The 144,179-nt window shown below is 32.1% G+C and overlaps 3 protein-coding genes and 2 long non-coding RNA genes across 5 annotated transcripts; 3 read left to right on the plus strand and 2 right to left on the minus strand.

The window, feature by feature from the left end:
- The first annotated feature begins 5,973 nt into the window (after positions 1 to 5,973).
- Positions 5,974 to 74,783, plus strand: LOC143055372 (uncharacterized). The gene is made up of 12 exons (XM_076228508.1): positions 5,974 to 6,051; positions 22,876 to 23,298; positions 25,952 to 26,038; positions 30,735 to 31,188; positions 34,806 to 35,066; positions 42,737 to 43,147; positions 43,739 to 43,881; positions 44,225 to 45,445; positions 48,773 to 48,847; positions 58,945 to 59,022; positions 70,992 to 71,454; positions 74,643 to 74,783. The coding sequence occupies exons 2-12, from the start codon at positions 22,993 to 22,995 to the stop codon at positions 74,708 to 74,710; spliced, it is 3,567 nt and encodes a 1,188-aa protein (XP_076084623.1). The 5' UTR covers positions 5,974 to 6,051; positions 22,876 to 22,992; the 3' UTR covers positions 74,711 to 74,783.
- Positions 8,168 to 12,012, minus strand: LOC143054192 (uncharacterized). The gene is made up of 3 exons (XR_012971591.1): positions 11,680 to 12,012; positions 8,706 to 9,167; positions 8,168 to 8,338 (listed from the first exon to the last, which is right to left on the minus strand). It is a non-coding gene; the product is annotated as an uncharacterized LOC143054192 (long non-coding RNA).
- Positions 74,784 to 77,292: 2,509 nt separating the features above from the next.
- On the plus strand, positions 77,293 to 79,156 carry LOC143055373 (uncharacterized). The gene is made up of 3 exons (XR_012972006.1): positions 77,293 to 77,435; positions 77,815 to 77,937; positions 78,463 to 79,156. It is a non-coding gene; the product is annotated as an uncharacterized LOC143055373 (long non-coding RNA).
- A 13,835-nt stretch (positions 79,157 to 92,991) lies between these two features.
- Positions 92,992 to 105,327, minus strand: LOC143053627 (putative methyltransferase-like protein 24). The gene is made up of 8 exons (XM_076226414.1): positions 105,225 to 105,327; positions 103,282 to 103,455; positions 98,587 to 98,805; positions 97,156 to 97,240; positions 96,614 to 96,730; positions 94,813 to 94,884; positions 94,154 to 94,334; positions 92,992 to 93,504 (listed from the first exon to the last, which is right to left on the minus strand). The coding sequence occupies exons 2-8, from the start codon at positions 103,448 to 103,450 to the stop codon at positions 93,205 to 93,207; spliced, it is 1,143 nt and encodes a 380-aa protein (XP_076082529.1). The 5' UTR covers positions 103,451 to 103,455; positions 105,225 to 105,327; the 3' UTR covers positions 92,992 to 93,204.
- Positions 105,328 to 108,679: 3,352 nt separating this feature from the next.
- On the plus strand, positions 108,680 to 130,578 carry LOC143055654 (tubulin-specific chaperone cofactor E-like protein). Its single transcript, XM_076228820.1, has 9 exons — positions 108,680 to 108,991; positions 112,922 to 113,113; positions 114,162 to 114,300; positions 122,457 to 122,547; positions 123,962 to 124,544; positions 124,795 to 124,853; positions 125,739 to 125,875; positions 127,425 to 127,593; positions 128,104 to 130,578. The coding sequence occupies exons 1-9, from the start codon at positions 108,809 to 108,811 to the stop codon at positions 128,387 to 128,389; spliced, it is 1,839 nt and encodes a 612-aa protein (XP_076084935.1). The 5' UTR covers positions 108,680 to 108,808; the 3' UTR covers positions 128,390 to 130,578.
- Positions 130,579 to 144,179: the final 13,601 nt, after the last annotated feature.

Below are 144,179 nucleotides of genomic sequence, written 5' to 3' on the forward strand. Positions count from 1 at the left end.
AGTTTCAGAGGAGAAGATTTTTTAAAGTTAGCAAATATGATGAACAAATTGTGAAAAATTGTCATTAAAGCACAATAACCCCTTAAGGGGTCAATTGACAATTTTGGTCATAATAACTTATTTGTAGATCTTACTTTGCTGATCATTTTTGCTGTTTACAATTTATCTTTATCTATAATAATATTCAAGATAATGACCAAAAACTGCAAAATTTCCTTAAAATTACCAATTAAGTGGCAGCAACCCAACAATGGTTTGTTTGATTCATCTGAAAATTTCAGGGCTGATAGATCTTGACCTAATGAACATTTTTACACCATGTCAGAGCTTTCGTTTTTGAGATATAAGCCAAAAACTGCATTTGACCCCTATGTTCTATTTTAAGTAACGGCGGCCATGTTTTTTGACGGATCTAAAATCGAAGCACACACTTTGTGCATGATAATCTAAGAAACAATCATGCTAAGTTTCATTCAAATCCATTCAGTAGTTTCAGAGGAGAAGAAGTTTGAAAAATTGTTAACGACGACGACGACGACGACGGACGCCAAGTGATGAGAAAAGCTCACATGGCCTTTTAGGCCAGGTGAGCTAAAAATTGCTAAAAGCATTCATCCACTCATTTAGTTCACACACACCATTTTAAATACGGAAATACATTTCGTAGACGTAACAATATATAAGGGGAAGAGATTCTTGGAAGTCAACATTTTGGATGTTAAACTAAACCGGAAACCTACAGATAACTTCCAATACCTAGACAAAACCTTCTCTCATCCTAAAGCTGTATTCAAAGGATTCACTATTGGTGAAACAATAAAAATAATAAGATCGTCAGACAATGAAATCGACAGACAACAGGAAATAGATCTTAATTAAAAGACTTAACTACATTAATCAAAACAAGCACTTGTGGTGGTATCAGGATAAATAAAACATATACAGATCCCCATATGGCATCTATCTTGTTACTCATTTATGTACAACCCTGATAATTCGTTAGGTCTTATTCGAAGAAAAGAGAACGGAATTTTGGTTACGACAATTGAAATATATCTGTCGTTATCTGTGAAAAAAATATCACATAACGGTCAACAAGTTTGTGATGGTGTCTATAAAAAGATAGAACGTGTACCATTGTTTGTCTATTTGGTTCTTTTTCATTTTTAGCCATGGCGTTGTCAATTTATTTTCGGTTTATGAGTTTGACTGTCCCTCTGGTATCTTTCGCCCCTCTTTTGCAGCTAAGGTAATTTAGTTCTCTTTGTGATGTTACAAAAGAGTATCTTAAACAGATAAAGAAGATGTGATATGAGTGCCAATGAGTCCAAACAGTCATGCGTAGAGAGGTGACAAGAGAGCATAATAACGTTTTGCAGATCTATCATGTATAGGTTGTGTATACTCAATAATTAGGTGTAAAACGAAGGAACCCAATTAGAAATCTAGAGACAATACATTAGAGCATATTATGTATATACAGAATATTCATCTATTCAAATTGTTTTTACGTTTATCAAGATGCTTTATATTGTAAATTCACAGGCAAACGTTATAACACATATTAAGAATAAATATAACTGAAAAAAAAATATTTTTGATTATCATTTCCTCCCTTGAAAAGCAAAAGACGAGTACAAAAGGCCACAGTTCGCATTCGAATAAAATTCCGGATGAACAAAGTTAAAAAAAAACTGATTGCAGAACTCTCTACAACCTGTAAATCATTTTTATATATCAACAGCTACATGTACATTATAGACGTTCGGGTGAAAAACATCTAAGGAATCGATTAATATGTAGTAAAGATTAACACTTTCAAAGCAATCTTGAAATTTGTAAATTTTGAAAGTTTGCACAGACACGCAGCAATCTTAAAATTTTGAACGTTTGAAGTTTTGAACAGGCACGACATGAAAAACTGTCAAATTCACAAAAAAGACAATATCTTATAAGGAATGTACATATGACAAGAACAGAACGGCATTCAAATATTAGAAATGAGAATTAGATATATTTGGGGAAATTGTTACATGGCCCCATTGTTGGATTACGTGGAACATTGGTAATAGAAGAGGGACGAAAGATACCAGAGGGACGGTCAAACTCATATAACGAAAATAAACTGACAACGTCATAGCTATAAAAATAAAGACAAAAGACAAATAATAGTACACAAAACACAACAAAGAAAACTAAAGACTATGCAACACGAACCCCACCAAAAACTGGGTGGATCCCAGGTGCTCCGCAAGGGTAGCAGATCCTGCTCCACATATGGCACCCGTCGTGTTGCTTATTTTTATTACCAACCCGGTAAATAGTCTTATTCAATAGGTCACATTCGGGAAAAGGAACGGGATTGAAGTTATGACATAAGGAACATATCTGATAGCAACTGTGAAACGGATATTACATAACGGCCAACCAACTCGTGATGGCATCCGTAAAACATTCGAAGGGATGATTTCAACTTCATCATTTGGAATTATTGGTTTAATAGAATTTAGATTTACAAGCTTTATATGCAATTAACATATAATTATTATACTTTTATTTTAACATTTTAACAAATAATGTGTGATTGCTGAATGTTATTTCTTCGATATTTTGAAGAAAAGTATTATCTTCTTTGCATGTAGTTGCAAACTTAACCTTATAACTGTTTGTTATACTTGGGAAACTGGTGAAATGTGTCCCATTAACACATTTTTATTGGATTTGAACTTTTAACTTTGTATGCGTTTTAATCAAAATCATAAAGAAATGCATGTCATACAGCCATGTAAACGAAGTTCGCAAAAAACAGATCAACAGAACAGTTTAGATTAGTGAACTTGAGTATGCATTTATTCATAGACGATGTACTTTTTGCAACATCAGTTTTACCATATAAATATCCAAAAGGTCATATTGTCAAACACATTCTAGATAAATGAATGCATGTGATAACGTTGTAGTTGAAAGTGAAACAGACTGTGTGTCGTATTTTTCAAAACCACATGTTGACTACAAGCTGATAACGTTTATATCATTTTGGTCTCTGGGAGAGTTGTTTCAGTGACAATGATACCACATCTCAATATTATTATATTCTATTCAAATCATGGCTATACCTCCGATACCTTTATTAGTGACATATATCATGTATATCATGCATATATAACAAAAGACTTTTTTTTACTTTGGAATACTGTATATTTCATGTCTGACTGTCAAGGATTGTCATAATCGGACGATATCTACAGCGATTTCATAACATTTCTTCGAAAAATCCATATAAAGCCCCATCATGATAAATTTATAGCGAGGACCAATAGTTGATCAAACAATTCTTTCTGAAACACATTTTCTGCAAAGATTTCCTTGAAATAGGACACTATCATGAATAATAGTACACATAACAAGCTATACTTTGTGTTTTAGGGAGTTAATTTCTCCTTTTGTTTTGTATTCTGTTATAATAGGAGAATGTGCCTAAAAGAGGGACGAAAGATACCAAAGGGACAGTCAAACTCAAAATCTAAAATAAACTGACAACGCCAAGGCTAAAAAAAAAAGACAAACAGACAAACAATAGTACACATGACACCTAAATAATACTTTAATGAATATATAGTAATAAGCAAATGATATTTTTTTAAAGCAGTAATAACAAATAATTTGGATTAAAAGAGAAGCTTTTAATGTCCCTCTCCGTGACGCTTCGTAAGTTTAAGTCTTACTTAATGAAACCTCCTTGGAGACAGTAAACTTTAATATGGATGGTTCATTCAGCTATAATAAATAACTTTTTATCATAAATGAGTGAAATTTACCCCAAATTTGTATGTATTGCCCTAAAAAATTAAAATTTGTCTGTGTTTTGTAATTTAATTTACAAAAACTTACCACATTCAACAATTTTGACTCTTTTAACCTGCCAATAATAATAATAAATAAGAGAATTAAAAAAATGATACTGTACATTTCTAAAAATAGACAAAGTAATACATATATCTTCATATTTAAATTTATGAACTCATAGTGAAATACATTCATGTGAATCCAATATTATTTTTTTTATTTGATCACACTGCAGCTATGGAAGTTAGTAGTCATATCATTAATACTATATAGAACTGGAATCAATAAGGGGAGATTAATAATAGTCTAACACGAAAATGTTAGGCTTGAAGTTGTTTTGTATTCTTCTCATGATCATGTTATATAGTATGCTGTCAATTACAAAGCATGGTGATTACCATTTAGACATTTCTACACCAGAGTATAAATGATTGTGGTCAGTTGCATGCAGATTAAGTATCCTACATTTTACAAAAAAATTCCTGTAAGGTGGTGGTATTATTGAAATATCCATGCTAAGGTATTTAAATTAAACCTAAGCCTGTGAAATTCATAAGAAGCGAACTCAACTTTAATGTGTAAGACGGAACAAAAAAATCCGGATCAATTTAAAAAACTCATTTCAATTATTAATGAGAAAACATTATCAACCATCTGAACGGGTAAATAAAGGAACATATTCCTGGCTTGGCACAGGCATTCCTGGACGAAAATGTTGGGCTAACCCTGTTCATTTCTAGCAAACCCACCCGCCTGTATGTAATCACTCCAAGAAGACAGAATCGGTTAGAGTGACCAGAACTAACAGATTTTATCAAATAAAGAGTATACTGTTTGAAAAAGGCATGTACTTGAAATATAGATAGATAGTCTGACCCAGTCATGAAAAGTTAATAGATTAACCCGCCTATTTCTATTGATCTTTACAATATTGGTATGCTTTACTTATCTTACCCTATGATTTACTGTCCATTTCCCCTGTTTATAACTATGGACACATACAAATATTGAAACATGTGACTTTTGTTAACAAGAAGACGTCAACAAATGCAAACAAAAAATTATACAGGTTAATTCTCAAACCCAAAACACTTGACAGAATGTGCAAAATTAAACTCTTCGATGTTTTACTCGTTTTCCATGGGTACACTACTAGTCATACGTCCAAAAGAAATTAAACTCTTCGATGTTTTACTCGTTTTCCATGGGTACACTACTAGTCATACGTCCAAAAGAAAATGTTTCAGTATAAAGTAAAAAATTACAAGAAAACTAAATTTTCTATAGCATGTTATCCTTTCCCTCTTATGTAATGTAGCAATCTATTCGAATATCGGTCTGTAGACGTTTTGTGTTAACTTTATTTGATACAGTGCTGTTGGAGTTAAGTATGACGTACATTATCATTGAGCTAGTATATATTTTTGTTTAGGGGGCAGATGAAGTACTCCTCCGGGTGTGGGATTTTTCTTGCTGCATTGAAGACCCACTGGTGACCTTCGGTTGGTGTCTGCTCTTTGGTCAGGTTGTTGTCTCTTTGATACAATTCCCATTTCTATTCTCAATTTTATGTATCGCGTGCAAATCTCAATTTATGTCTATACTGGCTGTATACGTATATAAAGAGAGAATTGAAAAGAAACAATTAAAAAGTTCTTATGATTGTGCGGTTGGGTCTATTTCGAATCAGTTCTTTTTCTTCTTTTTTAATATAAACACGACTCGATTCTAAGCATGGTCCTTTGAATAGAGAATGAGTTGAAACGATATCTTTGTATCCATTCTTAGTGACAAAGAGTTTTGAAATTCATTTCAATTTGACATTCTATAAATTAACAGCGATATTGCATTTAAAGCAACTAAAAAAAATGTTTATATTTATTTAAGGATTTTTTATGATCTCACTAATCGTTCAACACTTCTTGAACTTACAAACATCATACGTTTTAACAATGAAAACCTATATAGAACTCCGCCTCTCCTTAAAATACTTATAAAGTCACGTAAAAACATTTATGATTGAAGAGTGACAAACACCAACCAAGAAATCAACCAGGATATTTGAGATTTTCCGAGTTAACAGTACGTCAGTACATTTATTGTTGTCTCGTTTTCACAACAAATGTTCTCTTCCTGTGTTCATTACCAATCAAACTGAGGCCTTTTAGGTCAGCGAGGCGTTATCCAAACGAAATGCCCAGAAAGGTAAGTATTATTAAAAATATGATCATGTCTCCTAACTACGTTTGATTTTATTGAACTTTTGAGATTATTTATAAAGACAATTATTCATTACTTATTAGAATTTATTCAAAATATATTTCATCGATTCATACACACAGGAAAAGAATGAATTATGTGTTATGAAGTCTCTCCTATTGGGGAAGGCGTCAATCAAACGTAAAAAGCGTACAGTTTAAGAAAAAAAGTCATAACCATTTGAAATCCTGGTATATTTTACTTTTATCAATCGAAATTTGATGTACATCAATTTATGAGAAAAGAGCGAGAGGACATGTATTTATCAGAGAAGCGGAAACATTGTATCATCGGCAAATGAAGGAGGACGGAAATAGAAATTGAAACTTTTAAAACTTAAACTTTGAACTGTGTTATCATTTTACAACATTTAAACGGAAATATATGTTTCATCAATATATTAACACGTGCAAGGGTTATTTATAATTTAATTGAAATTGTGTATTTCTAATAAATCCACCAAAATAACATGACTGTCTGTAATTTGGCTTGAACATTGGAGATGGTATTCAGATATCCACAGATGGTCAGTGCTTTTAGAGAAAATGTCAAAACCAGTTACTTTAAAATAATTTTATAAGGATCAGTGGCGTAAAGCAATTACTCCACTTAAACCCCTTGAATGTGAAAATCTCGTTAATGAACATGAACTTATTTATTTTCATAGATATTCAGGTGTAATATTAATTCGTAAAGGGTTCCGTGGAGCCCTGGTTTTCGCTTGGGATTTCTTCCCGCAAAAGCGGAAAACAAAATAAAAGTTTTAACGTTATACCAATAGATACGTTATTTAAGTAACATACACTATAACAATATATCATTTTACCAGACCACGGTTTGCGGAAGTAGTCAAGACGACAATATTATGTTTTTCAGGGGTTGACAGGATACACGTGTTCGTTGTTAGTTTCAACTTCAATATTATTATGCAAGCAGATGTAATGAACAATGATTTCATACATTATTTATTTTTGGTTTACACTTTATATAGGGCTTTATTTATGATCTTATTCCAGAGTGCACAATTCTTATTCTACATATTTCACCTTTATCAAAATTAGGAAATCTGTTTGGTCGTCCCATTTTGTTGTAGGGATGTTTAGACTAAGTGTCGAGTTAATATGTATATTATTTTGTGTTGTCTGCGAGAAACAAATCATTTTTCTGATCTAGTAACTAAATTCAAACCCAATATAGATAATGTTAACATATTTATTTTATTGAACTGTGTAAATTAATCGGAATGCGAATGACAACATGCACCTACAAAATCTTTTGTGTGTTCCCGTTTCGGTAACACATGACATTTGCGCGGGAACTTCTTACATAAACATCGTTTTTGGATTATTGAAACATGTGAAATTTACTGTATCAGTTATTGATTTTTGGAGGTAATGTGATATTATTTATTATTCAATAGTACATAATTTTACGTCAGGTTTGTACACATTAAGTCTCTGGTCAGTGGCGGATCTAGGGGAGGGGTAGACCGAATTCTTCTGTCCCTATAATGCATATATTTCCTAATTTACATTTGCTTTTTATTGATTTTGCTATTTTCTATTTTTTTTTTTTTTTATTATTGTGCAATATAGAGACAGAAAAAAATATGGCTTTAGTAATTCAACTTTAGTATATAAATTTATAATGAGCTTTAATAAAAATACTATGTAAAATATAACACCAGATCACACCAGAATTTGTAATACATGTAGTCTTACATTTCAGACTACTATATAAAAAAAAAAGTATAACTGCCATTGAAACAAATCTCCATCAAAGACTTGAAGTAGTAAATAGATGCAGCTATAGGTCAACTTAAGGCAGACGCGGATCCAGAGGGGGGTTTGAACCCCTCCCCTTTTTTTGGGGGGGCTGATCAATGCATTTGAATGGGGACATCTAGTTGGAACCCCTCCCTTTTTAAAATGGCTGGATCCGTCCCTGCTTAAGTCCATAAAACACCTTTTTCTCTACCAATGTAGGAATACATGCCTTATTTTTATTAATCTTAAAAAACACTGATTTTTATGAATATTATTAACTCTAATGTTTTACCTTCATCATCAGTAAACAATCTTCTCTTTGGTCCAGCCTGGTCATTTATGTAGGTACTGATCCTGTTCTTATGGGCTATCAGTTCTTTGTCATAAGTCATACGTAACCTGTCAACTGCAGATCATACAGCATCTGTTGACAGGGTTAGTCCTAGATGGTTAAGTCTAACAAATGCCTATAATCATAAAAAAGAGTAGACATTATTTAAACATATTTGCATTTTATTATTTGTAATGGATTAGCCAAGAATGCCTGTGACAATAAGATAACAATAAAAAAGTAAATGTTAATAAAAATTTACTTACTTCAAAATCAACATAAAATAATGTGCTTCTCATTGCCATTTATACCACATCTTCTTATTTTAATTTATTCTAGGTTTTATATTGAAAAACATATGATATTACTATTTTCTATAAGATGTAAGAAATAAATTTCATAAAAATGAGTTTGACAAGTTATAACATTGGTAAAGCTGCACTTATTATGTGTCTGTGTGTCATAACAAAATCATATATACATCATGTACATGTATAACATACCTCTCTTGCGGTTCCAGACAGCCAAAGCTGAACACCAGTTATTTCTTGGAGAAACTTCATAGTTGTTGGTTTTTGGGCAAACACTATTTGGCCAATAACACATCCAAGGTTTGGTTTAAGTGAAATGTGCCTTTCCCCTATTCTCTTTGTTAGATCATCTTGTTTGGCTATGGCTGATGATAAAGAAGAATAGAGTACTGGGCACAGTAACTTTGTTTCCTCTAAAACCTTATCCCAGGAAAACTGCATGATGGAATCTATGCCATGTTTGGATGATGATCTCCATACCCATTTGGAACTTGGCCTAACAAGAGCAGAAACTTCTTGTCTTACTATGGTCTTCACTTGTGAGTAGAAGGCCTTTTTAGCTGCTGTTGATGTTTTTAACAGGAGGCTAAAAAGTCTGTTGTACCTACTACTCACCAAGTAAGAAGAAGCAAGTTTCTTGCTGCCTTTTAATGTCTGAAAGTAAAAAAAACAACTATGTTTCAACTTATCTGATGAACTAGTCCTACTTAAAAACAATCTCACATACTCAAGAAAACATTTTATCTACAGATTTTAATACCCAGTGAAAAGGGGGTCTTAACTGGTTTTTTTTGTTGCTTAATCTATAAATCTTATAAATTTGATATGACAGGACATTGTAGAAAGGTTTTAAATTGATTTGTTTAAGACAGCTTACACTGTTTAATGTATATTGTAATATTGTCATATCCAAAACAAAAAATTAAATATACTGAGTTGGTGCAAAGTAACATTTGTCTTGGTTGAAGATTTGTATTATTGGCTATCATACTATTTATCATGTGTATCTGCTTTTCAAAGATAAGTGACATATAGTGATTATAATTTCTGTTGTCTTTGATTGTGTGTATCGTCAACATTCAGGTCTCCAATATATTTGTATCTTCCCAACAAGTACATGGGGCACACTTTTTATACGACCGCAAAATTTGAAAAAATTTTCGTCGTATATTGCTATCACGTTGGCCTCGTCGTCGTCGTCGTCGTCGTCGTCGTCGTCGTCCGAATACTTTTAGTTTTCGCACTCTAACTTTAGTAAAAGTGAATGGAAATCTATGAAATTTTAACACAAGGTTTATGACCACAAAAGGAAGGTTGGTATTGATTTTGGGAGTTTTGGTCCCAACATTTTAGGAATTAGGGGCCAAAAAGGGCCCAAATAAGCATTTTCCTGGTTTTCGCACTATAACTTTAGTTTAAGTTAATAGAAATCTATGAAATTTTGACACAAGGTTTATGACCACAAAAGAACGGTTGGGATTGATTTTGGGAGTTTTGGTTTCAACAGTTTAGGAATTAGGGGCCAAAAAAGGGTTCAAATAAGCATTATTCTTGGTTTTCGCACAATAACTTTAGTTTAAGTAAATAGAAATCAATGAAATTTAAACACAATGTTAATGACTACAAAAGGAAGGTTGGTATTGATTTTGGGAGTTTAGGTCCCAACAGTTTAGGAATTAGGGGCCAAAAAGGGACCCAAAAAAGCATTTTTCTTGGTTTTCGCACCATAACGTTAGTATAAGTAAATAGAAATCTATGAAATTTAAACACAAGGTTTATGACCATAAAAGGAAGGTTGGTATTGATTTTGGGAGTTTTGGTCCCAACAGAATAAGGGGCCCAAAGGGTCCAAAATTAAACTTTGTTTGATTTCATCAAAATTGAATAATTGGGGTTCTTTGATATGCCGAATCTAACTGTCATGACTGTGTATTATTCTTAACTTTTGGTCCCGTTTTCAAATTGGTCTACATTAAGGTCCAAAGGGTCCAAATTTAAACTTAGTTTGATTTTGACAAAAAATGAATCAGTTAGGTTCTTTGATATGCTGAATCTAAAAATGTACTTAGATTCTTGATTATTGGCCCAGTTTTCAAGTTGGTCCAAATCGGGGTCCAAAATTAAACTTTGTTCGATTTCATCAAAAATTGAATAAATGGGGTTCTTTGATATACCAAATCTAACTGTGTATGTAGATTCTTCATTTTTGGTCCTGTTTTCAAATTGGTCTACACTAAAGTCCAAAGGGTCCAAAAATAAACTTAGTCTGATTTTAACAAAAATTGAAATCTTGGGGTTCTTTGATATGCTGAATCCAAAAAGGTACTTAGATTTTTTATTATGGGCCCAGTTTTCAAGTTGGTCCAAATCAGGATCTAAAATTATTATATTAAGTATTGTGCAATAGCAAGTCTTTTCAATTGCACAGTATTGCGCAATGGCAAGAAATATCTAATTGCACAATATTGTGAAATAGCAAATTTTTTTTAATTAGAGTTATCTTTCTTTGTCCAGAATAGTAAGCAAGAAATATCTAATTGCAAAATATTGTGCAATAGCAAGATTTTTTTTTAATTGGAGTTATCTTTCTTTGTCCAGAATCAACTTAAATCTTTGTTATATACAATATACAATGTATATTCACTTTTTACTACCAACTGATAAATTAAAATAATCTTTACCATTCAGTGATAACAAGCATTTTTTTTACATCTTAATATTTTATGATGTATTTAAATGAGTAGTTATTGTTGCAAACTCCATTAGAAATTTTAATTGAGATTAGTTTTGGAATAAGGGAAAGGGGGATGTGATTAAAAAAATTGGGTTCAATTTTTCTCATTTGAAATTTCATAAATAAAAAAGAAAATTTCTTCAAACATTTTTTTGAGAGGATTAATATTCAACAGCATAGTGAATTGCTCTAAAAGAAAACAAAAAAATTAAGTTCATTAGAACACATTCATTCTGTGTCAGAAACCTATGCTGTGTCAACTATTTAATCACAATCCAAATTTAGAGCTGAATCCAGCTTGAATGTTGTGTCCATACTTGCCCCAACCGTTCAGGGTTCAACCTCTGCGGTCGTATAAAGCTACGCCCTGCGGAGCATCTGGTTCTGTTTTTCTATTTAATAAAAATTAAAAAATAACCTCAAATAACATACCTTTTTCTGCTTTTGTGTGTTTAAAATCATCTTCCTGGGTGAAAATGCTATCATTTTCCTTGGTGTGTTCACTTTTATTCTCTTGGAACTAGTTGTTTCAGGTGACGAAAGAAATTCGATTTTGTGGCCAAGATAAGTCCCTGAGGTTTTTAATTTTAATTCACTGAGGGATTCTCCTTTCTTTTTTTTTGTTGCTCTGGTGTTTTGACAATAGCTGGGCACAGACCAAACACACCAGCATATTGTCAGAAAGTTTTTCTGGCGTACAACCAAAACAAGTAAGAACTTCACGAACAGTTTCATCGTTTCTACTCAACTTAGAATCTATTGAAACACGGTAACCGTTGTACCTTTTTCTTTTAATAGAATAGTTAAAACTATTCTCACAAATGTAGCACTTGACGTCTGACATGACTATTTATTTCGTTTTTATATAACATTAAAGTTTGCCGTGAATGGCGATGTACATCCGAATGGTTTAATGAAGAAATTAAAAACTCCATTCAATATAGGAATATGTATCATTCAAAAAAAGATTGGATAAACTTTAAAAGGTGGCGTAATAAAACAACGTCGTTAATATTTAATGCAAAAAAGGAATATTACCAAAACGCCATAACTAGTTCCAAAAATAGTAAAGAACTTTGGAATCATATTAAAGAGTTAAATCCAAAAGAGGATAATATTTTTCCACCTAAAATGCAGTATGAAAATCAAACGGTTTATAACAACCAAGATATTGTAAATACTCTTAATGTTCATTTTTCATCCGTAGCTGAAAAACTTATTTAAAATAATACTTCAGATATGGATTTTTCTATGCTACAAAATTTTACTAGTGAAAAATTAAAGAAAACTGAAAATTTTTCATTTAAAACTCATTTCCATTGGAGAGGTGTGTTCTCAACTAAAACATCTTAATATTAATAAATCCGCAGGTTTAGATGGAATAGATCCAAAATTTTTAAAGTTAAGTGCAGAAATAATATCCCCATCATTAACATTTTTAATAAACAAAAGTATAACTTCAAATCTTTTTCCGCAAAAATTAAAACTTGCAAGAGTAACTGCTATACATAAAGGAGGACCAAGAGATATTCCCTCAAATTATCGTCCAATTTCTATTTTGAATACCATATCTAAAATTTTCGAAAGACATGTACAATGTATGTACACAGTTATATGAATTCCTTAACAATAAAAAATTGTTACATATCGCCCAGTCAGGTTTCAGACAAGGTCATTCCTGCCAAACTGCGCTAAACTAATTGACAAATGGTTAAAATATTTAGATAATGGAGAAATAGTTGGTACAGTGTTTTTAGATTTCAGTAAGGCTTTTGACCTTATTAACCATGCCATACTTCTAGAAAAGTTAAAATTTTATCATATCGGAAAACATATAATAGATTGGATAAAATCATATTTGTCTGACAGACAACAAGAAGTCCAATACGCTAACATTAAATCTGATAAATCGTTTGTAAAGTATGGAGTGCCTCAAGGTTCTATTTTAGGTCCGCTGTTATTTTTAATATATATAAATGATTTACCACTTCATGTTAAACAATCCAATATGGATTTATATGCTGATGATTCAACATTGCATTTTCATGATAAAAACATTGAAAAAATAAACAGCATATTGCAAAATGATTTAAATGCTATACAATCTTGGTGTAACAATAACAGTATGAAAATCAATGCACAAAAAACTAAGTGTATGAAATTGGGTTCAAAACAAAAACTTAAACAACTATCAGAATTATGTATTACCGTCAACGAAACATGTATTGAGAATGTCCATTCTTTCAAATTACTTGGAATAGACATTGATGAAAATTTAAGCTGGGAAGATCATGTTGATCGTATATGTAAAATTATCTCATCTAAAGTATCACTTTTATATAAAATTAAAGTATATTTGCCAATACACACAAGGCAACTATTTTAGAATGCATATATTCTACCATATACAGACTATTGTAGTTCAGTTTGGGGAAATTTATTACAAAAAGATTCAGATAGAATCATAAAACTTCAAAAAAGAGTAGCAAGAATTATACTGGAATGCGATATTTCTATTCCATCTAATTTCATGTTTTCTTCTTTAAAAAGGCTATCTTTTACCAAAAGAATAAAATACCAACAATCAATTCTAATGTATAAAATTGTAAATGGGCTAACACCTGATTACTTAGCAATACTAAATATTGATGATGTGCAACGCCACAACTTACAATCTGTCTCTCATAATGATCTTTTTGTTCCAAGACCAAATACAAATTTTTATAAAAAATCTTTTCATTATTCTGCAACCAAAGTATGGAATAATTTACCACTCGAAATAAAGAAATGTCTTAATGTGGAATTATTCAAGAAACATAGTTATAATCATTTTCTTGAAAATTATATGCAAGTCAACTAATTTGTTTTCCTCTAACAAAACTATATCAAATATTGTCATTTATTACCCTTTGTATATTTCAATGATTGAATTGTGTATACTAGTAATATATATTGTAAATTAATGTATGAATGTATGAATGTTAACTGTATGCATGTATTTTGTTTGAGGGCCTCAATGAAAATAAGACTATTTCTAATTGAGTTACCCTCTTTAAATAAAGAATTTATTATTATTATTATTATTATTATTTCATAGTTACGTTTGTTTACATCTACCATTTTGAGATCATGGGGTTACACTAATGACTGGACCGAATGACAGGACCGAATGACAGGACCAAATAAAAATGCTAATAACTTTTTTATTTTTCAAAGGAATTATCTCAGATTTGAAATATAAAATGGTATGTCATATTTGAAACTAAAATGTTTTAAAAAAATATAGATTTATTTTCAAAAACTTTCAAAAACGTGACATGACCATCGCTGACTGACATGACCAACCTCGACAATGACCGGACCAAATGAAATTGCTAATTATTCTTTTTTTTTTCGCAGAATATTTCTCTGAAATTTTAAATTACCATTTCATACATAATTATAAGAAAAAGGTATAAAAAGCTTGCTGAAATGTGACCAGGTTAACGTTGTCAATAACAGGACAATCCTCGACAATTAATGACAGGACCAAATAAAAATGCTAATTATGCATAACATTTGTCAGAATATTCCTCTCAAATTTAAAATAATGACAATTTAGACCATTTTGCACATCATATTAGAAAAATATATAAAAAAAACGTATTGAAAGCTTGCTGTTGTGTGACCTTACCAACATCGGCTACTGATGATCTGGCCAATGAAAAAATCAAAATTTCTTTCTTATTTTAATGAAATTGTTCAGTTCTGATCCATAATTAGTAAGATTATATCTTATAAATACAGGAAAATATATTCTATGGTGGTTAAAAAACTTGACCTAGCTACTTAACGTATGTTGGCAGAGAGTCACAGGTCAAAAAGACACGAATTATCACTATATTTAAGAAAGAGATCTTGAAATATTTATATGTTATTACATATAATCATTTTATATAATATATCAGTTCATTAAACTATAGATAAATTCAGATTTATTGAATTATCATCATAATATTTCTTGACATAATGCAGCCCAATTTAAGCCACTTAAAGCTACCTTTTAAAGTAGTCCGTGAAAATGTTTGATTCAGTGTATTTTATGAAAATATTTAAAACTACCAAGAAATCATGCATGCAAGGGTCGGGCACACTTCAAGAAATGTTTATTTGTTTATTATTACTATCAAGATAGACCCTGCATATACTCAAACATACATGGAAATAATTATTTACTGTTCTGAAAATATTAATAAAACAACGACATGAACTATTATGTGATTTTAGTTACTGTCATCACAATCTTTATTGGGTTTATCAACTTATTTATGGCTTATGTCACACCTTTTGTTTGTTACCTTATAATTATTTTCAGACGTGTCAGATTATGACCGGTAATTAATATACAAAATATTTTGAATGAATGAATGAATGATCTTTATTCTCATCAAACCAAATACATAGTTACAGAGAAGATATTACAATGATATATATAACATATATAAGATATAGCATGTGTGAAATATCAATTAATATGATAAATATTTACACCAAAGATAAATAAATATATAGTTGTACCAACCAGGAGGATCATAGACTTTCGCAAAAATAGATTTGATAAAGCTACAAAGTTTCTCAGGCTGAGAAGTGCAATATTTCTACAACTCGGTTTAATACAATATTTCAATAAAAAAATCAAATAACGCGGTGGGCGTTCGCAGACCTAACGTTTTCCCCCAGTTAGCTTTTTCCCTTATTTTCTAAATTTTTTTAAATCATTTAATCTTAATGTGTGTTTTTTAATTATTATTATTAATTTCAACCAGGATTTCTATAGTAGGAACTATGGTCATTTCACGTTTTCGCAATACATTGATATATTTTAAATCTGACATAATTTTCTTTTTAAAATTAAAAAGTGAATAGCATTTTTATTTGGTCCTGTCCTTGTCGAGGTTTGTCTTGTCATTGTCAGCGTTGGTCAGGTCACATTACAGCAAGCTTTTAATATTTTTTTCTATGTTATTCCTATCTTTATGTATAAAATGGTTAAATCTGATTATATCTCAAATTTCAGAAAAAATATTTTTTAGAAGTAAAAAGTAATTAGCAATTTCATCTGGTCCTGTCATTGTCGAGGTTGGTCCTGTCAGTCTGCGATGGTCATGTCACGTTTAAACTTTCTATATTTTTTATAACATTCATTTTTCAAAATATGACATATTATTTTATATTTCAAATCTGAGATAATTCTTTTGAAAAATAAAAAAGTTATTGGCATTTTTATTTTGTCCTGTCATTGTCGATGTTGGTCATGTCATTATCAGAGTTGGTCATGTCACGTTTTCTAAAGTTTCTTACAATTTTTTTTAATTTTTTTTCTTAAATCTATGTATAAAATGATGAAATCTTATTATATTTCAAATTTCAGAGAAATATTTTGAGAAATAAAAGAGAAATTAGCAATTTCATCTGGTCCGGTCATTGTCGAGATTGGTCCTGGCAGTCAGCGATGGTCATGTCATGTTTTCGAAAGTTTTTGAAAATAAATTTATATTTTTTATAACATTTTAGTTTCAAAATATGACATACCATTTTATATTTCAAATCTGAGATAATTCCTTTGAAAAATAAAAAAGTTATTAGCATTTTTATTTGGTCCTGTCATTCTCGATGTTGGTCCTGTCATTATCAGAGTTGGTCATGTCACGTTTTCTAACGTATCTTACAAATTTTTTAATTTTTTTTCCTTAAATCTATTTATCAAATGATGAAATCTTATAATATTTCAAATTTGAGTTCAATCCTTTGAGAAATGAAAAAGTTATTAGCATTTTTCATTTGGTCCTGTCATTCGGTCCTGTCATTCGGTCCAGTCATTAGTGTAACCCGAGATCATGTGATAATTTTACTGAGAAGATCTGAGTAACCGGAAATAAGCGTTGATTGGTCGAGATATTTCAAGATGTCTAACTTGCCAAAATTGAAAGTAGAAAGTATTGAATGTTGAAAAAAGTGGATTATCCAGACCCAGAAAGGTCTTTGATCATAGTAAGGCACACGAAAATGTAGAAAAACCGTTTATCTATTAGTTTATTCATGTACGGATGTCTGAAAAATGCAGAAAAAGCGACAATATGAGCGCAAACAAATTGTCCGCGATCTCCTGTTTTGTATGGGCACTGCTTTCTGTCTCTATATTGCACAATAAAAAAAAAAAAGCAAATGTAAATTAGGAAATATATGCATTATAGGGACAGAAGAATTCGGTCTACATTATTGGATACATTGTCGGAAGTTACATACAGCTTGTTCACCGTTGCATTCCAAAAGAAGTGAATGAGAAAATATGTAGAATTTGTCGTACAATTGAATGAATATTTCAACATAGTGTCAGTGATCATTATCAAACTCTTTTTATATAAAATGAAATGTCAAGCCAGATTGAATATCTACCCAAAATCAATCAGTCAGTATTAGTTTATTGTAACATGCCAGGTCAATACCCTTCTGCTGAAGATCTTGTCATTACAGAAAATGGAGTACAAAAACTTCTAAAAAAAATGAATCCAAATAAAGCTTCAGGACCAGACAACCTAAAACCTAGAATACTTAAAGAACTTGCAACCGAGATAGCCCCAATTCTAACTATCATCTTTACAACATCACTTAATACTGGGGAAGTACCATCTGACTGGAAGAACGCCAACGTAAGCCCAGTCTTCAAGAAAGGAGAGAGATACAAGGCAGAGAATTATCGACCAATATCTCTGACATGCATCTGCTGTAAACTCATGGAACACATAATAACTAGCCATATTATGAATCATGCAGATCTCCATAACATTCTATATCCATTACAACATGGATTTCGTAGCAAAAGATCATGCGAAACCCAGTTAATTGAATTTGTGGATGACATCACCAACAACATGAGCACAGGAAAGCAAACAGATGTTCTCATCATGGACTTTTCGAAAGCCTTTGATAAGGTCGGTCACAGTCTCCTAATGCATAAACTGGAACACTATGGTATCCGAGGAAATGTAAATAGGTGGATCGCTAGCTTCCTGTCTAATCGAACGCAAGCAGTAGTTGTTGATGGAGAAAGTTCATCTCATATTGATGTAGAGTCAGGAGTACCCCAAGGCTCAGTACTGGGGCCGTCACTATTCCTCTTCTACATTAACGACATGCCAGATGGAATTAAATCTACAGTCCGACTATTTGCAGACGACACAATAGCTTACCTTACAATATCATCGGACAAAGATTCACATAATTTACAACTAGATCTGGACAAACTTGGAATATGGGAATCAAAATGGAAAATGTCATTCCACCCTGACAAATGCAATGTTCTCACCATCAGCAGGAAAAACAAGACAATTACAACCTCATACAGTCTACATGGTCAAATTCTTGAGTCAGTCAGCAGTGCAAAATATCTAGGCTGCATATTTACATCCGAACTCAGATGGAATGACCATGTAAATAGCATATGCAACAAGGCAAATCGAACAATTGGTTTCCTTAAAAGAAATTTAAATATAGGATCAACTACAGTGAAGGAGAACGCCTATAAAACATTGGTACGTCCAATCGTAGAATATGCCAGTCCAGTATGGGATCCATACCTTAAGACAGAGACTGACAGACTTGAGATGGTACAAAGAAGAGGAGCTCGCTATGTATCTAACAAGCATCATAACCACTCCAGCGTTAACTTGATGCTACAACATCTGAAATGGACATCCCTAGAACAAAGAAGGAAAGAAGCGAGACTCACAATGCTATACAAAATAGAAAACAACAAAGTGGCCATGTCAAAGGAAGGTCGTCTAATACCACCGAAAAGAATGACACGAAAAATGCATGATAAATCCTTCCAAGTACCATCAGCATCCTGTGATTACCGGAAACAATCATTCTTCCCAAGAACCATTCGGGATTGAAACGCTCTTCCTCCTGGGGTCGTATCAGCACCGTCAGTCGAGGCCTTTAAAGCCTCGATGACAAAGCTGAATTAAATATCTAAAATTTTGGGGGGAGGGGGTGGTCGAATATGCGCACCAAACCATGGCAGAATAATCAGTCCGTTGATTGTGGCCATTACCTGGCAGAAGCAGAAGTATTGTCTGCATTTTTCATGCGTCCCAAACAACAATCTCATTATAATAGAACGTTCTTATGACAACGAAAAGCTATGGAAAGCCCGATTAACAAATTTGGAAATCTGTAAATAATTACAGAAACACAATGTCTGATACACCTTTACATTGCTGAAAAATACTGTGCTGGTTGAACTAAATTGAATTGTATGCTCATGATAACAATTATTATATTAAAACATTCATCACAGTAAACATAAATCATATAAAGGATGAATATTGAAAAATGCAGATAATGAAAAAAAAACATTTTTGCTTGCAAAAAAATACAATTCAAAGCCGATTCATACTTTTACAAAATATTAATTCTTATTAGCCATGGACATTCTTTAAATTTTTGATATTTTTTTTTAATTTATTGCCTATTTTTACAAACTTGTCAACATTAAGGTACACAGTATCTAAAATGAAACTTAGTTTGATTTCAATAAAAAGTGAATAGTTGTGGTATGAGATAAGTTGAATATAAGCAGATTACAAGTTTGAGCTTTCTGAAAAGCTGTGTACTGTTTCGCTCTAAGATAATTTTAGGTAATATGTGTGCATGTGGTTGTTGATTTAATATTGGAAATGAGGTATTTTTAGAAATTGATTTACTTGAAGAGTGTGCATTATACACCCATGCTTTCAAAATTGTGTTCTCTTTACTTGTTGAAGTAAAATCATTAAGAAATAGACACGACTATGGAGGTTGTGCCTCTCTGGAGGTGTACCTAGATTGCCTGAAGTAATAAAATGCAGATAATACATTTTTGTAAACATTATACAGGAATAATGTTTAGTAAAACAAATCGTGCAAATAAACAAAGCAAATTAACACGTATTGATTATTGATATTTTGATATTTCAGTGTGCAATATATGCATAATAAAACGAATACGAATTAATAAAAGTTGTTTGAAACTAAAAAACACGTGATTTCATTTTGTCATGCTTTAAAAAAGAAGTAAATCACAAAAATACTGAACTTAAAAGAAAATCATTTCGGAAAGTCCATAATCACATGGCAAAATCAAATAACAAAACGCATCAAAAACGAATGGACAAGAACTGTCATATTCCTGACTTGGTACAGGCATTTTCAAATGTAGAAAATGGTGGATTAAACCTGGTTCTATAGCGCTAACCCTCTCACTTTAATGACAGTCTCATCAATTTCCGATGTATTTACATTGATGCGTTAAATAAACAGACACAATAAATAAAATAGTCAAAATCTGGGTACATCAGTCATCATCGTATAACAATTTTAAAAGGAAGAATTTAACAGAACACAAAAACATCTACTATCTACGAACACATTCTTTGATTTGAGTGTCTGATGTCAGAAATTTTATACGTCACATAAATTTGTCGTTCAATGTGCATACAAACAATTTTGAAATTTACATAGGAATGTTAGCATACAGGGTTAAAAAATCAAAAGTATGTAAGAATAAATTTCAGAAATAGACCGAGATTTAAACTAGTCCAAATGTTATATATAGAATTTATAAGAATCCAAAATAGGTAATTCCAATACGCGATTGAATGATTTTGACGTTTGTGGTTCAACGTATATTGTAATTCATAATAGAAATATAACATAATGATATATAATAGAACAATATCATACTGACGTAAAAAAAAGTACAGAGTCACGTTATAAGAACAACAGAAATACAAAAAGTCGCATATACAAAACAAACCACCAAAAAATGAAAATGAAAAATAAAATATTGTCTTGATTTTTGCTATATAGTTTCCACCATGAAAAAATAAAGTAGAATACCGCTGTTAGAAATTCAAAAATCGATAGAGAAAAAACCAATCCGGGTTACAAACGAAAACTGAGGGAAACGCATCAAATATAAGAGAACTACTACACAACAGAAATATAACATTAAAATGTAACAGACAAGAAACGAACTATTATACATGTAGTATAGGGCGTTTTAAGAAAAAAAATGGTGGGTTGATCAAGTTATAGATCATTTTGGAATTTTGTTCCAGTAAAATGAAATTTTAATTATTTAGAGACTGTATTGTAATTTGATACTCTTCGAATGATTGATTATAGATATAGGAAGATGTGGTGTGAGTGCCAATGAGACAACTCTCCATACAAATAACAATTTAAAAAGTAAACCATTATAGGTTAAAGTACGGCCTTCAACACGGAGCCTTAGCTCACACCGAACAACAAGCTATAAAGGGCCCCAAAATTACTAGTGTAAAACCATTCAAACGGGAAAACCAACGGTCTAATCTATATAAACAAAACGAGAAACGAGAAACACGTATATATTACATAAACAAACGACACCTACTGTACATCAGATTCCTGACTTAGGACAGGTGCAAACATTTGCAGCGGGATTAAACGTTTTAATGGATCCAAACCTTCTCCCTTTTTCTGAAACAATAGCATAACATCACAACAAAGAAAAACATACGATAAAATATCAATTGGCAGACTTAACTCAATCAAAAAACGTATGATTAAACAATGAACGAATAAATTTGATCTGCGATATCTGAATACAAATGTCTATTTTCACCGTAAGAGCAAAACATTTTGGTGATTCTTTTTATTTTTGTATAATGTCTTTAATATATATATATATATAGAGGTCATTTAATATGTCGCAGACAAATTAAAAAACCAGTGCCGATCTATGAAAAATTAAAAAGTTATGCCCCTGTAAATATTGGTTATAAGGAAATTTCATTGTTGCCGTACAATTTTTGAAAGAGGTTGGAACGTATATCAACGGTTAATATCAGCAATGTTTTTCACCTCTAAACTCATTGATTCACTTAGATACGGTATCAACACACAATAAAGTTTCACTTTTTCCTCATTACTTTGAATTTGTAGTTCGTAGTGTTTGGGCGCTACGCTCTTGAAGGGGACTCGATACAGTAACAGAGAATGTAATTTGCGACGTAATATTAAACATTTTGAAAAAAATGTAGTTTTATCTAGGAGTACATCGGGGCCTTCTCCTCCTTTTCCTCCTTAAGAACAGGTAAAGTTTGCGCTAGTGTCATTTTTTTCTATTTGGTATGGTCTAGGCCTTTGATTTGAGGGAAGGCAAAACATTTTGAATTTTCCTCGTCGGAGTTTAGTATTTTTGTGATTTTACTTTTTGCCTCTGTATCAGAGACGAATAACTGCATCATGCCTTTCAAAACTGATAGTTTTATTCCGCTCTTTTTCTGAGTAAGATGAAACCATCTTTGAAGACATGGCTAGGCGTTGTCCGCACCATTCAAAATATGCTTCGGATAAGGTTAAATGTGAATATAGAGAACACATGCGACTGGTTTTGGTTACCTTATAAAAACATTCAATTATAAAGAAAGGTCGTCTATAGATTTACGTATGCAAATTGGATATTTAAACTGAGAAATGCCTTAGTGGACATTACGATATAAAATACAAATTAAAAGACACATTAAAAAATAAATGACGTATCTATTTATATATACATAGGGTGTTTAGAAAAGTGTGGACACAGATTTGTGGAGTATGATGGTCGCAGTAACTCACTGTCAAAGATTTGCCGGCAATAATTAAGCATATCAGTTCAAGATTTTAGTACCGTGACTCATGGAGAAGCTGAAAACCAATCGTAATGTACACAGAAGCAGTATCACAAGACTGATCGATAGGACTAATGAGAAAATCTCTGATAAAGAGATCGGAAATCAAGAACTTTCAGCAGCCGTTGAAACACTGATGATAAAAAAGGACATACTTGAAAATTTGGACAAACAGATTCTGGATGGAACAGGAGTCGAAGACGTTGATCAGGAAATGAGGGACAATGACGAATATAATTCACATTTGGAAGTCGCCTTACGCAAATTCAAGGATGTTATATCAAAGTCAGGAGCTAATGTTCTTAAGCCTACGGTGAGTGGTTTTTTTTATAAATATGTGTCGATGAAGATTCAGCGACACATATTTTAACAATTCCATCAAATTGCAATATAAATCCCACACCAAAACAGACACAGAATGACTATATGTGTTAATCACAGAGCGAATTCCAATCACAAACCTTCTCTGACGGTCAACTTTCTTTTTGTCAGGATTGTGTCGTGATTCTTACACGCAATGCTACCAACAGTCCTATATACTTTAACAGTCAAATGAGCAAGTATTGTCAATCACTATTAAATTCAAGTAGAACTGTTTCAGATATGAACATATATCATGGTAATCAACGGTAAGCATTGTATATGATATGACATAATATCTGATTAAAAGAAGCATTTGCAATGTTTTAAAAATGTATTGAAGAAAATACAATTATATGAAAAGATAGATGTTAAGGTAAACGCCTCTCCGATGTTAAATTTGATCAACCTGAGTTTGATTTATTAAAACATAAAGATTTAGCCTAAACATTTTGTACTTTTAATTTTATAATTGCCACTATGAATACAAAACTGTTACACCCCTATAAACTGAATATTAACCATAAAAAAATAAAATATCTAAAATTTTAAAAGTAGATGTTAAAGTAGTATATATGTGTACCACTACTTTAGAATACATACTGTTCATGATAGGTTTAAATTACCAAAACAGGTTTGTAGAATATTTTAACTTCTAAAGCATGTAAAGGCTATCATAAAGTGAGATCTAGGGGGCCTTCTGAGGTAATATATACAACTTTAAATTGTAATTGATTTTTATGTCCCACCTACGATAGTAGAGGGGCATTATGTTTTCTGGTCTGTGCCTCCGTCCGTCTGTTTGTTTGTCCGTCTGTTCGTCCGTCCGTTCGTCCCCCTTCATGTTGTAGTTTTTGGTCAAGGTAGTTTTTACTGAAGTTGAAGTCCAATCAACCTGAAACTTAGTAAAAATATTCCCTATGATATGATCTTTCTAGATTTAATGCCACATTAGAATTTTTACCCAAATTTCACGTTCCACTAAACATAGAAAATGATAGTGCGATTGGGGCATCCGTGAACTATGGACACGCTCTTGTTTAAAAGTCTATTCCATCAACAATTCATACAAATAAACGGAAAGTCAAATGTTCATGTTTTAACCCCAACATACCAGTTTTACTGAGATACTATTTTTTTTAAATATTCAAAATTGCCCATTTTGATCCGGTCACCTGCAGGTCCTAAACTTTTAAAAGATCGAACTCGGTCATAGAAATATCCAGTCAAATTCAAACCACCTGTACAGCAGCCAAAGTATCAAGCTGTTGTATACAGCATTAAAGTTAACATTATGAACAATCTACTGTTTGCAACTTATACATTAGCATTATGATAGAATGAAATTCAAAACATTGTGGCTGTGGTCATTGATTGACACATTAAATTCATCCATTGACTGGGACAATAGGTGAACGTTTGTATGTAACGACCACTGCTCACTATGTACTTTTTAAAGACACTTAAACTATGGGGTCACCAAAGGTTCTCAACACCTTAATAAAGTAATTCGAAAAATTAATCAGAAATAACACAATGTTTGATTTATACCAATTATATAAATCAAAACATAAAGGTCATTCCTTATTAATTTTTCGAGTTATTTTATAATTAAAGGCGTTAAGAAACCTTTGGTGACCCCACAGTTTAAATGTCTATCGTAGGTACGTCGTTAACAGTGGTCGTTACAGACAAACGTTCACGTAAATTGTCCCAGTCAATGGATGAATTTAATGTGTCAATCAATGGCCACAGCCACACTGTTTTGAATTTCATTCTAATACTTACATAGCTGGCAGTCGTCATAGCGCAATGAAGATTATAGATTTATTCTTATTTTTATGTATTACGGTATAACTCATTTCTGACAAGTATTCATAATTTGACTCAGTATCTTTGTTTTAGATTGACAAGCGATGTAATGTTGATATCATTTAAAATGAACACTACCTAGACAATGATAAATTTAACAACATAAAATAAAGATGTTTGGCTTATATGACCATGTGACCAAATTGCTATGATCTGTGTCAACTTCCATCCTCCCAAATCTTAAAAGATTTGCATCTACTTTTGTAAAACCACCTAGCCATTATCAACCAAACTCGACTGGATTGATGTTTGGGAGGTGTTTAACTAACATGACTGCTGAGCATCATTTCGTTTTTGATTAACGAAAAGCTTATTTCCGTATTCATCATTTTCTCTTCATCGCAAAAGACCTAGGATAGAGATTATTGTGTACACCATGATTTGAACTTTAAAAAGGAAATGCCTTTATTATTATGATTTTGACTCTGATGTCATGGTCCCTGAATATTGCAATGCAATATTTTGAATCAAGTACATTCTTTGATTTTTTGGCTGGCCATGATATGTACATTGTTTTTTTCCACATTGTTTATGTACATTTTTATTTAACATGTTCGAAGAGATTTTTTTTCTTTTTTTGGCTAAGCTGAATATGTCAGTTACTACATGTATCTGTAATAGTAACAACAAAATATACTGATACTTAATAGATGTATATGCCATAACGTTTTATCGATTAAAGCAGTCATAATTATCCAATAATGATAAATTTTATTTTGAAATCAAATTTTTAGTTGTCAGCGAGTCCTGCAAATATTCCTGGATCGAATAGTGGAACCGAAAACACCAATCAAATCCAACCAACCGGTACATCAACCAAGGTAAAAAGATGATTCTTTGTAGCATATAATTTAACATTATGTAAATATTTGTATACTTGTAAAACTGGCAGAAGTTATTATGCAAGGTAGGTAATATTGTAGTATGTTATAGATTAATTAGTGTTACTTCTATATTATAACGGTAATACTCACTTCTGACATAAAATTATTTAAAAGTGAATTCTTCCACTTTGGTTAAAATTATCAAAGGATGATATGACATATTGAATGTTTTTTGCAATGGAAAGTGAAATAACAAAAATACCGATCTCCAAGGAAAATTCATAACGGAAAGTCCCTTATCAAATGGCAAAATCATTAGCTCCAACTCACCAAACAAAAGGACGAAGCCATTTGCACAATTCATGCAAATCCCAGATAAGCCTTACCGAATTAAGCTGTTTCAAATGGACATGGTTAGCTAATCTAAACATATGAGCTATTTGTTCTCACTTTCCGTCTATCTCCATTGACCCTTAAGTTTTGTTTTTATATTTCTTTTTTAAACCACACAGCCATAATAACATAAACTCAGATGATTTGATACATAGAAGGTACTCCTCTTGTTCTAGTTAAACGAAAAGCAATGATTTTTTGTTTATATATTTATATCATCAATGTCTTGAATGTGGCCGAAAATCTGTTCCAATCGATTCGTTTTAAAAGAGTTATTTCCCTTAGAAATATGGATATATAGAAAATTGCCTTTTGAGTGTTCTGATGTGTATAATTCTTGGCAGAGTTGTATAAAACTTTTTCGTTTCCCCATAGTTATTTTTGAAAGGTGATGTCCCTTTCCCTCTTCTTGGAAAATGTGTTCATCCATACAAATTTTGATCAGGAAGTTTGACAGTACCAGTAGAGTTCTTATCAAAACGTAATATCACATTCTTAAATTTAACTGTGATGGTGTTAATAAAACACTTACATTGATATGCAATCAAAATGTATTTTATATTAATACTCATTTACTGTTAATTATATAAATGCATTGCACAAAGTCGTTTGTTTATTTCTTAAACTGTTTATGACCATTTTACACTAAACCTGTTGGAAGGTTTATTATTTGATAGATTCGACGAACATGAAGTAATAATTAAATGTACAGTGAAACCTGCCCAAACCCAACACCCACGGGACTTTGCGTTTTGTTCGGTTTTCACAGGTGTTCGGATTTAAAGGGTAAACGAAAGTCGACACCAAAATAATTGTGGCACAAACTGACAAAGGACGATAGGTAACACAACAGATGGCAATTTATTTTCATGATAATTTAGATGTAAATGTAAAATTCTAGGTAGATGAAGATAGACGTATCGTTCCTTTTTTCATATAAGTCAAACGCCACTCCGTCAATCACGCTCCTCGTTGAATAAAGGTATAAATAGTTCAATAATGTCTGACTATTTTCTAATCCGTTGATTCACTGACCAATTCAGATTCTCAGTCACTGTCGAATGACTACTACGTAGTTGAATCGATATCATCTTTTCAATTATCTGTACAGGCACGAGTTCTTGGAATAAATGCTGATTGATACTTTGCTACAAGATTAGAGCGAAACAACAGCATGGGTCCAGTTTATTCTCGGACTTTATCGTTGATTACGAAAGTCTGCAGGAGCATCTGAATTATATAGGGCATCTAAAGGGAATCCGGCTGCCGTAAATATAATTCGAAAGTCATTGACCTTGTGTTGCACGACTTCTTAATCCAGTTAAACGCTTTAAAACTGTGAATTAAACAGTTTAGCTACTGCACGGTAGTTATGAATTTGTGACCGAAAAGATTTGAGTAACGTGCATATAATTGATCTAAGGAAAGGTTCCATTCTTGTCCTTTTCGTCCAAAGGGCAGCTGACCAGTTTAACGTTTCTTTACAAAAAAATCCTTTGATCTCTTTGTTTCAAATAACGAAATACTTGTCATCAGTATAATAACGAAATAAAAGTACTTAACGATAAACTATAAACAACAATTATACTCAACAAGACAATGTATACAACATTTTGAAAATGACAAAATTGCGCTTCAATGATGAATTTTACCCATTTTCATATATTTTGCGAAAGCTATAACAGTACATTAATAAGTGTAATCATCAAAGTTGAAGAACAAACACATCTGCAAGCATATCAAAATATCTTGCATATGCAGTCGACTACTAGTAGACGTTAATGCCCTATAATGATAGTTTTACCTTGTTATTGTGTGCATAGTATGCACAATCTAAAGACTATTATAATAATATGCAAGACGATATCAACAAAGGAACATTACTAAAATTGTCAGTTTACTCTGTATAGGAGTTATAACTCTTGAATGGTGCATTTAGCCACTTGACATGTAGGAAACTGAGGAAGTCAAAGTGAACTGTAAACAGCAATTGTGGTCAGCAAGACAAGATATACATAATGGTTAAGAAAGCATAAATGTAAAGTCCATTTCTTATAACCGATGTTCCCTTTGAATTACGATTAAATACATTTTTGTTTTTGTGACAAAGACTATAGAAGATAAAGAGAAACTGATAATATACAAAAATTATCAACAATACAAGATCAATAAAAAAGAGATCTTGGTCAAGCAATAAATTTTTGTTTTAATGGTGAAGACCTTCCATTGTGGAAATGTACACATATCGATGTGTGCGACATAGAACCTTTAGATAATAAAATTGAGAATGAAAATGGGGAATGTTTTCAAAGAGACAACACCCCGACCAAAGGGCAGACTACAGCCGAAGGTCACCTATGGGTCTACAATGCAGCGAGAAACACCCGCACCAGGAGGCGTGCTACAGCTGGCCCCTTAACAAAAAAGTATACTAGTTAGGTAATACTGGACGTCATACTAAACTCCGAAATATACACAAGTAACTAAAAATAAAAATTATACAAGACTAGCAAATATCAGAGGCTCCTGACTGTGGACAAGCAAGCGCAAAAGTTCGACAAGGATAAATATGTTTTTTATAGATCTCATTCATCCCCCTAAACCTCAATTTAGAAAAAAAACCAATACCCACATTAAAACTCAGTTCAAAAGACGTCCAAATCCGATGTCAGAATAGGTAACAAAAGAAACTCAACAAAATGACAATAATACACAAATAACAACAGACTACTAGCAGTTACTGAATGTCATCTCCAGACCCCAATTAAACTGATTGAAAGATTATGTTTTTATCAAATGAATATCAAGTACAATCCCTCCCGTTAGGGGTTAAGTAATATACCATTATAAATATATGAGAAGAAACTCATATCATGCCAACAACTGGTTTTAGATTAACTCTGTTTATTTCCGATACAAAGACCCTATACCATGTATAAGTGAATCAATATCAAAGCCAAAATATCTAATCGGTAAGTTATAGTATCAAAGCATGTCCAATTGACATAGTTCTTTTGTTTGTTGTTACTAAAAAAATGACCTAAAAGAGTTTGAACATATGTATTTGTATTCAGACTTTTTAAATGGCCATTTAATTAGGTATGTGACTTTTCTTTAATTGTAATGTGAGGCGATATATACGTTTGGAAAAATCATGATTTGAACAGATTCGAAGTCACCAATAAAAGCTTGCAAATTATCAAGTACTTCCAAAGAATATTTGACACTCCATTTTTATTTTTTAATTTTTTATTGAAAGTAATTAATTCAAAAAATTGGAACTTTCATTGTTTTTGGTTCTACTTGTAAAGAAGTAGCTAACATTGGCTAAAGGTTTATGTTTGTTACATAATTATGTCGTTTTCTGAAAATAGAGTCAGTTGGAATGTTGGTGAATTCATGATTTTCTTTTGCAGGACGTCAATGTGTAATTTACGTCAAACAATAATTATATTATTAGCAGTTTTATCAGCCGGGAAAAAAACAAATTCCTTGGCGAGTTCCTTAAGTTTATATTTGATACGATAAATAGGGTTTATATGGTTGTTGTTAAAAGAGTAAAATGTTCTTAAAAATCTTGTATACGTATATATATATATCAACTACGTTTTTTACTGAATTAAAAAAAATAGTCCAAAGATTTCATGTCAGATTTTCTCTTTTTATCCAATTCGAACATCAAGTCCGGAGTGAGTCGTGGATGATATTACGACACTCATTCCAATTAATAATTGATGGGGGACGATGTGTAGGTTCTTTTAATACTGAGGAATGATTTAAACTCTCTGGCAAGAACTATGTTAAGAACTGGGACCATACATGTATTTGGAATTACTTCAATTACATGACGGAGGTGTATTGTAACTGATATTTTCATCTTCACACATCTTTCCTGATAGAGAGTTGAAATCAAATTTAATTAATTTTTTTTCGGTGAGCTCACAAACTTTGAATGAGATCTACCAGGCTGCTTTATTACTACTTCTAAAGGTTGAACTGTTAGATATTTAATATCATGATTCTTAAGGTGTTGGTTAACGTTACTTTTGAATTTAATGGGTCTTTTAAATCGATAAAGTTGTTCTTGTGTGTATTTAGATAAATAGCGTCCAGTTTCACTTACGTACTGAATACCGTAACACAATTTGCAATTGGCGGCAAAAGGCTTTAAAAATGTATCATGTATATAGCGTTTTGGTTTGCTGTAACTTCTTTGAATCAATTAGAAATCATGTTAAGTCTCATCCTCGCATTTATTTTTATTTTACATCAAATGTCTTTACATTTATCTTCTTTTCAGTTCACAAAAGAGGTAATAAATTTTACAAAGATGGGAATGATTATCCTGAATATTCTTTCTGGTGTGTTATATGACCTATTAAAGCCAGATAAACCACATCTACTTCCAAGAAGCGGTTGTGATATAACATACTTGTACTCTGAACACAGGAAACTTAATAAACACAAACCTAGCAATGGATGGGGAGGTTCATGGCAAACAATTCAGAATACAGATATAGCTATTGGGGATGATATAGAACGCATAAGACTTTTGAGAAACGAATTTCAACACTCTCTGTCATTTAAACTTGGTGATTTACGTTTTAATGAGTTTGTTAGTATAACGAATGACATTTTGAGACGGTTAAATTACCATAGCAAGCCAACAAGGTTGTATACGGATGAACTAAAAGAGATTTTGGCTGAAAAAATTTCTGCAGAGGAAACGACAAAAGTCAAAAATGAAATAATAGGTAATTATAAAATTTGTATTTGTTACCCTTTTGCAATGTTTTCTTGTTGTATTCAACGTGCATTAGGATTTTTCATACAGCCGTGCTTGTATAATAATATGAGTGTATGCAGACATATAAAATATTTATTAAAGACCAAACAGCCTATTCATTTCTACCAGTGATTTTTCCTTAAAATTTTGTGTGAAGGTATTTCATGATTTGAGGAACAAAATATGATGAAAAAAATTGGGGGTCACCGACTTAGTTTTGTCGCTATAGCAACCTCAGTTTCGTGATTTCCCGAATATTAACATAATATGTGCTTGTTATATAAACTCTCCAAAAAATACTTTATTGCAAACCTACAAGCATAATTCTTGTTTCACGTTAAACAGTAGATTTGTATCTATCAAATACAGGTTCAAGAGTTTTAGACTCGTATTGTTTTGGTCTTTAAAAATATGATTTATTGTATTCCCGCCAAAAATAAAACGTAAAAATGAAAAACGTTTTCAGTATTAAAAAATATCGACCAGTGATTTCTTCATAATAATTTCAAGAAGGAAAGTGCCATGTGTACTCTTCAAAATTAAGCAATAAAAAGTGTATGTCACCGACCTTTCAAAAACGTTATGAGTAATTTTCATGTTTTTTTCTCGTTCATTTTGAAGAAAAGAGTTGTCTTTCTTCAGAACATTGCATCTGACGTCATAGTACAAACTTTCCTTGCTGGCGCACTATTTGAAAAAAATCGCAAATTGGACGTTTGTAACCCACTTTTAAATTTCCAAGAATGACAACTATATTCACCTACTTTATTATCCGGTAATACAAGAGATTAAATGCAAGTGTCAGAATCAGATCTTACGTTGTTGCCGCACAATATTAACCTTCAGAAACACCATCCGTCGGAATGAAAAATTGTTTTAAATAACCTTTCACGCCGCTTTTGTTTTTGTCCTCTGCCCCTCATTACAAATTATTGAAAAAAAAGATGAAAGAAGGCACTGGCTAACTACTATATCAGACTAGAAGTGTGTGGGTTTTTTCGCGTCAATTTCAGAAGTTTGCCGTATCGAACTCATTTGCTACTGTTGACAGATGGACATACAAAAGCATGGACAGACTTCTTCATACCATTAATTTTTCCCGATTAAGACGAAGGTATAGACATTATTCCATCTAGTTTGTGAATTCTTTATTTCTGAATATTTAAGATATAAGGAAATTAAAATTATAGGTACAATATATGAATTAAAGTTTTTGATTCTAAAACGTTATACATCTATCATAAAATACAATCCCTGTTATTGCTACCTCACGTGTTTTGAATAAAAGAGACAGTAAATATAACATACAAAAAGTTTTTAATTCAAAAATTTATTTAGAAATAATTTGTCTGTTGAAAACTACAAAGTAAGATTTCTCCAACAGGATAAATTATTATACATGTAAATCTAAATTGCTAATTTTTGAAATTAAAACAAAGACAATTAAGGTTGTTGCCGGCATTGAAAATCAAAATTTGTTTTCAATCTTTCCGGTCATAGTTGTAGCTAAATGAGAGGGAGAGACTTTATGTCGGATATTATTCTTGGCGTAATTGTTTTGTCATAAGTTAAATTTACAACAATTTAGTTTGAAACACAAACACATTTTGATTTTAATTCATATTCGCTGAGTATTAATTTTGTCATACAGCTAATTTCCTAATGTATCTAGGGTAACACTTTGGTTGGCTTCCTTGCTTTGTTTGTATAAATGTTTTTTCAAGCTTTGTAATTAAGATTGACATCTTCATATATAGGTATGTAAACCTGTAGATTTGATATTTAAATTCAATTGGACATTACCAAAATATCATTGTACAAAATATACAAACAAAGCAAGAAAACTAACTAAAGTGTTGATCTACATACATTAGGAAATTAGCTGTAAGCTTCAGTCAGATCAGGCGAAATGATTATCATTTCTTCTTAAGACAATTTGAAATGAAACAAATGACAAACGACAATGACCCACCCTTCAGCATAATTTTATTTTTATTCTAAGATTTTGTCAAAAAAGCAGTATAAATAAATTTTAACTTCATTGCAAGATCGAACGTTATTGTACTAGAATCATCCAGACATCAGTTACATGCATACGTTGCAGGTATGTCAAAACCTCTAGGAATAATTTTGTATCGGCCTGACCTTCTGAATACTCAATTTTTTTAATTTTTGAAAAATTGACATTAAAATTAGAAGGATCAGATCATAGGGAACATGTGTACTAAGTTTTAAGTCGATAGGACTTCAACTTCATCAAAAAATACCTTGACCAAAAACTTTAACCTGAAGCCGGACGGACGGACGATCGAACGGACAAACAGACGCACAGACCAGAAAACATAAATTGGACATAAAAATAACTTTTACAATTATATATAGCCCGGTAACCTGTTCACAATCGGCACAAATGAAAGACCAAATCTACACGCGAAAGAATAAAAAAAAAATGAAATGCAGATCGGCGCATATAAGTCGAGATCAAAATTTATATTTTATTATTTTGTTTTAGAACGAAGGTTAAATATAGTGTAGTATCTTTTGTGACCATTAATTTTGTGTTAAATTGCCACAAGATATCAGCGCAACGCTTAATTCCTCTTTTCTTGGGAGACGTATTTTTAAGCGTACACCATGTTGGAATCCGTGAAAAACGCAAAATAGGACGTTATAATTTGACGTTTTTTATGGTTATAAACAAATTCATAGAGCTGTTAAGTCACTACCAAGTTGCGTTAATAGGCTGTTTGGTCTTTAAACAATTTCCAGCTACTTCTTCTGAGTATGCCGTAAAGATCTTAAATCTAAATAAATTTCAAACTGATACGTAGCTGGAACCTGTACGTTTTTAAGATTGATATATATATCCTACATGTGTAACTAGTTGTTATCCTTTTTATACCTGTAAACAGTTAGGCTACTTAGTTCCCGGTACGATAATAGATCATATCTATATTATTTATTGTTAACATTGTATTGTTCAAAAAAGCATGACATATTTGGCTCTGGTCGTTATGTCACTTGTTGTGTGTTTTTGCTCGAAACCAAAAGTTATTAAAAACCTGATAACTAGTTTACGATTTGAATAGCTTTCAAAATACCAGAACTCTTGAAAAAATGGCAGTCAATCTTGCTGAAAAACCGCCTTGCAACATTAGAATTCATACATGATTAGTACAAAATAATGTATATAGTAAACTATTAATTCAACTGTAATAGAATTATTTTTATGTTCCATCTAAATCAGCATGACATACTTGCAACTTAACAACTGAACAATAAGCAATTTCAGTCAAAAGTTAATTCATAAGACAAAAATTGAAATTGCAATTATGATAATCATTTACAACCGGCATTTAACAATTTAATCTTGCCTCTAACATGTCTAAGTTAGGGATTTGGGAGTTATGATGTCATCAATCTGTTATTGCTTTACTTTTAGTTTTTTGTACTTTTGTTAAAATATGTATATGTAATTTCTAAAATTATTTTCGATGTTGATAAAATATTTACAATCGTAGTCGGCCATTGTTACTGAACAGTTTGACCCAGGTGGTAAAATCGCTTTACGATATATATTTGTAGATGATGTAGTTCCAACTGAAATAAAATCAATGACTGACAAACAATCTGTTCCCTTGTACCTCCATTTGCTCGAGTCAGGGTCTGAGAAAAAGAGAGACATACGTTTAGTAGTAGTTGGAAAGAAAGAGGCAGGAAAGACCTCATTGCTTAGAAGATTGTTCTCTGAAGGGATAGAAGATGTTCATAGTACAAATGGAATAGAAATCCACACAATAACATGCAAAACAAAGTCAGATGATGGTATATGGAATAAATCTGATGGTATGATGTATTAGCTCTATGACTTGTTCTTCTGCAATGTCAAATTAATGTACAGTTTAGGGAACATATATCTTACAAGATAAAATGCATTGGTCATATTTCAATGATCCCAGGTCATTAAAATTCATAAATAGATAGAATAGTCAACTAGCTGAAAGGACAATTTTTGCTAAAGGTGCAATTTTTTATTCACTATAAGAAAAGTATACCACTTCAACAATAAAGTTGCGTTGTCTTCCTTGACAAAATTGTATGTCTGAAAGTAACACTTATATATGAAGATGTTGTTTTATGCTACACAATTGTTATAAATAGAGAAAGGGATTTGTTCAATAACAGAAAAACTTATAATTTTGGTTCTAAAATTTGAAAATTTTTATTTTTATTGTATTGATTATATGTTGAAATGCTTGTCTCAGTTAAAAAAAATTTTCACCAATTGCGTCACCAGTGATTATTTAAAACGTCATAAATGAAGTGAATGTCGATAAAACTTAATTGTTTTTGCTTATTTTGGCAAGACTTATGACAGTTTTCTAATATATTGACAATGGCGTCATCCCTTGCTCACAAATATTTTTGCTGAAATATTCTGTATTTCTTTTCTTTACTTTAAATGGACGAGTATGGCACAACACATGTAATCATGATAAAGTCAAATAACTATAAAAAAAAAAAACTATTTCTAACAAGATTTTTGAAAGAAATATCGGTTATTAATTTGGGGATTTACCGAAGCGGCCGGGTGGGCAGATTGGCGGCTGACAAACAGTGTCCGTTCATTGATATGATAACGCTTGCACTATTTTTGTATATGACTGCAAAAATTGAAAAATTTTTGGTCGTATATTGGTATCACGTTGGCGTCGTCGTCGTCCGTTGTCGTCGTCGTCGTCGTCGTCTTCCGAAGACATTTGGTTTTCGCACTCTAACTTTAGTAAAAGTAAATAGAAATCTATGAAATTAAAACACAAGGTTAATGACCATAAAAGATAGGTTGAGATTGATTTTGGGTGTTTTGGTCCTAACAGTTTAGGAATTAGGGACCAACTTAAAAGGGCCGAAATAAGCATTTTTCTTGGTTTTCGCACAATAACTTTAGAATAAATCAACAGAAATCTATGAAATTTTAACATAAGGTCTATGACAACAAAAGGATGGTTGGGATTGATTTTGGGAGTTAAGTCCCAACAGCTAAGGAGTAAGGGGCCAAAAACAGGTCTCAAAATAAGCATTTTTTCATCAAAAATTTAACTATTGGGGTTCTTTGATATACCAAATCTATCCTTGTATTTAGATTCTTAATTTTTAGCTCACCTGGTCCGAAGGGCTAAGTGAGCTTTTCCCATCACTTTGCGTCCGTCGTCCTTTGTCTGTCGTCTGTCGTCGTTAACTTTTACAAAAATCTTCTCCTCTGAAACTACTGGGCCAAATTAAACCAAACTTGGCCACAATTATGATTGGGGTATCTAGTTTAAAAAATGTGTCCGGTGACCCGGCCAACCAACCAAGATGGCCGCCATGGCTAAAAATATAACATAGTGGTAAAATGCAGTTTTTGGCTTATAACTCAAAAACAAAAGCATTTAGAGCAAATCTGACAGGGGGCAAAATTGTTTATCAGGTGAATTTCTATCTGCCCTGAAATTTTCAGATGAATCGGACAACCCGTTGTTGGGTTGCTGCCCCTGAATCAGCAATTATAAGTAAATTTTGCTGTTTTTGGTTATTATCTTGAATATTATTATAGATAGAGATAAACTGTAAACAGCAATAATGTTCAGCAAAGTAAGATTTACAAAAAAGTCAACTTGACCGAAATGATCAGTTGCCCCCTTTAGTAGTTATTGCCCTTTATAGTCAATTTTTAACCATTTTTCGTAAATCTTGGTTATTATTTACAAAAATCTGCTCCTCTGAAACTATTGGGTCAAATTAATCCAAACTTGGCCACAATCATCTTTGGGATATCAAGTTTAAAAAATGTGTCTGATAACCCTTCCATCAAATCAAGATGGCCGCTACGGCTAAAAATAGAACATGGGGGTAAAATGCCGTTTTTGGCTTATAACTCAAAAACCAAAGCATTTAGAGCAAATCTGACATGGGATAAAATTGTTTATCAGGTCAACATCTGTCTGCCCTGGAATTTCAGATGAATCGGACAACCCGTTGTTGGGTTGCTGCCCCTGAATTGGTAATTTTAAGGAAATTTTGCTGTTTTTAGTTATTACCTTGAATATTATTATAGATAGAGATAAACTGTAAACAGCAATAATGTTCAGCAAAGTAAGATTTACAAATAAGTCAACATGACTGAAATGGTCAGTTGATCCCCTAAGGAGTTATTGTCCTTTATAGTAAATTTTTAACAATTTTCATAAAATTTGTAAATTTTTATCAACATTTTCCACTGAAACTTCTGGGCCAAGTTCTTTATAGATAGAGATGATTGTAAGCAGCAAGACTGTTTAGTAAACTAAGATGTACAAATACATCACCATCACTAAAACACAATTTTGTCATGAATCCATCTGCTTCCTTTGTTTAATATTCACATAGACCAAGGCGAGCGACACAAGCTCTTTAGAGCCTCTAGTTGGTCCCGTTTTCAAATTGGTCTACATTAAGGTCCAAAGGGTTCACACAAAAAAACATGAATGAACATTTCCCCGCTTTACTTTTACCTGTTTACTATATGTACGTACGTAAACGTGGTAGAATCCCGAGTGTATTGAAAGAATCGGGAATGACTGGTTAAAATGCGAGAACAAGTTGACATTTTGACCAAGCCGTCGGATAATTGAAAAGTGATAATGGTTTGTTTAAACAGAACACAGATGAAAGAATATAAAATACTCAATAATTATATTATATGTCTAACGTCTCACGCCAAGGACGAGTAAAGGTTAAATACCGGCTTTGATAAAAAAAAATGCATTGTTTTTGTCTAAACATCGATAGGAAGATTTTGATGCCAAAAATCATTTTAAAACTTAATTCCGTTATTTAAATACTAATTGTTTCACATTCAAATGTGGATATAAGGAACTTCACTCGTTCAGCATGCTCAAGTGGATCAAACTGACAGCAGAAAAACATTGACCCAACGACAGTTCTTCTTCAGTCTTCTTCCAATAATTTACATCATACCACTTCTGGTGTATTATTGTAAATTCGTATCATATAGCATCCGTATTAAAAGCAACTGAGTCAGCATCTACTTCTTCGAATATTATAGCTCAGGGTATCAAGACAAGTTCTATAGAAATGATTAAGGTTCATGATGTGTACCCTTTGGCTAAAATGGCTGCATGTTCACCTCAAAATTTAGATAGATTACAGACAAACCGCGCCTGTGCATCTGGAAAAGTTTTAAGGCATACCATGCCCTATATAAATAGATTTCAATTGCTCAAATGTTCTTAACTCATAAGACAATGCTTAATTTCACAACAGCAACTAAATGTGTTACAGGTTATAAGCACCTCTATGAATCTAGTGTACATAAACTTTTTATTCCTGTGGTCATACTGCTGTTGTTATACTCCCACCGTATTGAGTTTTATCCTTGTTCTGCTGTTAGTATGTACGTCCTTCCCTTACTTGTACGTACATGTACCTCCGTACATCCCAAAATTCGTTTCTGTTCTCTTACTTTAGTTTGCCTGAACCAAATTATATGAAACTTATACTAAATGATTATAACCACAATTCACAAGTCAAGTTTGAATTTTAGTTGCGTCACTTTTACCATTCTTTACAAATAGGAAAGTTGCTGGAAATTTTAGTTTCTGTTCTCTAATTTTAGTTTGTTTTAACCAAATGCTATGAATCTTATACACAATGCTCATTACCACAAACACTGATCAAGTTTGAATTTTGGTGGCGATAGTTTTATCATTTTAGAGTTATGCCCCTTTACATATGTAAAAAATTGCCTAATATTTTCGTTTCAGTTATCTAACTTAAGTTCTCTCAACCAAATGTTATGAAATTTATACAGTGTTAATACTTTAACAATAAAACAAAGATCAATCTTGAATTTTGGTGGAGTAATTCTTACTGCTCTAGGGTTGTGCCTCGTTACAAATGGAACCAGATGCTCCGCTGGGCACATCTTTATACGACCACAGAGGTCGAGACCCTGAACAGTTGGGGCAAATATGGACACAACATTCAAGCTTGATATAGCTCTGAATTTGGATTGCGATAACATTTTTGACATAATATATAGGTTTCTAACAGAAAACAAATGTCAAGATCTAACAAATCTATTGCGCAATACTGTGTAATTAGAATGTATACACAATGCTTATTACCTCATGACTCAGATCAAGTACACATTTTGGTAGCGTCATGCACATTTACAGTTCTTGAGTTGTGACACTTTATAACATTAAATCAAATTATGCTAGCGGGGGCATCATTTGTGTCCCATGGACACGTTCCCTATTTTTGATAAAAGTCTTTAATATAAATTCACTTTCATTACAGTTGTATTGATTTAAGCTACTGTAACTGTCTTATTTATAAAAAAGGATGTTGTATTTGTTTGCAAAGAACCAATGCTATCCAAAACAGTTCAAAGGAGGAAAATGTATTAATAACTATAAGCCACCATATGGTCGTCAATAATGAGAAATATCTGTACCATATACATGCAGAAAGCTATAAAAGGATAGGAAACATGTGACACAATTCAAACAAAAAAACTTACGTGTTAATTTACTAAAAACAAATATGAAGGATCTAAACCAATAGAAAAATACTAATTCACAGGCCCTTGATGTTGACATGGCTTGGGAAATTATCAGAGCTTTCTGTATATTTCAATATTTAAGATCTATAGTTTTAGGTTGCAATAGAAAATATTAAAACTTTTTATGACAAACATGAAAAAAGTGATTTTTGATAATTACTGACAAGACAATGGTTTAGTTTAAAACATCCAAGCTGTGATGAAATAGATTTTTGAAATAATACACGTCTATAACCTTTTTGGAATAATACACAGCTACAATTGCAAACTTTCCAGAGGTACTATCCAGCACTTTGATTTTATTATGGGCCCAGTTTTCAAGTTGGTCCAAATCTGGGTCCAAAATTAAACTTTGTTTGATTTCAACAAAATTCAATATATAGGGTTCTTCAATATGCTGAATCTAACAATGTATTTAGATTTTTAATATTTAGGACCAGTTATCAAATTGGTCCACATTGAGGTCTAAAGGGTCCAAAATTGAACTTTATTTGATTTCATCAAAAATTGAATTCTTGGGGTTCTTTGATATGATGAATCTAACCATGTATTTAGATTTTGGATATTGGAATACCACAAAGGGATGGTCAGAATTGTTTTTGGGAGTTATGGCTCAAACCGTCAAGGAATAAGGTGCAAAAAAGGGGGGGGGAGGGTTTCCAGGTTAATGGACAATTACTTAAGTCAAAACATAATTTAAAAGCAGTGTAAAGTTGGTAATTGAAACTCATTTTAATAGCTCACCTAAACTGCTCTTAAATTATGTATATTGGAAATTTGCCAAAAAACTTTGTTATTAATAAATTCCATTGAAAATTTGCCAAAAACTTTGTTATTAATAAATTCCATTGGAAATTTGCCAAAAACTTTGTTATTAATAAATTCCATTGGAAATTTGCCATTTAATTTAGTTTAATGAACTTCATTGGAAATTTGCCAATATAAAATGTTGCATTGGAGTTATCTTTCTTTGTCCAGAATAGTCAAATAAACTTAAATCATGACTGTATGACATTTTATATTTTATGATGTATTTAAATGAGTAGTTATTGTTGAAATCTACATTAGATATTTGAATTGAGATCATTTTTGGAATAAGGGAAAGGAAGAGGTGAAAAAAAAATGGTGGGGTTCAATTTTTATTATTTCAGATTTCAGAAATGAAAAAGAAAATTTCTTAAAATATCAAAGAATTAAAATTCAACAAACAGCATAGTGAATTGCTCAAAAGCAAAAAAAAACATTTTAAGTTTATTAGACCACATTCATTCTGTGTCAGAAACCTATGCTGTGTCAACTTTTTAATCACAATCCAAATTTCAGAGCTGTATCCAGTTTGAATGTTGTGTCCATACTAGCCCCAACTGTTCAGGGTTCGTCCTCTGCGGTCGTATAAAGCTGCACCCTGCAGAGCATCTGGTTTCAAATTATGATATGTTGTTTTCTGTGACTAAATGAAGGTCAAGTTTTATTATCACGATTTAAGTTTTTCTTGTTGTTGATTTGTAGACCTTTCAGTTATATTTATTTATTTTTATATTAAGTTATTTTCCTTTGAACAGAATAGTATGAAATAACCAAATTTGTTAATTTCTGAGTCGATTGGTCTCCACTTTATATTTTGAGTTAACGAAATGTATGAGAATATACCTCACCTTATGGCTTCTGACCCTTGCGAAAATGGTGCAGGATATCACAAGATTTCCCCAGGATATCTCAGGATAATCTTGAGAAAAATCACAGGGCAATCTTGAGATATCCTGACCCTGAGATAGGTTTAAACATGGACGGTATTGGAACAAGGATATTCCAGGGATATCCAGGGACCATCCAGACCATAAATTTCCTAGTAGAAAATAATGTGATAATCCTGTGCTCAGGATTCTCAGGTCCTGGTCTCAGGAAATTATCCTGATGTCAGGATATACAGATTTGCTTGCATTGAGTTGGCCCTGGGATAATCCTGGTATATCCTGTGAATATCCAGAGAATGTCCTTAGTTCAGGACCAATAAATGTCTTACATGAATTCTACAAGAAATTACAAAATTTGAGTTAAATCCTTTTTTTTTATTTTTTCTATTGCAAATATTTTCTTAAATTAGTTTAAATCCATATTCCTCATTCTAAGCAAGGGCGGATCCAGCCGTTTCAAAAGAGGCGGTTCCCAACCCAGGATAAAGGGGGGATCCAACTATATGTCCCTATTCAAATGCTATGATTGTCCCAAAAAAAAAAAGAACCATCCCTTAAGTACGCCACTGATAAGGTAGATGTCTGCCCTGGTACACAGGGGCTCGTTTAGTGAGTCTGATGAGATCGTACTGTCAATTGTGGTATCTTATGTTTTTATGTAGGTTAGTGACCGCCATTGACTATTTGAATTACATTAGGCAGCAACCATTTGATTTTCGCATGGGGGGGGGGGGTGGGGGGGGCTATGAATATTTTGAAAAATAAAGTTTGTTTCTAGTTTTTAGAGAAAAAAATAATTTGTTTTTGACCCTGAGAAAAAAAATATGTTTGTTTCACCCTCAGCTGCCACTATATGTTACTGTAATGCTAAAATTGAAAGAAAAATAGTTTTTTCGACCTGTCTTAAAAAGAAATACATTGTATATTTGCGAGCAAAAAAATCCATTTTTTCAATTTTGAATACTCTTCATGTGCATATTTGTATAATTAATGATTCAGTTTAAATTATGGAGGAGTTATATTGTACAACTAGTAATTGCGTATTGTAAACTTTGTTTTACTAAATATCTATTACATATCTTCTCATTCTTTTATGTGCTTTTCAAGCGTCACTGATGAGTCTTTTGAAAACGAAACCTGTGTCTGATGCACAAATATTTAAGCCTGGTATCAATGATAAGTTTATTGTAATTGTTTACATTCTCTCATAATAGGAAGCAATGAAGAATCCAAAATTCAGGCAGGACTGTTAAGACAATACAGAGAAATAATTAAAGCATCCATCACAACAGATTTGAATGGACGTATGGATGAATCAACGGAACCAGAGACATCATCTCAGCAGCCTGAAATAAGAAAACATCACGTAACCGCTGAATTTCAAGTTAATCCTTCAGAAAGCACACAGCGACAAGACCAATTATTTGAACAAACAGAAAAGGATCTTGAAAAAATGCTTAAATCTGATGTTAATTTTCATGACAAAGAGGAGTATGCCACATTATTGTTTTGGGATTTTGCTGGAGATGAAGAATTCTATCACACACATCAAACCTTTTTATCTCCAGATGCAATTTATCTTGTTGTAGCAAACCTCAGTGAAGCCAACGACAAAGAAGCACAAGGTAATATTTAGCATAAATCAATAATAACGTAATAAAGTAATAGAAAGGCAATTTTTTTGATAGTATACTAGTAGGCTTTGATAAGACAGACATCCAGAATCTGCCGCAGCACAGCTTCTGAAGAGAACATGCTGAGTTTGGACATGATCTGCGATTACTTAATTCAATACTTCAAGCGAACATAAATCATTTTATAACATGACAAAACGCTATATTTGGTTAGCAGCTAACCCTGACAGCACATATATTATTTATTTATTTATTTGATGTCATCGACGATTGCCATCAGCTATAAACACAATGTACATTAGCATTCTATAAGATTAAGAACAAAATATGTACAGTAATACAGATCATTTATACTATTTACAACATAAACCTTTCCTCTTCTATGTTGTGATATCATACTATTGTTTCAGATAAGGGTTAGTACCTTTTAAAATGTGTAAACCCTCTGCATTAGTTTGCACCTGTCCTAAGTCAGGAATCTGATGTTTAGTCGTTTGTTCATGTGGTTCAAACATGAAACATTCATAACATTTAATTTAATTATTAAAAATATGCAAAATAAGAGTACCATTGACTTTGTAGATTTATTCTGCTTATGGATGGACTCAATACATTGCTACTGTAAAATGGAAAGTGACGATATCATTAGAACGCAAGAGTATCTTGATCCACCAGTAGTTGTTGTTGGGACTTGGAAAGATGCTATGACCTCACAACCAGGAGAGGTATAGAACATGATTTCTATATTTCATATTGCCCAGTTATCAGGACCTAGTTGAATCCAAAACCCCTTTCACTTACGCCTTTTAAAATATCAAGTAAATATAAGTCTCATCAGACTTTAACAAAACAGTTTAAAGTGAGGAATTCTTACAGTGTTTACCCTGTGTTCAAAGCCAACTAGAAATTTTAGTGTTGTTTACTATAATAAGATACTGTTGTAATGATATGCTTATCATATTATGTAATTATAAAAAGTTTTAACATTTTTCAAGCATTTGAATATTACGTGTTTCATGTTTTCAAAGTTATTCAAAAACAAAGGCATTTTGTATTTCCTTTTTTTAGATTCTAGAAGTTTGTAAAAAAAGTATTTTAACATATACTGAAAATATAACAGAAGATGAGCGCAGACATATACGGGATGACGTTGTCATTTCGAATACACAAGATGACAGCAGTGTTTTTCAGTCAATACGACAAGAAATCTTAAAGATAGCTAGAACATTAAGAACATGGAATAAAGATTATCCTTTAAAATTTATTCAGTTGGAAAAAAGTCTTCATGAGAAGAAAAAAGTGAAACCCATTATTGCCTTTATTGAACTTAAGCAAATCAGTACTGAAACTCCAAAGCCATTGAATGACGAGGAACTTATATTATACTTGAAATATCATCATGATATTAGAGCTTTAGTATACTTTGAGGATCTTCCAGATTATATTATTTTAGATACCCTATGGTTGTCGAATGCCTTTAAGTGTATAGTTAGCGCAAAGAAATTTCGTAATGTTAGCATCAAGAACCAGAAACGATGGGAGGAATTTCACTGCAGAGGGAAATTACACAGAGAAGTTTTAGAAGATATATTCCAAAAAGAACATAAGTCATTGTACAAACACAAGGACCATATCCTGAATGTTATGGAGAAATTTGACATTCTAATACATCCAAACATATCAGAGACACATCTGCCGGATTTACAAACTTGCTATTATGTACCCTGTATGATTAAAGAAGAACCAGAGTCTGACATTTATGAAATGTTTAATGTAACAACAAAGAACTGTCAAAAATCCATTTGGTTATGTTTTAAATTTAGCTTTCTCCCACCACATCTAAAAAACCATTTAACTGCTTCACTATGCCGAAAGTATGATATTGCAGAAGTGGGTGTCCTTAAACAGAAGAAAAAGCAAATTGCACTTTTCAGAAGCACTGTGGTTTTTGAGTTACAGAAGAACAAAATGAGAAAATTGCTTGTTATGACATGCCAAAATATCATTCAAATTCAGGTTTTAGAATTTGGGAAAGAAGTTAAAGCAGGATTGTATAGTTATGTTGCTGACTATGTGACGGATGAAATTAACAAAATTATAAGTTTGCGATTCAAGATGTCAAATGTGATCATTGAGAAAAAATTGGAATGCGGCCTTACAGAGCCAGAGTCTGTTACAGGATCAAATTACTTTAGTGAGGAGAAATTTGCAGAATATTACTGTGACACATGTAAAGCAGCACACAGGTTCAATGATGAATGGTTAGAAGTACAAAATACAGAACTATGCGTAAGTGATATATTCTAATATCATGAATATTGCAAATATATTAAAAAAGAAGATGTGGTATGATTGTCAATGAGACAACGCTTACTCTCCGCAATGTACATTTCCTAGTTATTTTCTCCATGCGAATCTTAGTGGGCAACATATCTATGCAAAATTCAGCAATTTATCAACCGGTAATATGCTCAATCGTTTTCAATAATAATTAAATGCGACAGTCCATTATATTGATATTGATAAGTTAGCAAAACCAACAGACATAATAGGTTAAAATGTCAAAAACCGGTGTAAAGTAGTCAACATTGTGTTATTATCTTGATTATGGCCTCATTTAAAACAACTTTGCGACAAAGAAAAACATGCGACATAAGGACACTCTATTAAAAAATCACATTAGTATAATTAATCACAAGAATACTAAAAATGACTATAATACTAAAAATCATTAATTCATTTAATACAAAGTTTCATACAAATTACAGCTTCGCCTTGCTGGAATGAAGTTCCCATATTTGCAATAACTGTCCAGGTTTCGATTTCTATCAATTTGTGCCCGCGGCGTATATTATTGTGTTTGTGCCATGGAATTGTCTGGTTTTTGTTTGTGTTTTTTTTTTTTTTTTACTTCTTGACCCCTTGACATCTAAGTATCTTCTTCATGTCTTCATAAAGTATATAAATAGAAAGGGATAAACGAAATTCCCTAAAACATGATATACATGTACACCAACCAGCAAAACCTGACTCATTCAGAAAGGGCCATACAATAGAAGACAAACACCTCTAAAAGGATGCATGGCAAAATTTCTTTACATATAAGCACCAAAATATTATAAAACATGAAGATATTTTTAGTAAGAATGATAAACAGTTTTGATGGCGCTGTTGTGTCAAACGGGAGCATAACATACTACCTTTGACTGTCCTTCAGTCTGTCTGTTGGTATGTCTGTCCATCACATTTTTGTTTCCGCAATCATTTATGCAAGTTTTATGAACCCCGGACAGATTTCGAATTTAAGCAATGAGTAAATTTACCGTTCATAATAGAGTTGTGCCCTGTGGTATTTTGATTTTCGTTTCTGCACACTAACTTCAATTTTCGTCATACAACATCCAATTAACTAACAGAGACTAAGAACCAAAACTAGCATACAGAGTTTGAATATAAGCAGTGACTTCTTTACCATTCTAGAGTGTTGGCCTATTTTTTAAGACCGCAAAAATTGAACATTATTTTGGTCGTATATTGGTATCACGTTGGCGTCGTCGTCTTCGTCGTCGTCCGAATACTTTTAGTTTTCGCACTCTAACTTTGGTAAAATTAAATAAAAATCTATGAAATTTTAACACAAGGTTTATGACCACAAAAGAAAGGTTGAGATTGATTTGGTGAGTTTTGGTCCCAACAGTTAAGGAATTAGGGGCCAAAAAGGGCCCAAATAAGCATTTTCTTGGTTTTCGCACCATAACTTTAAGTTTAAGTAAATAGAAATCTATGAAATTTTGACACAAGGTTTATGACTACAAAAGGAAGGTTGGGATTGATTTTGGGAGTTTTGGTTCCAACAGTTTAGGAATCAGGGGCCAAAAAAGGCCCAAATAAGCATTATTCTTGGTTTTTGCACAATAACTTTAGTATAAGAAAATAGAAATCAATGAAATTTAAACACAAGGTCTATAACCACAACAGATAGATTGGGATTGATTTTGGGAGTTGAGGTCCGAACAGTTTAGGAATAAGGGGCCGAAAAGGGGCCCAAATAAGCATTTTTCTTGGTTTTCGCACCATAACTTTATTATAAGTAAATAAAAATCTATTAAGTTTTAGCACAAGGTTTCTGACCATAAAAGGAAGGTTGGGATAGATTTTTGGAGTTTTGGTCCCAACAGTTTAGGAATAAGGGGCCCAAAGGGTCCAAAATTAAACTTTGTTTGATTTCATCAAAAATTGAATAATTGGGGTTCTTTGATATGCCAAATCTAACTGTGTACGTAGATTCTTAATTTTTGGTCCCGTTTTTAAATTGGTCTACATTAAGGTCCAAAGGGTCCAAAATTAAACTTAATTTGATTTTCACAAAAAATGAATCCTTGGGGTTCTTTGATATGCTGAATTTTAAAATGTACTTAGATTTTTTATTATTGGCCCAGTTTTCAAGTTGGTCCAAATCGGGGTCCAAAATTAAACTTTGTTTGATTTCATCAAAAATTAAATAATTGGGGTTCTTTGATATGCCAAATCTAAATATGTATGTAGATTCTTAATTTTTGGTCCCGTTTTCAAATTGGTCTACATTAAAGTCCAAAGGGTCCAAAATTAAACTAAGTTTGATTTTAACAAAAATTGAATTCTTGGGCTTCTTTGATATGCTGAATCTAAACATGTACTTAGATTGTTGATTATGGGCCCAGTTTTCAAGTTGGTCCAATTCAGGATCCAAAATTATTATATTAAGTATTGTGTAATAGCAAGAAATTTTCAATTGCACAGTATTCAGCAATAGCAAGAAATCTTCAATTGCACAGTATTGTGCAATAGCAAGAAATTTTCCATTGCATAGTATTGCGCAATAGCAAGAAATCTTCAATTGCACAGTATTGTGCAATAGCAAGTATTTTTAATTGCACAGTATTGCGCAAAAGCAATAAATATCTAATTGCACAATATTGTGCAATAGCAAGAAATTTTCAAGTGGAGTTAATTTTCTTTTTCCAGAATAGTAGTTGAATCAACTTAAATCATTGGTTTATACAATATACAATGTATATTCACTTTTACTACCAACTGATAAATTAAAACAATCTTTACCATTCAGTGATAACAAGCACTTTTTTACATTTTTATATTTTATGATGTATTTAAAGGAGTAGTTATTGTTGCAAACTCCATTGGAAATTCGAATTGAGATCAGTTTTGGAATAAGGGAAAGGGGGATGTGAAAACAAAAATTGCGGGGGGGGGGGTCAATTTTTCTCATTTCAGATTTCATAAATAAAAAGAAAATTTCTTCAAACATTTTTTTGAGAGGATTAATATTCAACAGCACAGTGAATTGCTCAAAGGCAAAACAAAAATTTTAAGTTCATTAGACCACATTCATTCTGTGTCAGAAACCTATGCTGTGTCAACTTTTTAATCACAATCAAAATTTAGAGCTGAATCCAGCTTGAATGTTGTGTCCATACTTGCCCCAACCGTTCAGGGTTCAACCTCTGCGGTCGTATAAAGCTGCGCCCTGCGGAGCATCTGGTTAACTTTTAAAATTGCAAAGATTGAGCGCGGGCATTTGGGTTCTCAGACACATTTTTCTTTTATTTATTATTTAAGTTGTCCGAGGCTACCAAAGATGATTCCGATTCTAATTCTTCTAAAGACGGGAATAATGAGAATTCAATCACAAAGGTAAGGAGCATATGCTAAAAATTTGACAACGTAACCGAACCTTGTTTTGCGAATCTTTATAAAATAACTAATCGAAGAGCTCAAATAGAGAAAAATATTCAACGAGTGACCGAACAACACATTAATTCACAAATGCGAGTAGCACATGAGTTAATTTATCAGTTTTGTTCGGTCAGGAGTTGAATATTTTTCGATATTTGAATTCTTTAATTAGTTATTCTTTTTATTACATTGGCAAATGTCTTTTTTTTTAAAGAAATTAATGTAAAACATGTAAGGAATTATATCTTTTTTCTACGTATTCAGAATTTGTTTTGATCCGCCGTTATTGACATTTTGACAATGCCTATTGTTGTATGAATAACCACGTTTATTTCACATGTGAAATTATCGGTATTTATCTAACTAGGAAATCAATGTAATTTATTGCAACCAATGTAATAAATAGTAAAAAATTGAAAACAACACGTTTAATAATTTCTTGTGTCCGAAGCGCTTGTCTGGATTTACCTTCATCAAGTTCATCAGGAACGCTCAAAGCCAAACATTTGAAATCCGAAGATAGTAAGTACCGAAAATCGTTGAATAGCTATATGTCAAAAATACCTAAAATAAATTGCCAAATTCATCTAAAGCCAACTTTGCCTTAGAGAGTTGTAACCTTAGTTTCATAATAATTTCAAAATTTATTAATACATGTACTAATAAATTTATCACTGTTGGTGAAATAGTTTATTGGAAAATATTAACAAAGACTAACTAGATTACTCACTATAATTATGAACACACAAACATTGTTGTTGCTTTCATTATTTAAAACAAAAATAGAAACAAAAAGGTTAATCGTAGGATAAAAAGAAATAAAAAAGATGCACATCTCTGTAGTAAGATGTCTAAGTACTGTTATGACTTTTGATTTTGGTTTAACATTTAGATAAGACAATGTATTTATCAAATATCCCAAACTAATTCGTTGACACATATAAATGATGAGAGATAATGTCATTGGCAAACTTATTTATATTTTACCCTTTTTAATAGCAGTTTAAATTAAAAAGATTCGATTTTTTTATTCAACCATTTTTGTCAAGCCTTCGACTTTAGTCGACAAAGCGAGACTAAGCGATCCTACATTCCGTCGTCGTCGGCGGCGACCACAAATATTCACTCTGTGGTTAAAAATTTTGAAATTTTACAGTAATAACTTTCTTAAACTATACTGAATGTCTACCAAACTTGGACAGAAGCTTGTTTATGATCATAAGAAAGTATCCAGATGAAGTAAATTTTGTAAAAATAAAATTCCATTTTTTCCTTATTTTACTTATAAATGGACTTAGTTTTTCTGCGATGAAACATAACATTCACTCTGTGGTTAAAGTTTTTAAAATTTTAATAACTTTCATAAACTTTCCTTGATTTGTACCAAACGTGGACAGAAGCTTGTTTATGATCATAAGATAGTATCAAGAAGAAAATTTTGTAAAAATAAATTTCCACTTTTCCGTATTTTACTTATAAATGGACTTAGTTTTTTTGCCAGAAACAAAACATTCACTCTGTGGTTTAAGTTTTTAAAAATTTTTTAATGTTCTTAAACTATCCTGGATTTCTTCCAAACTTAGACAAAAGCTTGTTTCTGATCATAAGATATTATTCAGAAGTAAATTTTGTAAAAAAAAATCAGTTTTTCCGTATTTTACTTATAAATGGACTTAGTTTTTCTTCCAGTTAACATTACATACAGTCTGCAGTTAAAGTTTATAAAACATTTATTAGATTCATAAACTATCCTGGATTTTTTTACCAAACTTGGAAGTTTCTTTCAATCAAAAGACAGTATCGAGAGGGAAATTTTTATTGATATTTTTCCTCATTTTTGTTGAGTCTGCGATTAACAGCAAAAGTAGGCGAGACACTGGGTTCCGTGGACCCCTTAAGAATTTTTTATTGAATAAATTTATTGTGTTTATACACTGTAAATTTGGAATTAATTGCGAGCATTTTATTTATGATGCAAAAGATATAACGTCCAAGTATAATAAGAACGCGTAGTTGATATTTAATACTTACAAAATAAATTTACCCTGTGTAGATTTTCGTTAAATCATTCACAATTTAACTCGCATTAATATATGCACGCAATAATTTCTAAATTTACAGTATCTATCTGAATGTTTGTGTATGCCCCACTTAAGGGCAATATGTGGTTTGGTCTGTGGGTCCGTTTGTCCATCCGGTTTGTTCCTCTGTTCGTCCAACCTTATGGAACAAAATGTTCTTTCCAGGGAACTATCGGCCTAGCCAAGATCAGATGTGCATTTCATATTGGGTCTATGTTATAGGCTTGTAAAGACAAGAAGATAAACTTTACATAAGTAATACATCTTTGAACTGAAGAAGGGAATAGGGTTTCACAATGAATATCAAATATCATGTATAGGTGTTACCGTTTTGAAAAAAAAAAACACTAAAATACACGCTGAAAATGGCCAAAATTTCACGTTACGTTATTTCATTCAAAATTTCGCTGTTTTTATCAATTGATAGTTAATAAGTGAACTTAATTTGAACTACATTATTGGTTCACTGTAATAGACAATTTATTCATCTTTCTTTTACTGGTTGTTGCAACAAAAAATCTTCAGTGGTTATACAAAGTTATGATAAAAAGTTGAATACTATGTGTTTGTTATGAAATTTTGTACTTTTGTTTTTAGCTTGCTCAGTGTAGTGATAAAAGAGAAAAATAAATCAAATTTATGCTATTATGTGTTTTGTTTTATCTTCTAGTATATACATTATCAAAAACTACCTCATTTATCAAAATTGCAGTACCCTAGCTGGAGATTTATGCCATCAAAGTTGGATATACAAATAAAGTGAAAAAATGTCTTGTCCTTAGACATGCATTCCCTAGTAAACTGGAAGCATAATTACATTTATGTTGCATTGCTAAGTTCCTGTTCTTTTGTAAATTTGAAAACACTACTCACATTTTTTTCTACCATCTATAAATAGAGGAAAAAATTCAAAAATATGTCAGAATGCCTTGTCCGTAGACACATGTCTTGTCCATAGACATGTCTTTTTATCAATATTGCTTGACTTTATGGGTCTTAATTAGTCATATGTGTTGTGTAAACTGAGATATATCTTATTTTAAATAAATAAATGGTAATTAAGTGTTCTCAATTTGTGTAAAATTACTTTACAGGAATGGATTTTAAAAAGTGTCAGATTATCAGTCATAAAAAGCATACCTTATTTTACCTCAATATTGTTTTATTCCAGTTGCTGCATACCTTAAATGATAAACTGAATGAAGAAAAAGTATTTCTCTCTCTAACTTAATCTTTTGCATTTCAGTATTAACAGCTGATGAGGAAGTGTCTACGGACAAGACACTTGTGCATAACAAGTATTTAATTCAATTATTTGTCTGCTTTAGAACTTAAATCTTATTTATAGGTGATGAAAGTTATCTATTCAAATTAAAACTCAGTATTTTCAACATAAATATAGTCGCAATTAATTCTAACAAATTTTTTTTTAACTGAAATTGTCTTGTCCGTAGACATTACCACAATATATTTGTATCCAATTTCCTTGAGTTCAGCCTAATTTGATAGGTAAAATGTATGTTATTTTTTCAAGAGAACACATTCAACTTTGTCAAAATTGAGTTTTAATAATAGTTTGATTGTTTTAAACAGTCAGATATATGGATTTCAGTCAAAAGAATGTGTCTTCATTTTGGCTTAATCAATAAATTATTGAAATATGTAAAGAATTATGGGTACATTTTTATACGACCGCAAATTTTGAAAAAATTTTCGTCGTATATTGCTATCACGTTGGCGTCGGCGTCGTCGTCCGTCGTCCGAATACTTTTAGTTTTCGCACTCTAACTTTAGTAAAAGTGAATGGAAATCTGAAATTTTAACACAAGGTTTATGACCACAAAAGGAAGGTTGGTATTGATTTTGGGAGTTTCGGTCCCAACATTTTAGGAATTAGGGGCCAAAAAGGGCCCAAATAAGCATTTTCTTGGTTTTCGCACTATAACTTTAGTTTAAGTTAATAGAAATCTATGAAATTTTGACACAAGGTTTATGATCACAAAAGAACGGTTGGTATTGATTTTGGGAGTTTAGGTCCCAACAGTTTAGGAATTAGGGGCCAAAAAGGGACCCAAATAAGCATTTTTCTTGGTTTTCGCACCATAACGTTAGTATAAGTAAATAGAAATCTATGAAATTTAAACACAAGGTTTATGACCATAAAAGAAAGGTTGGGTTTGATTTTGGGAGTTTTGGTCCCAACATAATAAGGGGCCCAAAGTGTCCAAAATTAAACTTTTGTTTGATTTCATCAAAACTGAATAATTGGGGTTCTTTGATATGCTGAATCTAACTGTCATGACTGTGTATGTAGATTCTTAACTTTTGGTCCCGTTTTCAAATTGGTCTACATTAAGGTCCAAAGGGAAATTTTACAGTAATAACTTTCTTAAACTATACTGAATGTCTACCAAACTTGGACAGAAGCTTGTTTATGATCATAAGAAAGTATCCAGATGAAGTAAATTTTGTAAAAATAAAATTCCATTTTTTCCTTATTTTACTTATAAATGGACTTAGTTTTTCTGCGATGAAACATAACATTCACTCTGTGGTTAAAGTTTTTAAAATTTTAATAACTTTCATAAACTTTCCTTGATTTGTACCAAACGTGGACAGAAGCTTGTTTATGATCATAAGATAGTATCAAGAAGAAAATTTTGTAAAAATAAATTTCCACTTTTCCGTATTTTACTTATAAATGGACTTAGTTTTTTTGCCAGAAACAAAACATTCACTCTGTGGTTTAAGTTTTTAAAATTTTTTTAATGTTCTTAAACTATCCTGGATTTCTTCCAAACTTAGACAAAAGCTTGTTTCTGATCATAAGATATTATTCAGAAGTAAATTTTGTAAAAAAAAATCAGTTTTTCCGTATTTTACTTATAAATGGACTTAGTTTTTCTTCCAGTTAACATTACATACAGTCTGCAGTTAAAGTTTATAAAACATTTATTAGATTCATAAACTATCCTGGATTTTTTTACCAAACTTGGAAGTTTCTTTCAATCAAAAGACAGTATCGAGAGGGAAATTTTTATTGATATTTTTCCTCATTTTTGTTGAGTCTGCGATTAACAGCAAAAGTAGGCGAGACACTGGGTTCCGTGGACCCCTTAAGAATTTTTTATTGAATAAATTTATTGTGTTTATACACTGTAAATTTGGAATTAATTGCGAGCATTTTATTTATGATGCAAAAGATATAACGTCCAAGTATAATAAGAACGCGTAGTTGATATTTAATACTTACAAAATAAATTTACCCTGTGTAGATTTTCGTTAAATCATTCACAATTTAACTCGCATTAATATATGCACGCAATAATTTCTAAATTTACAGTATCTATCTGAATGTTTGTGTATGCCCCACTTAAGGGCAATATGTGGTTTGGTCTGTGGGTCCGTTTGTCCATCCGGTTTGTTCCTCTGTTCGTCCAACCTTATGGAACAAAATGTTCTTTCCAGGGAACTATCGGCCTAGCCAAGATCAGATGTGCATTTCATATTGGGTCTATGTTATAGGCTTGTAAAGACAAGAAGATAAACTTTACATAAGTAATACATCTTTGAACTGAAGAAGGGAATAGGGTTTCACAATGAATATCAAATATCATGTATAGGTGTTACCGTTTTGAAAAAAAAAAACACTAAAATACACGCTGAAAATGGCCAAAATTTCACGTTACGTTATTTCATTCAAAATTTCGCTGTTTTTATCAATTGATAGTTAATAAGTGAACTTAATTTGAACTACATTATTGGTTCACTGTAATAGACAATTTATTCATCTTTCTTTTACTGGTTGTTGCAACAAAAAATCTTCAGTGGTTATACAAAGTTATGATAAAAAGTTGAATACTATGTGTTTGTTATGAAATTTTGTACTTTTGTTTTTAGCTTGCTCAGTGTAGTGATAAAAGAGAAAAATAAATCAAATTTATGCTATTATGTGTTTTGTTTTATCTTCTAGTATATACATTATCAAAAACTACCTCATTTATCAAAATTGCAGTACCCTAGCTGGAGATTTATGCCATCAAAGTTGGATATACAAATAAAGTGAAAAAATGTCTTGTCCTTAGACATGCATTCCCTAGTAAACTGGAAGCATAATTACATTTATGTTGCATTGCTAAGTTCCTGTTCTTTTGTAAATTTGAAAACACTACTCACATTTTTTTCTACCATCTATAAATAGAGGAAAAAATTCAAAAATATGTCAGAATGCCTTGTCCGTAGACACATGTCTTGTCCATAGACATGTCTTTTTATCAATATTGCTTGACTTTATGGGTCTTAATTAGTCATATGTGTTGTGTAAACTGAGATATATCTTATTTTAAATAAATAAATGGTAATTAAGTGTTCTCAATTTGTGTAAAATTACTTTACAGGAATGGATTTTAAAAAGTGTCAGATTATCAGTCATAAAAAGCATACCTTATTTTACCTCAATATTGTTTTATTCCAGTTGCTGCATACCTTAAATGATAAACTGAATGAAGAAAAAGTATTTCTCTCTCTAACTTAATCTTTTGCATTTCAGTATTAACAGCTGATGAGGAAGTGTCTACGGACAAGACACTTGTGCATAACAAGTATTTAATTCAATTATTTGTCTGCTTTAGAACTTAAATCTTATTTATAGGTGATGAAAGTTATCTATTCAAATTAAAACTCAGTATTTTCAACATAAATATAGTCGCAATTAATTCTAACAAATTTTTTTTTAACTGAAATTGTCTTGTCCGTAGACATTACCACAATATATTTGTATCCAATTTCCTTGAGTTCAGCCTAATTTGATAGGTAAAATGTATGTTATTTTTTCAAGAGAACACATTCAACTTTGTCAAAATTGAGTTTTAATAATAGTTTGATTGTTTTAAACAGTCAGATATATGGATTTCAGTCAAAAGAATGTGTCTTCATTTTGGCTTAATCAATAAATTATTGAAATATGTAAAGAATTATGGGTACATTTTTATACGACCGCAAATTTTGAAAAAATTTTCGTCGTATATTGCTATCACGTTGGCGTCGGCGTCGTCGTCCGTCGTCCGAATACTTTTAGTTTTCGCACTCTAACTTTAGTAAAAGTGAATGGAAATCTGAAATTTTAACACAAGGTTTATGACCACAAAAGGAAGGTTGGTATTGATTTTGGGAGTTTCGGTCCCAACATTTTAGGAATTAGGGGCCAAAAAGGGCCCAAATAAGCATTTTCTTGGTTTTCGCACTATAACTTTAGTTTAAGTTAATAGAAATCTATGAAATTTTGACACAAGGTTTATGATCACAAAAGAACGGTTGGTATTGATTTTGGGAGTTTAGGTCCCAACAGTTTAGGAATTAGGGGCCAAAAAGGGACCCAAATAAGCATTTTTCTTGGTTTTCGCACCATAACGTTAGTATAAGTAAATAGAAATCTATGAAATTTAAACACAAGGTTTATGACCATAAAAGAAAGGTTGGGTTTGATTTTGGGAGTTTTGGTCCCAACATAATAAGGGGCCCAAAGTGTCCAAAATTAAACTTTTGTTTGATTTCATCAAAACTGAATAATTGGGGTTCTTTGATATGCTGAATCTAACTGTCATGACTGTGTATGTAGATTCTTAACTTTTGGTCCCGTTTTCAAATTGGTCTACATTAAGGTCCAAAGGGTCAAAAATTAAACTTAGTTTGATTTTGACAAAAAATGAATCAGTTAGGTTCTTTGATATGCTGAATCTAAAAATGTACTTAGATTCTTGATTATTGGCCCAGTTTTCAAGTTGGTCCAAATCGGGGTCCAAAATTAAACTTTGTTTGATTTCATCAAAAATTGAATAAATGGGGTTCTTTGATATACCAAATCTAACTGTGTATGTAGATTCTTCATTTTTGGTCCTGTTTTCAAATTGGTCTACACTAAAGTCCAAAGGGTCCAAAATTAAACTTAGTCTGATTTTAACAAAAATTGAAATCTTGAGGTTCTTTGATATGCTGAATCCAAAAATGTACTTAGATTTTTTATTATGGGCCCAGTTTTCAAGTTGGTCCAAATCAGGATCTAAAATTATTATATTAAGTATTGTGCAATAGCTATATATATAGCAAGTCTTTTCAATTGCACAGTATTGCGCAATGGCAAGAAATATCTAATTGCACAATATTGTGAAATATCAAATTTTTTTTTAATTAGAGTTATCTTTCTTTGTCCAGAATCAACTTAAATCTTTGTTATATACAATATACAATGTATATTCACTTTTTACTACCAACTGATAAATTAAAATAATCTTTACCATTCAGTGATAACAAGCAGTTTTTTTACATCTTAATATTTTATGATGTATTTAAATGAGTAGTTATTGTTGCAAACTCCATTAGAAATTTTAATTGAGATTAGTTTTGGAATAAGGGAAAGGGGGATGTGATTAAAAAAATTGGGTTCAATTTTTCTCATTTGAAATTTCATAAATAAAAAAGAAAATTTCTTCAAACATTTTTTTGAGAGGATTAATATTCAACAGCATAGTGAATTGCTCTAAGAGAAACAAAAATTTTAAGTTCATTAGAACACATTCATTCTGTGTCAGAAACCTATGCTGTGTCAACTATTTAATCACAATCCAAATTTAGAGCTGAATCCAGCTTGAATGTTGTGTCCATACTTGCCCTAACCGTTCAGGGTTCAACCTCTGCGGTCGTATAAAGCTACGCCCTGCGGAGCATCTGGTTATATTTTCCAATATTTAAAAAACACAGCTTAAAATTTAATTGGTAACTTTTAATCTTAACTTTAACAATCATCTTTGAAAGCATTTAATTGAATATCAATAAAATGTCTTGTCCGTAGACATTATCAAAATGTATTTGTTTCCATTTTCATCGAAGTTAAGCATCATTTGATAGATAAACCTGATAAAATGTTGGTTTTTTTTTCAAGAGAACACTTTCAGCTAAATCAAAATTAGGTTTTAATAATGCATTTCATTAAATATGAATACAATGTCTTGTCTGTAGACGAAACATACAAATTGTATTGCTAAGTTTGATTGTTTATTGTAAGAATATGCATCAAGTTATTTTAATGTTCTATACACATGATACTCCAAAAGAAAGGTTTTTTTTGGAAGTTTTGTTATTTATAGATAAGTTTAGATACAGTTTTATCAGATAAGATTAATGATCAAAGAAAGCTACTGTTGTTTGAAAGAACTGTGAGTTAAACATGTTCTTGTCATTTTTTTCAATTAAAATGTTTGATATTCAATAATTCTAAACATATTTTGTTGTCTTTGTCATTGACCAAAAATCTGACACTGGTGACCATGTCTTGAAGGCAACCATTAAAGAAAATTATACAGTTTTTAAACACCATTTATTTAATAAAAATATTAAATATTTCTTCCCAAAACTGCATGTAATTATATAAATGCTTCCAGTGTTAGCCTAACGATGGCAATTTTTCATAATTTAAACCATTTTTGAACCAAAATATCAAAAGAGTTTTTCCCTGAGGTGATACTCATTTTTGATTTCATGTGAAACACAAAATGCACATCTAATTGTGGCTAGGCCGTTTACTACAGAAATTGGAACAAGAGATGAATCATCATATCTAGACAAATATGGTTGACTGTATAACAGATTGTAATTGTTATTTGTACAATGAATGTTACCCTTCTATATAGCACACATGCATGTTGTTCTAATATCATAACCAATGAATTGTATTTCTGGAAGTAACCTGTTGAACTTAAATAATACCCGATTATTCTTCATCACTGTTAAATGTGGCAGGCATGTTTTGTTAGACATCTACAGTGTCCCCGTATAGCTTAAATTTAATATGAAATATGACAATACATTAATTTTCAGTCATCTCTGGTTTGTCAAACTCCTAGAAATAAAAACAATAATTTCATCAGGTTGACAATTCATATTACATCCACAATAAAAGACAAATTTGACAAATTGTAGGTGCGTGTACGTGTCAAAACTGATTTGAGAGTATCATCAAACGCATCTGGGTCCTCAAGAACAGGCAGCTTGAAAGGGGTATGTAACTATTCTAATTTGCACATCTGAATATTATAAATTGCTTAATAGTAAAAAAAAAAACTTTTTGAAACACTAGCCAAGTGGTTTTTGATTGTGCTGGCCGACAAAACATCCAACAATGTGATGGTGGTATGACGTAAATACTTCATGAAAGTTCTTTTCAATAAAATTATATATTCAGTTTTAGGTCAGTGCTCTCTATTGAAAGTCATATGGTATACACTCATATCAGAACCTCATAACAGCTTAACGCCGATTCTGAACAGTTGGAGGTTTCTACTAAGTATCCCGGTATCTAGTTAGTGTTCCACAGCTAATCTTTCAGTCCTTTTAACACGTTCCTTAATCCTATCAAAAACTTATCATGAATAATTACTTTAATATTGCTAAATACATTTGAAAATTTTTAACTTTTCTTGGAAGTGTTAAAAAATCTTTAGATGTTTTAGATAAATAACGTTCTTTTGATGGTCCTTTTGATTCTGTTGACATTTTTGAATTTCTACTCTTGAAGGTGTCAGGCCATCAATTACTCCCTCCAATTTAGAACGTTTGTAAAGTTAACGCTACTCTGACACAAAATAGTGCTTTTGATGTCATTGTTTACTTAAACTAACCAACACATTTGCAGAAATGAAAATTCATGGAAGAGAAATATATTAAGACCCTTTTGAGCCAAAAAATCACTTTTGTTTGCATTTAAAATTCAGGATTAATGCTCTCTATAGTATAGGGGTTATTGTTGGTCAGTTTTTTCTTCTAAAGTTTTAAAGGTATGTTGAAAATTAGCATGTAGAAAGCTTTTACATGTACAATTCCGGATATACCTCGTTTCTATGAAGTTAAACTTAAGCTGTGAAATTTGCAAAATTCAGTTGAACAGATAGGAATTGGTAATCTGACACCTTTATACCAAACATCCACACAATTTTAATAAACATTTTTTTTTTTTGCTTTTTAATTAAATGGTCGTTTAGAAATCTGATTGCAACAGTGAACTCATTTAAAGCCTTCTTCTCTAATGAGAAAGATAAATATGATAGATATACTTGCTAGTGGTAATTTTCCTTTTTTGACTGTTGACGTTTCTTAGGATCTGACGGCGTTAGGTACCTCGGTTTCGTTTGTTTAGATATGTTAACTCGTAAGAACCATGGTATATAATATAGTACTTATTCTAAAAAGTTATCATTTTAACACTGTATTTATATTTTAAAAAAATATTGGTTTAATTGATTTTTTTAACTGTAACTAAAACCAAACTAATGTCATTGTAAAATACATATGCATACGTAAATTCATCGTTCTACAATCGGTTGATACCTGTATTTTGGCATTCACTACAAAAATCTAAATATCTGAAAAGACCAATTTTTGTCTTAGTTATCTTGAATTTGTACTCATCATTCTCCAAAAGCATGATTTGTGTTTTAATTTTTCTTGACAAATTCTCATTTATATTAAATATGTATTAAATTTAATCGACAGATTCTCGACATTCTTAAAATTTCTTGACCAATTCTTGACATTTGAATAGTGTCTTGAAATTCTCAACAGATTATCAACGTTCTTATTTTTTCTCAGTATGGCTTGACATATTCTGAACATTTTGAATTGTGTCTTAAGTTTACTTGACAATTTTGAGTTTTACAAATCATGACCAGTATACATGATATAATTTTATCTTTATTTCTCTTTATATGATATACTGTCAAATGACTGATAAATTGTTTCACTTGTTACACTTGTTACAACAGAAACAAAAGTTGGGCATGTAAAATAATCGAAAATTTGGGTATGTGTGAATATTTTTTACCGTACAAATATGACTATGAAAGCTAAAGTATTAACGATTGTTGATAAAAAAAAAAATCCCATCACTTTGCGTCCGGCGTCCGGCGTCGTCTGTCGTCCGTCGTCTTTAACTTTTAGAAAAATCTTCTCCTCTGAAACTAATTGGCCAAATTAATCCAAACTTGGCCACAACCATTATTGGGGCATCTTGTTTAAAAATGTGTCTTGTGACCCGGCCAACCAACCAAGATGGCTGCCATGGCTAAAATAGAACATAAGGGAACAATGCAGTTTTTGGCTTATGACTCAAAAACCAAAGCATTTAGAGCAAATCTGACTGAGGTAAAATTGTTAATCAGGTCAAGATCTATCTGTCCTGAAATTTTCAGATGAATCAGAAAACCCGTTGTTGGGTTGCTGCCCCTGAATTGGTAATTTTAAGGAGATTTTGCTGTTTTGGTTATTATCTTGAATATTATTATGGATAGAGATAAACTGTAAACAGCAATAATGTTCAACAAAGTTAGATTTACAAATAAGTCAGCATGACCAAAATGGTCAATTGACCCCCTAAGGATTTATTGTCCTTTATAGTCAATTTTTAACAATTTTCAAAAAAATTGTAAATTTTTACTAACATTTTCCACTGAAACTACTGGGCCAAGTTCATTATAGATAGAGATAATTTTAAGCAGCAAGAATGTTCAGTAAAGTAAGATGTAGAAACACATCACCATCACCAAAACACAATTTTGTCATGAATCCATCTGCTTCCTTTGTTTAATATTCACATAGACCAAGGTGAGCGACACAGGCTCTTTAGAGCCTCTATTTTTTTTTTTAATGATTACAAATATTGATTCCTAAAACTTATAAATAATTGCTAAATTAACCAATCATACTGTAGACCTATTTCATTCTACATGCATAATATTCAATGTTGATATGGTAAATAATAAATGTACTAAAATGTGATTTTTATTGATAGCAAAGTATTATTGTATCCTAATTTTTCTTGATTAACAGAATAAACTTTCTGTAGTTTCATATGTTGTAATGTATATAAAGTATTACACATAGACAGGATGTTCTCCATAAAATTAAGGTATTCCACACCCCTGGGTACACGCAACTGTGATATAGAAAATTACTGCTTTACCTGTAATCAGCAATGCAACGTATCAGTTGACTGACCAAGCAACTACAATTTAAAAAAGTTTGTTGATAGATAAAATTGAAATCATAACAAAATTTAAAAAAAATGAATTGAAATGGATTTTCTTCATAAAAAATATGAAAAGAAATATTTAACCAAAAAAAATTTAATTATTTCCCAAAGATTAAAAGAAAATAATAATCTACTCCGGGAATGGTAGAAAGCTATTATTTATAAAGGGTCCATCAATGATTTTTATATTTGTTCTATGACTTCTTGAGAAATTATCACAAATATTTAGTTTTGATTTAAAATTATAAAATTAAACATTCAATTTTAAATAAAAAAAATGTTTGGGTCTAAAAAAATTATTATTTTTTTTTAATCAAGATGGGAACAAATTTTTTATCCAAAACGAAAGCCCCCCCCCCCCCCCCCCCCATTTCCTCATTTGGGTCACACACATGCACACGATGAATTTGTGGGGTCTAAAAGAGACACATGGTCACATTTTAAAACTGCCTCATTTAGTCACCCATTTTAGTAAAGCAAATTTGACTGGCAGTGTTTCGAACGGCAAATATCTAAATGCTGTTTGTCAGCAACTTTGATATATTTCAAGTGACAACAATTAATTAAACGTTTTATTAAAAAATAAATCAAAATGAAGCTACATTGGGGGTCAATCGATGTATTCCCACTTAGGTTCACCCAAAGGGTATTTTACTATACAAAACTAATCCTTGATTCCTCAAAGTTTTTTTTAGCGATAATAAAAATGAGTATAAAACAGAGTAGATAGAAATATAAAGTCATAAACAGTGCAGAATGAATCTGTTCACATTTTTGGCACAATTTATACTGTTGAGATAGTGTCAAAACATCTTTAAGACCATCAATAATGTGTCGAAATATATTCAAACAGCTATAAGACTGTCAAGAATATGTCAAGACATATTCAGACATTATTAGGAATGTCAAGAATATGTCAAGACTGATCGAGGAAAATTTAAGACAGTCAAGAATTGATGGAGACTAAGTAAGACCCCTATCAGATGATACAGGAAGTGTCGAGAAATTTTAAGACAAATCAAGAACATTATTAGACAAATTCATACTATGTTAAGTATTTTTAAAGATGATTCAGACAAATAAAGAATGTCGAGTAAAAATTCATGCAGGTTCAGACCAAAACCAGTCTTTTCAGACTTTTTGACTTTTGTAGTGATTGCACAAGGTTGTATTTATCACTGACTGTTAATGTTGTCTTTAAAAAGAGGGAGGAAAGATACCAGAGGGACAGTTAGACTCATAGATCGAAAATAAACTGACAACGCATGATGACTTAAAAATAAAGACAAACAGACAAATATAAGTATACACTTTAATCTATTGGATGTTTGACACGTCCTGATTGGTACTTCAGTTTGAAAGTTATGAATGTGTTTAAGTTGTTATTGGTTTTAAACTACGTGTCAGTAACTGTATATACTCTCAGATATGTACTTAGTGTTTCTTGTTTTGTTTGTTTATGGTGATGTATTTATACCTTGCCATGTCAATCTGTGTTTTTGTTTCTTGTTTTTCTGCTTTGAATCGAAAAGATGAATTATGCCCTATTCAACTGATTTGTAAACTATGACTATTACACCAATGCCGTAGGTTAGAGGAGGGCTATGTGCCCTTACACTTATTTAAAAGAGGGACGAAAGATACCAGAGAGACCGTCAAACTCATAAACATGCTACATTCAGTATATGCATTTAGCAAGTAAGAAGCCTTTTATTCGTTTGTTGTTGTATATTTTATTTGTTTTTTCGCTTTGTACATAAATTAGGCCGTTTGCTTTCACGATTAAATTATCATGATTATTAAGGTCTTTCCTTTCTTAAATGGAAAGACCTTACTGTATTGCGTTTGTTTATTATTAGGTCTTTCCACTTTTCCGTGGAAAGACCTATTGGATTTCTTCTGATTATTATTATTATTATTATTTTTTTTCTTCCGCCAACTTTTTTTTCCTTCGCAGTTTTTTTGTTTCGCAAGATGTCGCTTAGACATATGGTACATGATATCGAACAGTTATTACGCTTTTGTAACTGACACCGCGTAACCAAAATCTTTTCAATGTAAGAGTTATCTTCCCGAACACTGTTTTTCTTGTGATCGCTTAATATTCGCAACCGTATAAGAAACCGACAAATTTATTTTACTAAATTGCTCGATATATCCTCAGGATGATTGGATTTATTTTGACCGAAGCTATCCGGAGACTCCATATGAGAGTTATTTCCCCTTTTATATTTGATATAAGTGATATGCATTTTTAACTGGAAAACCATAAGTGTTAGAGGCCTAGGGTCTTTTGTTTTGAGGTCCTTGGTCCAAAAAAATGAAAATGAGGTCAAGGTCAAAGGTCAAGGTCATGATTAAAATTTTGATTTTGGCTTGTGATCTCTTATTTTCAGAAATCATATAAGATATTGACAAAATATTTTCATAAAATTGTTAGTTACAACATGTAGTAACACATAAATTTTAGTCGAAAGGGTACGTAGACATTTGACGCGAGTTTTCCCCCTTTATATATCTAATATCATACGTATTGTAATATAACTCATGAACAATATAAAGTAGAGGACTAGAGTCTTTTGATTTGAGGTCCTTGGTTTATGACCTTGAAATTGAGCTCAAGGTCATATGCTAATTAAACGTTCTAGATTTTGACCTTTGCTTTTACCTCATATGTACACATGATAAAGCCATGGGACTGTTTGCATTAAGTTGTAAGCAATGTGACCTTAAAAAACACAACCGGAAGTGACCTTTTGTAAACCGGAAGTAGCAAATTTTTGCACTAAATCAATGTAAAAGTATATAGAACCATATATTTTTGGAATCAGTGTCAAGTAAACTATCAAACAATACCGGAAGTAAACTTTTTTAACCGGAAGTAAAAGATTATCTCCCTTTTTTTTCCTTTTTTTTATGAAACCATATATTTTTGGAATAAGCGTTCAATAAGCTGTCATTTGACGCTTAAATTGACATTTAAAACCAAATTTTAATATTTTCATATAAAAAAAAGGTCTTAACTGGTGGAAAGACCATCAATGGTTCTCTGAACGATTGGTTTTTAATTATTATTATTATTATTATTATTATTAGGTCTTTCCACCTTTCTTGTGGAAAGACCTATTGAATTCGTTCTGATTATTTTTTTTTTCTTCCGCCTAATTTTTTTCTTGCGGTGTAAAAATGTTTCAAAAGATGTCGCTTAGTTTTTTTTATATATGATATTATTCAGTCTATACGCTTTTGAAACTGACCCTGTTTAACCGAACACTTTTCTTTGTAAGAGTTATCTCCCCAAACACTGTTTTTCTTGTTATCAGATCTCCTCCGCAACCGTAAAAGAAAGCGACAAATTTGTTTTTCCAAATTGCTCGTTATATCCTCAGGATGTTACCTTTTATTTTCACCGAAGCTTTACGAAGACTCCATATGAGAGTTATTTCCCCTTTTGTAATGAAATAAATTTGTTACTGGAAAACCATTAGTGATAGAGGCCTAGGGTCTTTCGATTTGAGGTCATTGGTCCAAAAAAATTAAAATGAGGTCAAGGTCAAAGGTCAAGGTCATGTTCAAAAATATGATTTTGGCTTGTTATCTCTTCTTTTCAGAAATCCTATAAGATATCGACAAAATATTTTCACAAAATGTGTGTTACGACATGGCGTAACACGTAAATTTTAGTTAAAAGGGTACGTAAACATTTGATGCGTCTTTTCCCCCTTTTATATCTTATATTATTTGTATGGTAATATAACTCATTATCATTATAAAGTCAAGGCTTAGGGTTTTTTGATTTAAGATCCTTGGTCCAAAAAAATGAAAATTAGGTCAAGGTCAAAAGTCAAGGTCAAATTCTAAATTTTGATTTTGGCTTATTTTCACTCTTTTTCATTAACCTTATAAGATTTCAACAAATTATTTTTACTAAATTGTTAGTTGCGACATGTCGTAACTTATAAATTTTGATTGGAAGGGTGCGAAGAGAATAAATGGGATTTTTGCCCCTGTTATATTTAGAATTATGCGTAAAGTGATATTACTCATGAACCATACATAATACAGACCTAGGGTGTTTTAATTTGGGATCTTTGGTTTATGACCTTGAAATTGAGGTCAAAGTCATAGGTTAATTGGACGTTCTAGATTTTGACCTTTGCTTGAAATTCATATTTATATATCATTTAGCCATAGGAACTGACATTTTCAACTGAATTTTAATATTTTCATATCAAAATAGATCCTTATTGGTGGAAAGACCTTCAATTGTTCTTTGAACAATTGGTTTTTAATTATTATTCTTTTTCTTCCGCCGTTTTCAAAGTCGAAAAACAAGAAAAGTACGCAACATATACAAATGATCTTTGGTATCATGTATCAAGGGTATAATATCTTTCTTGTATTAGAAGAACCAAGATTTACTATTTACCTTATAGGAGTTATCTCCCCAATTACAAAAAACACTGTTATCACTACTCCTCATAAACTATAAGACTTAGCGGCAAATGGTTTTTTTTTAAATGTTCCTTGTCAAAAGTTACAACTTCAAATAAATTTAACCGAAGCGATCCAGTGACCTATTATAGGAGTTATTTCCCCTTGAATATTTAAATTTTCGATATGCATATAAATCTCATGAACCGTAAGTCATAAAGACTGCGGGTCTTCAGATTTGAGTTCATTGGACCAAAACTAGAAAATATAGGTCAAGGTCAAAGGTCAAGGTCATATTTTAGATTTTCAAAAGTTTTTCATTTCCCTATAACTATTGAACGGTTATAGATACAGAAAAATTAAGCAGTAAAAAATGATTGGTACTTCAAGGGGCAACTTTTTTACATTATGACTATACTGATTTTACCATCATGTAAGGGACATAACTCCCATTGATGGTTTTTAAAAAGCCATTTTTAGGCAAAACTCTTTAACAAAAGGTCCTTGACCCATACGGTCTTTTGCAATGACCTTGTGGAGCAATGACCTTGACGAAGGTCACAAGGTCAAAGGTCAAGGTCATCAAATTATGTGTTTTTTGGCACTATTTAAACAGTTTTATGAGTTTTTGAATTCCAATCAATCAATCAATCAATCAATCAATCAATCAATCAATCAATCAATCAATCAATCAATCAATGCACGTTTCCGTTTCATGTGTTTCATACTGGATCCAAGGTTTTTTTTGTTGCTTGTTTTAATTGACCCTTTTCAACGTGTTTAACCAACGTACGTGTTTAACCAACGTGTTTAACCAACATGTTAAACCAACGTGTTTAACCAACGTGTTTAACCAACATGTTAAACCAACGTGTTTAACCAACCAACCAATCAATCAATCAATGCTTGTTTCCGTATCATGTGTTTAATACGGGATCCAAGGTTGTTTGTTTTGCTCGTTTTAATTGACCCTTTCCAACGTGTTTAACCAACGTGTTTAACCAACATGTTTAACCAACATGTTTAACCAACGTGTTTAACTAACCAACCAACGTGTTTAACCAACCAACCAATCAATCAATGCATGTCACGTTTCATGTGTTTCATACGGGATCCAAGTTTTTTTTTTCGCTTGTTTTAATTGAGCCTATCCAATCAACGTGTTTAACCAACGTGTTTAACCAACGTGTTTAACCAACATGTTTAACCAACGTGTTTAACTAACCAACCAACGTGTTTAACCAACCAACCAATCAATCAATGCATGTCACGTTTCATGTGTTTCATACGGGATCCAAGTTTTTTTTTTCGCTTGTTTTAATTGAGCCTATCCAACCAACGTGTTTAACCAACGTATTTAACCAACGTGTTTAACCAACATGTTTAACCAACGTGTTTAACTAACCAACCAACGTGTTTAACACAACCAACCAACCAATCAATCAATGCATGTCACGTTTCATGTGTTTCATACGGGATCCAAGTTTTTTTTCCGCTTGTTTTAATTGAGCCTATCCAGCCAACGTGTTTAACCAACATGTTTAACCAACGTGTTTAACCAACATGTTTAACAAACGTATTTAACTAACCAACCAATGTGTTTAACCAGCCAACCAATCAATCAATGCATGTTTCCGTTTCATGTGTTTAATACGGAATCCAAGGTCTCTTTTTTTTTCGCTTGTTTCAAGAGACCCTATATCAAGTGTTTAATTAATAAACCAATCATCCAACCAACCAACCAACTAATCAATAAATTAATGAATCAATATATATGATATTTTTATTTATGACAGTATAAATAAAAGAAAATGGAAGGAAAGACCTATCAATTATTCAAGAAGAATTGAACTTTAATATTGTTCTTACATCTCTTCTGAAAAAAAAATCCACATGTTTGTTATCAGTTGAACTCTGAAACTACAAGTCCAATCGACCCCAAACTTTACAGTCAGCAGGGCATACATGTACTAAAGGTTCATAAAACAACGTGGTGCAGATATCTCTCAAGACTTTTCCTAGAGAAAAAAAATGGCAATGCTGTAAAAATCGCTTGCTAGGTCCGTAAATCTCAGTAAAAACCTACAATAAAATGTCCGCTCCTAGATTGAAATACTTATCTGTGTTACAAACTGGTGCTGAAAAATATACATTATCAGAAAATAATCCTTAAATGTGTTTTAAAGTTACACCGAATAAATTAAATCCAAAACATGCACTGCTGGTGAACTGTGATCAAAATGTCAATTTCCTACAATGACAAAAGAAATTACATTGTGTACATTCCGTCTCTATACATGTTGTCTGTTCAACATCCCGACCTAAAGAGAAATAAAAAGACTAAGTTTTCGTTATTATAAACCCAAGTCACGTGGTGTCTCCTCAATCTGGCGCGCGCTGGACCTAAAATAAAATAAAAACTTTCCAAACTAAACATGAAACTTCCCCGGAATAATATAGACCTCTCACAGAAACAAACAAACAAACAAACAAACAAACAAACAAACAAACAAACACACACACACACACACACACACACACACACACACACACACACACACACAACAAACAATCATTTTTCTAAGGGGGGAAAGACCGTTTACAATTGCTTTTTGAAAGCAATTGATTTATATTTGATCTTACATCTCTTCTGAAAAAAAAATCCACCTCCTTGTTATCACTTAAACACTGAAACTACAAGTCCAATCGATCCCAAAATTTACAGTCAGCAGGGCATACATGTACTAAAGGTTCATAAAACAACGTGGTGCCGATATCTCTCAAGACTTTTCCTAGAGAAAACAAATTGCAATGCCGTAAAAATTGCTTGCTCGGTCCGTAAATCTCCGTGAAATGCTACAATAAAATGTCCGCTCCTATATTGAAATACTTATCTGTGTTACAAACTGGTGCTGAAAAATATACATTATCAGAAAATAATCCTTAAATGTGTTTTAAAGTTACACCGAATAAATTAAATCCAAAACATGCACTGCTGGTGAACTGTGATCAAAATGTCAATTTCCTACAATGACAAAAGAAATTACATTGTGTACATTCCGTCTCTATACATGTTGTCTGTTCAACATCCCGACCTAAAGAGAAATAAAAAGACTAAGTTTTCGTTATTATATACCCACGTCACGTGATGTCTCCTCAATCTGGCGCGCAAGCTGGACCTAAAATAAAAGAAAAACTTTCCAAACTAAACATGAAACTTCTCCGGTAACACAATACTATAGACCCCTTACAGAAACAAACAAACAAACAAAACAACCCCCCCCCCCCCCCAAATCAATCTATGTTTCAAAGGGGGAAAGACCGTTTACAATTGCTTTTTAAAAGCAATTGATTTATATTTTTACACTGTGATCGTTTCGAGGCCTTTTTTTGTGACTATGTGGTTTGAATTGTGCTCATTGGTGCAGGATGAACGGTTGTTGTATATTTTATTTGTTTTTTCGCTTTGTACATAAATTAGGCCGTTTGCTTTCACGATTAAATTATCATGATTATTTTACACTGTGATCGTTTCGAGGCCTTTTTTGTGACTATGTGGTTTGAATTGTGCTCATTGGTGCAGGATGAACGGTGACCTACAAATTGTTAACTTCCATGTCATTTGGTTTCTGGTTAAGAGTTGTCTCATTTGCAAGCATGTCACATCTTGTTTATATTCAGTTGACAAAATTAATAGTGATTTTAAGAAATGGATGAAATGTAAATAGTAAAAACACCAAACACTGAATATCAAGTGAAAAATGAACGAAAGTCATCTGTCTTTAATACCCCTGTCACTCAAGGCAATGACTGCACTACGATCTCTGAACAAAATACAAATTATGACGATCGTAGTACAATCGTGTAGATCGCAGTAAGATCGTAGTACTGCACGTGCTCAGCGCATCCCAACCACGCTTCAACTAAGACTATACAATGTTTACCCCTCGCTGTTCAATGCTATAGTACGATTCTAGCTCTGCCGTCCTCATCAGGCTCTTTTTATGACCTGACTACGCCCATACTACGACCGTTCCAGGTTCTAGTCATGGACATTGCCATAGTCACTTTTCTGTCTCTTCATGTCCATCAATCATAACTTAACTCAACTGAACTTTGAAACTAACATAAAAGTCGCATTGTCCTTGATTTATAATTTTGTTGAAGTCTCACTTTAACATCTTTTTACAATGTACCAATTTATCTAAAACATGCGTTGGTTGAAATAGGTTTCGAGATTTCGGGACATTTTGAAAATGATATGTGTGTTCTTTACCGAATCCTGCTATAAAAGCTTTGATAGAAATTTAAAAGTAATGTGCAAATACATATTAATATTTCAACTTTATTTTAGCGTCTACTCTGAGTCTTTGGTTAACAAAATGCCAGGTGGTTGTACTCAGACAAAGCCTTCAATTGTTTTATGAGATTAGTATTTAACAAAAAAATAACAATGCATATGTTTTACATTAGAGGTATTCTAGCTATACTTTTATCTTTTTTTCTTTAGTTGACCAAGGGAGAACACAATTTCACAAGGATGGGTTTGATTGTGCTGAATATTCTTGCTGATGTTTTATATGATCTATTGAGACCAGATAAACCACACCTGCCTCCCAGGTGTGAATGTGATATAACGTACTTGTACCGTAATCTCAGGACACTTAATAGAAACATTCCAAGTAATAAATGGGGTGGGGATTGGCATGTTATTCAGATTACAGACATATCTATTGGTGATGATATTGAACGCATTCGGCATATGAGAAATGAAATGCAGCACTCTAAGACATTTAATCTCCCTGATAAACGTTTTACGGAGTTGTGTAATATTATAGTTGATCTTTTGAAAAGGCTTCAGCAACATAATAAACCTTCCAGATTGTATACAGATCACCTAAATGACATTTTGGCTAAGACCATTTCCGCGGAGGATGTGACATTAGTTGAAAATGAAACAGATGCTAGATTAGGTAAATGCATTTAACCTCCTTTTCTCTGTCATTCGCAGGTTTAGTGTTAATCCGGACCATACGGTCAGTTTTTGAGATTGTGCAAATGCTTTAAATTTTCTCCTTCGTTTTGTCAATAACTTTTCAATGTGCTGTTTTCAGAAATCACTGGACAAATTGGTGTGAAAAGCCATCAGGGTTCAAAATTCTAAATTCGTAAATTGTCAATTTGTTACTTTAATTTGTAACTGGGTAATTTAAAATTGCTTGATTTGTAAATCGTCAATTTGTAACTTGTAACTGTGTAATTTGTACATTTGTGATTTGTACAGGGTTTACATTTTTCGAGCCTGTTTATAAAAGGGTTTACATTTTCGGAGCCAGTGTCTAGAATGGGATATGTTTTCCCAGTATTTTCTGTTAAGAACATGGTATGATTTGACAAATGCATTCGGCACATTTATACCCAATAGAATGGAATTACCCCCCCCCCCCCCCACCAAAAAAAAAACACAACCCACATTATATTTTCACTAATAAGGAACATTGTTTTCGTTCTTTGTTTTGGTCAAATATTTTATAATAACCCTGGCATAGAGTGTCAAAGATTTGTATACTGCAATATTTGTTTACAAGTGCTACATTATTTGTCTTTCTTCATCCACGTTTTCTATATGTCGAAACTGGTAACTTCCCAAAATATATCGAAAATCCGACAGCAGCGCCATGTGTTACCATAATATTAAAATGTAGCACCAAATGAATGTACAAATATCGAATGAACAAATCACACACTTTGCAATCATAGCATTAGAAAAGTGTCGATTAACAAGTATAATACTTTTTTGGAAAGATTAGAACTTGTTCTAAATCTTTACTTAGGCACCAGCCTCCCTAACAACAGGACAGGTTAGCTACTGTTACTAAATTTATTCACACTGAAATATAGTTCCCTATGGTTCTGATATATGTGCACATAATACACATATAAACTGGAAAAAACTGGGTATATTATTGGAGCAGTTCATTCAAGAATGTATGTCATTAAGGTGTGTTGATGTGCAGGCTTTTAAAAAACATTTTGATTAGGTAACTGGGTATTGATTCAACTAGTATGATTGACAACTGTCATTATCACTAAACAATCAGAGACAAGGTGAACCTTTAATTAAAATGCCCCACCTCCTAAACTGCCAATCAAATTGACCACATTACCTATCAACCTCAGTCTTACATAATTATACAGACCACTCAATATAATTCTTAATACACAAGTATTTGACCTCATAATTGAATACACAAATGTGTATATTAGATGTTTGATATTTATAAGGATGATAGATTTATTTATTGCCAATTATTTTTGATCTACATTACATAAAGTGATTCTGTAAATTATATCTGAAAGATAAATGATTAATGGATTAACAAGATCTTAAAAAAATGAAATATGAATATAAATATGAAGAAATAAAAGGTATTCAAGTAAGGCCTATAATTTACTTGATAAATTTCCAATAATCATCTATAATTAATCAACAATTAAATAAGTACACTTTTTTTTTATCAGGAATTGGCTTGAAACAGTTTAAAAATTTTAAAACTTTTAATTATAACAAACCATTGTTTATTAGTTTATTTCCCATCAATCATTATGTCTATTTTAGTCATTTGAATGTTTATTAGAAGTGAATACATATGTTTGCAATCAAGAAAGAATCCACATTTCAATAAGATAAGTTTTTTAATTGGTTACGTTGAAAAAGTACATTTTCAATGCCCTGTGTTAAAAAATACTTTAAAAATTGATCAAAAGGCACTCTAAAACTTTTAATCTTCAATGCCCTATAACCTCTGTTTCAACTTATAAAATGCCCCATAACAACATTTTTCAATTTTGTTTGTTGACACTTTAAAGTTTTAAGCTGTTGGTCCAGATTTATGTCTTACAAGGATAGTTGGTAACATTTACTGGAAGAATTTTTGCATTTTTTTGTTTTTTTGAAACATGTTCAGAACCGGCAACATAATTTCGATAAGATATAAACTGCAGTTTAAATAAAATTGTGCAAATTAAGAGACCCATATTATTTAATTTGAGCTCATTTTATCCTCATATATACTGGAAAAGCAAGTTTCCTTCTAAAGACCTGCTGTAAATGCAATTTTCAGCAATAGTGCTTTATAAATGTTCATTTTTCCCCACCATACCTTAATATGAAATAATTCAAACTACTCTTCTAATCTTTCCATGAGTGATTTCCATCACTTTGATTTTAAAATAACATAAAAACAAAAATTGATGTTAATTGACATCTACAAGTTTACAAGTTGCAAAATACCAATTTATGTACAATTTACAACACTAATTCAAGAACTACAAATTTACATATCACAAATATATAAGTTACAAAATGACAATTTACGAATTTAGCATTTTGAAATTTAACCCTTACAAGTTAAAAAATGACAATTTACGAACTAATATTTTTTACCCCGATGGCTTTCCATAATTTAAAATTAAGTTTAGTCTGCGTTATCTTTTTTTATGTTTCTTGTTTACTTTTTAAATAATTCCTTTGACAGTTTTGGGGACACGATCATGATTTGGTAGACCATACTGAATATCTGTGTATCCGACAGATACAGTGGAAAGGTTGTTGGAGGGAAATGCTTACTTTGATGTATTTTAATGAAGTTTTTATCATCTGTTTATCATCTAAAAATATTTATGTTTATGCATTGTTTGAGCCATGCTTATACGGTAGGACTGAATACTGCATGCATAGAAGGTAGAACACACACAATTTTAACCCAACATGATTTATAGTCAACTGACCCTCAGTGTCAATTTCTAGATATAAAAAACAAGACCGAAGATGCAACTAGTCTAAGCTAAACAGAATGTGAAATAAAAAAAACATAAGTACAATATTGATACTAAAGCAAGAGCACTTTACACTAGTGTTAAGAAAAATAAGGGGTGATTTGATATGTTCCAGTAGGGTACAATTTTGTGTTTTTGTGTTTTTAATTTTTATCAAGTTTCTCATGTATCACAAGTCACGATGTTCAGGGTAAATACAAAGTATCACATTCGAAGAAAAGAGAACAGGGCCGTATTTATTACAGAACTGTATCAATGAACAATATATTATCATGAAGTTATATAATAGTATGATTGCAGTGATGGTCTAATATATTTTCAGAAACAGCTGTGGAAGTCGAATTAGAACAGTTTACGTATGTTCCACCACACAAGAAAAAGAAATCATGATCTTCACAATTTATATGCATGTACTTTGAACCTTGAATTATATATGTATTGAATGTAGAATAAATACTTGAAATAGACACAGATTTACAAAGGATACAAACTGTAATGCTGCCAATATAACCAAATATGCTGCTGTTTAAATACCACGGCTATGCTGAAATAGTGAACACATAATGAGTCTTTAACTGAATTCAAGATATCAAATATTTGTGAAGATATTGATCAGGATTTGAGATAGGGAGCTAATTGTTGAGATATTACTCTATTTACAAACGGAGGAAAATGAACCACATCAACTACCGAACTACTGAACAAAAGGCGTTAAACTCTTGACAAGTGCATAAACATTGAAGGCAACACACCTCCCTCGTCAGGTTTTTATTCTAACAACGAAAATCAGCATGATTTTGTTAAGAATCGTACTTTTTACTTAGATTAGAAATCTGTGTTAATTAATATTCGAAACATTTTAAAGTGTCGCCATTTGACGTCAACTAAAACACTCTTGCGATCGCTTTTTATGTGGCACGGTAGTATTTGCATTCCAGAATTTAGGTTGCTCTTTTGTGTACCCTTTTTTGTCCATCTGCACACTACTTAAGGGCATCCGATACAGTTTCTCGATAAAATGTCATTTTCTAAATTTTTAAATATGTTGTAGGCCTTGGCGAGTTATAAAATAAAACGCAAAATAAAACATAGGTCACCGTGCTCGTTTTCGAGAAAATTGAGGCTGAAAATTGGGGATTTGTACAATTTTGCCAAAAAGTTAAACAATGTTATAAAATTTTTGGAGCAAAAATTCTTTGTCGTAAATTATTAAGATCGGGTTCAATTTAAAGCTGTGATAAGTAGCAATAAGGAAAAAATAAATCCCTACACGAATGACTATACAAATGTTCAAGCTTTTCTTGACATTGCGAACCAGATGCTCAAAATGGATTTTTTTTAATCTAAAAAATATAGAAATAAAGTGTTTCTGAAAATGTCATTTTTATCATTTTTCTGCATGAACTGCATTTTATCATGCTTTATCCAAATCTGAAATAAAAAATATATGTCACCGTGCTGGATTCTATGATAAACGCGATTTATCCTAAAAATTGCGTCCCCCCCCTTTGTAACCTCAACGTTATCGCTAAAGTGCACGACGTCGCTGGCAGACTTTTTCGACGTAATCGTTGCAAATTACCGGCGACATTTTTCAGATGTATAAATATTGTTTGTAAAGAGCTAACTAAAAATTGGTAATATTGTTTTCGAAATAAAATCATGTGAATCATAAATACATCTCTTTGTTTGTGGTCTAAGTGAGAAACATCCCAAGAAAAGTGACTACGGACTGTTGAAAATTAAAGACTCGGCAATTTAAAACTTGACATACAGGTTACATGTACTGTACACACTCGTGCATTAATTTATGTATTAATTTATAGCACATGTTGACCTCTAGATGTTGTTTTTTAGTTTTTGTTTTGTTTTGTTTGGTTGGCTGCTATTTCATTACAATACTCCTTTAAATCCTTCTATTCACGTTTTAATCACTGTTTAGAATTCACATTTATTCATAAAATTAAACTTTTATTCTGGTCAATGATTACAATTGAATAAAATTGGGAGGCTTCTAAATATTTTTAAGTTCACAGTTTTTATAGTTGACTATGTGGTATGGGCATTGCTCATAGTTGAAGACCGTACTGTGACCTATAGTTGTTAATTTCTGTGACATGTTTGTCTCTTGTTCAGAGTTGTCTCATTGGAAATTATACCATAATTTTTTTTATGTTGTCAGAAAACAAAAACAAAATCTTATCAAGGAATATGCTAAAGGATGCTTTTGTCCAGAGAGAGAAACTATACCATATTTTGAGAAATTTTTGGATTTCGCAAAAACTATTGAATTAATAGCGAGAGGACTGGACATATTACCTATGCGTAATTTCATTGGTAAATAGCTATATATATTTTCACCAAAGCGCGACGCATTGCGGGGTACATAAAATATCGCACGTTCATTCCTCTGTCTGTCCTTTCGGTCCTTATGGTTAACTAGATTTTTAAAGTGTACAGTTCTTGCCAAATTTCTATAAAACTGATATCGTATGGACACATTCGAAAATCAGTGCATGTCAACTATTCTTTAAAAGAGTTATGGCATTTGGAAATATTGATTATATTGGAAATTGCATTGTATTTGCTGTCATTCCATCATTTCTCTAATATATTTGTAAAAAAAACAGAATAAACAACTGCACTACGAGCATATGAAATTTTATGAATAATTATTAATAGTTTCTTCGATACAGATCGACATGTGAAAACACCCACTTTTTTCATAAACTCAATAACTCAAAAAAAAAAAGAATCATCCTCAAAAAGTATACATGTGGTAGAGTGGATTTTCTGCCATTTACCCTGGATGCATTGATTATATTATATGTACTAATTCTAAATATCTCTTGCAGATGATTTATTGAAGTAGGTGATTCGTTTGCAATCTACTTGTGATTAGGTCTTATTTTATTGGTCATTGGTGGTCTTGTGATATTAGAGAGGGAATTCAAATTAAATGTCTGGTCAATTTTGGTCTTTGTTTACAAAAGTTTAAATAGTTTAATTATTTAGTATCCAGTCTTTGTAGTTACTTTTCATATAAGGATTGAATCATTCAGTGATATCGGATACACTTATATTTAGTCAGGAACCACAAATATAGCATATTTTGGTAAGTTACATTTATTTACATTAAGAGCCTTTGTTCTGACAGATGGATGAAGTATGAATCCTGATTATGATATTTCATTAACATGCAAGGTAAAAGTAAGTTTCCCTAATGTCCAAGTGAGTGTGAGATTTTAGTTTGAGAGATGATTGTATGATTTGGTTGTTTTGAGAGCTTTTGTGTATTCGCTGTACGGGTGAGTTTGATTTATTTTAACAGTGACCTTGACCTATGTATAGTATGGTATTGTCAATAATGACGTAGACATTTAAAGGTAAACAAGTTGGATGATATTATGTTTGTTTATAAATGAAAGTACCTTTTTGTAAAGATTTATTTGATTAATAGAATCTTGTATTTATAATTATATTATTGATTTCAGATAATGATATTATGTATTGACCATAGATCCATGATATATTGATCTGTATAAGGACACTAGGATAGAAGTTAAATAGTGTAGCTGTTGATGTTATATATTGTACAAACTCAGTTCCACAAATTGGTGAGTTTACTTAACTGTGTAAATTGATTGCATTTGTATTTTATTTATGTTTACCTGTATAACTTGACTATGACAGATATTTCATTGTCACTTTGGAAATATTACACTGGGATTATCTTCCCTGATTATGAACATTCAAGCTAGATTCACATGAAGTTCAATATTTATGTTTACATTGATGATAAATGATAATTCATTTATATTATATTATAAAGACATTATATACGAAACTCAAATTATCTGTAATGATAATTTGCACGAAGTTATTGTTTATTGTTTGTAAATTTACATTTTGATATTTTCAAACCGTATACCGTTTGTATAGAATTTATGATGTTTGTATGTAGTCAGTCAGATCGATTGAGAGAAACGGTTATGAGTTTAAAGGTTAAAATATAGGATGTTTTAACTATATAAGAACATGTGAACTGAAATGATAATAGAAATGTAATAGACTAGTATTTTAAGCTATTGAATTGTATCGTTTATTTGATTATCTTTACCATTGTTTATTTGTTATTCCAGGGTTAGTGTATGTAATTGTAAGATGAATGTATGTGATGTACAATTGACGAATAAAGAACCCTATCACTCAGAAAACTTAGTTGTACTTGGTGAAACAGAAAATTAGACTTTTACAATGGCGCCCACGTTAATGGTTTATTCCAAGGATGGATCCTCACAGTGGAAGCTGGAATGACTTAAATTTTGTATTGAATATTACTTGCTGATATTTTATGAATTGATTTATAAATATAAATTGACTTTAGATATTCAGTTTGTGAATATTGAATATGGCCTGAAAGTATGTTAGTACATTTGTATATCTGATTGATAATACTTGATTAGACACTACAAAAACTTGAATTTATAACAGAAGAAGACTCTTATATCTTGAACTGAACATTTGATAGATTATTGCATAAACTTTGTTTACTTTGCTTGTATATTGTGTACCTTGTGTAGATAATTGATTTTTTTTAAACTTAATTCTTTTTGAAACTTCAGTAATTTTTTTTAAATTACTTTATTGGAAACTTATTCAAATTTATTTTTTATTTTGAATTCTTTTGGAACTTATTCTGAGATTTCACTTATTGTTTTAGATTATCTTTTCTGAAATTGGATAATTATATATTACAGTTTTTGACATTAAAAGTAGTTTGACAAGTAAAATTTTACATTCACAGATTTAAAGGTAGTTTCAGTTTGTATACTGAATATAGTATTATTATCTAAAATTGTAACTTATAGTTTGACATTTGTAATTATATACAAAGGTCATTGTTAAATAAAGATTTCCCTTTGAGAGAGAGCTATCCCACCCCCATAGCACACACACACACACACACATACTCATACTTAAAAAGAAACAAGGTAAGATCTACACAATGAACACAAGTTAGAACAAGAAGATATATGAGACATTAGCATCATTAGTTGAATACATAGTAGGTATACTCAGTACTCAGTAGGTACATAGATAGTAGATTGGAGTTAGGTATTTAGTGTTTACATCAGTTTGGGTATGTAAGTTTATGTTAGTAGTGTTGGTAAATACATAAGTGCATATATAGAAGTACACTGTTGTAAGTATAGCACAAGTAGTATTTGTTTCATACAGCAGATAGGATACTATAGTAAAGGTTTGTATAGTGTATAGAGTTCAGTTGGTGTTGTTCTGTGAGCATATTTGTTGGTTGAGTTTGGCTTTGGTTAGTTTGGTGTTTAGTGGTTTGACATATGTGTTAGGTTATAAGCCTAACATATCTTCAAGGTAAATCAGGTATTATATATATATATATATGTGATCACACAATGGTAGGTATTCAGTTTGTGTGATTGAAGACACGGTGACCGACTGGTGAGTGATACTTATATATATTTTCACATTGATATTAATCATTTTTTTATTGCAGGTACATTAATTAATTTGTTGATTTATTCAATCTCTTTCAGAAAACTTATTACATTAAGGTAAGTATCAGGATAAGCATCATGTCTGAGGAATTGACCGAACAGGATATACAGAACATCATTAGAGCTTTTAAGGATATGAAAGTCAAACCGAATGCCGATACAACTGATGCATTTAAGAATTGGATGAAGGAATTTTCCACCTCAAAGATGGACGATGTATTATATATGCCGTACATACCGAAATTACCTATCTTTTCCGGAGATGACAAAGGAGATGATGTTTCATACGATCTTTGGAGATATCAAGTAGCATGTCTTATCAAGGAGAATTACCGACATGAGATCATATCTCAAGCCATCAGACGTTCTGTCCATGGAGAAGCAAGTCGAATTGTTATGCGATTAGGAGTTGAAGCAACCGTTGATGATGTCATAGACCGAATGGATTGCATCTTTGGATCTGTAGACGTAAAAGAAGTCCTTCTTGCACAGTTTTACACAGCATGTCAAGGAGCCGACGAGGATGTATCATCATGGGGTTGTAGACTAGAGGAAATTCTTAATAAAGCACTACAACGAGGAAAGATTTATGAACAAGATACGGCTGATATGCTTAGATCAAAATTTTGGAAAGGATTACGACCAGAACTTCGAAAGGTTTCAATACACAAGTTTGACCGTATTAAAGAATTCAACCAATTATTGATAGCCATGCGAGAAATAGAAGAGCAACACCGTCAAGATAGCGTGATTAAGGAAAATAGCAGTACATCTTCACCAGACAAAGAGAACATAACATCAGATGAAACAACAGAGCTTAAGGCTATGGTTCAGAAACTAACTGCTCAGTTACAGGAAAAAGAAACTCGATCATCAACACTTACCAAGAATTCGATGTCAACTACAACATTTATTCCGGACGAAACTATAATTCATCGACCGAATGACAGAAACACACGTAGAAAAAGAGATAAAGGAGATAGTATATGTTGGAGATGCGGACAACAAGGTCATATAGCAGTAGGATGCAGAGTAAGATTGGACAATTCAAGGAAAGTACAACATGCTTTGAATTTTCAACAAGTAACCTTCGAGGAACAACACATCAGTTCAAGCTTGACTACAAAGGAACAACGGATAGCAGGAACGGCAAATGAGGTAACAGTTTTCTTGAATGGAATAAAAACACATGGATTGTTAGACACTGGATCGACTGTATCTACGATGAGCGAGGAATTTTACAACAAACACTGCTCAGCAATGCCACTAGAACAACTATCAGGGCTATTGAAGATTGAATGTGCAGACGGCTTACAACTACCGTATTTAGGATATGTGGAGGCAGAACTTCAACTGGAAGGAATCACAACACCTTACATGAACACATATCCAGGATTATTTCTCGTAGTTCCAACCAGCGATTATAGTTCTACTACACCCTTGCTTATAGGAACTAACATCTTAAGTTCAGTTATGGAGGATATCAGTAAAGCAATTGGTCCAAGGTATTTACAGGATACAAATCTTTATACGCCATGGTACCTCGCATTCAGATGCTTTACATTAAGGAACCAGGAATTGGAAAAACAACAAAATAGATTAGCTATAGTCAAATCAGCAGAGATGAAACCAATAACAATTCAGCCGAATTCAGAAGTAGTCATTAAAGGATATATGGATAAGCAACTACAATACCCAACAGGTTGTGCATTACTTCATGCTACAGGAAAATCAACACTTTCAACAGATCTTGACATTGTACCAGCTATAGTCAACTACAACAGTCAACGTAAAGAGCCAATACTAGTACGAATATCAAACATAACCACTAGAACAGTAACAGTAGCACCAAGATCAATTATTTGCGAGTTACAACCAGTCAGCATTGAAGATTTACCACCAACCGAGAAATCAGACGTACCTGATATTTTAGATATAGTGAAACTACCAACTGATATACTTGACGATGATGAACTGGATAGAGGAAAAAATTTGTTAAACAGATTTAAGGATATATTTTCAACAGGAGATACTGACATTGGCCACACATCAGCAGTCAAACACCGAATTGACTTAGTAGATAACCGACCTTTTAAACAACGTCATCGCCGAATTCCGCCTTTAATGATTGATGAAGTTAGGAACCATCTACGTCAACTGTTATCTGCTCGAATTATACGACGATCCCATTCACCGTGGTCTTCGAATGTGGTGCTTGTAAGAAAGAAGGATGGCAGCTTAAGAATGTGCGTGGATTATCGTCAGCTGAATGATATTACCATCAAAGATTCATACGCTTTACCACGCATAGAGGAGATCCTTGATTCTTTAGGAGGGAACACGTTTTATACTGTCTTAGACATGAAGAGTGGGTACCATCAGGTGGAAGTATTAGAGGAGCACAAAGAGAGAACAGCCTTTACCGTTGGACCACTAGGTTTTTTTTAATATAACAGGTTACCATTCGGATTGGCCAATTCCCCTGCAACATACCAACGATTAATGGAAGAATGTTTAGGAGATCTTCACACCAAGATTTGTTTCATCTACCTGGATGATTTAATTATCTTTTCCAAGACCGTAGACGAGCATTTCGATAGACTAGAGAGAATATTCCAGAGATTAAGAGAAGTTGGACTGAAGCTGTCGCCAAAGAAATGTTCCTTATTCCAACAGCGAGTAAAGTATATAGGCCATATCGTGTCAGCTAAAGGCATTGAACCGGATCCAGAGAAGATCGACAAGGTTATGAACTGGCCAAAACCTACAAATCCAGAGGAAGTAAGACAGTTCTTAGGTTTTGTGAGATATTACAGGAAATTTGTAAGAGATTTCTCCAAGAAAGCCAGACCATTGACGGATTTGATGCCATCAACATCTAACAAGAAAGGAAAAGGAAAGAAAAGACAAAAGAAAACATCAGTAGAAGTGAAACCATGGCACTGGGATACAGAACAAGAAGACGCATTTCAGGAACTGAGACACCATTTATCTAACCCACCTGTATTAGGATTCCCAGACTACCATAATCCATTTGAACTACATACGGATGCTTGCTTAACTGGATTAGGAGCAGTTTTATACCAACTACAAGAAGGTAAAAAGCGTGTCATTGCGTACGCCAGCCGTGGTCTTTCGAAGTCCGAGAGGAACTACCCTGTTCACAAGCTGGAATTTTTAGCGTTACGATGGGCCATCTGTGACAAATTCAACGATTATCGGTATGGAGCCAAATTTACTGTACTTACAGACAACAATCCGCTGACCTATGTTTTGTCTTCAGCCAAGTTAGATGCAACAGGACATAGGTGGATAGCAGCTTTATCAGCTTTTGATTTCGATATCAAATACCGGCCAGGAAAGCAAAACACAGATGCAGATGCCTTATCTAGACTACCTGCATTGCTTCAACGCCAGGAATGCACACCAGATGAAGTTTGCAGTCATATCAGTGAGATCAGCAAGATACCTATCACATCGGTTAAGGCCATATGCAGTTTACTTCAACGACAACCGTACATTGAATCTTTGGCAAAATCTACTAATGTAATGGAGGATATAGACATCACAGGAACAGACGAAAAGGTAGATATCAGGAGAGAACAACTGAGCGACCCTGTTATACGATACTGGATAGACAACGTTATGAAGAAGAAGTCACCACGAAAAGAAGATATTCCAGCAGTACCGTTTCATCGTTTACTCCATTCAAACTTCAACAGACTTATATTGAAAGATGGAATATTATTTAGAAGAACAACAGTAGATGGAGAATCCAAAGATCAGTTGATTCTGCCAGCATCTCAGATTAAGACCGTATTGAATTACCTGCATAACAACATGGGTCATCAAGGTCGAGACCGCACAACATCGCTTGTTAAAGATAGATACTTTTGGAGTGGAATGCATAAAGACATAGAGGAATGGATTCAACGTTGTCCAAGATGTTTGAAGAGGAAAAGATTACCGAATGATAAAGCACCACTCAAGAGTATAAAGACATCACAACCGCAAGAAATCGTTTGCATGGACTTTTTAACACTAGAAACATCAAAGGGAGGATACCACCATATACTTGTAATCACGGATCATTTCACGCGGTATGCACAAGCCATTCCGACAAAGAACATGTCAGCTAAAACAACGGCGGAAGCCTTTTTCAACAACTATGTGATCCATTATGGTCTTCCTCAGAGAATACATTCGGACCAAGGAGGAAATTTTGAAAGTCGACTTCTTAAGGAACTATGTCAACTTACAGGAATTAAGAAATCGAGAACAACGCCTTACCATCCGATGGGAAACGGCCAGTGTGAAAGGTTCAACAGAACACTTCTGAACATGTTAGGCACACTGCAAAATGATCAAAAGAGTAACTGGAAACAATACCTTGGTCCAATTGTGCATGCATATAACTGCACTAAACAGGAGACTACTGGATATTCACCATTTTCATTAATGTTTGGACGAGAACCTCGACTTCCAATAGATACTGTATTTGGAATTGAGAACATCACTACTCAGAAAAACACGACGAAGTATGTTGAACAACTGAAAGATAGATTACGAAAATCTTACGAGCTTGCATTAAGATCTGCAGAGAAAGCACAATCTAGACAAAAGAAAGGATATGATGAAAAGATCAGAGGAGCCGTATTAAACACAGGAGATAGAGTACTCGTTAAGATTTTAGCATTTGAAGGAAAACATAAGCTTTCTGATAGATGGGAAAACGATCCTTACATCATATTGGAACAGCCAAACTCAGAGATACCTGTTTTCGTAGTGAGAAAAGAAAATGGTGAAGGGAGAAAGAGAACTTTGCATCGCAACTTGCTGCTACCAATTGGTTCCGTCTCCATGGATGAACAAGAACCAGAAGATATACCACAACCAAAACCAAGACTAAGACCCAGGAAAGAGGATAAACCAGTACCAAAACCAAGAACGACAAGAAGAGAACCTTTGACAAAGGATCCACAGCCTCCAGCCAGTATTTCATCAGATACTGACAGTGAAAGCGAGGATGAGTCTTTCATGATTTTGATAACACAGCCTACTGATGACACAGATATCAGCACAAACAGTGATGATGATGAAAAGTCTGAAGAACCAGTAGCTGAAGTCCATGAACCGCAGACTGATGGAGAGCAGCAGGGTGTCATAGGACAAGAGGAAACTGAAGATACGGAGGACGCTCCTTCTTTTAATGAGACAGAAGATTCAGTTTCGGAACAACCAGAGGAAGCAGCTATCACTGAAGAGTTAGAACTTGAGGAAGCTGTTTCTTCAGATGAACCTGGGCAAGAAGATGAACAAGATGAAATACCAGACATTCCACGAAGATCTATCCGCACAAAAACATCAACAACAACAACTAAATATAAGGACTTTGTGTGTAAACAGATTCAGCCGAATACAGATTGGTTGATGAGGGCACAGTTTTTGAAGGATGCTGTATCAAGTGGAGTATTCAGAGGATCTGAAGACAGAGTTAAAGATGCCTTACTGAAGATTGTCACTGATACAGGTTAGTATTCCCTATTATATTTTCATGTTTTTATATTTATTTATTTATCTATTTTTTTATTTAGTCGACGAGGACGTCTCTTTCTCTCAAGACCAGGGGGAGAGAGTTATATAGTTTATGTTTTAGGTTGACGAGGACGTCATTTGCAACCAGGGGGAGGATGTGGTAGAGTGGATTTTCTGCCATTTACCCTGGATGCATTGATTATATTATATGTACTAATTCTAAATATCTCTTGCAGATGATTTATTGAAGTAGGTGATTCGTTTGCAATCTACTTGTGATTAGGTCTTATTTTATTGGTCATTGGTGGTCTTGTGATATTAGAGAGGGAATTCAAATTAAATGGCTGGTCAATTTTGGTCTTTGTTTACAAAAGTTTAAATAGTTTAATTATTTAGTATCCAGTCTTTGTAGTTACTTTTCATATAAGGATTGAATCATTCAGTGATATTGGATACACTTATATTTAGTCAGGAACCACAAATATAGCATATTTTGGTAAGTTACATTTATTTACATTGAGAGCCTTTGTTCTGACAGATGGATGAAGTATGAATCCTGATTATGATATTTCATTAACATGCAAGGTAAAAGTAAGTTTCCCTAATGTCCAAGTGAGTGTGAGATTTTAGTTTGAGAGATGATTGTATGATTTGGTTGTTTTGAGAGCTTTTGTGTATTCGCTGTACGGGTGAGTTTGATTTATTTTAACAGTGACCTTGACCTATGTATAGTATGGTATTGTCAATAATGACGTAGACATTTAAAGGTAAACAAGTTGGATGATATTATGTTTGTTTATAAATGAAAGTACCTTTTTGTAAAGATTTATTTGATTAATAGAATCTTGTATTTATAATTATATTATTGATTTCAGATAATGATATTATGTATTGACCATAGATCCATGATATATTGATCTGTATAAGGACACTAGGATAGAAGTTAAATAGTGTAGCTGTTGATGTTATATATTGTACAAACTCAGTTCCACAAATTGGTGAGTTTACTTAACTGTGTAAATTGATTGCATTTGTATTTTATTTATGTTTACCTGTATAACTTGACTATGACAGATATTTCATTGTCACTTTGGAAATATTACACTGGAATTATCTTCCCTGATTATGAACATTCAAGCTAGATTCACATGAAGTTCAATATTTATGTTTACATTGATGATAAATGATAATTCATTTATATTATATTATAAAGACATTATATACGAAACTCAAATTATCTGTAATGATAATTTGCACGAAGTTATTGTTTATTGTTTGTAAATTTACATTTTGATATTTTCAAACCGTATACCGTTTGTATAGAATTTATGATGTTTGTATGTATTCAGTCAGATCGATTGAGAGAAGCGGTGATGAGTTTAAAGGTTAAAATATAGGATGTTTTAACTATATAAGAACATGTGAACTGAAATGATAATAGAAATGTAATAGACTAGTATTTTAAGCTATTGAATTGTATCGTTTATTTGATTATCTTTACCATTGTTTATTTGTTATTCCAGGGTTAGTGTATGTAATTGTAAGATGAATGTATGTGATGTACAATTGACGAATAAAGAACCCTATCACTCAGAAAACTTAGTTGTACTTGGTGAAACAGAAAATTAGACTTTTACATACAGATCTTCAGATTCATTTAACTAAGAAGTGTGTAAGGTTTTAAGCAATAATCATTTTTGAGATACAGCGCGTACTGTGACCCCCCTCCCTTTCCCCTGTTTTAGTTACAAAGTCTTGTAACTCAAAAAAGTTCACCAAAAGAATATACAGATCGTTTGACCATCATGAAAAAAAACCAATCATATTAAGTTTAATGACTTTAGGAAAATATGCTGTACCATTTTACGACGTACAGACGGACGCCGCACATTTGTGTACCGTAATACGTCCTGTCAAAATTTGTACGGGCGTATGAAAATATTGTTGGCTATTACCTTTTGAATTTTCCGTGGACTTAAGTATTTTTTGTCGTTTTACTTTTTGTTACATAAAATACGTGTTACGTGGAGGTAAATAGGAATTTTATTGAAGTTGTATCATTGTTGATATTAGCGGAATACCATTATTTATCTAACATAAATAAATTGTTCAGCTAGGAAGTTTACTTCTTCTTGTACCTAAATTTTCGGTATTAGTTTTAAAATATCATTGTTGGTTTTCTGTGCTATAAAAAACACGACAAAAAATCGGAATCGGACTAAATTGTGGATGATGAATGATAGTAAAAATGTCCTATGCTTGAACAGAATATTTTCCCCATCAATTTGGGAATCAGAATATGTTTTCAAGACAAACACTACTAATAGTCAAAATAATTATGACAGTAAGGAAGGGTATATTATATTTTTTGCTTTGACGACCAGCCTTCCTGTGACGCGTGAAAGAAAAGAGATATAATAGCCTTTCAAGACGTTTGGACTAGTAAAATACCATACCTCCTTGAACCTTTTGAAGTGCAATGATCGTTCCATAAATATTTTCCATCTGAATTTATTATTTTATTTTAGACAAAAACTATATCATATGTAGGACATACGTCCTGAACATGCATGAAATATTTGCCACTGGACGTTAAGCAAACAACATTCAATCAATTTATTGAACATAGTTTTGGTATAAAGCTGGAATTTAAGGTAGCGCCTTCCTCATATGAAAATGATAATTGACATGCATTATATTAGTAACATCAAAAGGTTAAGTCATCTTGAGATTGCTAACTTTACGATATATTAATTTGTTGAAGATCTCACAGAAACAGTAATGTGTTTTATTTCTTATGATTTTATTAGACTGTTATCCTTTTAGAATTAAATGCACTAATATAATGGTGTAGAAGTTAGCATGCAGGAGAAACAGAAATTGGAGCATCGGAAAATCCACATTAAGTTTCTTATTACGGAAAATTACACGCATTACGTCCCGCAAAAAGTGACGTTTTGCGGGAGTTCAAACGCTTAACGTCGCGCCAAGAGTTAACTCCCTTGAAACTGTATCGGATGCCCTTAAGGAAGTTCGCAAATCAATTTCAAAAAAATAAGCTTGTCATAAAACTAGTATATATTGATAGGTGATTAAAGGAACATAAAGAGCGAACAAATATATATAGGTCAATGTGCTTGTTTTCGAGATTTTAACCATTAAAATTTTGCCTGGAAAATATTCTCACTTGATTTTTCATAGCTTTATCATTTGGCAAGTTATATGGCTTATAATAAAAAAAAATGTAAAATGATTTATAAAAAGAAAAACGGGGTTTAATGGGCAAAATTTGTTAAGGCATTCAAATCAATAAAACCAGAGGATTCCGAAAATCTGACAAAACATGATAAGTTAACTTCCTTACGTCATTGTATCTGAACAGAGTGATTGGACAAAAAATGCAGTATCAACTGAACATAATTTCCCAAACTGCAATGAATCAGGTGTAAGAAATAATTTAAGATACAGGTGAAAATTATTTTTTAAGAATTTTTTTAATTTTGTATTCACCATGTTCACTGCATGATAAAAGACCTAAAAGCACTAGTCGCCTTAGGTTTTTAAAGATAGTAAAAAAGAGTTAACGGTCATGATACATATATTCAAAACGTATGTAAAAGTAGCCCTACTCGTGACACAAAATAGTGCTGTTGATGTCATTGTTTACTTAAACTAACCAACAAATTTGGAGAAATGAAAGTTTTGGTGAAAGAGAAATATATTTAGACCATTTTGAGCCAAAATTCACTTGTCTATGAGTTTGCATTAACAATTCAGGATTAATGCTCTGCATAGAATATATACCGAATTCTTTTGTCCCTATAAATGCATATATATACAAATGTATTTACATTTGCTTCTTATTGATTTTGCTATTTTCTTTTAAAAATGAAAATAGCAAATCAATAAAAAGCAAATGTAAATAAGTAAATAGATGCATTATAGGGACAGACGAATTCGGTCTACATGGTAAACTAATTTAAGATTTCCAGAAAACCGGGGGTTATTTTTGGAGAAGTTATTTCTTAGAATATTTTAAACATGGGTTGAAAATTGGCATGTACAAAGGTGATACATGTACAATACAGGGTATACCTGGTTTCTATGAAGTAAACTTAAGGTTAAATATTTAGAAAGCTGTGACAATTGCAAATATGGTTGAACAGATAGGGATTTTTAATTGGTGGTCTGACACCTTAATGACATTATTTTAGGTAACTGTATATGTAGAATTTTGGGCAGCGTAAGAAAGTGGTGAAAATTCAAAACGGCTCACGTGAAATTAACATAAATTTCACCTCAAACCAGCTTATCCGTGAAACTCGTGTTAAATTATTTTTTTGTGAATTTCACATGAAAATCACGTAAATTGTTTTCATGTGAAAATCACATCAATTTTTACAATAGAGTAATTCAAATAACATCTATATTTTAAAATTTAATTAAATTATGAAAAATATCATTTTTTGTTGTTGAAAATTTTAATGTGAAATTCATATGAAAAATTTCACATCAGATTCATGTGAATCTTAACTCACGTGAAATTCACATGAAAATGTTTACGTGAGTTTCATGTATAAGCTCGTTTGAGGTGAATCTCACGTGAAATTTTTCATGTGAATTTCATGTGAGCAAATTTTGGGCCAGGAAATACTACCTTGTTACTGTCACCTTTATCTGTTTAATGTTTACATTAAAAAAAATCTGGAAATAGATATGATTACTATAAAAATGGATGCGGACAGCCGGAGTATAAAAATACTGGGAATAGATATGATTACTATACTGGATGCGGACAGCCGGAGTATAAAAATACTGGAAATAGATATGATTACTATACTGAATGCGGACAGCCGGAGTATAAAAATACTGAAAATAGATATGATTACTATACTGGATGCGGAAAGCCGGAGTATAAGAATACTGGAAATATATATGATTACTATAATGGATGCGGACAGCCGGAGTATAAAAATACTGGAAATAGATATGATTACTATACTGGATGCGGACAGCCGGAGTATAAGAATACTGGAAATATATATGATTACTATAATGGATGCGGACAGCCGGAGTATAAAAATACTGGAAATAGATATGATAACTATAATGGATGCGGACAGCCAGAGTATAAAAATACTGGAAATATATATGATTACTATAATGGATGCGAATAGCTGGAGTATAAAAATACTGCAAAATAGATATGATTACTATAATGGATGCGGACAGCCGGAGTATAAAAATACTGGAAATAGATATGATTACTATACTGGATGCGGACAGCCGGAGTATAAAAATACTGAAAATAGATATGATTACTATACTGGATGCGGACAGCCGGAGTATAAAAATACTGCAAAATAGATATGATTACTATACTGGATGCGGACAGCCAGAGTATAAAAATACTGCAAAATAGATATGATTACTATACTGGATGCGGACAGCCAGAGTATAAAAATACTGCAAAATAGATATGATTACTATACTGGATGCGGACAGCCAGAGTATAAAAATACTGGAAATAGATATGATTACTATACTGGATGCGGACAGCCGGAGTATAAAAATACTGGAAATAGATATGATAACTATAATGGATGCGGACAGCCAGAGTATAAAAATACTGGAAATAGATATGATTACTATACTGGATGCGGACAGCCGGAGTATAAAAATACTGGAAATAGATATGATTACTATACTGGATGCGGACAGCCGGAGTATAAAAATACTGGAAATAGATATGATTACTATACTGGATGCGGACAGCCGGAGTATAAAAATACTGAAAATAGATATGATTACTATACTGGATGCGGACAGCCGGAGTATAAAAATACTGCAAAATAGATATGATTACTATACTGGATGCGGACAGCCAGAGTATAAAAATACTGCAAAATAGATATGATTACTATACTGGATGCGGACAGCCAGAGTATAAAAATACTGCAAAATAGATATGATTACTATACTGGATGCGGACAGCCAGAATATAAAAATACTGGAAATAGATATGATAACTATAATGGATGCGGACAGCCAGAGTATAAAAATACTGGAAATAGATATGATTACTATACTGGATGCGGACAGCCGGAGTATAAAAATACTGGAAATAGATATGATTACTATACTGGATGCGGACAGCCGGAGTATAAAAATACTGGAAATAGATATGATTACTATACTGAATGCGGACAGCCGGAGTATAAAAATACTGAAAATAGATATGATTACTATACTGGATGCGGAAAGCCGGAGTATAAGAATACTGGAAATATATATGATTACTATACTGGATGCGGACAGCCGGAGTATAAGAATACTGGAAATATATATGATTACTATAATGGATGCGGACAGCCGGAGTATAAAAATACTGGAAATAGATATGATAACTATAATGGATGCGGACAGCCGGAGTATAAAAATACTGGAAATATATATGATTACTATAATGGATGCGAATAGCTGGAGTATAAAAATACTGCAAAATAGATATGATTACTATAATGGATGCGGACAGCCGGAGTATAAAAATACTGGAAATAGATATGATTACTATACTGGATGCGGACAGCCGGAGTATAAAAATACTGAAAATAGATATGATTACTATACTGGATGCGGACAGCCGGAGTATAAAAATACTGCAAAATAGATATGATTACTATACTGAATGCGGACAGCCAGAGTATAAAAATACTGCAAAATAGATATGATTACTATACTGGATGCGGACAGCCAGAGTATAAAAATACTGGAAATAGATATGATTACTATACTGGATGCGGACAGCCGGAGTATAAAAATACTGCAAAATAGATATGATTACTATACTGGATGCGGACAGCCAGAGTATAAAAATACTGGAAATAGATATGATTACTATAATGGATGCGGACAGCCAGAGTATAAAAATACTGGAAATAGATATGATTACTATAATGGATGCGAATAGCCGGAGTATAAAAATACTGCAAAATAGATATGATTATGATATATATATATATATATATTCTATGATATTATATTCTCTTCATGTGAATTGAAATTTTAATTTTATCTTCATTATATGTTTATGTGTTAAGAATCAGAATGTATTGTTGTCATTATGTCCCGTCAGCGGCCCTTAATTTGAAAATAAAGAACTTTGAACTTTATACTAGTCAACAGAAAGATATATATAAGCAATTTAAGGTAATTTCAGAATTCGCAAACTTTATCTTTGCTGTATAGATATAGGAAGATGTGGTGTGAGTGCCAATGAGACACCTCTCCATCCAAATAACAATTTATAAAAGTAAACCATTATACTAGGTCAATGTACGACCTTCAACAAAGAGCATATGTTTGTTTATATTTATCTATGATCGTTTAATATATAGTCAAATAATTTAGAAACTTGTATGATTTTCATGGTCGTATGTTGAACATGTAAAGGTCTTCCTTCAGTTATACAACGGTACTGATTGTATTGACTGATCACTAATAATCTTAGGGAAGTTGTCTCCCTTTTCCTATATATAGTTTTAGTTTTATTGTCACATGTATTGTAATCATAGTTCAATTAAAACAAAAACATCACAATTATTTGTACACAGCTTTAATTAATCAAAACTGCAATTGTTCTGCTCCTCTGAGTATCTTGATTGACAAATAAAATTCTTCATAAACCTTAGCAGAGGTCACAAATGTTTAACTGTATATTTAACAGTTTGATATTGCTTCTTGGCATTTAAGTTTGCATCAAAACATGAGCTTGCATTTTTTCTCAAACTTTTTTCTATTGAACAACTTTATTCATTTCCTAAACCCATAATTAACATTTACATAAGCACATTCAGAAATAAGGCGCTTATTTTTCAAATCATTTTTGTTGAGAGTAACACTTGGCATACAATAAAACTGCTTGAAACCAGCTTTCGTCATCGCTTTGTACACATTTAGAAAATACGGAATTCTTTCCGGTGGCGTGTCCTCAAAAATTTGAAACTCCATGTTCATTTGTTTTATACGGGGAACTAAACCACTTTGTAATATATTTGGAATGATTTCCCATTCATATGATTCTACATCAATTTTCAGCATATCAATAGGCCTCTGAAACATAAAAAAAAATGCAATGTTTACACATTCAAATATATCCTATGATGCATTTAATTAATTCTGGGTGACTGTTTCCGGACGACTCTTTAGGGATAATAACTTGATTTTGCTGTTCGGGGGGGGGGGGGGCTTATGTTGATTATCCTGATCTGGTACTTGCTAGAAATAAATAAGTATGCGAAGCAACAGATGGAAAGGAAGCGTCAATACAAAAAAACATTCTCATGCAACACCCCCCTACTGTTAATTAAAGTATTTACTTCGTAAAAAAATTAAATCAACAATGCCTGAAATTTACAGTAGCAATTTCTTGAATATTGACCAAAAAAATAAAGAAAAGAGAATAATTGTGTGCTTAAATAAAAACAATAAACTTATGGGCCAATATGAAGGAACAGTGAAAAATGGCTTAAATATTTTAAAATACAGAAATAAAAGACCACATCCAGACCTCTAATATAGATATTGTCTTCGGCATTGATGTGTGTATTATTTTCGTTCATAAGTCAAATTTAAATATCTCATGACCGTTTGTGAACGTAAAACAAATAAATATTTATTTTCTTTTTTCAAAAAAAAGTACCTAACCGAGATGGAGGTAAATATTTCAGAAGGACAACCCTATATTTCATTTAGTTCATACTTTGCTGTGGTTTAACTCCTTCACTAGGTCTCCTAGGGTTCTTATTTTCCATTTCTTCCCAGGATTTTTTTTGACATAGTTATCCATGCGTGGAGTAAAGTCATCCATGGACTTTGAACCTAATCCAATTGGGTAGAAATGGACACCAGATGGTCTCACGTGTTCACCTGTATATCCCATACTGAAAACAAAATAACAGATATAAGTAGTACGCCCCCTACATTTTTTTCATAAACTCGTAAATTTCCGTACAGAAATGTTGGCGGAAAATAGTGTGAGACCTTTTTCTTCCTGAATATGCTTGATATATTTGCCACTGGAGGTTAAACAATAAAAAAAAACCATTCATGTTTCAGATAAAGGCAAAGATTTGTACCTATTAAAACGTCTCAACCCACTGCTTGTGTTTGCACCTGTCCTATGTCAGCAATCTGATGTTCAGTAGTTGTAGTTTGTTAATGTGGTTCTTGTTTCTCCTTTTTAATAAAGAAAAGACCATTGGTTTTCCAGTTTGAATGGTTTTCCACATGTTATTTTATGACTCTTTATAGCTTGCTGTCGACCAGTTATGGTTTACTTATACAAATTGTGACTTGGATGAGATAGTTGTCTTACTGGGAATCATACTACATTTTCTTATATCAAATGTTTCAACATACCTAGGATCGAATGAAAAGACATCACACCCTATGTTAGCCATTGCATCATCAAAACTCCACTGGTTGTTAATGCTGGAAAGTTGAAACAAAGACAACCACGTATTTAGTTGCACACAAAACACATTTTATTGCACACAAATCACATGTAATTGCACACAATTTATACACTATAGGATATATTCCTGTCCCGTATTATATACTTTATAGTAAAACAAAGTAATTTTTTGTTGGTGTTATCAATGGCAATCATTTTGTTTCAACCATTCATGGTGAAATCGACATCACTCATTCGTGACAGGATTGGTCAAATCCCAAAAATCTGTATTATGTCATACAGACGTCAGACGTTTGTTTTTTTAAAAAAATATGATAAAATGTACACCGTATAAACCTTTAGCCAATCCAAAGTCCTTCGAGTAGATTTAGAGATTTTGTACATAGTATAAATTTAAAACATCGTCTCCTGGTATCCTGTTTCTGTAATGAGCGAACGGTCATAATCAACATTTCTGTTAAATAGTAGTTAAATGTTGGTCTCCCCATTGGGGTTCGCTTTAAGGCAACGTCGATCATGCCAAAAATTATTCAATATATAATTCGGAATTAATAGACAACTTTCGAGTTTGATGAATTTCCGTCAAAAACTTTGGTTTTAGTGAACATCATTCGTGCGTTTTATGTGTATCGTCACTTCCGATGTCCAATGTTGAGCTAGTGGTTGGAAAACTATTATGCTATATTGCACGACTTATTCGGCAAATTAAATTTTCGTAATTGACAACCAGCACTGCTGTCATTATGTAATTGTGATCAAGTACTTACAAAACAAACTTTGTTTCTAGTTTATCTTGCACAATGACGATCACTAAGACGCTTGATGAACATTAATAATGCAGGGATACAGGCGATCCACTCTTTCTGGTAAATGACGTCATAAAAGCGAACATAATTAACGAGTTTTTTACGGTGATGGATGAACTCGAAAGTGGTCTATTAAGGATGCCTGCTTGTCATGTTTTGGAATTTTAGTCAGATTTTCGGAATTCTCTGGTTTTATCCATTTGAATGCCTTAAAAAAAAAATTCCCATGAATCCCCATTTTTCTTTTTATAAATCTTGTACATGTATAACTATAAGTCATTTGTAAAAGTCTTATAAAATTTAATTTATTTTTTAATAGTATTTGAGAACTTTAACTGGTCAATGATAGAGCTATGAAAAATCAAGAGAGAACATTTTCCCGCCAAAATTCCAATGTCTAATATCTCGAAAACAAGCACATTGACCACGGCCTGTATTTTTTGGGCTGTTTTGATTCCTCAATTTATTACTTATCAATACATACTAGTTTAATGAAAAGTTATTTATTTTGAAACTGAGCATCGAACATCCTTAATTGAATTGTGTATAACCAATCTTAAATTGACACATGTTTGATTGATGCAATGAAGTTTGCTCATTGCCGAAAGTCGTATATACGAACGCATGTAATTGGATACAGCCTTGTTCTTTGGTTTTTGGTGGATAGTCTCATCGACATTCATACCATGTCTTCTTCGTCATCTTAAAAGATAACAATATTTCATATTTTGGTGTATCTACCGACTGGTCTGTTCTGTACAGGTATGATACTCCGTTTTTGGTGATCAGTCAGCGCACTCGGTTTCACGTGTTGCTTTTTTTTTTTCTCTTTCATTCTCTGTTTGTGGTGTTGTTCTTGTCTTTGTCGAGATAAGTTTTTTAGATAAAGAGAAAAAGACAGAGGAAAATAATTGGATTTCTTGTATCTGTTAAAACTTACCCAAATGAATAAACAAGACATGGTTTCTGTACTACAAATGGACTAGTATTGCAATCAAACTTCAACTGGCCTCTCTCCACTTTATTTGGGCAAAAATAATCGTCTTCTCTCAAATCTCTAAAATAAAGATCCCACATATTAATTTGTTAATTTATGTCTAACCTAGCTATTTCATCAACGATGCTCATACATGTATTAACAGTGGCGGGTTAACACTGACATTATCATAAAAAGGGGGAGGTTACGGACTACTGACTGCCTATGAGAGGGCCCGCGTCAGCCATGCTATAATGATTCCCTAAATAATCAACCAATATTTTCCCACAAAAGTTTATAGAAATTTCAAATGGTAAGCGCTATTGTATCCCCTCCTCCCGCCCCCTAATGAATAAAAGTAAAAGTAAAAATATCGGTTGCTAGCCTCGTTTGAAAACCGAGTAAATCTTTGCAGTTCAATAAAATAACTTTAAGGAGTGACCTTAAAGTTAGTTACCTGAATGAATCCCCACAGAAAACCAAAATTAAAAAGTCCATTTACAAACCTTGCTAGCTCTCTAAAAGCCTCGATCCAGTTTGTCGTTTCATTTGGTTTTTTACTGTCATTCGTGTTAACTTTTAAACCATTGCCTATGAAAAACAATCATAAAGACAAATTAAAATTAATACATTTTATTTAGGTGTAATGCTTTAAAATGTCGAAAGTCTGTATAAAGTGAAAAACTACATCAGAATATGAAAATAGTAATAGGGATAAACAATGCGGCATTAGAAAGACACTGAAAAGAGCAATCGGAGTAATAGGGATAAACAATGCGGCATTAGAAAGACACTGAAAAGAGCAATCGGAGTAATAGGGATAAACAATGCGGCATTAGAAAGACACTGAAAAGAGCAATCGGAGTAATAGGGATAAACAATGCGGCATTAGAAAGACACTGAAAAGAGCAATCGGAGTAATAGGGATAAACAATATAAGTTATATGGTTCGCTACTGACCCCATACGGATCCATAGAGGGTTAGTAAAATCCATAGGGGGTGAGGCCGGAGGCCGAGTCCCCTATGAATTTTATTCACTCTCTATGGATCCGTAGGGGGTCAGTAGTTAACCGTATAACGAATTTATCGGACGCTGGTCTTTTTCTGCGGCGTTTTGTTGAAAAATAAACAATGAAACACAACAACATTAATAGATGACGTCGCCATCAACGCGTCATGAACCCCCTATGAAACTTACTAACCCCCTACAGTCTCATAGGGGGTCACCACGTGACGGCGTTTAACCAATCACAACGTGATAATTCATCTGTGGTCCGATAATGCGGCATTAGAAAGACACTGAAAAGAGCAATCGGCAATCATCAGCTGAATCTGTTACTTTCTATCAAATGGAGGCACGGAATTGTCCAATCAAATAGAGGCACGGAATTGTCCAATTTTTAGAAGAGTGACGGAATTGGCAGAGTTTAGACGAATATATAAAGAGAACAAAAATGTAAGACAAAAGCAGTCGGATCAAACGGAGAGGAAGGGTTCTTTTTTTTCTATCCCGAAGAGGATATTGTAATTGCTATCCTTATTTCAATTTTCACATATAAAATGTTTTTCTTTAACAGTGTGATAAACAAGATGTACAAAGAGTCTTATGTTACAGCTGTGAACAACAGCAATTTATAGTTAAAGCATTGTGATCTTAGGGAGCTACCATTTGATTTTTATGGGAGGGCTAGAATGAAAAAAATTGTCTTGCATGTTTTCATATTTATTTATTTTTATTTTTTTTGTAATCTCTGTCCTTCCTTTTTATTTTTCACTCTATTCGGTCCAGCCTTTTTGTTGTTTTTTTTTGGGGGGGGGGGGGGGGGCAAAGTGTCTCATCCTGCCCTTTTTTTAACTCAAAATTCGTCTCTTGCCTTTTTTTCAAATTTCATCTTAGCTGCTTGTCCCCATAAAAATTTAATAGTAGCTCCCTTACCGTTGTGTTCTTTCGATTCTGGTAGTTTTGAAACGTGCTGTGTTGTGGCTATTGGCAACTTCCAATCGATTGGTTCTTTCGAATCTTTTAGTTTAGAAACCTCAATAAGCTGTTGTTTTGCGAGTGTTGGCAGCACCTTATCATTCTGTTCTTTTGTTGGTGTGTGACGAGCTATAAAACCCTGGTTTCTAGCTTGGATTGTGTTTTCAGGTGCGTTTTCTAAAAAACAAAAACAAAATGTACAGCCTGATTTTGTGTACACGTTGTCAGTTCTGAAAGCTAGGATTGTCAGTTTTTCTATAGGTCAGAGGTTTTCTCCGGGCATCCTGGCTTCCTCCGCCAATATAAACTGGCCGCCACGAAATAGCCTAAATGTGGTGCTTAAAAGAGGGACGAAAGATACCAAAGGGACAGTCAAACTCATAAATCTAAAACAAACTGACAACACCATGGCTAAAAAGTTCCGTTAAAACACAAAAATTCCAATCAAGTTCGTGCATATTGTATAGATTCAATTTTTGAAATATTGATTTATAACATACTGAAAGGTATCAATCTTTATATGTTTTAATGTTTGAAATTTTAGCGAGTGTATATTTGGTTGCACGTAAGGTCCAAAAGGAATACGGGTTCTTGTAGACTACATTCATCACTGGTGGTAAGCGGATGGTCGTAACTTAAAGTTACGACCATCCGAAGATGGGAGACAACTCTAGGGATAAATTTTTCTTTTCCGATTTTCGTGCAGTAAAAATATGTTTTAGTAAAACCGCTTGTCTCATACATACTAATCGTCAGTGCATTGATATTGAAACAAAATTTGATACATAAAAACATTCCAATTTTCGTAAAATGATCATTCAATAATTCGAGCATGATGGTCGTAACTAAAAAAACAAAAATTTTCAGGATGGTCGTAACTTAAAATTGTGATGGCCGTAACTCTTTATTAAATAGGACCTAATAAGACAAGTCAAGAGTTTTAAACGTGTCTTTTGTTATATGAATATATTATATGATATATTTGTGAAGTTGATTTCACTAAATGATAAAAACTAAAAGAGGTGAAGAGAGGGATACCTGTAAAGTGCGAAAGGAAAGAAAATTGGAACGAATCGGGGAAAAAAAAACAATACAAAATGAAATGACCAGTTACTGTTACTTAAAATATAATGTATAAAACCAACCAAGAGGCAACTAATTATAAGCTGTTAAGTTTAATAACAATATAAATTCTCAAAAGTGGAGAATTCATTTTAACACACAGATCTGGTTATGATCATTCTTAGTTACGAATTAAGAAAAGGCGCTTTTAACAAATTTGACATCACATGAAATAACAGTATCCTGATTTATTTTCTTTATATTTTGCATGTATTGAAAAGATAAACTTTTTAAAAACTAGTATGTACCTACTAGGTGGAATTTAAAAGAAAAATTACAATTTAAAATTGAAGTCGAAAGAGCATAAGTAAGGAGTCAAAATAATGTTATGGGGATCGTTATCGAGACAAGACCATATCCGCGAATTCGCAGGTCCGTAATCGAATTAAACAACATACATCTTATTCTTAGTCTCGATTTTGAGAAGTCGTATTGTCATTTGGTATATAGTCAAGCTGATTATAAGGTGCAAATTCGAAGTTCAGGTATAATTATTACCCGTGGTTTTAGAAAATTCTGAATACGCCTATTGGTACCATGCTCTCCGCTATACATCTTTGTCTTTCTTATCGAAAATACCATGAACCCTGGACCACAGAAAAAGAGAAACACATTTTTGCCAATCTTTGTATGTAACAAAACAGGCAGACATATCAAACATGATTTTTATTTTAATAACAGACTTATTGATTGCGCTCAACATTGTTAATATTAAGGAATAACTTTTAGTGCATCTGGATTTTTTTCCTTCGCTCAGAGAGAATTGTATAATAAGGCGTTAAAAACCTACCATAAGCTACGCAAGGACTTTCTGTCACTGAATCCAAGTTTAAAAAACAGCCTGATTGTTTTTGAGCATACAATAAAACCTATTCTCTTATATAGTACTAAAATTTGGGGATATTTCAACCCTTTAAAAAAAAAATCTATGACTACAAATGTAGATCAGGCTTATCCTAAGATTCTTTCAGAAAGACTACGCATTGAATTTTGTAAACATTTACTTGGTGTTACCAAAAGCATGAAAAGAGAAACACATTTTGCCAATCTTTCTTAACTCGGTAGATTCACTCTGTATTTTGTCATTGCAAAGTCTATGATCAGATACTGGCACAGGCAGGCTTGACAATTTGGGATCATCTTTCCACTACTAGAGGAGGCATATTTAGAGTCAAAATTACTACACGAGTTAAAAAAAATCCTTCACAGTATGAATCCTTAAACTTCTTTCTAAAGAATATTAAAGGGGTTAGCAATTTACATTGTTTAATATATGCTGATGATAATGTATTTTTTTTTTTTTTTGAATTTCAGCAAAAGGACTTCAGCAAATAGTATTCATACTAACTTGTAGCCAGGATAATATTTAAAAGATAGATCTTTATGCTTCAACTCAGTGTGCTGGTCTTTTAAATCTGAGTACATTCATACAATATAAACATATAACATAAATATTATTTTCAACCTGCATATGTATGTGATAGTTGCCGCAGTACATTTAGTTCTACCTTGTAATATTATCTTAGCTACAAGGCTGGCTATAAGCTACTAATATTTGATCTTACTCTTAAATTCAAAGCGTGTATCATTTTAAAATATATACCTGGATATATGTATGTAATATTTGCCGCAGTACATTTAGTTCTACCTTGTAATATTATCTTGGCTACAAGCCTGTCTACAAACTACTGATATTTGATCTTACTCTTAAATTCAACGCGTGTAGCATTGTAAAATATCTCAACCTTATTCATACTTTCTAGGTTAACACAATGTTCATTGCGACACCATGGATTAAGTTTTTATTCTGAACCAATACTTAGACCAATTATCAATGATATACCGCAAGATCGTCATGCAATCGATAAAAAATAAAGACAACACGATAAAAACACCAGGCATTTGTGGATTTTCATAAATCATGATTCACCAAAAGCCGAATATTTGAAAGCCAATGGTTTAAAAAACTGCAATAGCTGATTAAAAATTAAAGAAGATTGTTTAATAATTTCATCTGCCGACATGATTGCAGGAAATAAAAAGTCGTAAATAAAAAAAAATCTGAAAGCAAATATTCAACAATTTCATGCCTTAACGTACAGTAAAAATATATTAATACTCAACCCTAACATACTATTTGGCTTAATGCGAGTTGGTTAGTTTTCACTGTTTCTCCTAAATGATGGTCGTTTGGAACATATCAAAAATGTATGATTGATAATTCTTTAACTTAATTTCTGCATGCCATTATCAGAGTAACAAATGAAATAATATTTTTTGTAGTAAACTTTATATAACAACTGAGTTTATTAACATGGTTATGCATGTGCACAGTACTTTTAAAATAGCTTGATAAAAGTTCGTCTAAATACTTAAGTTACGGTCATCTTTCAAAGTTACGACCATCTTGTGTCGGTTACGACCATCATCCAAAATACTATAGTTGACATTACGACCATCACAAGTTAAAGTTACGACCATCATGCTCGAATTTTTGAATGACTATTTTACGAAAATTGGAATGATTCTATGTGTCAAATTTGGTTTCAATAACAACGCACTCACGATATGTGTATATGAGACAAGCGGTTTGACTCAAATGAACCTTTTACTGCACGAAAATCGGAAAAGAAAAAGTTATCCCTAGAGTTGTCTCCCATATTCAGATGGTCGTAACTTTTAGTTACGACCATCCGCTTACCACCAGTGATTCATAGATAATTCAGTCTTGCTTCATCTGTATAATGTCAATTCTATCCATATAAACCGTCACATTCAAATAAATATTAAATATATAACTATATACAAAAGAAAATCCGAGAAATAGTGTAAGCACTATATACACATGAAAAGTGAAAAGTCGTCTGATCTCAGATGTAAAGGAGAATAAAGGGTCAATAAGGCCCCAAAATGGTTCTTAAAATTTAAAATTGGTAAATTTGAACACATTTCTATTTTATAATTCTCAAAACTAGTTGATACATTTACGCATTATTGCATTTCGTGTGTATTTTGGGACCTAACGCCATTAAATGATCCATCGACATGACGTCCAAAAATTACCAATGGGCATGCAATGTCGATATTAATATAAATATAGACAGATATGAACTGTGAGACACGGTAAGCACGTGCAATATTGTTGTGACGAATTTCCTGGTCCTTTTTTGAGGGCTGAATCAGTCAATAAAAACTGTCTCCTCCAGTTTGATCTTTTTATCTGGTATTTGTTTTTCACTGAATATGTTGAGCCAAAAAACAATCAATCTTTATGGAGCTACCATTTCATTTTATTTTATGGGGGGGGTAGGATGAAAACAATTGTCCTGTGTGGGTTTTTTTTAAGTAATTAACTCTGTCCGGGATTTTTCCCCACTCTATTCGGTCCTCTTTTTTTGTCAGTCTGTTAATTTTTTGAAAACACCACACACCAGATCTTTTCTTCTCATCGCTTCATATTTTCGTTGAAGATTTCCATACACGGGAGGAAAGTTAAGAATTTGAGTCATTTGACAGAAGAAAATACTTTACCTATATTTGTAGTTGACGAGAAAAGATCTCTACATTTATCCGTTCCATGAACAGTAATCAGAATAATAAAAGCTCCCAGAATTGCCACAATAATAAATCGCCGAAAATTACTAGACGTGCACCTGCTGGTATATCGAGGCTGCATCTCAAAGTCTTTCTGTGACGTCATAGTTCCTACAAAAATAATAGAAACACTGAACATTTCGTATTTGATATGAAAAGTTTTAAGACTCCTATAAACGCATTCTGAAAGTTAAAGGATATGTGCTGTACAGACAAACTTTTTATAAACACAGCAAGAACAATTCGAATGAGAGAGAGACATTAATGGCAGTTTCTGAGTTTGTATAGAAAAAAAAACCAAATTAAATCAAATTGAATACACAAGAGGCCTCATAGTTTGTTTATAATACTTGAATACGTCTGACATTTTACACTTTCCAGCTTGTCCCTCCTTTGATTTTCTCAATCAAGTAGCAAAAATGTAGTAAATCCACAATAATAAAAAAAAAAAAAAAACAACACTAAAATGAAATATAGATTGAAACATGGAACATATATATAATACTTTCATGATTGAAAGAAGGTGAACAAACTTGATTATTTAGAATTTGAAATGTACTGTTAACTTAATCAGGCAGTTTGATATGTTTTAGTGGATAAATAAAAGGGTACATGTTTACGTGTCATATCACCCATTTAGAACATATGTGTCACAGTAGCCATTCCCTGGCAAAAAAATAGTGCCTTTTGATGTTGACTCATTGTTAACTTAATTAAACTAACCAACAAATTTACGGAAATGCATTTTTTTCGTTGAAGAGAAATATATGTAGATAATTTTGAGCCAAAATTTACTTGTCCATGAGTTTGCATCAAAAATTGAGTATCGCTCCATAGTATGCTTATTTTGGATTTCCAGAAAACAAGGAGTTATTGTTAGCAGTACTTGTCTTTCGAACGTTATTACTTTCTTTCAAAACTTTAAACATACATGTAGGTTGATAATTATCATGTAGATAGATGATACTTGTACAAGTCATGATATACCTGGTTTCTATGAAGTTAAACTTGAGGTAAAATATTAAGAAAGAGCTCTGTGAAATTTGCACAAAATGTGGTTGGATAGATAAGGATTTTGAATTGATAGTCGGACACCTATATAGGCTATATATTGTCAATAAGCCGTACCCTATAACAAAAGCAACCAAAAATATCATCTAAAGATCACAAACGGTCTACTCACGCAACGTCAAACCCTTTTTGTCCAGAATCCAGAGAAAATGTTGTTAATCCATTAAAGATTTAAGTTGAGATTTTTTTAATGTGAAAGGAAGTTGATATAAAAAAAATACTGAGATGAGGTATATGAAAACTTATCTACCAGATACGAAATGTTGGAGACGTTAGCAACTTTAGGTCATCGGCCTTCAACAATAACAAGAACCTTGCCGTCTAGAAAGCTATAAAAGATGAAATCATGAAAATGCGAAACCAACAATTGGCATGAATTATGCTTAATATCTAATAAAACATTGCAGTAGAATAGTTAGTCGTCACAAATGGTCACAAATATATTTAGCATTATCACGAACCGTCTATAATCGTCACAGTTATTTAAATCTGCAATTCATTCAATTGTCCGATTTTGTAAATAAATTCATCATAGATACCAGGATTGAAATGTTAAATTTGCGCCAGACGCGCGTTTCGTCTGCAAGAGCCTCATCAGTGACGCTCGAATAAAAAAAAAAGTTAAAAAAGGCAAATAATGTACGAAGTTAAAGAGCATTGAGGACCAAAAATTCCTATGAATTTGAAAAATATAGCTTCGGTAATCCATTCCTGAGGTAAAATAAAGCCAACATGGTAGTACATAAAAAAAAATCAAAGTTTTGTTAACAGTAAACACAACACAACACATATACAAAAATATAACTTACAATTGTCGTGATTCGGATGGAGACTGATAGTATACATCAACTGGACATATTTTTAGTTCAAATCCGTTAATTTGTAAACTATATACATGGCTAAATGCCAGGATGTCCGTTTGACAAGGACGGATTATATGTATGTGGATTAGTTGACCATTAGACTTAGGGATATTTAGTTTTGTGATCCATGCGAATGAAGTGCTGGTTCATAATATTTTTTATTCTTTCAGTTCTTTTTTACAAATCACATAAACATTTAGTAAACATAGTCGAAACAGTTATATTGTTTTACAGTGCAAAAAAGACAATGTCATTTTTATATAATGATAAGACCTTTTGGTCAGTGAACAATCCAAATAGTGAATACCCGAACTCCGAAACAGCGGCGGTTACGTCCTCTTTACTATGCTACGTTGACTTTAACGTTTAGCGAAGCAACGTCACCACTGTTTCGGAGTTTGAGTGAATACCGTCAGCTGCAGACATTAACAATATAAATTTTTCAGTACCCTGGCTCTCTTAGGGACGACATCAAAAGTTCAATGTAGGATAAAAAAAACTTAATTCATATAGTTTTTTCGCTGACTCCCCTATCCCCCTCTTAACTTAATTTGTGAAAAATTTATTGACCAATAAGGATATGTATAAAATCAATGTCAATTAAATAAAACTTGCAGCAATTTTGACCCCCACACCCCAAACTATTTGAATTAAGTTTTTATCCTTCATTGATTTTTTGATGTCGTCCCTTACGGATGTACTTAGGTAAAATAATAAAATCTAGAATTTCGTATTAATATAAACTATAAGTCAAAAAAGCATTTATTTTTTTACTTAAGGAACAAAATAAGCTATAAATATTGATAGGTTATGAACACAGGCACTTTTCTCTGAAAAAAAAATCTTTTATACCTTAGTGTTAAAATCAGTTATCCGAGAAAGTGCCTGTGTTCATGGAGCTCCTTTTCGTGATATTGCTTTTTTTTCAATGGCGGGAAAAGGCTGACTCTGACTTTTACCTTCTATTTTCATCTGCATTATTTTGGTCTCAAAATCGTAAGAAAAGAAACTAGAATATGCTTTCATTTTGGTAATAAACTTTTACAGCAGATTCCACTGAGTGTGTAGCGAAAGGTAATATCGTTGGTTAGCTTGCTTGTTAGCTGAACCGTGAAGTCGTTATAAGGTCAGGTATAATACCCTCCTTTCGAAGTAGCATAGTCCAACACACAGATCGATTGATTTTCTGTCAGATGAGTCTATTCTTAAAGTAGGGTTGTTTACCTTACCTAACAATGACTTCACGGTTCAGCTAACAAGCAAGCTAACCATATATATTACCTTTGGCTACACACTCAATGGAATCCGCTGTAATCAGCTTTTGAAGTCTTCTGTGGAAATAAAATTCGGTGACATTTGAGGGCAAAATATTTCAACCTGTATCGCAGGGAAAAAATAACGAGTCCAAACATCTGATCGACAAACATTCCTAAATGTGACCCAAGTACATCCTTAAATCTATTTGATGACAAGAGTTCCTTAAACGCATTAATTGAAGAAGACAAATTGACCGGTGATTTTAAAATTTTGAAAATAACCAACGAGAAGCACCATAATATTTGTATGTGACAAGATTTAATGTGAGGGAATTCGGCGTTTACTTTAAACATATTTTAATATTATACAATGAACTAAAGAAAGAGATTACGATCTTTTGCAGTATTTTAAGAACTAATTTTTATGTCTCAGGATAAAAGTATTTACGTTGCTAATGAATTTTGAATAGTATTACGAAGGGGGTATTTCAACGGAACTAACATGAATGGAAATGGGAGGAGAAATATCTCAAGCTGATTTATAACAGGCAAACGAGTGTCCGAGTACTAAAATTGTACTCGAGTACTCGTTGTCATCCCTACTTTCTTTGTATTATTTCTTAACAAGTTTTAAAAGCTTTGTTAGGGAAAATTTGTTGTATAACATAAAAGATAAAAATTTGATATATTGGTCTTATAAAGACAATGCTTTACTTAAAAACAGTAAATTTGATAAACTTTAAGATTTAAAAAAAATCTTATTGGCTTTGAACATGTCTGGGAAAATCAAGGAACTTTTTCCAAGCCGTCTAAATTACAATTTCATTTATTGTCAAAATAACTATAGAGCAAAGATTTTTAATTATTTGGAAGAGTAACTTTATAGTGACAAATAGACAGGCGGTAAGAAGTTGAGAACCTACCGTGAATTTAAAACAAACGTTTGTAGAGAAAAATATTTATGATTCACAGTCAGATATTGACAAGCATCACAACATGCATTTGTTAAGATAAGATTAGCAATGACAACTTATATATTGAAAGAGATGGTTATCTGAAACTACCCGTAGAGCAGAGGATTCGTAAAATGTGTAATTTAGGAGTTGAAGATGAATTTCAATTCATTATTGTACCAAACTGAAACCAAGGGATGAATTATTTAATGACAGTATGTCTGTTATACCTTCTTTTTCTGAATTTTCTGAGCCAGTTTGAGTAATTCAAATTTATCAGTAGCACGGTAAGCAGTATAATCATTTATATATATTTAAAATATGTATTTCGGTGTCAATAAGATGTACATGCTTGATATAAATCTTTAAAACAACTTGTATAATGAATAACAATATCACTCACTGTATATTAACATACATACATTTTATTTCTGCTGAATTAAAGTATTTTCATTGAAATAACGTGTAAATTATTTGTAACAACTTACTTATATAATACATATGGGACTTAACTCAGCCGTGGTATCAGTATTGATAATTGTTTTTTTTTCAATGTGTTGTCGTTCTAAATTGCAATGAAATATAGGATCTTACAAAATATATGATTCCAACTTTAGATGATAAAAAATAATTAATTGTCATGCTAGGTCTTTTAATGCACGATGTCACAGTGAGATAAGAATTTTGCACTTTTTCGTTCTTGCTTTTTTTATCTATTGAAACTCAGACGGAAAAATCATGCAGGGCGAAAGCTGCTGCCGTTGAGACTGTTTTTCTCTGCATATTTCCTTCTGTTGCGTGACTGAATTCATTTTGAATTTTGTCATGATACATTTCATTGCTATACATTTTGTATACAACTTTTCTAAAGGTCGCATGGAATATTCTAACTCAGTAACCCTCTTAAAATAGTCATTATACTTTTTGACGCACATATACCTGTGGTGATTCACCATACTGATTACACCGTTTAGTCAAGTAATAAGAGGTGCTCCATATTTACAATGGAGGAAAGATATACAAGTGAAAAGTGGAAATTGATACACGTTGTGAAAAAATAATATTTGAAAATATAAAAAAATAATTGCTATCCTATATATCTATTCTACAACCAATATTTCAATTGTAATATGTTGTTATTTCAGAATATTTTTTTTATATAGTTTTGTTATAATTGATAAACTTTTACTTAGGACATCATGCAAAGGAAAACAAAAACAAACTGGCGAGGTGGCATTTGACCTACTGAAATCATAGCTAAAAATATATCTCTACGGTCTATAGAACAGTGTAGAAATCTTGCATACCACTGGTCAGCAAGATGGCGCAAGAAAGACCAAGACAGAGAACAAAAAGGAAAAAGTCCTTTACAGATGCGTTAAAACAGAAATATTGTGTGGATGAAAGCTCAGAAAATATGTCGGGCTTTGTGATTGAAATTGCTTTTCATGGCAAACCAAAGACGAGTGGTTCAGATGCAGAATTGGCTTACTTGAGAAATGTGGTGGGTTTATTTGGCGATCCTTTAAGAAAAAAAAAACTGTTTATAGATTATTGAATTCATGAAATATCAAAATCTGAGACATCCTGAATCAGCTGATGATAATGAGGGCATTTTGCCAGATATATATATTTTACAATTTAAATTTTTGAGTAATGTTTATTAATTCTTTACTGAGTCATGTAATTTCTACTTTAATGGAAAGAAATAAATAAATCAGCAGTTGAAAATTTTTTTCTTAACTCATAAAAGAAGATGTGCTGGAATTTAATAAATTGTAAAACCCTTTGTTTTGAATGAAATGACAGAGTTTGACATGAACAGCTGTCTGATTGCCTGTATCATTGGTCAAAGTTGCAGTGTACTTATCTGAATGATAAGTAAAAATTAAATTAAAAAGTTAAAAACCTTAAAAAGTACAGAATTTTTAAGTTTTTATACATCATTGTACATTATCTTTTAACAAGATCATGACATTCATAAACAATCAACACAGTGGCATGGAATATACGAGGAATAAGTGAATTACTTAGAGCCATGCTATTATTTTTGGTATATTTTCCATGCATTCCCATTTTTTATTTAACTTTTCCTTCAACATGTTCAAAGTTGTTATACAATTTGGTGTATTTAATTTGATTTTAAGATGAGTAATTAGTCCCCTTTCAAGACTATAAGTTTGCACTCAACCTGTCGTCTGTCTGTCCGTCTGTCAGTCTGGCAATTCAGTTAATCACACTTTTTTCTTCATGCTTAAAAATATTGATTTAATATTTGGTACCTATAATACTAAAATTACGAGGTCCAATTTGTCAGCCGTCATCACGTAAAAACGACGAATCACAGAATTCAACTTTATATATAACTAATATAGTACAAAGGTGTAGATTAAAAATTACACCACTCCAGGCCCTTTTGTTTTCCACGTAATTAATATTGCCAATAATTAAGAAGTTCCGGGTCGAGTCCGCTACCGATACCAATAGTATATTCACCTGTTACCTATTACCTTATCTGTACGTTCCGCATCTGACAGGTGCACCACCAAACGTTGTATTCAGGATTAATATGCTATATACACGGGTCATAACCACAGGGTTGACACTACTAAATTGTCAAATTGTTACCTATTGTAGTATTTTAATCAGTAAGACTTTCTAAGATAACAATACGAATACTAAAAATCTGGACTAAAAATAAGGCATATAGGTACAGTTTTCAATTTGTTAGTGGGCATGACGTAAAACAGCGAAGCAAAGAATTCAACTTTATTTATAACTTATATCATGTATATAGGACAATGCTGTTGATTAAAAAATACTCCATTCCAGGACCTTTTGTTTTCCAAATAATTAATATTATTGTTTCAGTTCGACGGGTTCAAACAGAAAGACTTGAAAGCAGAGAAAAACTGTGTATCTTATAATCGGCATGACTTTATCAGATGACAATACTAATACTAAAATAAGGCTTGCACATAGTTATTTACTTTAATTCAGTCACGGACCCGTGATATCACTGGTGTGTTCTAGTATATATATAGTTTTATAATGACCAGTTACAGATCGATCAAGTTCAAATTTTGTTTGGTTTTGAAGGTTATTCTGCAGGAGCAGATTCGGCCATTTTAAAAAGGGGGGGGGGGGTCCCAACCCATGATAAAGGAGGGTTTCCAATTATATGTCCCCATTCAAATGCATTGATTGGCCCCAAAAAAGGGGGGTTCCAACCCCAGAACCCCTCCCCCCCTGGATCCCCCAATGTTCTGTTGCAGAGTTATGGTCCACAGGCTTTTAAAATTCACTTCAAATAATCAGTTTTCAACACTTGTTGTGTCGTCGTTGTTTTAATAGACCACTTTCGAGTTCATTTGTCACCGGAAAAAACTCGTCATTTATACGCGCCTTTATGACGTCATTTAACAGATAGAGGGGGTTGCCTGTATCCCTGTACTATTAACTTTCATCAAGCATCTCAGTGATCGTTATTGTGCAGGATAAACTACAAATAATGGTTCTTCTGTAGGTACTTAATGACAATTCCCTAATGACAGCAGTGCTGATTGTCAATTTTGAGAATTCAGTTTGCCGAATAATTTGTACAATATAGAATTGTAGTTTTCCAACCACTCGCTCAACATTGGAATGGAAGTGACGACGCCCCTAAACGCACAAATGACGTTCACTAAAACCAGAGTTTTTGCCGGAAATGCATCGAACTCGAAAGTTGTCTATTGCATGTTTACAGGAACATATTGAAGACAATAATTCAATTTATTACATTGGTTGCAATAAATTACATTGATTTCCCAGTTAAATAAAAACCGATAATTTCACATGTGAAATAAACGTGGTTATTTCACTCTCTGACGTCATACAACAATATGGGTTGTTAAGACATCGATAACGTCGGATCAAAACAAATTGTGAATGTGTAGGAAAAACATATAGTTCCTTACATTTTCTACATTAATTTCTTTAAAAAAAGCCGTTAGCCAATGTAATAAAAAGTATAACTAATCGCCGTATTTGAATATAAAAAATAAGACAACTTGTGACCGAACGCCCCTATGGATTTAACTCGTGCTACGCACTCGTTTTATCCATGCCTCGTTCGGTCACGCGTTGTCTTATTTTTGATATTCAAATAAGGCGATTAGTTATACTATAAATAGCAGTTAACATTTATAAAGATTTTGATAATATATTTAAAGGATTTTCTTTTAAAAGAAATTTCTAGTACACTTGTTTTACAGTTAAACTTCACCATTCAAGTACATCTTGTACATGATACATAAAAAATGTATAAAACTTTTTTTTTTAATTTGAAGTTTTATATGACATTAAACTATGATGTTTGACAGTACATTAACTTTTGAAAAGGACAGAGATGTCATCATAGACAAGTAAAGGACATGGATTTATGCATCTCTATTAAAGTATCTACTTTTTGTGATTTGCGTCAATTGTAACAGGTTGCATGTATATTGATCACATTGGTGGTTTGTTTTTTTAAATCCCTCATTTTTCATATGATCAAAATGATATAAATAGAAACATGTGTACAATGTATATAATTAAATGCAAATCCTCAAGATAGTACATGTAGTAACAGACATCTGAGCTGAAGCACATAAACAAATACAGTTAAATTTCATAGATTTATATGTACAACACGTACAAAGTCTTATTTTTGGTATACAAATATACATGATATATACATGTAGTTGATAGATAATAGATCTGTATCTTTGTGATAAAAGAAGAACTACAAATGTATATCAAGGATTATATATGTTTAGGGAAAAGAATGGGATAGATATATATATATATACTATAGTTTATAAGGCCCTTTAAAAAAGACCATTTTCATTTTATTTAGTCAACATTGTATATTCTGCTTGTTTTTGCCAGGCTAACTACATTACATATAGATGTTGATTCTGTAATTTCTGTTACTGTAGTTTAAGATGTACATATACATTCCACCACTGCAACAAGTGTGTTGCAATATTTCTACACTCGAGACAGATAAATTGTATATTTAAAGCACCAGGCTTGACAAGCTTTTACTTACTATTGAGCATGTTGAGAGTGCAGAAAAATAGTAATACACTTATAGTCGGAGACAATAATCACAATCAATGACAATAAAATTTACAGATGTCTAATCTTTCTATTTTGCATATTGGACAGTACATGTACATATTATATAAAAAATAAGGCCATGTTGTATGATTGCCAATGAAATAACTACATGTATCCAACAAATTTCAAATGAAGTTGATGTAAGTAATTATAGGCAACCGTACTGCATTCAAGAAAGAGAAAAATCATACCATACACTCAACTTTAAAAGACTCCAACATTCATGACATTAAAAATATGAATCAATTCAATTAATAAAACTCACTTTATTTTTTATTTTTTTCAGATTTTAAATAATAGTGGTGTATGGAAGGCAGGCCTCCCACATGAAGGACTGAAGTCGTTATGTCCTAATGTTGTGGACTTAGATTTGTCAGACAATTATCTACATGACTGGAGTGATGTGCTGGAATTACTTTCACAGCTACCATGTCTGAAGTTTGTTAACTTTGCTAGAAATCCTTTAAAAGATGAATGTGTAAGTCACCAGTAGTCTGAATAGAAACTTTTTTTCAAGATTTTAAAGGGATGAAAAGGGGGGCGCTTATTATACACAGGACAACTGCTTATTATACATGGCTACATTGTAAATATGGTTTGCATAACTTCTTGCAGGAGTGCAGGTACAGTAAGACCAATAGAACCACGGTAAAAAATTATACAAAAATTATACATCACAGGCCCGCAGTCCTATAAGGGCCTGGGGAGAACACTGGGAACATGTAGCAGGTTAGATTCATGAATCAGTTCAAATAACAGACTTTAAAACTGGTATTTGCTGCCTTAGGCTAAACATGTGTCATTTAGGAAGTAGAACAAAGACTGGTCTGCCCTGAATCAGAATAATGTGTCCTAGAGTAGGGTCACATTTTTCTTGCAGATGGCTGTTATCTTGTGAACTCAAACTTCTTTTAATCCTGCTCAACTTGTTGGTCTACCACAAAGCAGGGTTGAGACATTTTCAAATCACATCGACATGTTCTTCATGATCTTGTCCTGATTTTACATGTAATTTACCACAGGGTGTTGAAAGAGTAAGAATTTTCCATTTTCTAAAGTAGAGCTGGGATTGCTTAGTGGTCTAGGTAATTCAACTACAGAATCACTTGCCTGTCAACACCATACACATCATGATATTGGCAAAAATGTTCAAAGTGGCATAAAAACCAAGTCCAACAATTAATGGATCTATGTACAAATGTAAACAAGATTTGATTAATACCGTGTACAAAAATTAAAACATATTGGAAACCAGTGCATATTTATATTCAGGTTAAAATAAATGACTGTGTTTTTGGCTAATTACCGAAGACATTTTGTACCTTAAGTGATCATGAGCTGGGCTAAATTTGCATGATAACAGAAAAAGGATCAGTTTTATGTATTTTCCATTTCAATGTAGATAAAAACAGTAGATTATTCAAAATGAAACTTATGTATATCATGTATATGAAAGAATCCATTGGAAACATGAACTTTTTTTGATATTATACATTTGCAATTAAATCCTATTGATTATTTTTCAGCAAGCTTTAGAGAAATGGAGCACAAGTTTACCCAGTATAGAGAATCTGGTATTAAATGGTACTATGGTATCTTGGTCAGATATACTTAACCTGTCCAAGAATCTCCCATCACTTAAAGAACTCCATGTTTGTGCAAATGGTAAATCTTCATATTACAGAGGCCCCTCATGGGGGTGCCAAAGTAATCAAGTTATCACAGTCAATATAATCACATACTGTGGATTCATTATTATTCGTTGGATACCAATTTTTGTGGATTTTGTGTGCACAGTGAAAACACAAAATTAAATATTCAACGAGTGATAATTTTTCTATAGGTTTGTATGCAGACTTCAGAAAAACCACGAAATAAAATATCCACGAATAAGTTTTTCTTAAAGGGAAATTCCGCGATTTTTTACTTATCATCTAATTATGTTCATCTTAACATAAAAAACACATTTGCAAAGTTTTAAATTTATATTCCTTCTAATAACGGAGAAAATCAAGTATTTGAAACTTTTTTGGTTGAATTCTCGAGTGGGTCGTGACGTATTAGCCCGATTTATTGAATTCTGGGAAAAAACAAAATCTGTTTAACTCTTATAGCTTATCGACAATATACGTAATTAAAAGCGCACAGCTGACGAATGGTCGTAGTCATTAACCACAATACAAGAATGAACGAAAATGAATATGCATATACCGTTTTGTTTTGATGAATTAAACTCCTATTAAATTATCTCTAGTAAATGTTTTCGAATAAATTTCATTAATTATTGTTGAGAATTTTTTCATAAAATATTTATTGAACATTTTTACTGATATTGAACTGAAATTATTTCAGTTCTATTTACCGTTATTGTTTTGATAATCATTTCAATGCAACTAAAGTGTGAGCAGAGTGTGTATATTATTTTGTAAAGGTCACTGTATATTTCTCGGCTTGAGGTCAATTTGTTTACCTTGTAGCTATTTAGCCGCAGGTGTGAGTTCAAGCGTACACAGGTATAAATGTTGTTATTTGGAAAGGATAAACAGAAAGGGTTAGAAAGAGTATGCTGTCACGATTTTAATACACTAAGAGTTTAATACACGATGAGAATAAAGATACAATAATTAAATTGTGTAAATTAATTGAAAATAAAATTTCAGATTCGTAATTCCGAAAGTGTATAAAAATAAAAGGAAACAATTTTTGATTACTTTCTTAGCGGTAATTGGCGTAAATGAAGTAAAAAATGGTAGTTTTAATCTTTAATAAAAACTAAATGCAATATTACCCAATTTGTTATACCATTGCCAATCTGTTTGATATCATTGACTTTACCGGAATTTTTTAACTTGTATTCAAATCTGGCTGTGTTTTAATTCTTATAAAACTATAGCAATTTTAAAGTTTTTAATTGAAAAAAAAAAATACAACATACAAAATGCATGATTTTTTTGTTTTAGTTTCTTTTTAACATTTTATTCTTGCATAATTAAATTCATTTGACAATCATTTACACGAACTTTTTATGAAAAGAATACCAATTATCTAAGCTATGGCATTATTTTTTTTGACAATTTTTTTTTTTTTTAAATTCTATGATAATATTTTGTGCAATGTTGAACATGATAGCCGTCATTAATCCAAATAAGTAATACAGTAGTTGTAATAAAACTTATATCTTAGTCATGCATAACTGATATTGACGAATTTAGAATAGTTTGTCCATACATCGTTGTTCTTGCAACAATCATTATTAGTATACATACATGTAAGTTTCCTGACGTATAAGCGCCACTGAGGATGAGCTCCAGAGAAAGCAAAATAGTAGCGTTTCGTTCGTTTGTTTGTTGCGAAAGGAGAGGAAATGCAACCACTTGTACAGATAAACGACAGAATTACCATACAAGCATTTATAGTCAATACAAACAGAAAGAGTTCCCATCGTTGGACAGGGAATATTAAGGCTTCCAAGAATGAACTAGTGACATGTCTAACTCTGAACAGTTAGAAAACGGACTATCGACATCGACCGCTTGTTCTTGATATTTGAAACTGCATGCATATATACGTATACGTTTATGATTGTGATGAGTTCTTGCGACTGACAAAAACTAAATTCCTTCATGGTTATATCTTGCCATACTTTTATATTGGTTTGTAAGGTGATTACTCAAAATCATTATTTGAAAATCCTGTTTGTGAGATGTAGATTCATTTCAATACAGAAATTTCGTCTATGAATAAAGTTCCACAAGTGTATAACACGGAGAAGCTCTGAGGGTCCATTACTCCCATTTTGTTTGGGTGTGAACCATCGATGTTTACAGCAATATCAAAGAATAAGATGATGATGGTAGAAAGATCTATGGGCGTTATGTGGCAAATAGTACATGCATATCGGACCATGAGTTGTCAATTTGTATGAAAAGATTTCCGATACAACCATATTATTGAGAAGCAAGGTTTAAATGCTATACTCTCGTACTAGTATTACAGGGTTCTTGTCTTGTGGCGTTCACCTTAGACACACATCTTTTTAACGATGTTTAAAAAAACGACAGAACCAATTTAATGTCATATTTCCATATTTTTTTTTAATGTAACTAAAAGTCTTTTATCTGACAAGAATACCCCTATTTAGCGGACAAGTAATTTATTCTTTTTTCTGTTATTGAATACCAAGAGAGAAAATAAATCCCGAAATTAATTTGAAACTTTGATACTCAAAAGTTTGCCAGCAAAATATTCACATCCCTTGGGGATAATTAGTGTTCGTCCAGTGGCATATATTACAATTGTGATTACGAATTCCTTCCTTTGTTCGAGAACAATCTTATTGAAATATAAATCTGTGATTTTACTATTTCCCGTGACAACTTCAATGAACCAAAGCAAAAGTTATACATCGACCTGTATTTAAATCAAATTGGTTCTCTTCTTCTTCTGGTATACAATAGTCTATCGACATTCGATGATTACCTTCTGTTGGCATACGTGGACTAGTCTATTTACAAAACTTTTACCCCAATTTATTCAAAATATATGGGTTTTTTTCTTATGTTTAATGTATACATGTGTATATTTTAAATTGCGCTTTAGTTCCATAACTTTCAACCCAGTCGTATAAACGAATCATCGGCAAGTGCGTACATTTTATAAATCAATATTTCTGGTATGTTCCAATCTGTCCTTCACCATTGACAATGAGTATATATTACATTTTCCCAAATTCACCCTTGGAAAAAATATTTAAATAGATTTTAATTCCATCAAATCTTATTTTTTGGGTATTATTTATATTTTTATGAATAATATTCTTTACACCAGAAATGTTATTTATAAACAAGCGTATGAGTTTAGTAATGACAAGTAAGACAGAGTTGTATATTATACATCTGATAGTTCAAAATGGAAAGTTATAAGTTATCAGCCGTGTACACTGATCAATACGGTAAACGGAAAAAAAGTCACAGGATAAAAAGTCACAATACCCCTAGGAAAAAAAGTCACAGGAAAAAAAGTCACAAGAAAAAAAGTCACAGGAAAAAAAGTCACAATTTGTTTAAGTAAACTAATTTGTCAGAAATATGTTGGAATGCATGTGAAAAAGTCACTATGTACATGTATGCAATAAATAATTAAACTGGAGTTTTTGAATGCATTGAAAAAAAGTCATAATATATTTGTACTGGATTACTTATTTAAGTTATGTTAGTGGTTAATTTTTAAAAACTATAAAGGAATTATATATATACTTATAAAAATGTATTGGAATAAATAATGTTCTTTTTTTTCAAAATTGACTTTTTAACTAATTGTGTCCTTTAATTTGATATTGAGCGTAAGTTGTATTTCATTGATATGGCTTCATACGAAGACAGGAAATGAAAGGTTTATAAAGGGGGAAGGGCACCCGGGGAAAGGTGCCACAAGAAGCCACACATCAATATCAACAGTCCCTAGACATATAAATATATATGAATACTAAGCTATTATTAATGGCAATGAGTTGTTTGTTTAACACTAAATTACAGAATACTTATCTTTATAAAAATAAAAAAAACATGTGGTCAAGTTATATACTGTATTCAAAATGAAGAAAATTGTTGCTGTTAAACTCATATCTCTTTCATAAGAGATATAAACAAAAATAATTACAACAAATCCTTGAAAACATGTATCAATAGTACACCAGCATGTACATGTTCCATTTAAATGTTTTGAATTTATATCTAAATTTCCAAAGCTAGTCGTATAAAATGAATTAAAAAATGTCTATTTCCAAATAAAATATCTATTGGGAATGTTTCCCAATATATTCATATATATATATGCGGCCTTATGACCATTTCCATAAAAAATACAAATTGGGAATGTTTCTCCTGTTTGTACATGTATGTGCAGACCATATGACTATTTCATACAAAAATATATATTGTGACTTTTTTTCCTGTGACTTTTTTTCCTGTGACCTTTTTTCCTGTGACTTTTTTTCCGTGACTTTTTTTCCGTGACTTTTTTTCCTGTGACTTTTTTTCCTACATTCGATCAATACATGCAGAAGTGAAATGATGCATGAACTTGCAAGCCCGACAGGAAATCGCTTGAATACCTAGACGTGTCACCTCACACCCCTCCCAATACCTTTGAAAGTAATACCTGTAGCCATGCTGGTGATCAGATGAGGGAAGATTAAAAGTTATTTGAAAAAAGTTTATTACTTTAAAGAATTATGAACAAATTAGATTTTCGAAAACAATTTTCACGGATCACTTATTTATGATTTCAACTTTGACTTTTTACCTAATTCCAATATCAACAGTTTAAAAACAAAAGACCGTGGTAATTTTAAAAAAATAAGAATATTTTCCGTATCAACTTGAAGTTAGTAAGTCGGATAAAACAACCGTACGATTGCCAAGATATCGACATGCAATTACGACTACATCGGTTACTGTAGTTTTGTTCCTTTTGGGTTTATAGACATATCGATTTTATTAACCGGGAACGAAGACAAAATGGCTGAACGGATGGAAATGATTCTCTAAATTTAAAATCGATGGTGATCGCTTATCTAGCGGAATAAAACTATAATATCTATGAATTAGAGCATTTTTATGCCTAATGAACATAATATCAATTTTTTGCGAAGTTTCCCTTTAATCCACGAAAATTGGTACCCATGAAAATAAATGAATCTACAGTAAACGAAAATAATCAAATAATCAAGAAAACAGTCATAAATTATCAAATAGTCATGAAATATTTGGTTTGATGATCAAATAATCACCATTAAAACAGCCAATTTATCACATACTGTTGATTTATTTATTTTCCGTGGATTGAGGAAGACTTAAATTGCATTTTCGTGGATATTTGATTTCTTGGTTTTGCCAATCTCTGCATACAAAGCCTACAGAAAATTTGCAATTCATTAACATTTAAATTTGAGTTTCAACTGTACCCATGAAAGCCAGGAAAATTGGTATACAACAAATAATAATGAATTCACAATTATAAAAGAAAACATGAAGAGGCTCATTACAGAGAGATCTTGGAGTCTAATTATACTCTAATATCTTTCACACCCAATTAAGGACATCTAAAGAAAATGTTGAAAATATTGTCTTTGAATAAAAACTTCACATTGATAATTATTATGGGTAACCATGGTAACATAACAAGTACAAATGTAACTAACAAAAGTTTATTTTGGTCTTTCAAGGGAGACAACTCCAGGTAATTTTTTTTGTTTTTATTTTTAACAAATGCAATTTCCAATTATGTAAAAAAAAAAAAAAGAGTCTTTGCATAAAATTATTTCTATGTACATGTATATGTGTGTGTTCATATTTCTTACTAGAAGGTCTAAGAGTAAAACATAGAAAGTATAACTTAAAAGAAAAAACGCTTTACAGTCATTCCCAAAAAATGGGTACAATTACAAAATTTCAGTGTCGCCGGCAAATAACCACAAAATGCAAGCTAAACATATGTCACAGATAATCTTTTTCGTGTTCTAAGTGATTAATATGTATACTAAAATAAATTTATATTCTTTTGTGATGTATATCGTAAATATATTTGTGTGATTTTCTATTCAATCTACGGAAATCACACGAATTCCGAATGTCGCCAAGAAAAACTCCAAATATCGGTGTGAATTAAAATACTTTATTTCATCTAAATCATGATTAGAGTTGCTTTTTTTATTTGACACTATATTGATTTTTATCCACAAAAATATTTTAGAATCAGAAGTTATAATATACACTTTGGTTTACCCATTAAACCAATGTCGCCGATAAACGTATAACCTACCGTAACGTATCTTTAAGTACAGTCAAAACATATTTATATGATTGGAAATCATGCCCAAAGTGACTTTAAGCAAAGTTGATACATCAAATTTTAAAATCCTGCCTTTAACTTTTATTGCAATGAAACGAAAAATAAAAAAAAATCTTCTCTTTCTCTTTTTTTCGATTGTCGCATATAAGAATCCAACCTACGTAACGCGTATTTTGGAACGCACTAACCAAGAACAAATCAAAATGATGATTATTTCATTGAAAGCACCCATAAAGCTTCTCAATAATCAGTTTTGAAAAAGCAACTCAACAATATTGTTACATATTTCCATGTATAATGTAAATAAAACTAACCTCCGTTTAAATAACCTCCGTGACGCAGTTATTTACAGTTAAGTTGTCAGACTTTTTTTATCAGTATCAGCGGCTGCCGACACTGCCGAAAGTCATTTTTGTAGCAAACATCATTTATTATAAAGAAAACAGATAAACAAAATACAGATTTTGAGAAAAAAAAATGTTGTTTTGAGAAAGGTAGGTTAACTTGTTTTTTCCCTATTATGTGAGCAACATTATAACGTTCAATAAACGTTATATCAGCCATTTTCTTAGATTTAAAATAGTCTACAACACAACTTGTGTAATTACGACGACAATCATAACTTTAACAGCAGTTTATGGCAAACATTTTCAAGATTATTTAGGACTCATCAATGTAACGGAGGTTATGCAAATAAAAAAAATCTAAAGATGCATGTAAACACGATCATACCAATTGAAATTCTTGTACATTGTTATAGATACCAAATCAGTTCATCAATTATCACTAATAAAAATCAAAAGGTGATGTCAATCATAGACGACATCATTGATTTACGTTACGGAGGATAGAAATTTAAGGAAAAAAAGTTTTTTTCTCTAACAGGACTTTACTCTTTTTAGATAACGATTTACTAAGAAAAATGTTTAATTCTGTTGTCTTGTTTGTCATTTAATTCCAATATTTACATTCATTTATATGTTTGCTGTTGGTAAGAACTGATATTGTCCGTTATGAAGGTTTTAAATGTCGTTACGGAGGATAGAAATTTTCGAAATGAAACTATTTTGACTCCAAAACTTCATAGTTGAGTATAATACATACATTATGGTGTGAAGGAAGATGACATTATCTGTATAGAGCTAATAAAATTAAGTTGAACAGTATTCGGTTTAGGTAAAACATATTTTGAGTGAAAGTTCATGAATCGTTACGGAGATTTTGACAAGAACAAGTCCATTTGACTAAAAGAAACATATAACTTGATAGAAAACAGTTTTTTAGTTTGTAATGTTAATAAATTGTTTAGAAAAGCTAGCATTTAAAGAGTTAAGTGTAACTATGTATCAGCATTCAGATACTGGTTTGATATCAACCTCCGTAACAAAGATGGGGGTGTGGATTAATACAAGCATAAAAAATGCATACAAGCGATTCAAAACATAAATAATAGTGTTTTTCCTGGAAAGCTGTATTATGAAACTAAAATATTATACAGCATAACATTTCATTAGTTTAAATTTATTACTAAATAAGTTGTGAAAACTACTTATTTGAATTATTTTAAAACACGATATTAATTCAGACCTTAAAATTGGTGTTTGCTTTCAATATATACAGAATAATACGTATAAATCAGTTTGCTATGGTGGTAAATGTTACCCATTTCACATGAGCCTGGATTTAAATCTTGTGTTTTTCTCTAATGCAATTTTTAAGATGACTTTATACAACACTAACCTCCGATACGTTCATACTTAGCTTGTCTTACAAAAAATGCTAAAACTAGAAAACAACTAAAATGGTGTAAGTAAAAATTTAAAAAATGACAGACTAGATATAGACACAGAAGAAAACAACACTCTCTCTCTGCTCAGTTGAAATTTATTTTTTAACAGTGTCTACATTCGAATTGTACCCATTTTTTGGGAATGACTGTTAAATAAACATTTTTACATGTATTTTTCCAGATTTTGACAAAGTAACCTGTAACAATACTGATGTAGCACAGAATCTGCCTAATTTACACTGTCTCAGGATGAATAATAATAGGATTCAGAGGTTTGTTTTAGCTAATTGTCATGTGATAGATATTTATCGGTAATTGTTATATTTTCCCTTTGATCTTACTGCCTAATATTTTCGAGTATCAATGTACTGGCTGTATCACTGAAAATATTAGGCAATACATTGCCTGACGTCATAATTACCGATAAACAGAATAATAGGTAGTTTCGTTTTTGATACTGACTATATCATGTGGAATATCTTAACTCGTCCTAACGGGCTCGTCTAGATATTCCACATGGTATAGTCAGTATCAAAACCTCAACTACCTATTATTCTATTTAGATTCCACCACTGGAACAAGTGTGTTACAATACTTCTCCATTTGAAACAGTTCAATTTAAACATTTAAAGTGTGAGGCTTGCCAAGCTTTTTAAATGATTAAAATTTAACTGTTGAGAGTGGAGAAATAATGTAATACACAAGTTATAGTGGTGGAATCTCTTTCTCTTATGACTGATCCTTCCTTTCAAAGATTTATAGAAAGTTGTGAGCTTTATGTGTGAAGTCATTAGTCAAGGTGGCAATTTTTATGACGTCACAATAGGAAATTCAGAAAAAAACAAAATAATTTGATGTTATAATTAAATTTTGACCATTCATTTGGGGAGAACAGATGTTTCACTGGTGAAGAGAACAAATTTTCCTGCAGCTAGTAAAAACAGCACAAAAATTGGAGAAAAAAAATAAAACTCAAAACACTGCTAAAGACAGTGATCAATATTACAGAAAGGAAAATTTCGCCATAACATTTAAAACAAGAATTTTTTGTGGGAGTTTAACTCCAGTATTCTTTTCTAAAAGGGTCTGTTGTATCACTAGTAGCATACAAGAAGATTTATTTATATACACAGTTGTTTATACCATGAACAAGCAATTCCAAAATTAGTATTCCTGGCGAAAAAAAACATAGTTGGTTGTTTCTCATCTTGGTATGGTTTATGACTATTTCCAATATTGTTTTGGTCATACCTGTTACTGTGGGTACCAATTTTTCATGGATTGCAGAAAACTTGCCTTTTCGTGGAGATGTAATTTCACGGTTATGCCAAAGTCTGCATACATCATGAGAGAAAATTTGTAATTTGTTGAACATTAAAATTAGTGGTTGACCTGTCCCCAGGAAAACCATGAAAAATGGTATCCAACGAATAATAATTAATCCACAGTATCTTTTACTTCATTTGAATGTGTTACATAATTTAATGGAAGTTGAAAGCATAATATGCCTGATATGTGGAGAATAAATTCAACTCTCCATCCATTAGTTACAATATGTAAAACGTAAACCATTATGTTTACACTTTTTTCCCATTTTCAAAGTTTGTTATTACTAAGTATTAAAACTATTCACTCTTAAATTCAGTCAAAAATTTATTTGCTATTCACCTACATTTTTTCTTGCAGTTGGGAAGAGATCTGGAAATTGAGACATTTACCACAGTTACAATCTCTGATATTGTCAGAGAACCCTCTACAGAATTTGTCTTATGAGCACAAAGATGATGATGTCACTGATTTATGTGTATGCGATCAGAACAAAGATATGAATGGTAATGTTGAAGTTCAAAATGAGATTCAAAATATTGTTAATGATCTTGTGCATGACACATTTAGAAGTGTAGCAACAGAAGAAATGCAGATGGGAAGTTTTGAGGACACACTTTATGTTCCAGAGGAGGAGGAGGATGTAATAACATCACATGACACAGAAACATCACATGACACAGAAAATGATAGTCACATGGGAGGAATGGAACATGACAAGGGAGATAACTCAGAATGTGAAATATTTGATATGTCTATTGATGAAGGCTCTGACAGTCAGGGAATAGTTTGTTCCAGATGTGAAAAATTTAAAAAAGATATTTTAGGAACAAAACCATTCTCCAACTTGTCCAGTTTATGTCTGAGTCAAACAAAATTGGGTGATTGGAAATACATTGAAGCCTTGAGTAGATTTCCATCATTGAAGTCTGTTCGAGTTATGGTAAGAATAATGTTCTGCATTAATAAAGTGATTTGGGAAAATAATGTATACTATGATGTGAATGCTACTCAAAATATTTTTAGTTTCCAGTCATATTTAGTATACAAGTAATTTGATTGATGTTTTTTCATATTTATGAAGAAGATTTTTGGTATAAATTTCCAGCAACCCATCAACACAAAAAAAAAACCAGAAATAAATATTTTGAAATTAGTATTTTTTAACATGCTCTTTTTTCTTATCTTTATAGGATATAGAACTGACTACAAAACTAAGTCAAGATGACAGAAGAAAGCTTCAGATAGCAAGGTAGTTGGTGTACATGCCTTGTATAACCCTTTAAACTATTTTAGGATTGCTTGATTCTTGGTTTATGGTCTCATGTAAATAAAATTGAAAATGGAAATGGGGAAACAATCTGACCAAAGAGCAAAAGACAGCACACCAATGGTCTTCAATAGTCTGCTAATTTTTACAAAAATATTCTTCTCTTAAACTACTCTCCCATTAGAAACAAAACTTTGCTACAATCATTCGTGGGTGTATTTAGTTTAAAACTGTTTTATTATTCTGCTTGCCAACCAAAATGTCATTTAAGGCTAAAAATAAACAATAGAGGGTACAATGCAAGAACTGTGCATCATCTTGTAAATTGTCACATATCATTTATATGTAGATAGAGAAAATCAAATACTGTGGATTCATTTATTTTCGTGGGTATCAATTTTCGTGGATTGAGGAAATCTTACATTTTCGTTGATTGTTGATTTCGTGGTTTTGTCCAGGTCTGTATGAAACCCAATAGCAAATTTGTGATTCAATGAACATTTAAATTTGTGGTTCACCAGTACTAATGAAAACCACGAAAATTGGTATCCCACGAAAAATAATGAATCCACAGTAGCAAATTTTAGATTTGCATAATTTCTTGTACTTGAAATTTTCAATAAATTCCATGTTTATTCTGTATTTTAATGTTCTGTGCTGGCACAACACTATCTATACAAATTACATTGTATGGAAAGTATTATGCACCACTCAAAACATTATTAGAATACAGAATAAACATGGAATTTATTGAAAATTTCAAGTACAAGAAATTATGCAAATTCAATAATTAAAAATAATTCCCAAGTTGAAATAATAGCCTGTTTTAAAAAAATTATATTATTATGTATGTTACTTTTTTTTTAGCCTTCCAAATATAAGCATTCTGAACGGCAGTGAGGTGACCGTGAATGAAAGAGACAAGTCAGAATGGCATTATCTACGATTCTTTATGGACAATCCAAATAAACCTCCAAGATATTTTGAGCTGGAGAAAAAACATGGTATGTTTGGAACAGTGGATTGTATTCATATTCAATTTAAGATTTTCCAGCAAAACATCAGTCTTGTTTAAAATGAGATTTATATATATTTATGCCACTACTGCTAGCATTAAGGTTAACATTCTTAAGGGGGAGGGGGAGACTTTGGTTAAGGGAGATAACTCTTTAAATCAGTTTAATGTTTTCGAAAGTCAAGTTTCATCAATGTAATTTAAGCATTTATGTGAAGCAGATTGAAAATAATCTATGTAACCTAGAAGCATAGAAAATATAAATGAAAATGAATTACACAAACTTACCAATGATTTTAAGTGTTATTTCCCTTAACCCAGGTCTTTATTCTTTAAAAGTCTGTTACACATTTGTCTTTAAACTTTTGATTCTTTTTCCAAATGAAAAATCTTTCATATATTATATTTTGCTGAAATAGAAATATTTTTTGATAGAAAAATTTCTTCAAACAACTGAGTTGCTACAGTATTCTATATAAATGTCTAAAATCAATTAGACTAAAGGCTTAATAAAAATTAACCTCATTGAGCATTTGAATATATATTACATAGCTGAATAAAATCGTATGATAATTGAAAAAATGAAACTTAAAAAAAAATTATGTATGAAAAATAAAATTATAGTTCATTGTTTTAGGGAAAAAGTTTGTAAGGATTTAGGTGTATGATATTTAAGACAGTAATATACTAACAGAAAAAAGAAAATCTCTTGTATCACATGTTTAATATAGGAAAATAATTCAATGGTTTACATGACGGTACCCAAATTGCACCTATTTTGACAGTTTTTTCAACTGCGTTTTGTTTATGATCAAGACAAACATTTCCATTTTGTGTTTATTTTGTAGCTGTATCCTTCTTTATTATATATGTACACCAATTTGATTTTTAATTCATATGGAATCATAGAAAAATTGGTTTGAACTAACCTCCAAACCATCAATGAATCTGTAAAGAGGAGTACCCAAATTGCATCCATGCTAAAATTTGCATCGTAAAAAGTCGAATAACAGAGCTTTTGTCTTTTTTTTCTTCAAATATTTGGAACACTTGGATATTTGTCCATGCTTACTATCTTTTTTTAAGAAATGGATACTTGAAACATATTGTATTTGCTAATTTTAAAAAGATGACGTTTCAGTACATTTTGCTTTTTCAGTAAACACTTCCTCTGTTGATAAATACTGTAAACGTTTTGTGTATATCTAAATATATTCACCTATGTTGAAAGACGTGCATACTATCGGATCATAAAATTACAACTTGTTTAATCTCTAGGAAATCTTGCTAAATAGGTGCAATTTGGGTATCGTTACGTTAAACTGAGAACTGCTTTTTCAATTTTTAAACGATCTGTCATCTTATTTAATATTTTTGTATCTTCCTACTAACCCTTTTTGCATGTTTTGTCTGGATACAGGAAATATTTTTTTCCCCTAATTATGACACTTTTTATCAGTATTTTAACTCGAAATTTATAAACATAATCAAATTTGAACCATATTTTATATGAATATTTCTATGATTTACAATTTCAGGAAAGCCTAAACCATTAAGAAACGTAACAATTGTTCCCAGAGGTTTCAAGGAATGGATCAATCTTACACTTGTGTATAAGGACCAGATGATAACATCCAGAGTAAGAGTTGTAGAACCTGTTGGCAAGCTGAGATTGTTTGTTGCCAAAAAGTTCTGTTTGTATGCCTCGTGAGTATATTTTAAGAATACATGGACATATGCAAAATACCGAAGTTTATAATAAATATATACTCAAGATTCCTTTATATTCTATAGTATCATTATTTAGGATTGCAGAACAACTGTTTGTATGCCCCATTTATGGGCATTTTGTTTTCTGGTCTGTGGGTCTGTTTGTTCGTCTGTATTTTTCGAGAGAAATTTATTTATAATGAAAGGCAATAATTTATTTTGAATTTATTGAACCATAAAATTAATTTTTGACTTTTCACATTTAATAATCTGCGAGTTATAAATAAATTTCTCTCAAGAATAAGGCTGAAAGAACTTTTTTATATTATTTATATTAACAAAAACAATGTACTCATATATTGGTGTATGAATATACAACCTCGTAGTGGGTGTATCACCATAACAATTGACAACATTGAAAATAAAAGTAATACTTTTAACCATTCAGAAGACAGTAAATACACTAAATTTATTCATTAAGTAATAGAAGTATTTCATCTATTTCAGGGTAAAAAATTTCAAGATGTTTCATTTAGCATGTGGCCCTTTCCATGATGAGGAAAATAAAGTATTTGAAGAACTATCAACAAGATGTGAAAATCTACCAATGAGCCGATTTGACATCATGGAGGGGGATCAAGTTCATATCCACCTCGATGATGACGATGACTTCACCAAGGACAAGGGATTCCTACATTACTTAATGCTGCAATCATATGTGGACAAGGGAGAGGAGAGTAAAACTCCAATTAAGAATACTCCACCCAAAAATATTGCATTTGTTGTGAAATGATAGACACTTTTTCAACATTGTAACGTGATAGTGCTTATTACACATGTACATAAAAAGTTCTCCATTCCTACAAAACCTAGCTTTAGAGAGGCTCTAGATGTTATAAAACTCAAAATACATTATTTATCATTGTAATTTAAAACATATCAAATTCAACTCTATGAAAGACACATTTCTTTTCTTGAGAATGTTTCTTTGCCATACAAAGCCTTTGTGTTTTCATTATTTGATCTCTTCTAGATTCTTCTTTTCTGATAGTGTATTGTGTTTGTTGTGAAATGATAGACCTTGCTTCTCTACAATATTGAAAAGCATTATTTTATTTATTTGTTAAATCTTTATTATCTTCAGTGATAGTGCTTCTTTATTCATTTACAAATGTCCATATCTGAAAAACCTAGTGTAAGAGAGACTCCTGCTGTTATAAGACTGTTATGTTGCTACAATACACTATGTTCTATTGTTATTTAAAACATACATATTGTTTATAAGGAAGCTGGCCAGTCATGTTTTAGATTTTTGCCAGATTTTCGGAATCCTCTGGTTTTATCCATTTGAATGGCTTGAAAAAATTTGCCCTGTGACCTCCATTTCTTTTTGTAAATCTTTTACATGTATAATGAAAAGCCATCTGTAAAAGTCTTATAAAATTTAAATTTTTACTTTTTAATAGTTTTTGAGAACTTCAACTTGTCAATGATAAAGCTATGAAAAGTTAAGAGAGAATATTTTCCCGCCAAAATTTTGATGCCTAATATCTCGAAAACAAGCATGGTGACCTACATATTTATTTTGCTCTTTGGATTCCTTTATTAAACCCCTATCTATATAAATTTATGTTTTGAAAAGTTAATTTCTTTGAAACTGAGAAGAGAACTCCCTTAATTCTATGAAAGACACATTTCCTCCGTTTAAAATGTGTTTATGTGATTACTTGAACCCCCCCCCCCCCCAGGAGAAGCCTCGAAAAAACATGTGCAGTTTATTCTTTTTTCAACATTGTAGTTTCTACCTGAAGTATAAATAATGTCATGTTTTCATGTAACTATACTTGCCTTTGGTTTTTTTTATTTTTCATCGCATATTTTACTTTTCAATATATTTATTTACCTACACCTTTGTCATCTTATTATGAGTTTGCAGTGCACTAGGTTAAACAATTATATAACTTAATACACATCTTACAAAAAACACATTGAGTTATGAGGGCAACTGAGTTCTTACACTTTTATTTATAGACATAACTTTAGTTTTGTTAAACAAACTATCATAATTTTCCTGTCAACATAAATTGTCAAACACTTATAAAAATTTGTGATTTTTTCCCCTTGATTTTCCAAAGAAACCACCTGGCTTAATATATATAGAATAATAGGTAATTGAGTTTTTGATACTGACTATATCATGTTGAATATCTAAACGAGCCCGTCACGCAATGTATTACCTAATATTTTCAGTGATACAGCCAGTACGTTGATACTCGAAAATATTAGGCAGTAAGATCAAAGGAAAAATATGAATTACCGATAATTAGATTTAACTATATCTACTATTTCCAGAATGTACAAAAATCAATTATGGAACGGAACCAGCAAATGAGAGGAAAACAAAAAATAATGATAAAGTAATTGACAAACTGTATTGCTAACTAGTGGTGGAACCAGAACTGTTTTGTAAGGGGGCCGAATGACTGACCTAAGGGGGGCCCACTCCAGTCACGCTTCAGTGTTTCCCTATGTAATCAACCAAATCAACCCAGCCCCCTCTCTAGATCTGACTATGCTTACCAACAATATATTCTTTATACTTCATATAAAATTGTTTGAAGACTTTTATGTTGTGTAATTTTTTATTTATTCCGTTAAATTCCACTTTAATGTTGTGAATTATGGCCATTTATAAAAATCAACATTTACATTTGTAAAAAATTACAGCATGGCTTTATATTTTCTTAGTTTATTGTTTTAGATTTATTTGTTTTATTTGATTTGTTATATGTTTATTATTTTTTTTCTGATGAATATATTATTAAACTAAATGCTGATGAATTAGTTATATATTACACAAGATTAATTATATATGATTACCTTTGGTTTAAACAATTGTTTTATTGTGTTAATTAAATTAATCTTTATGTTATTAATAATTGATAAATTGATACATGTATATGATTATTGATATGAGCATCTTTGAGAGACTTTGTCTGATATATGAAGAAGACATTAAATTATTACTTTGTTAGAGTCATAAATTTCCAAGGTTCATTGAATTAATAAAATTAAATAGAATGAACATATTTTTATTTTAAGTTAAAAATGATGTTTAAGTGCTCAGGGTTTATGAATGTGGTGTAGAATCAACTGTTACAATGTGGCCAAAACTTTGCTGGAAAAAAAGAGTTATTTACCTTGCCATGTAAAATAAGGAGATCTGGTATGATTGCTGATAAGACATTTATTCACCTGAGACCGAATGATATGGATGCAAACAACTTTAGGTCACGTAAGGCACTTCCACAAGGAGTGATAGTTATATGTTATTGGGTGTTAAATATAATGCAGTGTTTCATGTGTACAAGCTGAAGTGCTGCCTATATATATATATAGATGATTGCAGATGCCAATCTTAATTGTAATGTTTGGGCAAACATTTGTACAAACAAAGCAATACCAACCAAACATTTAAGCTACAACCATTAGTTATATATCTTTAATGTAATTTAGTATATGGAGAAGATCTTTTATGACATTGGTTGTTTAACTGTAAAACACACTGCTTCTAGATGAATGTTCCTGATTTATGATTGTCTGAATTTTAAAAACCTGTGATTTCTTTGCATTACCAAATGATTTTCTACACCAATATTATTTCTTCAATATGTGTTTCTCTGTGTTAATTGATCTAAAGTTTGTTTGTACTGTATGCTGTCACGTTATGTGTTCTTTCAAGAATTTGCTTTCATTGCCATATGAACAAGAGGTTTGGTTAGCATTAAAACCAGATTCAGCCAACCATGTTTTCGAAATATTTTTAACATTGCCATATAAGCAAGAGGTTTGGCTAGCAATAAAACCAGATTCAGCCAACCATGTTTTCTGTAAAATGTCCTGTACCAAGTCAGGAATATGAAAGTTGTTAAAAGTAATAATTCTATGTATTTTGGTATTTGGTTTTTTTTATGCATTTCAGTGTTGTCGTAGTTCCGTTGTTTTTATCTTATAGTTGATGTTTTACATTCAGTTTTATTTTGTAACCCGGATTTGTTTTATCAGTGGATTAACGACGTTCGAACAGCGATAAAGTACTGTTACCTTTAAAAAAAAGAAGGTTTTATTCATCATTTTCTACATAATAATAACTACCCAGTCAGGGAATATGACTATCAATTTCCATTCTTTTGATGAGTTTAAACATTTCATTATGCAATTAGATTTCGGCATTTGTGTTGGTTTTTTTTGTTTGCCTAATTTATTGGCATTATGTTTTCTGGTCTGTGTGTCCGTTCATCTGTCCATTCATTCGTCCCGTTTCAATTTTTGGTCGAGGTATTTTTTTATGTAGTTTAAGTCCAATCAACTTGAAACTTAGTGCACATGTTACCTATGATATGATTTTTATACGACCACAAAATTTGAAAAAACTTTCGTCGTATATTGCTATCAAGTTGGCGTCGTTGTCTGCGTCGTCGTCGTCGTTGTCGTCGTCCGAATACTTTTAGTTTTCGCACTCTAACTTTAGTAAAAGATAATAGAAATCTATGAAATTTTAACACAAGGTTTATGACCACAAAAGGAAGGTTGGTATTGATTTTGGGAGTTTTGGTCCTAATATTTTAGGAATTAGGGGCCAAAAAGGGCCCATATAAGCATTTTCTTGGTTTTCGCACTATAACTTTAGTTTAAGTTAATAGAAATCTATGATATTTTGACACAAGGTTTATGACCACAAAAGAAAGGTTGGGATTGATTTTGGGAGTTTTGATTCTAACTGTTTAGGAATTAGGGGCCAAAAAAGGGCCCAAATAAGCATTATTCTTGGTTTTCGCACAATAACTTTAGTTTAAGTCAATAGAAATCAATGAAATTTAAACACAATGTTTATGACCACAAAAGGAAGGTTGGTATTGATTTTGGGAGTTATGGTCCCAACAAATTAGGAATTAGGGGCCAAAAAGGGACCCAAATAAGCATTTTTCTTGGTTTTCGCACCATAACGTTAGTATAAGTAATTAGAAATCTCTGAAATTTAAACACAAGCTTTATGACCATAAAAGGAATGTTGGTATTTATTTTGGGAGTTTTGGTCCCAACAGTTTAGGAATAAGGGGCCCAAAGGGTCCAACATTAAGCTTGTTTGATTTCATCAAAATTGAATAATTGGGGTTCTTTGATATGCCGAATCTAACTGTGTATGTAGATTCTTAACTTTTGGTCCCGTTTTCAAATTGGTCTACATTAAGGTCCAAAGGGTCCAAAATTAAACTTAGTTTAATTTTGACAAAAAATGAATCGGTTGGGTTCTTTGATATGCTGAATCCAAACATGTACTTAGATTTTTGATTATGGGCCCAGTTTTCAAGTTGGTCCAAATCAGGATCTAAAACTATTATATTAAGTATTGTGCAATAGCAAGTCTTTTCAATTGTACAGTATTGTGCAAAGGCAAGAAATATCTAATTGCACAATATTGTGAAATAGCAAGTTTTTTTTAATTAGAGTTATCTTTCTTTTTCCAGAATAGTAAGCAAGAAATATCTAATTGTACAATATTGTGAAATAGCAAGATTTTTTTTTAATTGGAGTTATCTTTCTTTGTCCAGAATCAACTTAAATAAATCTTTGTTATATACAATATACAATGTATATTGACTTCTTACTACCAACTGATAAATTAAAATAATCGTTACCATTCAGTGACATCTTTTATGATGTATTAAAATGAGTAGTTATTGTTGCAAACTCCATTAGAAATTTTAATTGAGATTAGTTTTGGAATAAGGGAAAGGGGGATGTGATTAAAAAAATTGGGTTCAATTTTTCTCATTTGAAATTTCATAAATAAAAAGAAAATTTCTTCAAACATTTTTTTGAGAGGATTAATATTCAACAGCATAGTCTGATAGTGAATTGCTCTAAGAGAAAACAAAAATTTTAAGTTCATTAGAACACATTCATTCTGTGTCAGAAACCTATGCTGTGTCAACTATTTAATCACAATCCAAATTTCGAGCTGAATCCAGCTTGAATATTGTGTCCATACTTGCCCCAATCGTTCAGGGTTCAACCTCTGCGGTCGTATAAAGCTACGCCCTGCGGAGCATCTGGTTCTAATAAAAATGTCACATTAGAGATTTTCCGCCATTTTCACGATCCACTGAACATAAAAAATGATATTGCGAATTGGGAATCCGTGTACTGGGGACACATTTTTGTTCACATACTGATGATTGCTTTTTAGAAAATGGCCATTGTTATATTATAGAATGTTTCTGTGTGTGTTGCATTTTAATGTTGTGTTTCTGTTGTGTCGTTGTTTTGTAACCCCGGTTTGTTTTTCTCTATCTATTTATGAATTTCGAACAGCGGTATACTACTGTTGTCTTTATTCATACTCGTTAGACGTAGACAGCAATGACCGTTAAGTAAGTAAAATGAATGTAAAACCAATAGAGTACTAGTTAGTTGATTTAAAAATACAAACATGTTAAGCACTTTCCATCAGTCCTTTGTATGACTTACATCACTTAACACTTCCCATTGGAAAACAATAGAAAAAGAGGACGAGGAATGTTACTTCAATGTCCATATGTATTATAGTTTTCCAAAAGTATCGGGTCATGGTTGTTAAATTGACTGTTCACCAATTGAGGATAGCAACACAAAAATACTTATCAAAGTAGCTATAATTTATAGTTCAACATGATAGAATTAAGTTTAATACTAGTAGTATTTCCAAAACATTCATACATGTCTCATAAACCCCTAAGGTTTTCTGAGATATAAAACACCCATAATGTTTTTGAAGGAATGCACATAGGATTTCTCCCGTCTGTTAGTAAACCCAATGCTGGAAGGATGTCAATTTGCAATGATTTAAAAATATATCTCACCAATTCCTATTTGAAAATGGAGTCCCGGACATGTGGAAATAATTAAAATTAAATAATATTCTCGCAACATATATGGGCGATGTATTCCAATCAAAAGTATGCCAATGCAATACCATTTACTCCTTTTTCTTGCAGTGGCCCTAAAACCGCTCGTCCTTCATCATGTTTAGATCACAATACAAAAGTTGCCTATGGAAGTATTGTCGATTTTTTTGAAAATGACGCAGTCATTGTTCAAATACTGGCGACCTGAACTTCGTTACATTTCTCTGCCTACCGCGCTTGGTTTCGTATTTACTATTTTCCATACAAACTGGAATCTGCTTGTGTTATCATTATGCATGATCATTGTGTAGTAATCAGCCAGGAACCAGTTTACAAACTAACTGGTTTCTGCTTGTATTCCACTACACTCGAACAAAGTGTTGTAGTTTGACAAAAACCAGTTAAGAATTTGTAAACTACAAAACGTAATCGGTTATTGTTCATTCCGTTTTGGTGTTTCATACCGACTTATATGGTTTGAATAAGCTTAAGACCCTTCAAACATTAATGTGATAGGTATATTAAAGACTGTTTTACAAAAGGATGGAACTGTTTTGCTTTCAAAGTCGTACTATAGTGATATCTGTTATGTATGGATTTCAAATCTCACCGGTTAATTTCTTCTTTTACACGTGCTTTTGAAACTTCCTGTTTAAACATCGCAAGTTTTAAAATTGTTTTTTGAGTGAATTAAACTTATTTTAACAATCATGAAGCGTTTGAGAATCATTTTCAAGCAGTTTCGTCTTCTCTTTAATGATGGAAAATCGGGTTTCTCAAGAAAATACCGCAAACGATCGCAGAGGAATTGAAACGTACAAGTCAAGTCGGCACCTGTTAAATTTGCATCTAGTCAAATCGGCACCTATTTGACGTCAATTCGGCATCCAATAATATTTATTATAATATTTTCTATTCAATTAATTAATAACTGTTACCAAGTACATAGTAAATATGTTGTTGTGTATTTAGGTAAACAACGAAACCAAAGTGAATATGTTGTTGTGTATAAAGGTAAACAACGAAGCCCTTACCCAAGCTATTGTTTTAACAATAAGACAATTATTACAATAACATCGAAAACTATGAGTCCCTTTCAATAAATCAAACTTTCATGCCAAATAATTAGCAAATTTAAGGTGTTTTTTCAGTAAAGTTTAAACAGCATTAAACAAACAATCCTGTAAAATGCTCAACTGGTTAAAATAATGCATAAAAATATCCAATATCTCATGTATTAGTCCAAATAATAATGACGTCTGGCAAGGCTATTTTATTTTTTTTCTGGGACGCCTTCCTTAGACGTTCGGAGGAAGGTTTCGTAAGAAGGCGTCCCAGAAAAAAATTAACATAGCCTTGCGGTCATAGGATGGTGTCCCAGAATAAAATTTAAAAAGCCTTGCCAGACGTAATAATTTTTTGGACTACTCATATATATCATTAAAAATACACCAAAAAAGTCATTTAGTTGAGAAAAATAAATACATGTATATACAAAATGTACATGAACACCCAAAAATGTGAAAGTTAGTATTTAACTCTGTTTTGCTTAAATACTGAAAAAAATTATGGCAACCCCTTTCTTATTTTTACTCTTTTTGCTTAACCCTTTCCTAAAAAATGACGCCTTTTGACGCCACCCCTTTACTCCATAATGACGCCTTTTGACGCCTGTGTAGTACCTCAGTTGAAACGCTTTGACCTCGAAATGTCTGCATCGGACTTAACAAAATTTGTATCCAATATGAAAAGGATATTCATGAGAATATCTTGATTAGAATTTCATTGATGAAATATTTGTTTTCCCAATGCATTGATACTTTAAACCTGACGATTGTTTTAATGAAAAAAACCTATGTGAATCAAGTGTGTAAAAAAAATGTCCCTGGAGAAAAGGGTTAAAATACTGTTAAAATATATATTTAACATGGGTGACAAATTGAATATTTCAGGTGTCGATTTAACCAGGTGCTGATTTGTCCAAGTGCCAATTTAACCAGGTGCCGGTTTGACTATAATTCTTTGACAAATGTTTGAAATTACCTGAGTTTCATTAGACCTTTGATAACAGTAACACAAAGATTAATTACTTAATATTTTGTGGGAGAAGGGGGTTCAGACTATGTGGTATCAGGTCTGTTCGCGCCCAATATATTTTCGCACCCTACACGTTCGCACCTCGCACGTTCACACCCAAGGTCCGTTCGCACTCATACTCATACTCATTCGCCCCCAATCTTAATTCAAATTCAAGTTGAACAATTTGAAAATCATGATTTTTGTTTTAAATTGCTTTGGTGTAAATACTGAATGTATTTATAGCTTGGTATGAGTAAAACATTGAAAATGTTAAAGGAAAAACACAAAAGATAATTGTTTTTAAGCCCTTTGATCTGAAACAACGAAACAATAAAATATAGGAACCAAAATATAGCAATCCACTATTATAACCAAAACATGATAAAATTTATTCAACACACAGGAAAAAACATAGTCAGACACTTCATTTTGAAAGAAGTCAATGAAACAAAGTTATACATGTAGCAAAACACTAACCAAATCATGATTAAGAGTTATTCAACACTAAATAAAACGTTGACAAAATACCACTATATTAAAAAGGATGATTATTATTTTTAACAATACGCTATCCAAAACATGATTAAGATTTATTCAACACAAAAAAAAAATGCTGTCTCACTTTATTTTGAGACAATGACAACAATTATACTTATAAGAAAACACTTGCTTTACTGAGTTATTAAACACAAAACCAATTAAGATTGGGTGCGTACATGTAGGGTGTGAAAGTGAAAGGGGGCGAACATGAGTGGGCGCAAACGTAAATGGGCGCAAACGTGAATGGGCGCGAACAGACCCGGATTCAGACTATGTACCAGTGAGAAATATACAAGCCTTTCTACAGTATTTATTTGTACAATTAAGGTAGTCTTGACCTATTCATTTGTCTTTAAAAAACAGCCAGTTGTCACCTTCACTTCACACACACACATATACGAATATCAATTATATGCTTGCGAGACATGTGGTATTGTTAAACTAATTACGGTATGTGAAAATCAAGACTTGCATAAAAACTATCCCAATATTAGAGACAGTGGCGTCATTTTTCCTCAGAGCTTTCAGCTCTTTGATTATTATAAGCATGCTGTATTTGTCACTCGACTTTTAGCAAACAAAATTCAGTACATCAATCATTTTATTTATGTAGGTGCAATAAATGTTAATTGTGTTAATGTTAGATATCTTGGTTAGTTCGAAAAGTATCGTAATTCATTTTTATAGTTCTATCAATAATCATTGCATCAAACAAATTACACAAAAAGGACAAAAAGAAAACAATAATAAACATGCGCACTGGCCATTGTTATCATCCACATCGTCATCTTCCTCAATCATCATTACTGCATCATACAAGTTTTTCCCATATTGGACAATATTTATAACAACATCAATACACATTAGTACAATCACGGTTATTGTCAACTCTGTCATACTCCATTCTGATAGAACGAGACTATAAAAAATTATCAAAATATCGAAAATAGTTTCTTGTACTCGGTAAACAAGTATAAACTCGATGACAGTTGCGTCGATGTCAGAATACTCCTTTAAACTATAGCATAAGTAAGTTACGGTACCATATAACAGCAACATATGTACAAGGATAACAGAAAATAGAACTATAGCTGCCACGCCCTTTATGTAGTTATCTGCATTAATAACGCATATAGTTGTAAAAATTAAAAAAAATGACAAAAATCCAATAAGTATACGAATAATAAAAACCATTTTCTTCCATTTTTCAATTTGTTCTTCAAACACATTATCTTCACGACATGATTCGAATGTTCTGACTAAAACCAGGAGAGAAGAACTGATTATATCCAAATAGTATTCCATATGCATGATATTTTAAAATGTTTATGAGCGTCTTCCTAGTGATAAGATTTTCCTCGATTAACATTGGATAAATGGTTAAAAAGATAATTTACTAATTGTTTGGTTTTCCGTATATAAGAAAACTGTGTAAATTAATTTCCTGTACATGTAAAAAACATGTCCGATAACAACGTAGACATTCTTTATTAGTCTATCTTTTTTTTAAATCATATCACTTGTTTACAGCCCACATTTAAGTAAGGGAGAATAAGGCCATATAATTCGTTGCCCGGCCCATTGTAGGGATATGTTTCTTTCTTTCAAACACTATTAAAAGACATTTTCTTTGTAAAGCATTGTATCGTAATATTCAGAAGTCCAGTAATTTTATTTTATAGAAGTCCGTAGTCTAATGAAGATAAATTGAAATTCAGATTGATATCATGTTTACTAATGGGAATGGCAGACACTATAATTTGTTTAAGTGTTTGCATGTATTCCGTTGAATATCAAACCATTAGTTAGCATCGGACTTTGTTTAAAAAAGAAGGAATCGAGGCCACTGATCAATACAAACTCCTTAATCTAAATATTCTGTTAACATTTTTTACCTCATTAAGGGTAGCAATCGAATCGAAGCTGAAATCACCGAAGTGTTTTTTATGAATGATAAATGTCCAAAATCTTTCGTTAGATGAACCTGAAATTTGAGGCCAAAATCGGCCCTTACCCCTTTGAGAATGGAAACAGCGACTGTGTAAAAAACCAGCACCCGTCTTAAGAGCAGAAATCTTTCGTCGACAACCAAAGGGTGTTAAACACAGAATACCATTTTCAAATTGTCAGTTTAAGTACTAATATCGCCAACTTTTAAATATTATCTATACTAGTGTTTTATTTTTGCTTTTGCAACCTCGTATTTAACCTGACCTTTAAATGTCTTTCATTCGAACGTCATTAATGAATGCTGTACTTAATTACAAGCATATGATTATGCAAGATTAAGAAATAAGAGAATATGATCACAACAAGATTTAAAGATAATAGAAACATGATTATGAAAAAAGATTTAAAAATAAGAGAAAATGATTATACAAAGTTAAAAAAAATATGAGAATATGATAATGCAAGATTCAATAGTTTTCAATGATACGGTGTATAACCCATCATTAAGTGCATTCATTTTCATTTTAGACGTAAACCGTCTAAAAATTAACCAAATGCTCAAATTTTGAAGATTTAATAATTTAGTAGGACTTAATGATGCCAGAACGCGATATTTGTGCATTATAGTGTCAAAAACAGCTCATATTTATGTAGCAGAAACCTTTTACTTTCCAAATTACAGCTTAAGGATTACATTTTCACAATTTTCTAAAACTGCTACATTTTGGGACCAAAAAGGGGTCTTACCGAACCTAGTCCTTAATATCTTTAAAGAACTAGTCGTTAATTATAATTTGTGTGAGGGTCGATATAATGAATCTTATCTGTTGCCTGATACAAAGACGCATACATCTGGCTGGATTAACCACAAACCCGCCCGAATAATTTGATACCGACTAATAGAAATGATTTTTTTTTAAATTCGGGCCTTGAAAAGATTCATTTAAAGCTAGGTTCACACTGCCCTTCCGTTCAACTCGATGACCCCGATCATCCAAATTTCCACGACCAAGCTCAAGCGAATTCCTGATCGGACCTGTTTACGACTTCTACCCGACCGCCATCCGACTGTACACGACCTTAACTCGACCATTCACGACACCATAATGATTCCATCCCGACTCCATTCCGACAACAAAATGAATATTTCAATATTTCCGATCAATTTACTATATATCTTTACACAATCTTTACTCGACTAGCTAATACAAATCAACTATTCACGATCTCAGCCTGATCCTGACTAGACCAGATCGACTTGATCGTACATAGTTCGTAGGGATAATCGTGAATTGTGAATTGGTCGGATATGCACATTTTTAGTATAAAAACGTTCCAATTTTTTATTCCCTGCCGCTTCGGAATGGGAATTAAGTGTTATCTTTACGCACGTACGTCCAAGCATGACCCTTTATAATGTTATATATGCTAGCTGAGGCATTATTGGTGTCACATGGACACATTCTCCGTTTATTTGGTTATATTCAGTAGAAGGTCCGAGTAAAATCATACATTTTAAATATCTGCATAGAAATAACGCAGTTGGATTTGTGGGCAAGGAGGTAAGAGCTCAGAGGGACAGGTTAATAGGTGTGACGGAGCTTGTAGAGTGCATAGAAGATGAAGGGGATTGTGTAGACATCAACAGGCGCCGCAAAATCTAGATGAGGCAGTGGCTGACACGACGACCACTGTGTGGGCAGCTTGAGTGACTTGCAATAACTCAATAAAGAGAAACCCAATGCTTATAAAAAAAATTCTTCATAGTGGACACTGATATGTTCTATTGCTCTTTTTTGGAAATGACACCACAAAATCAGATTTGTCACTGGATAATAACTTATGTTAGATAGCAATATACATAAAATTTACCCTCTCCAACTCCTTGCTTTCTTACAAATAAACGCGTACTGTTTGTCAAATATATGTGCATAAGTATTATCAGTATTTTTCATAAATTTGATATACAGTAGTTGAATGGTTACAGATATTTGTTTTTTTGCTGTATGGCAACAACCTGTATGTATTTGCCAAAAAGATATTGCAAAAAGAGGGCAAAGATGTCACATATTTCCCAAATATTTGACCCAAAGTAGAATTTCAATCTCCTGGAGTGATACCTTTTTTTTTAAACAGTTTACAACTTTACATATCAAGAGATCAAGAGTGCATTTCTTTCTAACCAAAGTTAGGTAAACGTTGTGTTCAGTTTGTTGGCTTTAGATGAATTTGGCTATTTTTGTTTGGCTATTTTTTACGTATAGCTCCTCAACGAATGTTGGGTGGGTACTTATGAGGTTTCTATGTTATGTTGACTGCGGATTGTCTTCATTTGACTGCTGATTGTCTTCTTGTCGGTAACAGTTTTTCGCTATGACTGTGTCGGTTTGTTTTCGACCTCTGAGTTTGATTGTTCCTTTGGTGTCTTTTGTATTTTTCTACGCTATATACTACTATTCCCCATGCTCAGTTGAAAGATCGACTTCACCATCTCATAAAACAGAGCTTTTTCTATAAAAATGGGAATCGTAGATACACATTTCTTGTTTAGGGATACAATAATTCATATTTTGTGAAGATTCACACTGAATCTTCCAGAAAATATACTGAAGATGATATTATTAAAATGCTGGACTCTTTGATCGACACTATATTTGTTGGGTTTGGAGGATTTATATTTCAACAGACAGTCGGTATTCCAATGGGTACTAATTGTGCACCCCTGCTGGCTGATTTGTTTTTGTACTCGTATGAAGCAGAATTTATTCAGAACTTCTAAAAGACAAAAAGAAAAAGCACCTTCCGAAATTCTTTAATTTTACTTTCCGATATATTGATGATGTTTTATCATTGAACAACCCACACTTCAGCCAATACTTACATCTCATATATCCCAGTGAACTTGAAATTAAGGATACTACTGAAACTAGAAGGACTGCTTCATACCTTGATCTTTTCCTCTATATTGACGTAGATGGACGACTTCACACGAACATCTATGACAAAGGGGACGATTTCAACTTCCCAATTATCAATTTCCAATTCTCTGCAGTAACATACCCTCTGCCCCTTCGTATGGTGTTTACATATCACAATTGATACGTTATTCAATTGCTTGTTCACACTATACGGACTTCAGAGTGTGCTCCTTACGCAGAAACTGCTCCAACAAAGTTATGAGGAAAACAGATGAAAATTGACACTCCGTAAATTTTATGGACACCATCACGAATTAGTGGATCCATACGATGTGTCTTTAACCAAACTAGCTAAGGACATTTTTACCACATGGTAGATTGTGGTTTGTTATTATGTCGTTTAATCTTTTAATTACCAAACGTGACTTATTCCCGATTGTGACTGTTTTGCTGAATGGGAATTCGTATTACTATAAGACGTGTTTCTGTACTTGTTTATCCCAAATTCATGTATTTAGTTTAAATGTTTAATGTTATATTTGTAATTCTCATCGGATTTTGTCAAATGTGTTGACGTCTTTTTATTATATTAAGGTGTTACGGATAGAAAAATTAATCACCTTAATAAGTATTGCAAAAGAGGGACGAAAGATACCAAAGGGACAGTCAAACTCATAAATCTAAAACAAACTGACAACGCCATGGCTAAAAATGAAAAAGACAAACAGAAAAACAATAGTACACATGACACAACATAGAACACTAAAGAATAAACAACACGAACCCCACCAAAAACTAGGGGTGATCTCAGGTGCTCCGGAAGGGTAAGCAGATCCTGCTCCACATGCGGCACCCGTCGTGTTGCTTATGTGATTACAAATCCGGTAAATAGTCTAATTCGGTAGGTCAAATTCATGAAAGGGAAGGGGATTGTAGTTACGACGTAAGGAACATATCCGATATCATTTGTGAAATGGTTATTCCATAACGGTCAACCAACTCGTGATGGCGTCCGTAAAATTTACGAAGGGATGATTTCAACTTCACTATTTGGAACTCTTGATTTAATAGCTCCCTTGTGAGCAGTAACCATCTATCAAGAAAATCATGACAGGAAATGCAAGCACGGGAATATCGTATCAATTGAGAGATATATACCCCGTATGCAGGTGCTGCTGGAATGTTGCTACTTAGAAATGGAAAGTTCACAATTGGAAAGCTGAAATCATCTCTTTTGTCGTAAAGTTTTGTCTTCAACCGACCCTCATTGTCAATTTCTAGATGTAAGTCAAGATATGAAGCTGACTTAACTGTATCTGTAGTATCCTTTATCTCCAATTCGATGGGATAGATGCGTTCCACATAGTCACCAAATTTTGAATTGTTTAGTGAAAGAACGTCATCTATATAGCGGAAAGTAGAGTTAAAGGATATTGCTAACTTCTTATCTTTCTTCCTAAGAAGTTCCTGCATGAAGTCAGCCTCATAATAATAAAGAAACAAGTCAGCAAGTAGAGGGGCACAGTTTGTTCCCATTGGGATGCTGACAGTCTGTTGAAAAACACGTCCTCCGAACGTAACAAATATGTTGTCAATCAAGAAATCAAGCATCTTGATAATATCGGTTTCAGAGAATTTTTTGTTTGAATCAGAGTGATTCTTTACAAAGTAGGATTTATCCCTCCCTAAGACAATATACTTGTATCTACGTTGGCCATTCTTTTTTATGAAGCAAAGTAATACCAACTCTTTTAATTTGTCTTTAAGTTTGGAATGTGGAATACTTGTGTAAAGAGTAGAGAAGTCAAATGTTTTAATACTGTTACAAGATGAAAGAGAGTTAGATTGTATGTACTCTAAAAGATCTTTGGAATTTTTAAATATCCACATCTGATTCACGCCACCTCTAGAATAGGCAGTTTCACAATAACTTTGAAGCCCGTCTTTGATTGCTGATAAAATGGATGTTTAAAATAATTTAGAAAGAGGTTTTATGGAGCACTTGGAAGACCCAGCAATGTACCGCTGTTTGTAAGGACACTTATGTAGTTTAGGTATCCAATACAGTGATGGAAGATCCAGTTCTTCATCTTTGGTTGAAATACCAAAGGAACAAAGAACAGACCTATGATTATCCAGGATTTCCTCT

The sequence above is a fragment of the Mytilus galloprovincialis genome, chromosome 12 (assembly GCF_965363235.1).
Source record: "Mytilus galloprovincialis chromosome 12, xbMytGall1.hap1.1, whole genome shotgun sequence".
In the NCBI taxonomy this organism is placed as follows: Eukaryota; Metazoa; Mollusca; class Bivalvia; order Mytilida; family Mytilidae; genus Mytilus; species Mytilus galloprovincialis.

What these genes read in the sequence shown, in the direction of transcription:
- LOC143055372 (XM_076228508.1), top strand. Translation starts at nt 22,993, where the DNA reads ATGGAGAAGCTGAAAACCAATCGTAATGTACACAGAAGCAGTATCACA. An exon ending in AGTCAAAAATGAAATAATAG is followed by an intron (nt 31,189 to 34,805) that starts GTAATTATAAAA and finishes ATATATTTGTAG; the next exon opens with ATGATGTAGTTCCAACTGAA. An exon ending in TACAAAATACAGAACTATGC is followed by an intron (nt 45,446 to 48,772) that starts GTAAGTGATATA and finishes TTATTATTTAAG; the next exon opens with TTGTCCGAGGCTACCAAAGA.
- LOC143053627 (XM_076226414.1), bottom strand. Translation starts at nt 103,450, where the DNA reads ATGACGTCACAGAAAGACTTTGAGATGCAGCCTCGATATACCAGCAGG. An exon ending in CTCGTCAACTACAAATATAG is followed by an intron (nt 98,806 to 103,281) that starts GTAAAGTATTTT and finishes TTTGTTTTTTAG; the next exon opens with AAAACGCACCTGAAAACACA. An exon ending in AGAATCGAAAGAACACAACG is followed by an intron (nt 97,241 to 98,586) that starts GTAAGGGAGCTA and finishes TGTTTTTCATAG; the next exon opens with GCAATGGTTTAAAAGTTAAC.
- LOC143055654 (XM_076228820.1), top strand. Translation starts at nt 108,809, where the DNA reads ATGGCGCAAGAAAGACCAAGACAGAGAACAAAAAGGAAAAAGTCCTTT. An exon ending in AATAATAATAGGATTCAGAG is followed by an intron (nt 122,548 to 123,961) that starts GTTTGTTTTAGC and finishes TTTTTCTTGCAG; the next exon opens with TTGGGAAGAGATCTGGAAAT. An exon ending in TGAGCTGGAGAAAAAACATG is followed by an intron (nt 125,876 to 127,424) that starts GTATGTTTGGAA and finishes TTACAATTTCAG; the next exon opens with GAAAGCCTAAACCATTAAGA.